We start from the raw sequence: 144,179 nt of genomic DNA on the forward strand, positions 1-144,179 counted from the left end.
GGGGTCTCACACTCGGGGCCTCGCCCACGAATATCCGGACAAGAGACTAATCCATCGGTTTGTCCAAAACCGAAACCGGAAAAACTTCCTTTACCCGGAAAGCATGGGCGATTCCACCAGGATAACTCTTTACTCTAACGTAGTCAAGATCATTACGGATCAACTGATCTGACTGCACCTCTAACGGTACTTGGTCAAATCAAGGAAGAAACTTGCACTTGGATCATTGGGATCAACGCTTTTTTCCCCATCAAGAGGCACAGCCGTTGATTCCTATCCATAGAACAATTTCTATCCGGGATTTACTTCATCTATCGTAATAATAGAAATTAAATCTCGATTTACGGATCCATCAGTCCAGCCTAACCCCATCCGATCCCATGGGTTAGCCAACCGCCCAACCACTGTAGTGATGGGATCCAATTTTGGAATTTGGTTAGGTTTTGTCCCGGGTACCAAGGAAAAGAGTTCCAAGGCCCCCTAGCCGGAAGTTCATGCAAACATAGAACTAGCCACACCACTTACACACCCAATATGAAATTGCCTTTTTCTTAGCATCAACTAACTTTAAAACAATCCTTTAATGAAACCATAGTACCACTGATCATAATCTTCCAATTTATCCGGTTGATTCATAATTTCCCATCATTCCTTCATCAGAGTATCCATGGCATCATTGGCAACTAGAACGCTCACCACCTGTCCACACAGGGGCCTTTTCAATAGTTCCTAGCCCATAATACTCGGCAATATAATCACTTATAAAAATCAAGATGGACTCTCGTTGAAGATCAGCAAGATCAACCAAAAGATCCATATAAAGAGCCATGGACTCATCCATTGAAGACCAGCAAGGTCAATCAACCAGATCCATGCCCGGTTTCACAAAACAACTCTTACTCCTTGTTCCAATATCTTCCTCGACGCACGCGTGGGTATCCTGGGCGACCCAGAGCCCGAGCACCGTATGGTCAGCACCCTCTAGGATCCTTCGCAGGTGACCTAGCGCTTCACTCATAGGCCGCTTCCTTGGTCCCTCATCCACCGTACCGGAAGCTCACCATTTAAATCGAACCGAGGCTGGTCAAGACCTCGGTCGACCTTGCTACGCGAAACGTCCTCCATTGACTCTCCGTCAGCAGTTGCAACTTTAACAGTTAGGTCTTCATGACCTTAATCCACAAGATGGTCAAAATGCTTCCCCAGCATTCTTGACATAAAACAGTCATTTACAAACAGTCACAAAATACAGTTTCTAAATCAAACTCTCGTCTTTCCACATTATCCCTCCTTAGTCCACATTACTTATTCCACATTCCATTCAATGTGTACTCATTCTCATCCATTTCCTCATATCGACGACACATTAATTCACATTCACATTCATACATCCACATTTACATGGATACATCCATTTTCACATCCTCATTTATACATCCACATCCCATATCCACATTCATACATACACATCCATATCCACATCCATACATCCACATTCACATCCACATTCACATTCACATCCACATTCACATCCTCATTTATACATCCACATCCACATCCATATTCACATCCATACATCCACATCTACATGCATACCTCCATTTTCACATCCACATCCCTTATCTACATTCATACATACACATCCATATCCACATCCATACATCCACATCCACATCCACATTCATATTCACATCCATATATCCACATCTACATGCATACATCCATTATCACGTCCTCATTCATACATCCACATCCACATACATACATACATCCACATCCACATACATACATACATCCACATCCACATTCCCATTCACATCTATACATCCACATACATACATACATCCACATCCACATTCCCATTCACATCTATACCTCCACATCTACATCCACATTCATATACATCCACATCCACATTCCCATTCACATCTACATCCACATACATACATACATCCACATCCACATTCCCATTCACATCTATACATCCACATCTACATCCACATTCACATCTATGCATATACATCTTCATGCATACATCCATTTTCACATTCATACATCCACTTTCACATTCATACATCCATACTCCCATCTCCACATCCACACATCCACATACATACATCCATTTCCACATTCCCATTCATGTAACCCCATATGTCTTCACATCTAATCTTTTACATCACATCCATTCTCGCCCTATCACAACCCATATACATCCTATTCTATCACATACACTTCTTACCTCATCCCATACACATCTTATCACATCCTATCACTTTCCATACGCATCTTATCAATTCTTATCACATCTCATATACCTCTTATCACATCTTATCACATTTCATATCTTTTTTTTTTTTTTAAAGAGAATTCTTATATTTGATATAAGATTTCTCTACACATTTATTTATACATAAATTCCATTTAAGGAGACTAACACTTTCGAGATTAAAATTAATCTTTTATGCATCTTCTTATGCATAAATTCAGTTTGGTAGGAAATTACACTTTTAGAATAAAAGAATTTCTCTTATGCATCTAAGTTAAGCATAAAATCCATTTATGAGGAAAATCACACTTTTAGTATAAAAAGAATATCTTTTATGCATACCTATATGCATGAAATCCAATATGATAAAAGTAACACTCTTACAATAAAATAATCAACTTTTATGCATACCTCTATGCATGAAATTCAATTATGATAAAAGTCACACTTTTATAATAAAATAATCAACTCTTATGCATACTTCTATGCATGAAAATTAAAAATGATAAAAGTAACACTTTTGATATAAAAAAAATTTCTTTTATGCATACTTCTATGCATGAAAATTAAAAATGATAAAAGTAACACTTTTGATATAAAAAAAATTCTTTTATGCATACTTCTATGCATGAAAATTAAAAATGATAAAAATAACACTTTTGATATAAAAATTTTTCCATTATGCATACTTCTATGCATGAAATAAAAATGGTAAAAATAACACTTTTGATATAAAAATTTATCCATTATGCATACTTCTATGCATGAAATAAAAATGGTAAAAATAACACTTTTGATATAAAAACTTATCCTTTATGCATGATATTAAAATTCAATTTCTCCATGATTGTAATGAAATTCTTTCAATTAATCTAGGATGATAACTCCTAGAATATGGTAGGAAGTCCTCTTTTTATGCTTTGAATGAGATTATTTTATGCATAATTTTTATAAAAATTTTGCCATAGCCCCGCTGCTATGACTGATAAATCTCAATTTTTCTAAGGGATAATGCTTATCATTAAGAAAATAATTAAAATAATCTCTAATTGGATTATTAATCCATAATGGATTGAATCATTAATATACATAAACTAAAAGCATAGAAAAAAGCCATTAATTTGGCCTCAAGTATAGCTTAATCTTGGGTTAAGGAAAAGCTTTATGAAAAGCTTGATTTGGATTGAGAATGGGTCATGAGTATGACCATTTATTGAGTGAGAGAGAGAATTTACATAAAAATCATTAGAATTTAAACATAAATGAAAATTAACTTCAATAGCATTATGTAACTCTTCACTACTATTCAAACTTCAATAGCATTTAAAAAAAACCATACCAATTAAACTTCTCAAGCTTGAGAGGGGTTGAGAAGAGAGAAACATTGAGAAATTATAGAAAGATCAATATTCACAATTTACCTTACAAATTGCTTGATTCTTTGTTCACGGTAGAGGCCCCCAACCAATCAATTGGTTAAGTATGTTGATGGAGCCACTAATGGGGATTGAAGAAAGAGGGAAGCTCCAAAAACTAGTGAATTATTAAATGAATTCACAGTTCTTGGCTTAGGTGGAGTAGAGTAACGATGCATAAACACTATATATTTTTCAACAAGGGGGAGGCTTCTATTTATAGGAAAAATTGAGCTCCTAACCAAACAAACTGATTCTAGAATTTTCTAAATCAGTTTGGTCAATATTTGACCATTTTTAGGTCAGTTAAGCTAACTTTTTGGAACTAGACTTAAATGAGGAGAGAGGAGAGATGAAATATCTCAATTTTTATGAGTTTAAAACTCATTCAAGCATGTGAAATATGCACCTCCTTTAAAGAACTCTCTTTCCTTACATATGTGTCATAATGGAATCATTTTAATATTGCTCATAGTTTTTTACTAATAAACCTTGTACATTTTCAACTCTTCATCTTATGTGAAATATGCACATCCTTTAAAGAACTCCCCTTCCTTACATATGTGTCATAATGGAATCATTTTAATATTGCTCATAGTTTTTTACTAATAAACCTTGTACATTTTCAACTCTTCATCTTATGTGAGCATTTAAGGGACTCCCCTTCCTTACATATGTGTCATAATAAAATCATTATTCCCAAAATATCTCATATTTTTAATATTGCTCATAGTTTTTTACTAATAAACCTTGTACATTTTCAACTCTTCACCTTATGTGAGCATTTACTCATTTTTGGGTATCTTCTTTTTTACAAATTGGATTTATCTACTCCCTACACATGGATTGATGCTATTGGCCCATAGGAACCTTAATTGGACCATAGTCTAAAGATTTCTGAAAATCTAGACCCTTAGACTAAGGTTCTTTATACCTATTTCCAATTAATTCCAATTGCACATTGGAAAATTCTTTTTGAATTTCTGTTTCAGGGGAACTCATCTGAATTATAAGAGATATTTTCTATCCAAAAATATTCAAAATCTGAATATTCTCTCTCTAGAATATTTTCTCTCTCTAGGCTAAAATAGTTAGAAACAAGGTCTTTATATTTCTGAAGAGGGGTTGATTACAGGGGAAGATACTAGACATCAAAAAGGGGTTGGGAGAGGAATCTTACATTCTACCCCACTTAAAAAACGTGAGATGCCCTCATCTCGCAAACTGGGGGTAATTTCGCAAGATGCACAAGTATGAGACTGAGAAAAAAAATTTTTAATTAAGATTAACCACCAATTTAAAAAAAGGTCTCAAGAGAGCAAGATTCAAGATAAGAACAAGATTTAAACTTTATTCATTCTCGGAACTTATACAGTAAGATAGAAGAACTCTTTACACTTCCATAAGCCCGTCCATCATATGATCACAAAAGCAGCACTCACAAGCTGCACAAGTATAAGGTAACTCATCTATGGGAATAATTCTGTTGGTTATTGCCGCACCTATCTCAGTGGTATGAGGTGATCTAACAAAAGGACCTCTGAGAGGCAAGCCAAAAACGGGGTAAAGGCATATCTTCTCATGAGGAAGAAAACACGCCAGTAAGAAGACCCGCTCAGAAAACCCAGGATGCCTTGATCTCATGATGCAGTAGTATCGGGGACCCAAACCCAAAGCTTCAATAACCATGGCCAAGCGGACATTGTTACGAAAGTGCTGCTGACCCCAGGGTGTTACCCTAGTTATGTCTTGATAGGTCCGCCATTTTGTCTGCGCTACAGAAGTTCCCAAGTGAGGGAAAAGTGAGCGCTCATACTGCTCTATAAAATCTTTCTTCACAGACTCCCTTGCGTCTTGAAGGTGAGAAATCATCATGGATAAAACTAATTCTTGTTGCCAAGCCATGAAGGAGATTAAGAAAGAAAGAAGATCGATGGAAGTAAGATTACTGTGAACGACAAGTAAAAGTTGCGACTTATATAAAGGAAGGAGCTAGCGTAACTTAGAAGCCAACGATAACTTGCCACACTGAAGTTTTATCGTCTTTCCATGATTTGGGTTTGGCACATTTTTCTATAGAAGGCATTCAGAACTTTGAGATGAGGAGATAAAAGAAGTTCGTAAGCTAAATCACCTACTTTCTTTGGTCCACAATATCTGGGAGATAACTTCTTATACTTCCCAAGAGATAAAGAACTTCTTTTGGGCCGTACTCGAGACCAAAACCTTGATATCCAAAACATCGATTCTCACTTCTGAACTCGTTGTTCTGAATCCTTAAAACAGGTGGGACTCTTGAGAAGTATTCAGGAAAAAGGTTCTTCCTTTTTTAAACAGAATCTTTCTTTTATTTTAGAGAGAGAATAATTATAAGATCAGAAAGGGAGATTCTTACTCCTGTATACCTCTAAGGCTGGGGGAGGAATCTTACATTCTACCCCACTTAAAAGGTGCAAGATGTCCTCATCTCGCAAGTAGAGGACAACTTTTTTGCTTAAGATGCAATTTATTCTGGGGTTCCTTATATTCCGGTCAACCCAACAGAATATGGGGATAAATATCCCTTATATAGAATTCATCATTAAATAACAATTCATTCAAATCATATCATTCATATCTTTAACACGATAATGGTCCATTAGACCGAAAATTTCCTTCTGAACATTCCTCCACGGAATTTAAGTTAAGCAAGTTCTCAATTTGTCATCCCTTAACTTGATCTACCGTCTCAAGTATTAACAGTAGCAATTTGACAACATAATCCACTAATCTCATAGTGATTTGCTGAATCATTTTCATCATTTATCATTACAGGGACTCGTCCCAATCATCCACATTGTGGTTTCGCTCAGCTTATTACATTTCAACCCATTTTCAAGGATCATCATTTTTCAATCAGAATCCAAATCAATTCATCAGTTCCCAAACAGAATTAAAAATCATATCAACCACATTCAAAATCATCATCTGGATAGCATTAACGCTTATAATTTCAAGTCTTAGATTTACTCGTATATACTGTCGGTAAAGAGCTGCAGTTATACCCTCGGTATATACGGATAGTCATGATACTCGAAACTATAAGGTAAATACCATCATGTCTAGGTCTCAAGCAAGTCAGGGTTCCATACAATTGCGGTACTTCCAATTGAAGACCCAATTACTAATTTACGAATTTCAATTTGAATTAACAATTTGTATGAATTATATCAAACAATTACAACCTTTTTGTGCGTCTTGATAAACTTTTGACATAATTTGCTCCTCAGTTGATCTTATTGGAGATCTATGACTTAAGTCTGATAAATAGATTTTTCTTTATCCGATCGTCCGTAAAAAAAAACATTTGTATATTTATATACAAGTTGCAATAATTACATAGAGTGGCTCGGCTCCAAAATTCAAAATCTCTTCGAGAGACGCATAAGACGACGGTACTGGGCCATAGTCATGCCCTGTTACATAAGTTCTCTAACTGCGAAGGGAGCTATTATTTTCTCCTTAGGGATAAATCGACTAAGGAGTCTATAAACTCGGCAAGCACGTCTGAAATTTTGAGGCGTTGAAAGATATAGAATGACACCACGCGTCATTTTCAGCTTTATCAAAATCATGGCCAATGAGAGGTTCTGCCTCAGCATTGCACGCCGGTTATAAGAGGCGTGGATATATAGCCCTGCAACCCACTTATGCTGTTGTCTCTCCATTGGGTTAGGAAAATATAATTCCTCAAAATGGCGTGCGAGTCTTGCTCGGCTTGTTCGTGTTGAAGCGGAAGAGATGAGATGCTCGAAGGCAAATGCAATCATATCTTGAGACTGGGTGAGGTCGGGAATACCAGATAAATGGGGAACTTCCATCTATAAAAACAATTTCTTTGATTAAAATTTCTTCATTAAAGAAGCTTACGGAATGAAAATAAATTATGAAAATGCTGTTTCTGAATTCTTATTACCAATTTCAGATAAGAATTTAATTATCTTTATTAGCTTTCAAAACCGCTCTGATACCAACTGTGAGATCCCTGTTCCCACTGAGCAACGGATTCAGGATACTGGCAGCGGAAGTAACACATCATGCGCGGGTAGGGGTCTCACACTCGGGGCCTCGCCCACGAATATCCGGACAAGAGACTAATCCATCGGTTTGTCCAAAACCGAAACCGGAAAAACTTCCTTTACCCGAAAAGCATGGGCGATTCCACCAGGATAACTCTTTACTCTAACGTAGTCAAGATCATTACGGATCAACTGATCTGACTGCACCTCTAACGGTACTTGGTCAAATCAAGGAAGAAACTTGCACTTGGATCATTGGGATCAACGCTTTTTTCCCCATCAAGAGGCACAGTCGTTGATTCCTATCCATAGAACAATTTCTATCCGGGATTTACTTCATCTATCGTAATAATAGAAATTAAATCTCGATTTACGGATCCATCAGTCCAGCCTAACCCCATCCGATCCCATGGGTTAGCCAACCGCCCAACCACTGTAGTGATGGGATCCAATTTTGGAATTTGGTTAGGTTTTGTCCCGGGTACCAAGGAAAAGAGTTCCAAGGCCCCCTAGCCGGAAGTTCATGCAAACATAGAACTAGCCACACCACTTACACACCCAATATGAAATTGCCTTTTTCTTAGCATCAACTAACTTTAAAACAATCCTTTAATGAAACCATAGTACCACTGATCATAATCTTCCAATTTATCCGGTTGATTCATAATTTCCCATCATTCCTTCATCAGAGTATCCATGGCATCATTGGCAACTAGAACGCTCACCACCTGTCCACACAGGGGCCTTTTCAATAGTTCCTAGCCCATAATACTCGGCAATATAATCACTTATAAAAATCAAGATGGACTCTCGTTGAAGATCAGCAAGATCAACCAACAGATCCATATAAAGAGCCATGGACTCATCCATTGAAGACCAGCAAGGTCAATCAACCAGATCCATGCCCGGTTTCACAAAACAACTCTTACTCCTTGTTCCAATATCTTCCTCGACGCACGCGTGGGTATCCTGGGCGACCCAGAGCCCGAGCACCGTATGGTCAGCACCCTCTAGGATCCTTCGCAGGTGACCTAGCGCTTCACTCATAGGCCGCTTCCTTGGTCCCTCATCCACCGTACCGGAAGCTCACCATTTAAATCGAACCGAGGCTGGTCAAGACCTCGGTCGACCTTGCTACGCGAGACGTCCTCCATTGACTCTCCGTCAGCAGTTGCAACTTTAACAGTTAGGTCTTCATGACCTTAATCCACAAGATGGTCAAAATGCTTCCCCAGCATTCTTGACATAAAACAGTCATTTACAAACAGTCACAAAATACAGTTTCTAAATCAAACTCTCGTCTTTCCACATTATCCCTCCTTAGTCCACATTACTTATTCCACATTCCATTCAATGTGTACTCATTCTCATCCATTTCCTCATATCGACGACACATTAATTCACATTCACATTCATACATCCACATTTACATGGATACATCCATTTTCACATCCTCATTTATACATCCACATCCCATATCCACATTCATACATACACATCCATATCCACATCCATACATCCACATTCACATCCACATTCACATTCACATCCACATTCACATCCTCATTTATACATCCACATCCACATCCATATTCACATCCATACATCCACATCTACATGCATACCTCCATTTTCACATCCACATCCCTTATCTACATTCATACATACACATCCATATCCACATCCATACATCCACATCCACATCCACATTCATATTCACATCCATATATCCACATCTACATGCATACATCCATTATCACGTCCTCATTCATACATCCACATCCACATACATACATACATCCACATCCACATACATACATACATCCACATCCACATTCCCATTCACATCTATACATCCACATACATACATACATCCACATCCACATTCCCATTCACATCTATACCTCCACATCTACATCCACATTCATATACATCCACATCCACATTCCCATTCACATCTACATCCACATACATACATACATCCACATCCACATTCCCATTCACATCTATACATCCACATCTACATCCACATTCACATCTATGCATATACATCTTCATGCATACATCCATTTTCACATTCATACATCCACTTTCACATTCATACATCCATACTCCCATCTCCACATCCACACATCCACATACATACATCCATTTCCACATTCCCATTCATGTAACCCCATATGTCTTCACATCTAATCTTTTACATCACATCCATTCTCGCCCTATCACAACCCATATACATCCTATTCTATCACATACACTTCTTACCTCATCCCATACACATCTTATCACATCCTATCACTTTCCATACGCATCTTATCAATTCTTATCACATCTCATATACCTCTTATCACATCTTATCACATTTCATATCTTTTTTTTTTATAAAGAGAATTCTTATATTTGATATAAGATTTCTCTACACATTTATTTATACATAAATTCCATTTAAGGAGACTAACACTTTCGAGATTAAAATTAATCTTTTATGCATCTTCTTATGCATAAATTCAGTTTGGTAGGAAATTACACTTTTAGAATAAAAGAATTTCTCTTATGCATCTAAGTTAAGCATAAAATCCATTTATGAGGAAAATCACACTTTTAGTATAAAAAGAATATCTTTTATGCATACGTATATGCATGAAATCCAATATGATAAAAGTAACACTCTTACAATAAAATAATCAACTTTTATGCATACCTCTATGCATGAAATTCAATTATGATAAAAGTCACACTTTTATAATAAAATAATCAACTCTTATGCATACTTCTATGCATGAAAATTAAAAATGATAAAAGTAACACTTTTGATATAAAAAAATTTCTTTTATGCATACTTCTATGCATGAAAATTAAAAATGATAAAAGTAACACTTTTGATATAAAAAAAATTTCTTTTATGCATACTTCTATGCATGAAAATTAAAAATGATAAAAATAACACTTTTGATATAAAAATTTATCCATTATGCATACTTCTATGCATGAAATAAAAATGGTAAAAATAACACTTTTGATATAAAAATTTATCCATTATGCATACTTCTATGCATGAAATAAAAATGGTAAAAATAACACTTTTGATATAAAAATTTATCCATTATGCATACTTCTATGCATGAAATAAAAATGGTAAAAATAACACTTTTGATATAAAAACTTATCCTTTATGCATGATATTAAAATTCAATTTCTCCATGATTGTAATGAAATTCTTTCAATTAATCTAGGATGATAATTCCTAGAATATGGTAGGAAGTCCTCTTTTTATGCTTTGAATGAGATTATTTTATGCATAATTTTTATAAAAATTTTGCCATAGCTCCGCTGCTATGACTGATAAATCTCAATTTTTCTAAGGGATAATGCTTATCATTAAGGAAATAATTAAAATAATCTCTAATTGGATTATTAATCCATAATGGATTGAATCATTAATATACATAAACTAAAAGCATAGAAAAAAGCCATTAATTTGGCCTCAAGTATAGCTTAATCTTGGGTTAAGGAAAAGCTTTATGAAAAGCTTGATTTGGATTGAGAATGGGTCATGAGTATGACCATTTATTGAGTGAGAGAGAGAATTTACATAAAAATCATTAGAATTTAAACATAAATGAAAATTAACTTCAATAGCATTATGTAACTCTTCACTACTATTCAAACTTCAATAGCATTTAAAAAAAAGCATACCAATTAAACTTCTCAAGCTTGAGAGGGGTTGAGAAGAGAGAAACATTGAGAAATTATAGAAAGATCAATATTCACAATTTACCTTACAAATTGCTTGATTCTTTGTTCACGGTAGAGGCCCCCAACCAATCAATTGGTTAAGTATGTTGATGGAGCCACTAATGGGGATTGAAGAAAGAGGGAAGCTCCAAAAACTAGTGAATTATTAAATGAATTCACAGTTCTTGGCTTAGGTGGAGTAGAGTAACGATGCATAAACACTATATATTTTTCAACAAGGGGGAGGCTTCTATTTATAGGAAAAATTGAGCTCCTAACCAAACAAACTGATTCTAGAATTTTCTAAATCAGTTTGGTCAATATTTGACCATTTTTAGGTCAGTTAAGCTAACTTTTTGGAACTAGACTTAAATGAGGAGAGAGGAGAGATGAAATATCTCAATTTTTATGAGTTTAAAACTCATTCAAGCATGTGAAATATGCACCTCCTTTAAAGAACTCTCTTTCCTTACATATGTGTCATAATGGAATCATTTTAATATTGCTCATAGTTTTTTACTAATAAACCTTGTACATTTTCAACTCTTCATCTTATGTGAAATATGCACATCCTTTAAAGAACTCCCCTTCCTTACATATGTGTCATAATGGAATCATTTTAATATTGCTCATAGTTTTTTACTAATAAACCTTGTACATTTTCAACTCTTCATCTTATGTGAGCATTTAAGGGACTCCCCTTCCTTACATATGTGTCATAATAAAATCATTATTCCCAAAATATCTCATATTTTTAATATTGCTCATAGTTTTTTACTAATAAACCTTGTACATTTTCAACTCTTCACCTTATGTGAGCATTTACTCATTTTTGGGTATCTTCTTTTTTACAAATTGGATTTATCTACTCCCTACACATGGATTGATGCTATTGGCCCATAGGAACCTTAATTGGACCATAGTCTAAAGATTTCTGAAAATCTAGACCCTTAGACTAAGGTTCTTTATACCTATTTCCAATTAATTCCAATTGCACATTGGAAAATTCTTTTTGAATTTCTGTTTCAAGGGAACTCATCTGAATTATAAGAGATATTTTTCTATCCAAAAATATTCAAAATCTGAATATTCTCTCTCTAGAATATTTTCTCTCTCTAAGCTAAAATAGTTAGAAACAAGGTCTTTATATTTCTGAAGAGGGGTTGATTACAGGGGAAGATACTAGACATCAAAAAGGGGTTGGGAGAGGAATCTTACAGGATGACCGAAAAACGGTTCCGTTTCTTTTTCTTTTTTTAAACAACCCACTTTTTGCTTTGTAACCGAAAAACGGTTCTTTTTCTTTTTCTTTTTTTAAACAACCCACTTTTTGCTTTGTATTATCAGTGTACTAGCTGTGTCCCGGACATAGGTATTAAGTCCACCTATTTATGCATATACCCTTATCAAAAGCACTTTGACATGAAGCCGTCCACTGAAATGGGATATTCTTCTTGAGAAGGTTGGTCAAAGGAGATGCTATCTAAGCAAACCTGGGTATAAAGATTCGATACCACACCCAGTTAATCCTAAGAATCCTCTGACTTCTTTCACTATCTTGGGCTTTGGCCAATCTACGATTGCTTGGATTTTTGGGGTCAGGAGAAATTCCATCCTTAGATACTATGAACCCCAAATAATCAACATGATCTACTTAGAAGGTACATTTACTCTTCTTTGCAAAGAGTTTGTGCTCTCTTAAGATCTGTAAGACTTTACGCACATGAGCTTCATGATCTGCTACATTCTTAGAGTATATTTGAATGTCATTGAAGAAGATAAGAACAAAATCATCCAAGTATTCTCTGAGAATATCCTACATGAGGCGATTAAACGTGGCTAGGGCATTTGTTAATCCAAACGGCATGACTGTAAATTCATAATGCCCACAGCGAGTATTGAAAGTTGTCTTTGGGATATCTTGATCCTTGATTTTGATTTGGTAATATCCGGATTTGAGATCTATCTTGGTGAAGATTTGAGCTCCACTTAACCGATCCAAAAGCTCATCAATCGTAGTGGGATAGGATACTTATTCTTGACTATCAACTGATTTAATCCTCTGTAATCAATACAAAGTCTTAACGTTCCATCTTTCTTTTTCTGAAAGATGGAACGGGCACACCGCAAGGTGAAGCATTGGGTCTTACAAATCTTTGCTCTAAGAATTGCCTTAACTGCTCCTTAAGTTCTATGGCTTCTAGGACTGGCATCTTGTATGCACGCTGGGCTAACGGCTGAGCTCCGAGGGTCAGCTCTATCTCATGATCTACTTCATGAGTCGGAGGCATCTCAATCACCTCTTCTGGGAATACATCAGCATACTCACTTAACCACTCTGGCTCCTTAGCCTTGGATTCTTTGCCTACTGGATTCATTTTAACGACATAGATGGCTTGCTTCTTTCTGAGTCCTTTCAGCAACTTAGAAGCTTTGACTAACTGCAGAACTGGGATCCAGAAATTTCATTTCCTTGAACTTGATTCCCGTGAAGGTCGAGGAAAGAGATGGTTTCCTTGTGACAGTGAATGTCAAACTGATTCTTATGGAGCAAATCCATTCCAAGGATTCCATCATAAACTCCCAAAGGTAAGACTCTGAACTGGCAGTCTATTACATTCCCATCTAGACTAAATTGAATATGGTCTGTCTCATCATGGCGTGTGAAAAGAATCTTTCCATTGGCTAATTCTACTTGCATAGGTTTCCCTGCTTTCTGATCTAGGACTAACTACGTAAGCATCCTAGGGAAATAAATGAACGTACAACTTGAATCAATCAAAAGCTAAAAGTGCTTACCCTTGTACTCTGTTGGAGTATGAATGACCAAGAACAGACGATTCTGTCCTTGATGTTCAATGGGTGACATGAATCCATCCTCTTTCTTCCTCCACTACATCAGCTATTATGGCCGCTCTGGCTAATGCTGTCTAGGGTGAAACTCTCTCTCCCTAGCTTCCCAATCCTGGGAGGGGGACTTGAGACTACTCTGCACTAAGGCTGCAAGCTAAGCTGGTATTTTTCTAGGGTTGCCCTAACTTTGGCAAGAGGGACCTTACGAAGAGGTCGGTCTCGGCACTCTAGGACCTTGGCTTCCCTGGCCCACTGACATAGAAGGAGTCGAGCAGTCCTTGAGCTGGTGCCCAAAACTTTAATAGCCAAAACATCTATTCTCACTTCTAAGCTCTTCCTTCTACATCTTGGAAAGATCTAGAGTTACAAAGAATGTGTTCCGAGGAAAAGGCCTTCCTTCCATTCTGAAACTTCCCGTATCCTAGGCTTGATTAGGACCTTGCTATCTCTTAGGAGGTGGAAAGTTGGAAGCACTTCTCGGGGTTTGGAATCTTTTGAAAGACGAGGGTGCTGGCTTTGGCGAGACCTTGACAATAAAGGCCTTGGCGAAATCCTTCGCCATCCGTACTGCTTCGGCCATAGAAACTGTCTTAGCATTCTTCACCAAGGTATCCAAGGGTTCATTCATTCCCCGAATGAACCTGGCCACCGTTAGCTATTCTTCAACCAACGGTGGTGAGTATTTGAGGACGAGAGCGAATGCCTAATGATATTCCTTTGTAGTTTAGCTCCATTGGGTTAGCTGAAGAAACTCATTCATCTTTGTTTCCGAGAAGCCTAGAGGACAAAATCTCTTTCTAAGGTAGCTTGAGATCATCCCACATCTGGGTATTCTGATCCAAGCGGTTTAACTCGCAGTGGTTCCTCCACGCTACTCTGGATGTCTCTACGATCTTTAGCCTAGCAAGAGCCATCTTACTTTTATCGTTGTAACCTGTGACATCAAAGTATTCCTCCATAGCTTCAATCCACTTTTCTATGGCCTCACCTAAGTGTTCCCCTTCACCCTTGAACGGTCGGACCTGGCTGAGATTTGTATAGAGCTTTACAAATGTCAGGGTCAAGCTCATCCTCATCCACATGAGGATCTAGCTGTCTACCACGATGCACACGGCTCATGATTCTACTAAAACGATACATCATTAAATTTTCTATTCAACTTCGTTCCGAGATTCTAAGACTTAAGAAGTTAAAAAATAATTCCTTCAAAACAAAGTAATCATTCTACTATAGATCCACAACATACATTCTTGATAAAAATCGTCTTTGGTCCTTAAGCTTTCAACAAGGCTCTAATACCAACTGTGAGACCCCTGCCCTCTCTGCTCATTGAGCTCTGGAGTGCTAGCAGCGGAAGTAGCAACCTCACGTGCAAGGCAAAGCTTTCCACTCGGGGCCTCGCCCACGAATGTCCAGGCAAGGGAGACTAGTCCGGCGGCTCTTCCAAAACCAAACCCGGAAAAAGCTTTCCTCGCCCAGAAAGCATGGGCAATTCCTCCACGAAAATTTTCTAACGAAAATTTATCTAACAGGGTCAAGAGTCTAGGCTATCCTTCACTCGGATGACCGACTTGAAGGAGGAATAATCTTTATACTTGATTCATAGAAACCCATGCTTTTCTCCCCACCGACAACAAGGCACAGTGAGGCACAGTGAGGCATAGCTGTTGATCTGATCTCTTAAACTAGATTGTCCAGTTTCTAAACTACTGATTGCATCCTAAACAAACTCCTATCGAGATTACCCTTTATTATTTAATTTATAAAACTTCCACCGTTCCAGCCTAATCTCATGGGTTAGCCGACTGCCCAACCACTGTACTTGGTAGAATATTCAGTTACTCACACACCCATAATTGAAAAGCCATTCTTAACTTTAGCTTTCGACTACAGTCACCACGGATGCACACCTTGTACGCACACACTCCTCTTTCAAAACATGGAAGAGTAACCAAATATCACACCAATACATTGATTACAAAATATCATAACTCAAAAATAATCCAGTTCCATTGTTTTCCAATCAAGTGTCATCCCCGGACTCTCCGTTGAAGATTGGCTAGTCAACCAACAAGATCCAGTTTCATGGTTTCCAGTTTACTTAAATATATACATAGTACACTGCTCCAACTCCTTAAAATCTCCCTCGAATACACCTGGGTGTCTTGGGTAATCACTCACAAGCCCGGCACCGTTTGGTGAGACCCTCTAGGATCCTCCTTAGGTGTCCTAGCTCTTCACGCAGAGGTCACTTTGTCGATCCCTCGCCATTGCACCGGGAGCGTACCATTTTTAACCGTACCGAGGCTGGTTAAGACCTTTTTGTGGCAGGCTTTACCACGAGAGACGTCCTTCACTGACTCCTCGCCGTCGGCTGTTGCAATGTAAACTCTCCTTAGGTCCACGACCTCATTTAAACAATAAACTAAATGCTTCCTCCAGCATTCTAGCGTAAGACAGTCCTTTACAAAAAAATAGAGTTTCTATGCAAGTAGGATTTTTCCATTGAGTTTGTTTTTCATCTCTCGAAAAGCTATTTTACGAGAAACATCTCTAGGGTGGTTTCACAAGGTCTTTCGTTCAAACCCATATTTCCTAAAGGTAGACATGTATCCCGTGTCTCAAGTAGTCCATAATTCAGAATGAATTTCCTACTTGACTCTGGATGATCCAGTTCCTAGGGGAAAATTTTCTCTAAATTAGGCGACTATCCTTTCTTCGTGTTTGAAGACAAGGAGATGGTCACAAGGTCATTCTCTTGATTTAAGACTCGAGAATGGATAGGCATCTTTTTCTAAGGCGGCCATGGTCTAGCATCAAAATGCTTGATTTTATTCCTAAATTAATTCTATTTCCATTTTGCCATAACTTGGCTGCATTTCGAACAGTTTTTTCAAATTGAGATTCAATATTTAAGGAAATTGAAAATAAGTATTTATACTTATAGCTAATATTAAAAATTTAAGATCTTCTTTCTTTCTCTTTCTCAAGGAATTGAATAAACATAATTTCCTAGAAAATAAACATAAGAATAATTCTCTGTTTATCTTCATAAAATAAATGAGAATGATATTCACATTGATAAACATCAAGAATATGAAAATTTATTCCAACTTGGATATAAAGGAACTAGAAATAATTATACTCATGAAAGTTAAGCATAGATATTCCTTTGCTAGATTATCCTTCAATAAATAAGAATGAATTCATTTAAATATTTACATGAAAATATTCTTAACCTTTTCTTTCCATTTAGAACCTGGGCATCGGTATACCATAAATATATCTGCATTATAACAAAACATTCTCTTTTAATACTAAAAATATTTATGCATAATCATATTTAAAAATATGATAAAAATTCTTCTTTTAATAAACAAAAATATTCATGTATATACATACCATGAATATACACATTAAAATATATTCACACATCTCTTTGTAATATTTAAAATGTCTAGGCATAAGCATACCATGAATATACATAATAATATATTCACATAACCTCTTTTGTCATCTAAATAATCATGCATACGCATGCATGAATATCATTATGAAAATATAATAAAAATTCCTCTTTTTGATATCTAAACATTTATGCATACACATACTATGAATGTATACACAAAAATATAATGAAAATCCTTCTTTTAGCATTTAAAATATTTATGCATAGACATACATAAATGAAACTTTTGCTTTTAATATAAAAATTATTTATGCATAAACCTAAGCATAAATATAAATGCATCTAAACATCATTATAAACCCTAAAATAAAGTATTAAGCAAGAGGGTTAACATCTTCACTAAATAATCATCTTCTTTATTTAGAAAGCATGATTTAAGAGATAACCATGAAAGTAGCATGCTTCCAAGCATGTGGAAGAGAAGAGAAGAGAAGAAGGAGATTCATCCTTCATGGATGTATAACAAAAAAGAAATATTATCTTCATTCTAAACATAAGTATTGATCATAAATCATGACCATAGGCATGAAAGATTAGCATATAAACCAACTCCACATGGTTTAAGAGAAGAATCATGGATTAGAGAGCTTTCAAAAACATATGGAAGAGAAAAGAAGAACTCCTAATGCTTAAGAAAAGATTAAACATCTGAAGAGAATCATGCGTCTTCATGCTTTCAAAGCATGTAGAGGAGAAGAAGATAGTATAAGCATCATTGTTTAGGCTTACCCTTGATGTGAGCTTGGTTTCTTGAGCTTGTAAAGAGATGTGTAGCCCTCAAGGAAGAGGCTTGGCCACCAAGAGAAGAGGATAGTCTTCAAGAGAAGAAGAGGCTTCAAGAGAAGAAAGCTTGCCTTCAAGAGAAGAGGCTTCAAGAGAAGAAAGCTTGCCTTCAAGAGAAGAGGCTAGACCACCATGAGAGGATTAGCCTTCAAGAGAATAGAGGTTTAGTGAAGTACCAAAGCTTCACAATGGAGAGGCAAGGAAGAGGAATTACACTAAAATGAAAATTACACTAAAGTGGAATTACACTAAGATGAAAATACAAAGGAAACGGGGGTGTATTTATAGGTGAGGGAGGCCTCCAACCAAGCCCAACTGGGATCTAGAGGTTCCAGCTTGAGCTTGATCCAATTTGGACAAGTTTTGGACTAGTTAAGCCCATTTTTTATCTAGTTTGGAAGAGGAGAGATGAGAGATGAAATATCCCATGCTTTTAGAATATTTTTGAATTAAAAAATGGGGGTTTGATGGGACTTCTAGGCTCCTTCTTGAAGCTTGCTTCCCACTCCATATATATGTCAAAAGGCTCTCCCCAAGTCTTCTTTACATATCAGAAGCTCGTGACTACAATATCTTCACCTTATGTGAGTATTTCTTTAATATTTTCTTGTGGATAATTCCAAATTTTTTTATTTTTCTTTTAATCCTATTTCCCAACTTTATTGGATAAGGATATCATATTTTTAAATTCAAAATAATTTAATAAGGCTTAGAACTTTGAACTAGGGGGGTCTCCTTGGTTCACCCACAGTCCAAATCTAATGCAACTTAGAAATTTCAGACTAAAATTCTATTTCAGGGGATCACTTTCTATTGGATGGAAGAAAATACTTATCCAAAAATATTTTAAATTTTTATTACCTCTCTCTATAATAGTTTCTCTCTCTAGGCCAAAAACAAGGAAAAATAATGCCTTTTTGCATTCTGAAAAGGGGATGATCACTGGGGACTGAAAGGAGAACTTACACATCTTTAGGAGCTGGGGAGGAATCTTACAACTTGCATCTTTACAGGCTAAACCTAAGTTATACCAAGACATAAAGATCTCCATAGAATAGGACTGTGAGGATTTACAAGTTTCCAAACAGTAATCAGTGATTGTCAAAGGACCGAGTGTGCCATTGTACACATGGGTACTCTTGAGAAAGCTCAGAGCCAAAAAAAAGGATGAGAGTGAATGAGAATAGGAAACCAAAATGGGATCTGAACCTAAAACACAAACTGAAACATCCATGGTTCCTCTTGAATATTCTATCATGATATGGTTGGATTTCCCTATAGGCAATGATGTTAAGCACAAACGCGCATTGATTAGCCCTCGTGCTAGTCATAACATCATGACAATAGACACTTGGGTATCATTAGGAAAACCTAAACTCATCCCTAAAGACAATGGCCTTGCAAGAGGAGCCAATGGACAAAACATTGAAGTTCCAGGTTACTTTAGCTATGCTACTTAAAACATCGGTGGAGATGTGGAATTTAGATTCTATGTTACCACAGATCCCCTTGAGTATGATGTCATCTTTGATGAAGCTTGGTTACGTGACTTGTTGTATTAATTTGATAAATCCATGCAAACAATCACCTTGAATACTCCTGCAGACATTGTGAAATTGCTCTTACAGGAGAACAAGACCTTAGAAGAGTTGGAACTTCCACCATACCTTACTGAGAATATTCCAAGAATTATGGTTAGATTTGAAATTTTCAATAAATTCACCACAATCCAAGCACATCTTTATCCAACTCGAGAACACAATCTCATGACTCTCAAGTTATGGGATTTGTTAGGTCAACCAACACTTATGACTCATCCTGAAAGAATTCCATTTACCCAAGTCTTGAACATGCCATGTCTGGGTTCTTTGAACATACAATGTATATCAAAACTAACCCCCTTACTTGCAAGTTTTTTATGGTTGAGTATGTGTTGAAATCATATGTGATCTTTGTTGAGAAACATGGACTAAGAGCTAGGCTAAGCTATGGTGGATCAAACAGAATGCTAAACATGATTACTTAACCAAATGGCAAGACCAAAAGAGAGACAAATATGAACCAAATAGATTTACTTGATATTGATGCTTGAGTTGAGTTGATGTGATACATTTCTTGAAAGGGATCCCTTTTATGTGAGGAGAGTACAACAAAGCTATGATAGCTCATGTGGGATAACTTGGCTAGGTGACTTGGCACTCTAGCATCACTCATTTCAACACCCCCCCTTGATGCTAGATTGGGTACAATTTTTAGGCTTTCACTCTTCCTCTCTCTCCCCTTCTTGTGCTAGGCTACTTTGGCCTTAATGCTATGCATTATGGCTAATTTGGCTATGAATTTAAGCTTGAGTGCATCATATGGCCTCAGAGACTTATTACATCACTTTTTGTAGAGACAAGAGGGGTGAAAAGTACTTTGGTCCTTTCTCTAGAGAAGAGCATGTCTTCAGCCTGGGATAGCTTTGGCCTCGATGTAGTTTGCATGCTTCTTATTTTGATAGAAATAACTTTTTGTAGAGGGGTGAAAAGTACTTTGGTTCTTTCTCTAGAGAAGAGCATGTCTTCAGCCTAGGATAGCTTTGGCCTCGATGTAGTTTGCATGCTTCTTATTTTGATAGAAATCTTCTTCTAGGTAACTAATTTTTCCACAATAGTCACAAACAAGCTTTGGTTGATTTTTATTGCGACATTCATTCTTGGTATGTCCAAGTTTTCCACAATGATAGCATCTTGGAAGTTAAGATGTTGATTGATTTGTCCTTTGAAATCTCCTACTCTTTTGTAAACAGTGCTCGCTCACTGGAATGTGATTTTAATGATTCTTTATCTTTGAATTTTGATTCTTGTTCAAGTAGAGATGATTCTACATCTTGAAGTTTAGTGTTGGGCATATTTTTAAGTGTAGCAACAATTGATTCATATTTTTAAGTGTAGCAACAATTGATTCATAAGGTTCTTTGTCAACACTTTATAGCAATACAGCAATAGATTCATCTTCCTCAATGACTTTCTTTAATGCACTAAGTTGTTGTTTGATACCTTTAAATTTACTGATGTGTTGTGCCATGGTCTCAGTCTCCTTCTTGTCGAGCTTATAGAACTGCATGAGAAGGTTGATCTTTGAGCTCTTTGAGTCGGTGCCAAAAATCTTGTTGAGTTCCTGCCATACCAACTTGGCATCCTTGATGCTAGCAATGTGACTAATCACATCATCATCATCAAGATTTTGAGTGATGAGGCCCAATGTTTTGTTGTTTTGAAGTGGCTCAACCTCCACTTCTTCATTCTCAAACAAGGTGTGCCAAAGCCCCTTACGCATAAGCAAGTACATGGTCTTGCTTTGCCATGTATAAAACCCATCACCATTAAATCTTGAGATGACTTCTACATGCTCCATGATGAGAAGGGGGTCTTACCTTGAGCCTTGATTGTAGTGCTCAGGCAGTTTCTAATCCTTTTTACAATATGCGATGATGCCCAAACTTAAAGGCTAAATGCTTGATCTTAATGCAACAAGTGTGAGTGTTCAAGAAGAAATGGCAGCTGTGAACAAGGGGCCTTACGCGAGTTTAAGTGTGAATGCACCTTTAGGAGATGATAAGTTTTGAAATCCCTTGCACCATACAAAATAAAATTGAGGCTCTATTTAATACCTCCCTAATAAGCCACGTTAGTGGCAGAATGAAACTACTACATAGTCAGTGGCTTCTTTACTTGCCCTTCACTATGCTTCTTTGGGCCTGGTGGTTGTTGGCCGCCCTTTTGTTTGTTGATACACACTTGTAGTAAGATGCACTTCTTCCTTGTCCTAAGGTCTATCTCCGGGCATCTCGCCGAGCCCTTCGCTCTCAGTGTGCTTTGCCTTGCCAATATCCACCTTGCTTGCCTCATAGATGTACCTTGGTTATGCTTGCCACCATAGCCCATACAGTGGTTGATTGCCTTTTGCGCCTTCATGAGGCTATTATTTATTTGAGCTTCATGCATTGGCCTTAATGATTGATAGTCATGCTTTTGCCATTGGATAGCACTGGTCATGCTTGTCTTTGCTTTTGGCTGCTCCAAGGCTAGCTAGCCTTGGCTGCTCCAAGGCTAGCTATGCTACACAAACTACAGGAAAAAAAAAACTCTACACTAAAAGCTTTGTGATGCACTGATGAGTTGCTGATTAGTGTTAACTATTAAAGGTTATGGAGATGTGTAGAAGAGAGTGGATAAGAGAGGGTTAGTGAGGCTAATTGAAGTGTGCTTATTGCAATTAAAAAAAATGTATGAAAAGAAAAAACTAATACAACCCTAATCTCCCTCCACCTTGAACAACAGCACTTCTATTTGGTGGCACCACTTTCCAAGAGTGGAAGAGAGAGAAGGACCTAACCCTAATGACCTATTAAGTCGAGCCTAGCCATCTCAGCTCTGATACCATGTTGAGAAACATGGATGGAGATCTAGGCTAAGCTATGGTGGATCAAATAGAATGCTAAACATGATTGCTTAACCAAATGGCAAGACCAAACGAGATAGACAAATATGAACCAAATAGACTTAATTGATATTGATGCTTGAGTTGAGTTGATGTGATACATTGCTTGAAAGGGACCCCTTTTATATGAGAGGAGAGTACAACAAAGATATGATAGCTCATGTGGGATAACTTGGCTAGGTGACTTGGCACTCTAGCATCACTCATTTCAACAATCTTGGGGCATAAATGGACTATTGCTACCCAAGCACCAGTATGCTTTGCTAGCGATAGGGTTATCATGGACAGTCAATGACACAGAGCTGACAATACAATACTGCATGGAAGAGGATCCAACCCTAATGGATTTCTATGATACTAAACGCAAAAGGTTACAAGCCTCTTCCATAGAAGCCCCTCTACACAATGATTTACCATCTGCCTCAATGACCGACTCCCCGATAAATCATCTACTCCTTCAACTCCATCCTCACCAACAAAGTTTGATGCCAAAACCATGCAATCAGCCACTATTCTTAAAGAAGATCCCCAACTAAAACCATCTATCTCAAAGAAGGAACTCAAGGCAAATGCCTCTTGATCAACTAACCTTGCCAAAAGAGGGGTCTACATGCTCAAAATCCTCCACATCAATAAGCACCACTCTTCAAGAGACTCAAACCTCATCAACAATGCCCATGAGTCTCAAACCTACAGCCTTAGTGCCAAGCAATGTGAAGGAGGACCCAAAACCTTCCACTTCCACTAAAAAGAAAAATCCACCAAGACAACACAAATCAAGGTATCTTAATGGTATCAAAAGGTGGGTGGAGAAGAAGTTACTTGTAGCCCAAGGCTACTACGAGGGCACCAATCCAATTCGGGTGCCTCAATCATCAAAGCCTCTTCCTCAATGCAGCACTCAGAGGCCAAAGAAAAATGAAAGTACTCAACAACACCGTCCACAAAAGCCTATGCGGGTTCCTCAAAGAACTCCACTAATCAACAAGTGTGGGTACCAAAAAGATTATTGCAACAAGCACAAGGGTACTACCAAAATAATACCAAATCTTGGATTCCCAAGTGCATCAAAAATTTCCCTAATCCTGTTCAAAGAAACAAACCTCAGCACCAAAGGCATCAGCCACCAATTTATAATGTTCATCAAAGATGGGTGCCTATGCACGTGCTTCAACAACAAGGATACTATGATGGTAATCCCATCATATGGTTGCCAAAATTGAACCAAGTGAAGACAGCCTCACCACACCAACTAACCCCAAGAGCTTCACCTAAATTTTGATAAGAATGGAAACCTAATCAACACCAAACAAGCCACAACAAGTACACAAGAGCTTGCGTGTTCATTCAAACCCAATGGCAGCCAACCAGAAGTTGTACCTACCGCCTCGATAACACTTGCACCAAAAATTCAAGAATGGGTCGCCGAAGATACCCACACGTGAGTCGTGGAAGATATTGGAACAAGGAGTAAGAGTTGTTTTCTGAAACCGGGCATGGATCTGGTTGATTGACCTTGCTGGTCCTCAACGGATGAGTCCATGGCTCTTTATATGGATCTGTTGGTTGATCTTGCTGATCTTCAACGAGAGTCCATCTTGATAAGTGATTATATTACCGAGTATTATGGGCTACGAACTATTGAAAAGGCCCCTGTGTGGACAGGTGGTGAGCGTTCTAGTTGCCAATGATGCCATAGATACTCTGATGAAGAAAAAATGGGAAATTGAATCAACCGGATAAATTGGAAGCATCACAATCACTCGCCTCAATCGGCAAACCTCATTCTCCCAATGGTATGAGGGATACCATGGGCCAACTCCGGGCCTTACTAACGTCTCCGCCGTCCGGCTATACAAGCACAAGAATGGCATCAAGGCAGGGAGAGTTGTACCTGTATCTTAATTTAACCAAGATAACAATCCATTTACTCACTAAACCATAAAACTAGAATCCATGTTACCTTCTTAAGAAAACAATCCTTTTCACAAAGATTTTAGCATTTCAACTTGAGATTGATAAGACATTCTTTATTAGGCATATGCTGTTGTTTAAAAGAATACAAACTTTAAATAGTAAATCAATCAAATAGATCACTATTAACAATTAATACAGAAGCCGGGGCCATACCTCAACCCCAAAGAATGATATATAAGTGAAAAACAAAATATGTATATACCTTATAGAAATTTATTGTTTATCGTTGCCTTTACTCGTTAACAAGAGCTTTAGAACTTGACATATGAGAATAGAGTCTTCTAATACCTTTTCTTATGATTGAAATCATCCAATCATCCCCAAGCTTTATCTCCTCTTACTCGTACTGTGACTCTTCTCTCTTTCTAAGGTCTATGGCAAAATAGCCTTCTCTTATAGGGCTACGGCATACTATTCTTTCTCTAAAAGAAAAGCTATGGAGTTTTGGTCTCTTCCTCTGAGAAAGACCATAGCAATCTAACCTTCTCTTCTAAGATATTAGATAATAATAAAGGGATATATACATCTCAAGCTCTAGGATTACCTTGAGGCTACTTGCTGCCTTCTTACAGTTTTCCTTGTGTAGAGACCCTGAATCAACAAATTTTTTCAGCCATAACTCTCTGATAAAAACTCAGAATATGATAATCCCTATGAATATTTATGATGATGTAGAGGTTGCGCGAGGCATCCTCGTACTACGTTATTCCCTTTTTATCGACTCTAAGCCTCCTTTAAGAAGAATGTGTCAATCACATTTGGGAGTTGACGGCTCTGTTTAAGCTTTGGTAGCCTCTTGCAATCTCTTGGGCCTTTTTTTCTCGATGGCCATTGGCTAAAGGTCTAACCCCTTCAATGTCTCTTGTTGGGATGTACATCATCCCTTTAGAGTCTAGATCAAACTCCCGGTTTCTAGTCATCGTCAATACCACTCATGGTTTGTCTAAGAGGTCTAGCTTAATTCCACACAATGATGGTATTGGCCATCTCTCCAAGAGTATCTCGTTCGTGTCAATGAAGACTAGAATTTGGTTAGTTATATGGAAGTCATAGCATTGGAAAACGTACGCTTCACTGATCCTTATGTTATTGGCCCGGCTTCTAACTTGTTCACTTGTGCCCTTCTCTCACCCATTGGTCTTTCGGCTTGGGGCCTTTTGGCTCCTTTCAATGGCTCTCCTTTAAAAGCTCCACGCTCTCATTTGGCCATTTTCAGGTTTAGACGTTGAATTGGGCTAATGCCCCACAATCTCGATCTAGTATCCTTCATTTGTAAAGGATTCCTAGTCTATTTCCAAACTTGAATCTAGAGCTACTAGGGTAGTTAGATCAACCCTTGGTCATGTCCCACTCCCTAGTGTTGCATGCATGACAATGTTTTGTTCTCAATCGTTGGGTTTGAGAATAAAGTTGTAACGATTCCCATAAGCACTTGGTCCCAATGCCAGAATCGTTTGTTGAATTTCTTTTTATGGTTTTTCATATTTCTGATGTTTTGGGATTTTTTATGATTTTCTATTTGAATAGCTTTTTCTAATAATTTTTTGATATGTTTTCTTGGTTTTCCAATGTTTTAGAAGGTTTATATTTTTTATAGCTTTTCTCCAAGATTTAGTAGGTCAACGTTTAAGGTTACGAATTCCTTGCATCATTGACAAGTTTTTAGATTTTTTAATACCTATGGAATTCTACCCCAATAGGATGGAATGATCCCACTCTGAACGATTCCACAAGAAATGATCCTCCTTGAAACGACTCCTATTAAAAATGATCCTCCTTGAAACAACTCCTATTAAAAATGATTCCACTAGAAACGATTATAGCCAAAACGATTCCAGACGGAGCGATCCTTGTTGGAATGATTCTAGCAAAAATGATTTTAAATGATCCTACTAAAAGCGATTCTACTTTTGGGATCGTCGTGATCTGACCTGGAGATTCAAGAATTGGGCGATCCTACTTTTAGGATTGGAAGAATCTGACCCTAGTGATCCTAAACTTAGAATTTGGCGATTATCTTCTCTTAGATCATAGAGAGATCTGACTTCACCCACGATCCAACTCTTGGATTGGCCGATCTTACTATGGGATTGACGATTGTATTTTTTAGGATCGGTCGATTCGACTGTCTGCAAACTGTCAATGTCAGTTAGGCGAAACCTCGACTGTTATGCAATTATTGCACATCTACAAAATCTTCCTTGTAGATTATGCTAGTACAAAGGTACTTATGACTGCACTGCCTAGTCAAAACAATCTGACTCCAGGGGTTGGATCGGGCGATTCTACCTAAACAATCCTACTTTTCCTACTTTTGGGATGAAAATGATCATACACTAAATCCACGATTCCACTTTACAACGAGTTTTTTCCTTGTTTTGTGCTTGGTACCTAGCTTAGCAATGGTTCCAAAATGGTTATTGGGGGATTAAATGAAAGAATGGGCCAATTTTTATTTCTTGGTGGACATAGTGGACATAGTGGAAAATTGCTAAATTGACCCTAATTAACCTAATCTAATGCTCATGATGTCAATGAAAAAGCCTAATAAGAGAGATTGATAACTTAATCTTACAAGGGGAAGCTCAACTCAAGCATCCATCTTCACCAATGAAGCAAAAACAACAAAAAGCACAATAGAAGGGTTATGGTTTAGGAAAAGCTTACTCTACTCACAAAGCACACCATTACACTCCAAATCACACAAAACACACTATTACTCTACTCACAAAAATCACACCATTACACTCCAAATCACACACCATACTCAACACACAATCACCCTACCACAAGTCTTGCAACTCACCCAGGAAAAACAAAATTAGAATGTCTCAATTCCACGGTAGAGCAGGCGATGCCTTTTGTGTAGAGAAGTTGTAGTCTCACAACAAGCATGTCAATACTAAGGAGTAATAACCTAGCACTAGCTCTCCTCCCTACAGAGTAGAGCAGGTGGCGCCTTCTGTGTAGAGAAGTTGTCTCACAACAAGCATGCAAATACTAGGGAGTACTAACTTGTCTAGAGTAAGTACAGTGGATTGCTTACGAAAATGGAGACCTCAACAATCCCTCAAGCTCTACTAATCCAATGCTTGGACCTCCATAATCCAACCACATAAGAGGGAGAAGCTAGCAAGCTTCCTCTCTACTCACTCCATCTATCTCTCTCCCACAATCTCTCTCTCACACTCCACAACTATCTATTCTCAAAGCAAGAATCAAACAAGCAAACTCACCTCATGTGCACACACACACACACACACTCAAGTACTCACCTCTGCAAAGCAAGCAAGCTCTACAAGACTCCATAGCCAAGAATATACACAAACATGGAAGCATGGAAGAAATAAGAAGATAACAAGACAAGTAAGAATAAAGGAGCTCCCAAGCTTGAGCTCAATTGTAGATTGTATTGCAAAAAGTGACCTTCCACACCCTCATAAGTCACTTATATACATGTGGGCTTTGCCCAACTGCCCACACTTATGAGGTGCCCAAAACATGTTATCTTAATATATACAAGCCTTATATGATCGTTTTCATTACAAAGGTGGCCCCCTAGCCATATGCAATGTGAAATACCTAAGCTAGGGTAGGGATTACAAAATGTTTATGGAAAAGAAGTAACAAAGACTTATTCATAATAAAAAACATTCCATGTGGTGGCTTGAGAGTGCTCACCCTTTTTCCATAAGACATAATTTTGTTCCGATTTCACCAACCAGTGTGAAGAGCATACATGACCTACAAGTGATGGAGTAAGGGTTGAGTGGCAGTGAAACCTTGTATAATATATTGTGATACCTTGTACTTATAAACATGGCGAGATTGTGCTTCTTGAAGCCCACAATGGTCCATATCGAGAGGGCGATGGCATTTCACATCGATGTGACCACCCTATAAACATCATCATCTGCTGCTATGCAAGCCATGAGTGGGTTTCTTTGATCTTCTGTTTACTACTACCCCCACCATTTCTTTTAATTATTGCGACCACGTTTGTTGTGGCTATGTTGACCCCCACCATTTCTTTTAATTATTGCGACCATGTTTGTTGTGGCTATGCCTCACAAACTTGCAATAGTAGAAAAAATGTGTTCATGGTGGCAAGCGGCTTCTTTGATCTCTTGTCACAAACTTGTAGTAGTTAAAAAAATGTGCTCATGACAAGCCATGAGTGGGTTTCTTTGTTTCTATTTAAAAAAACCATTGCACAACCACATTTGTTGTGGGTGCACTAAACCATATTCAAGCCTCCTCAAGGCGTACTACGGCATGGTCTTAAACTACACATCTTAGATTTAACGCCTCCTCAAGGCGTACTATGGCATGGTCTTAAACTACACATCTTGGATCTAATCTTCACTTCAACATATGATGATGATGATTTTTCTTGCATGAATTAACTGATCTACATAGCTTAAATTAAAGCACAAGAACTCACTCACTCACTCAAAAGTTTGTTCATTGATGACTTCTAGACATGAGGCTACTAGTCACTTTATAGCCCTTAAACATAGCCTGTTTGCACCAAAGCATGAGAGTGAAAGCATGTAGATAATATGTGCAATGAAACACCAACCATAAAAACACTACATCCTTATTAGGAGTGACAACATAGGGAGGCCTTCCACCACGAATGCTCATGATTTTCTTGTGAAACCACAACCTCACAATGGTAAATGCTTAGAAAACCATATAGAACTTTTAGAATCTACGGCGTGTTCTCATGCAATATTGTAAAAAAATAATGTGTTCTTCTGCAATATTAAAATCTATATATATATATAACGGGGCATGTTTTCTCTTGCCACGTGTCTTCAATTTTAGGCCTTAGGCCATGCATGGGGCCCTCGACCTACACCTTGCCGCCCTGCAGCCACCGCCCTTGCTTGGGGGCCCTCTACCTGCAGCTACGCTACCCTCCATCAGTTGCATGCAACCAGCCGCCTCTATCAGGTAATCACGGTGCATGTATTGCCGCCGGGTCACGCTCACGCTCCATGTATTGTCGTCGGCTCCATCTAAGGTTTCAAATTTATTCTTCGTGTGTGCTTCATGCTAACCTTGATTGCTCCCCCACCCTCCATTCTCAGATTGCTACCACCTCCATAGGTTCTCCTTGCATGCTCTGCTTCAAGGAGTTAAGGTCGAAAATGCTCTCTCTCTCTCTCTCTCTCTCTCTCTCTCTCTCTCTCTCTCTCTCTCTCTCTCTCTCTCTCTCTCTCACGCTCCATGTATTGCCACCGGGTCACGCTCACGCTCCATGTATTGCCGTCGGCTCCATCTAAGGTTTCAAATTTATTCTTCACGTGTGCTTCATGCTAACCTTGACTGCTCCCCCACCCTCCGTTCTCGGATTGCTACCACCTCCATAGATTCTCCTTGCATGCTCTGCTTCAAGGAGTTAAGGTCAAAAATGCTCTCTCTCTCTCTCTCTCTCTCTCTCTCTCTCTCTCTCTCTCTCTCTCTCTCTCATGCGCTAATACGTATTGTTTTCTCAAATATTCTTCACTTCTCCCTTGCCCTCCGTTTTCGGATTACCGCCACCTCCACAGGTTCTCCTCGCGTGCTTTGCTGTTGCAAGGAGTCAAGGTTAGCAATGCTCTCTCTCTCTCTCTCTCTCTCTCTCTCTCTCTCTCTCTCTCTCTCTCTCTCTCTCTCTCTCTCTCTCTCTCTCTCTCTCTCTCTCTCTCTCTCTCTCTCTCTCTCTCTCTCTCTCTCTCTCAGGGTACTGGTCACGTTACCTTGGTCTTAAGCCCGTTAGGCTAGCCATTGCTTAACACTAGGCTCCCCCACATCCAGTCGGTTGCATGCACAGTGGTGCACACACACACGTATGTGGGCCAGTTGCATGCACATAAGGTCATGCCGTTTGCAACACATGTGCCCTTGCTACCATCCACGAGACCAAACTTGCTCCGGGCATAAAAGATACCCAGGTTGTGTGTTTCTGATGGGGTGTGTTTGGGGTGTGTATGTGTGTGTAAGAGATAAATAATTTAGTTGTTTTAATAAGAAAAGTGTGTGTGTGTGTGTGTGTGTGTGTGTGAGAGAGAGAGAGAGAGAGAGAGAGAGAGAGTGAAAGTATGTGTGTGTGTGTGTGTGTGTGTGTGTGAGAGAGAGAGAGAGAGAGAGAGAGAGAGAGAGTTATTGCATTATCTTGCCATGTGTGTGGTTGTGTTTTGGGGTGTGTGTGTGTGTAAGAGAGATAAATAATTTAGTTATTTCAATAAGAAAAGTGTGTGTGGTGTGTGTGTGTGTGTGTGTGTGTGTGTGTGTGCGCGCCTTTTTTAAAGGTGAATGTATTATGAAGTATTTTTAGTGTGAAATAAATTTAAAATACTTTAGTTAGTTGAACAAAGTGTGCATGCGTGTGTGTGTGTGTGTGTGTGTGTGTGTGTGTGTAAGAGAGAGAAATAATTTAGTTGTTTGAATAAGAAAAGTGTGTGTGGGGGTGTGTGTGTGTGTGTGTGTGTGATAAATTATTATGAAGTATTCTCTAATTTAAAATATGTTAAAAGTTTTTAAAAATGTTTTTTTAATTTGACTATGAAGTGTGTTTGTGTGTGTTTATGTTTGGGTTTTGATTGTGTGGGTGTGTGTGTGGGTGTGTGTGTGTGTGTGAGAGAGAGAGAGAGAGAGAGTTATTGCATTATCTTGCCATGTGTGTGTGTGTGTGTGTGTGTTTGTGTTTGGGGAGGGTGTGTGTAAGTGTGTGTGGGGTTGTGTGTGGGGTTGTGCGTGTCTTTTTTATAAAGGTGAAAGTATTATGAAGTGTTTTTAGGGTGAAAGAAAATTAAAATAGTTTCGTTATTTAAACAGTGTATGTGTGTGTGTGTGTGTGTGTGTGTGTGTGTGTAAGAGAGATAAATAATTTAGTTGTTTGAATAAGAAAAGTGTGTGTGGGGGGGGGTGTGTGTGAGAGAGAGAGAGTATTATGAAGTATTCTCTAATTTGAAATATGTTGAAAGTTTGTTTTAAATGTTTTTTTTTATTTGACTAGCAAGTGTGTTTGTGTTTGGGGTTTGATTGTGTGTGTGTGTGTGTGTGTGTGTGTGTGTGTGTGTGTGTGTGTGTGAGAGAGAGAGAGAGAGAGAGAGAGAGAGAGAGAGAGAGTTATTGCATTATCTTGCCATGTGTGTGTTTGTGTTTGGGGTGTGTGTGTGTGTGTGTGTGTGTGTGTGTGTAAGAGAAGTGTGTGTGGGGGGGGGGGTATGTGTAAGAGAAGTGTGTGGGGGGGTGTGTGTGCATGCCTTTTTTTTAAAGGTGTATTTGTGTTTGTGTGTGAACTTTGTGTTTGGGGTTTGATTGTGTGTGTGTGTGTGTGTGTGTGTGTGTGTGTGTGTGTGTGTGTGTGTGAGAGAGAGAGAGAGAGAGAGAGAGTTATTGCATTATCGTGCCATATGTGTGTTTGTGTTTGGGGTGTGTGTGTGTGTGTGTGTGTTGTTGAAATATACAAGTGAATAGGGTGTGTACGGGAACAAGCCCTTGGCAAGAGGCTGTAAAAGAGAATCTGTAAATGTGAGAGAACCTGTGAAAAGGTGAGAAGAATCTACTGGGAGAGAATAAAGGGTAGCATGAGAAGATTTAGGAAGTGTGGAGATATTCTGGGAGAGGTGGAGAGAATCAAGCAAAAGAGGTGGAGTGAATCAAGGAGAAATCAGTGGGATTAGATACTTGGATGTAAACTCTATAAATTGAGGCATTGGCCTAATGAGAATTTGCTGGTTTTTTATTATCCATGCCTACATTAAGCTATTAGTTAATTGCTCACTAATCACGTCTTAATCTAATCTCTTTGTTAATGATGTTGATTCTAGCATTTGATCCACCATAGCTCATCACATTGCTATAATTTTAACATGGTATGAGAGCCTAGCCTAGAATCCATCAATTTGTGAGCCTATTATCTTGCTAATTTTAGGATTAGTAGCTAATTAACATTTTTCCCTCTTTTTCAACTAACCTCTGCACCCCTAGCCAGTGGAGGAGCTCTATCTCCTTACACACATCAAATTAGCCCAAACCCTTCTAGCGCAACATAGCTAACTCACTTATGCTCCAGCCAAGCTAATCAAAAGCGCAAACTGCAGAAAATCGCGAATTAGGAGGCACCATTTTTCTGAGGTGAATTTGATATTTCTGCTACTCCAAATCAAATGGGTCTAATTCCTCTTAGCCCCGAGGGTTTTCAAGCATGCTCTACAAGCTGATGAAGTCAGAATTTGATTTGATCAAGTCTACAGTGAGATCCAAGCTCTTCATCAAATCTGCCAGGTGACTTTGGTAAAACAGAGATTAAGCATTCAATGTTTGGTCAAATCTTGTGTTTCTTGGCTTAATCCTCTACTAGACTAATTGCTATTGATGGCCTTGAAAGGATTTGAGCTCATTTGAACTCTAAGGCCTCAGATCTGGGCTCCTCGCATACTCTGTTTTTTGCACACAAAATAGAGGATTAATTTGCTAATCAGTGATTAATCAATGCTAATCACTGTATTTTGGTGCAATTGAGTGTTCAAATTAACCATTAGGTATCTGATACAAATCCTTGTAACTTCAGATTGTAATTCGGAGATGGTTTGATACTCCAACCATTCCGTACAAATTGGTTACCCTTGATTTAATATAATTTCTGGATAAAATTATGCTGATAAATTTGTGGTAATCATCATTTTGCATTTAACCCTTGGTTAATGCCTGCAAATCACACTCAAATTCATGATTATTCACAGCCATAGTTGCATTTGGGAATGTGCATAAGAAATGAATGCTATATGCATTATGTATTGGACACATTACATCAGTGTGAAAATGGAATCAGACACTGCCCTTGTCTTCCAGAATAAGGCAAGAGGTAAGACCTCCCGCATAGATTTGGGTTTGCATTGCATAATGACACAAGATAAACATCAAAATCCCAAAAGAACTGTCAACAAAACATTTAAACATGTTGCTCACATGGAGCAAGAACTGACGGACAAGCTCATGGCCCCAGCCATGAAAGAAGAAGAACATCTCTTTCCAAGAAGAGGATCCACACCGAGAAGAAGATCTAGAGGAAGCATTGAAGGAAGACATGGACACGAGAAGAGAAGCTACCACAACAAGAAGACTGAAAGAAGAGGAAGACACGAACGTGTGAAGAGAAGCTGCCACGACAAGAAGACTGAAGACAAGAGAAGATGTGAGGCTCCAAAGAGTGAGGAGCCATGTGAAAATCTCTGTGAGAGAGAGAGAGAGAGAGAGAGAGAGAGAGAGAGAGAGAGAGACCCCACAACCCAATGTAACCTGCCCCAACAAAGTAAAACCACCTCTGAGCCACCGATGATGTAGGCCACGTGTGGTAGATGTATGTGTGAGCACTTTAGTCAAGGTCACGGGCACTTGTAGTAGCCTTGGACACATAGAGAGAGAGTGTGTCAAGAACTATGAGTTTAGGGACTTGAGGCACTAGTCGCGGACTATCAAGTAAGAGAGAAACTTGGTATAGGGTCCAGGTGTGCTAAGTTCACTTAAGGGGAGGTGTTGAAATATACAAGTGAATAGGGTGTGTGTGGGAACAAGCCCTTGGCAAGAGGCTGTAAAAGAGAATCTGTAAATGTGAGAGAACTTGTGAAAAGGTGAGAAAAATCTACTGGGAGAGAATAAAGGGTAGCATGATAAGATTTAGGAAGTGTGGAGATATTCTGGGAGAGGTGGAGAGAATCAAGCAAAAGAGGTGGAGTGAATCAAGGAGAAATCAGTGGGATTAGATGCTTGGATGTAAACTCTATAAATTGAGGCATTGGCCTAATGAGAATTTGCTCGCTTTTCATTATCCATGCCTACATTAAGCTATTAGTTAATTGCTCACACATCTTAATTATTGTCTAATCTCTTTGTTAATAATGTTGATTCTAGCATTTGATCCACCATAGCTCATCACATTGCTGTAATTTTAACATGTGTGTGTGTGTGTGTGTGTGTGTGTGTGTGTGTGTGTGTGTAAGAGAAGTATGTGTGTGTGCGTGCGCCTTTTTTTTAAAGGTGAAAGTATCATGAAGTGTTTTTAGGGTGAAAGAATTTGAAAATACTTTCATTATTTGAACAAAGTGTGTGTGTGTGTGTGTGTGTGTGTGAGAGAGAGAGAGAGAGAGAGAGAGAGAGAAACATAATTTAGTTGTTTGAATAAGAAAAGTGTGTGTGGGGGTGAGAGAGAGAGAGAGTATTATGAAGTATTCTCTAATTTAAATATGTTGAAAGTTTTTAAAAAATGTTTTTTAAATTTGACTAGCAAGTGTGTTTGTGTTTGGGGTTTGATTGTGTGTGTGTGTGTGTGTGTGTGTGTGTGAGAGAGAGAGAGAGAGAGAGAGAGAGAGAGAGAGAGAGTTATTGCATTATCTTGCCATGTGTGTGTTTGTGTTTGGGGTGTGTGTGTGTGTGTGTAAGTGTCTGTGGGCGGGTGTGTGTGTGTGCGCACCTTTTTTTTTAGGTGAAAGTATTATGAAGTGTTTTTAGGGTGAAAGTATAATCTAGTTATTTGAATAGCAAAAGTGTGTGGGTGTGCCTAAGTGTGTGTGAGAGAGAGAAAGAGAGAGAGTGGAAGTGTTTCAAAATATTTGTCATCCAAGTGGGAAAAGCGTGGGTAGGGGTGGAAGCATGGGTGTGGGATTGTGATTTGAATTGCATGTAGTTAGTATGTGCATTAACTTTGTAGTATACATTGTGCCAACTACTTACTTATATCTATTAGTAGTTTAACTTCTTATACACACACACACTCACACATGCACCGAGGAAAGGGTTTGACTTACATGTATTAATTCAAACACACATGTGCACACACATAGTAGTTGCAATTTGTTTTTTTACACCCATGCGCATGCATAGAGTAGTTATAATTAAAATTCACACTCACGCACATAGTAGTCATGCGTCTACTTATATGTATGTATGTATGATTGACAGAGATGAAAGAGGTTACTTGCATTTTTTTAGCACATGAGTACTCTTTCCTTTAAGGAGAGGGTGAATTTGGCTGCAAAATTTGAGTGTCGTTTTTTTCATAGTCCAACTTGGTTTGGACCATGGCCGGTTGAAGCTGTTGGATGGAACAATGTTTATCAAATTAAAATATGTTTAGATTTAGACAAATTAGATGAAAATATTGCACTTATGATTATTAAAGAAAGCCTAGGCTTGATTGATCGTTATGAAATAGACTCTATTGTCCATGTTGAAAGAGATCAAGTACGACAAGTATTTGATGAAGTTATTAAATGTATCCCAAAGCATAAGCTCCTCCGAAAATAAATTTGGTTGTGTTCTTCTTGAGTGACCATTGGTTCTACATTGCTTTTGGTATTTGAATGGATTTTATTTTTTCATTCTTTCCTTATAATCTTCCTTTTGCTAAATATAAAAAAGATCATGATTGTTATTAATGTATAGTTTGATTATGTTTTATGTAGAGACATGTCTTTAAATATCTTAAAGTTGACCTATGACAATAATTAATTGTCAGATACTATATTCTTTGAGAAGATGCCACAATTGGGCTTTTTTGGATACCAGGCTAGCCCAAAATGGGAAGTTCTTAGATTTGATGGGTGGGATGATATTAATCCTCAGTATATTTATATAGTCTTGGACCCTTATAGGCTAGATGACAATCTCAAGCTCCTCTTAATCAAAGAAGCATTGGGATTACTAGACGGCTTTTACATTGTGGACAGTAGATGTAAAAGCTCCGAGGAAAAGCATTTCATTTTTAGTGAAATTCTGAACTGCATTCCATTAAGAAAGTTGGTAAAGATAATGTAATAAGCTTTGAGAATATTGATGGATGTCTCTCTCTCTCTCTCTCTCTCTCTCTCTCTCTCTCTCTCTCTCTCTCTCTCTCTCTCTCTCTATTTGTTTGTCTTTCTCTCTCTCTTTCTCTCATACACACACACATAACACACAATCATGTAATATGCAAATAGTTACTCTTACCTTTTATTGTGTATTTGGTTTGAAATGTAGCTAGGACTGGGTTAGAAAAATAGAGAGATCATAAGTTTATTATTATTTTGGTCTCTCCATGTGATTGTGTAGAAGGAAGCACAAGGACGATAGCATCAAAGTTGGTGCTTTCGAATCCAATTCTCTCTTCAACTTGAGGTTAGTTTTTTTGTTGCCCTTTTTGTCTTTATCTATTTGTGTGTTTATTGTCAATATGTGATGCATAGATAAATTTTTTTTTTTTTTGCTTATATGTATGGTTGGCTAGACAAAGAGAGAGAGAGAGAGAGAGAGAGAGAGAGAGAGAGAGAGAGAGAGAGCACATCAAAACATTCTCTATTTCTCTTTCAATCTCATTGAGTGTGTTACTACATCTAAACAGTTTATTATATTGGTGTGCTTGGTTACCTAAGCTAGAAACATTCCATTTATTAGACTATTGCCTTGAGATTGTAGAGAGAGTTCTAGAGAGAGTATAATGGGTCTTAAAGCATTTACAAACTGTAGTAGCCTTGGAGAATAGTTCTTTTATTACCTAAGAAACGTTAATAAAAAAGTTTAAAAAATATGATTTTGCCAATACATTAAATATAGAGAGACATTTATATGTATCTATGATAGTTTCTAGGAGGAATCTACATGTGTATAGGTAGGTTTCTAGGGTTAGTTATATGATGTTGGCAAAGATATAAAGAGATGTTTGTAGAGCCTTAAGATATTAATTTTGAATTTCAGCAAATGGAGGTTCAGAATCATAACAACCACTCAAGAGCTGCTGTACTGGCTGCTTGCGAAGGATTCTTCCAATGAAGAAGTAGCTCTGTCTACTCCACCGGAGCTGATGAATGTTCGAGTTGCAAAACACCTTGCTAGGTCAATGTCTCCATTCGGACAACCAAACTCTAAACATCTACAAAATATTGTGGATATATGTGCACTTAGAAAAATCAGGTTGTTTGCAAAGGAGTACTTAGATGCTCTTGGGGATGAGATCCGTGGAAGTGACAGCCAAAGGGGAGATACACTAAGAGACAAGTTGTCTCAGCATCTCCATCGTGTCTTTGACAGTAATGGTCACATAGAGGCTAACCAACTAGACATGATTTATTTCATGGAGAATATGCATGTTGAAATTGGGGAACGTCTAGGTGGATGTAATGGGCAATGTAAAGAACAAGTGGACTCTCTAAAAGAGCAAGTACGTACTTTAGGCTTGGAGGTATTGAGTCTTAAGATATCTGTTAATCGACTCAATACTGTTATGAAAAAGATGAGCCGTATGTTAGAAGCCCGGGTAGCTGCCTAGAGTTTTTGTGAGAGTAATGATGTTTTTAGTCAAGGGATAAATTGTATTGCAACTTTTAGATTTGGCTCTCTCTTTTGGCGATATTTATGAATTTTGGATTTTCTCAAATTCAATACTTCTCTCTTTTATTTTATTCTCTTGCACTTTTTTTATTGTCTCAACTTCTATTTCCTCTCTCTCTCTCTCTCTCTCTCTCTCTCTCTCTCTCTCTCTCTCACTATCTATCTATCTATCTATGTGATTGTATATGTTATTACCCTTTATCTCTGTAAGAGATGGATTGTATATGTTATGCTCACTTATTTATGTAGAAAATGGTTTGTATATGTTATACTCACGTATGTATTAAAAACTTCTCTAAGAATTACATTGTTATTTAGCTAAGTATATCTGGAGCAGGGTCACATGTGTGATAATGGCTGTTGAAGTAGAATATTATGTTGGTGTTTGAAGTTAAGAATGTTAAAAAACCAAACAAAAAAAAAAGGTTATTGGAATGTCTTGGCTTGGCCAAGAATGAATCTTAAGGTTCACTTATTAAGTCCCCAAGGCTTAAGGCGTTTTCAGTTCAAGAAAGTTAGTATTCGTTATTTTGTGTTTCAAAGGAGATTGAAGATGGTTAGGAGCTGTATATACTTGAGTTTGAACTAAGTTCGTCGGCTTTGAGTTTTGGATGCAACATGTGTGTCTCAGTATAATTGTTCAAGGACAAGGGCTTGCATTCGGAAAAAAAATGTTGCTAATTTAATGGAAATGAAATTGGAACATTTGGAAGGGTTGAAAATGAGGAGGAACATAGAGGAATCCATGGTGGAATCCACTTACTCATAAGAAACAGAGCAATGCTATGGTACTTCAAGAACCTATTAATGAACATCGAAATGCACAGGCATAGAGAGATATGGAACAAGGCTCTTTTTCATTTGATTTAAATGAGATGCCTATGGATGATAATTTTCATTCTATTTGTTGTGTCGTTGGCGATGTGAAAGATATTAAATCCGACTGTCACTCTATAAGGCGTGTGTTCGGAATGTTAAGCACCCGGCAACTATGGTGGTGTATTCTGGAGATTGCACTCTTCACTCATTAGGAGCCCTTACTTTCTCGGGGGGCATTACTGGACGCAGGGTAGTTCTACCATCTTCATATATGGGGGGGCCTAGATATATGCATCAATTGTACCAGGATTCAATGGCAATTGTTAGGAAGATGCGTAAAAGTGACCTGTTTATTACCTTCATTTACAATCCTAAGTGGGATGAAATAACCAATGCTTTACTGCCGGGTCAGGTTGCCCAAGATCGACTTGACTTGACAGCACGGGTCTTTTATGAGAAGCATAAAGACATGATGCACTTATTGGTGAAAAAAGCAATATTTGGAAAGGTGTTAGGATTTGTTTCTGTTATTGAATTTCAAAAAAGAGGCTTGCCACATGCACATATATTATTGATATTAAAAAGTGGAAGTAAACCAGTTGAGATTACTCACTATGATATGTTGGTATGTGCTGAACTTCTTGATAAGGTGATGTTTCTTGAGTTGCACAACATAATTAGTCATTGTAATGTCCATGGACCATGTGGGGAACTAAATATGCGCTTTCCTTGCATGGTTAACGGGAGGTGCAAACATCGGTACCCTTGAAATTTTTCCGAGACTACTAGCATTGATGACAATGGATATCCAACTTACATGCGGAGAGATGATGGTAGTTTCGTACAAGTAAAGGATCATAGGGTGGATAGTCGATGGGTTATTCCATATCACCCTGTTCTGTTAGGTACAAAGCCCATATTAACATAGAAGTATACTCTACCATTACAGTCGTAAAAGATTTGTATAAGTATGTATACAAAGGACATGATAAAGCTACTATAGAGTTGCAAGACACACACGGGGTTATTGATGAGGTTAGTTAATATTTGGATGCATGGTATGTGTCTGCGTCAGAGGCAAGCTGGCGTATATACCAATATGATTTATATGATGAAAAGCTTGATATACAAAGGTTGCATGTCCATCTCCCGATGCACAATAATGTAATATTCAATGAGTAGGATGGTTTGCGTGATGTGATTAGCTATGAACAGAAACCAAAGAATATCTTTGATCGAATGGTTCAAAGCTAATCAATTGTATACGGCTGCTATACGTTGATTTCCCTTGCAAGTGGGTGTGGAATTCAGCTCTTCGATCATGGACTAAAAGGAAAAGGGGAAATATGATCGGACGTATGTATAATGTTAGTCCAAGTGCAGGTGAGCAATATTACTTACGCATGTTACTTATAGTGTGCAAAGGTTGTAAATCTTTTGAGGATTTATGAACAATGAATGGATATTTGTATCCCTGTTTTAAGGCTACATGTGAAGTCAGAGGAATGCTAGAGAGCGATGAGGAGTGGTATATGTGTCTCCAAGAAGCTGCATTTTAGAAAACAAGATTCCAGCTGCGTCAATTATTTGTCATTATAATGGTTTTTTTGTGAGCCTATATTCCAAGGACACCTTTGGAATAAATTATCCACTGAGCTTTCAGATGATTTTTTCCATTTCTTGCAGTAGAGAGGGTGTGCAAACGTTGGTGTTTGTCATTCTATAGTAAATAATCAAGCTCTGTTGAATGCAAGACCTCTTACGACAGTATGGAAGTGGGTGCATGATTTTGAAGGGTTGCCTGTTCCTAATAGATTAAGTGTTGTCAGTGTGCCCAAAAGGTGGAGAACAAGATATTGATACAGCAGCTTATAAACGCTAGAGAATACATTCATAGATATCTTTGTATCAATGAAGTAAGCATTTGAAAAAGAGAATGTTTGCAATGATGTGACATGTGTAATCTATGTTGCTTTCGAGGACGAGCGTTTCTTTTTTTTGGAATTGGCTAGAATTAGAAAGTGCAAAAAACACACACCCGTGTGCGTGCTATCGCTTGTGCAATGAGGGCTTGAACCCGTTACCTTGGGACTAGAGCAACACCTCTCTCTACTGCACTAATTTGCGATCGATAAGGATAAATGCAAGAATACTCTTGCGCGTCAAGGACGGGTCAAGCCACTAGTAAAAATAAAAATTGGAAAGAGTATGAGAATCTCTTGTGCATAGGCACGTGGAAAAGAGGAGAGAGAGACACGAACGAGCAACAAAAAAGAATCGATGGTTTTCCAGCAGATGAATCGGAACATTTTTTTTCTGCCAATCTTAGAACTTAAGTGAATCGATCGGAATTATTATAAAGAAAGAAAGCTTCCCGTCCTCATCGAAACTAGGGTTTCGCAGGCCGCCGATGTGCTCCTGGACAGGTATTTTTCCTCAATTTCGTGTTTTGCTCTCGATTTCGTGCTTTCCCAAGTTCAATTTATCGCTTCTTGATACGATAATTTTCTTTCTGTCGTTGAATTCGGCCGTACGTTTGGTCAAATAAGGGTTTTCTGCTCTCCCATAGCAGGTGGGGCACTGCCTGTCCCAATCTAGATGTAGGGAACCTCGTTTTTCCCATTCCTGCAATCAGAGGGTACTCGCTGTCTGTGTGTATGTATGCGCGCGCTGTAAGCTTTAACAATCAGAGTGCATGTGGGCGACCTCATGTTTGTTGCCCCGCACTGCACCAAGATCCTAATCATAAACTTGCTTCTATACATCAAAGCGTTAAACGATTCTCAAAAATGACTGAACACAAGAAAGCCTTTGCAGATCGCAGTAGAGTTTAGTCCGACATGTCAAAACTGTCAAGCTGCTTGCCAATGGATAAATCCCCCGAAATAGAAAGCCTTTTATTATCTTTTGCATGAGACATTGAGAGGTAATTGGGTTGAGGTCACCTTGAGAGGGGAAGAGACCTTAACAAGCACCAGGAATGTCATTGAAGGACATCACTCTTCACACATACACAAGTATCGTAATCACTAGAAGAAGTCATATCGAGGGTGTTTTGCAATTTTGCGCCAGACATGGGAGGCTGCCTAGACGGCAAAAACCTATTGGTAGGATACCCTCACGGCCACTGTTCTACATAATTGGATATTGCAGATACCTCATGGACGCTCCGAAAATGTGCAGGGAATGGGCTCAACAAGAAATGAACCGGCGATCTCAGTCATCAATTCTGATGCACTAACCGCTTGGCCCGCAATTACTCCGCTGAGCTGGATGTAGCATGTGCCAAGCTAGAACTATGTGAAACAACGAAACCTTCTTTAAACCCGAGTTTAGTGAGTCTTTAGTTAGCAATCCTTTAATGAATGTGAAAGATGTAGTCGACACCAGATGGGGTCCCAAATTACCCACTGAAGGTCCCTCCCTGCAAGTAGGAGTATTTGCTTTATTTCTTCTTCTGGAGAACTGAATACAAGCTAAAGTGTGTCCACAAGACTGAGTGGACAAACTGACTGACTAACCGCCAAAGGCAAGGACAAAGCGACCAAATGCTGGGCAGAACTGTGCATAAGCTGTAGGTGACTGTGAAGTTATCTTCGACGAGGATACACCGGCCCGAGACAGAGGGTTGGTGTGTTGAGTACTCTTGAAGAGGTTGAGCTTCTTTTGCCTTGGGCTGAAAGCACAAGAGTGGCTGTAAGTATGCAAAGGCTGGAGCCTATGCACACATGCTTGATTGAATCTGCTTGATAACTCTGATTTTATCTTATGATTTTTGGGAGTGATTGTGGCTTGGCTTTTTATATGGATCCAAGGGATTGGTCGGCTGCCAGAGTATGCTGTCGACTTGCTTTTTAATTGCCACGACTTGAATAACTAGAATTTAATGCTATGTCTTGCTGTGTGGTTGGTCGGGTTGCTAGCCGACTGCTGCCACTGGTTGACTGCTGTCAAGGCCCTCCTTGTCCTAGCCGACTGCATTCCCAGGCCATATAGGCTACTGCCTAGTGCCTAAAGGAAGGCTAGGGGTATTAGCTACCCGTTGCAAGGTTTGCCCATTCTTTGGGTTGGCCCCTACTACATGAAGTGCAACTAAGTGCTTTCAATGCAATCTACTCCTATGGTTGACATCTACATGCACCTACGTGATGAACACTTGCTTCTCCACACTGGGTTAAGAGGACTGACGTGACACTGACCTCTATCGCTGGGAGACTGACCTACGTAGCTCGTGCATGACATGTCCCGGACTCGGGCTCACCAAGGGGTCATGGCATACGACAAAATATCCTAAAAGGTACTACTTCTGTACATGATTCTTGCACTGTTGATGAGCCAGTTTGTGACCGTGTACCATAGTGCATGGGTGCACGTGACATTCCCTCCTGCTTAGCTTGGTGGCAGGTTCATAGCTTCGAGATAGTCCGCCAATAACTGTGGATACTTGAGGAAGAATTCTTCATCTAGCGAAATAGCTTCATGGGTCCCTCGATCTTTGAAGTTTGTATAAAATTGGCGAAGACGTCGTACGGAACCATGCTTCCATCGACGTAGAAGGATCTGTTCAGGCCCTATCACTTTTGCTTCATCAACCGTTTCCAGCTGCTGCTCTTTTGGAACATTTTGCAATGAAGGTCCAATATAAGGCTTTAATGAAGAGACATGGAAGACGTTGTGCATCGATGTCACGTGCATCCCGCACTTGGATGTGAGGCCAGTCCGGGACGAGTCAGCCAGGGTTCCACTATATGTGTCCGAGGTCAGGTGTGCATTGTCCTGCACATGAAGCAGTGCGAGTCCGCGCTGTGAGTCTCCCTCTGGAATGACGTCAATTGCTCTGTGTGTTTGGTTTGCGACCAGATGCCAGACATCTGTGTAGAGCATGTAGGTTTGCATGTAGAAATGGGGCCAGCCCATAGGGCTACCCCAAGGCTTAGGTGTGCATTCATAGAGTGGGCATGGGGGAGGTGTAGAACCACCCCCAAGGGGCTAGGAGGGCCCCGGCTGTGCCCACCAGCCATGTTGTGGGCTGGAAGGGGTTGTCGGCCAGCCCTAGGGGGCCTGGACAGCCAGCCGACCGGGCCCCAAGCCTAGTTTGGCTGCCGGCCAGGTGTGGGACAGCCCACACTGGCTGCCCAGCAGCCCAGCATAAATGCGCAAGATGGACAGGACAGGTAGGTGTGAAAACGCTTGAGATTATTAGCATTAAAAGCTATTGGACCTAGTCATGGGAAAATACTGTTGGCCGCCTATGTTAAGCTGGCCGACTGAAGGTTAGAGAGGGTATAAATACCCAGCCATGGGCTGCGTTTCAGGCATCTGAATCTTCACAAGGTGCCGAAGCTACTCTAGGGGCCTAGACAAGCCAAGGAGAAGCTAACGCAAGGGTGAAAGCTGAAAGTCAAGGGCAGAGGTTTTACCTCAGTCAAGAAGGTCTAGGTTTAGTCTTTTATTTGCTGATTTGCATCATTCTAATAGAAGCAAATACACCATTCGTGGTGGGGGCCCTACAGAGGGTATTCGAGACCCAATACTATGGCCTCTCTCTCTCTCTCTCTCTCTCTCTCTCTCTCTCTCTCTATTTTCTGCACATCTATTTTCAGTTTTGTGCTTCATACTCGTTGTGAACAATTGCTGATTTTTGAGCTTTGAAGTTATTGATTTACCCCGAAGCTTCCGCATGTTACAGTGGTATTAGAGCCTACTTCAAGTGTAAAGATTCAACAAGAAAAAGAAGAAAAAAAGCCCAGAAATTTTTTCTCGCTTGTGTGGTTGGTCTCTAGACTCCGGTGGACCACCCCTTTTGGATTGACTCCTGTCCCTCAAAGGACGGTTGGTTTTCAGCCTCCGGAAGTCTCCCACACACTGAGTGGATGGTCAGATTGCGCTTCGGAAAGGCAGTGCATTTTCTTGCTATGGCGAGCTACGACGATGAGAGAGAACAAGCTACGACGACGAGAGAGAACAAGAACCGTGGGACCGAAGTGCACCAGGCAGTCCAGTTAGGACATCAGGCATGAGTGTACTAGAGATGTTCCAAAAGATGATGCGAGCAATCGCAGAATAGGGTACCAAATTGGAAAAGGCGCAGATACTGGCTCTGGAAGAGTGCACCCGTTCTCCAGCTCCTCTTTTTCCGTCTCCTCCCTCCTTCCGTTTCCCAGATTTCAAATTCTCTACAAAGGGACCCTTTCGAAGGGTCACGACTGTAGCCGAGTTAAATGCTTGAGGTGCAGATGCGTGCAATGGAGATTTGACAACGTGAAGACGACGCCATGCGACGCGTGAAACATGAACGATACCTTGCGGCTTTGGACGCAAGATTGACACCAACGGCTTCCTCAAGTCATTTTCCCGAGAAAATGAACTTCAGTAAGTATAATGGTAAACCCGACCCTACAACTCTTTATTCATGGTTGCATCAATTTGAAGCTTACTTTGCCGCAATTCGAAAAAGTGATACTGATAGGGTGATCTTAGCTAGTTGGTACTTGGAAGGTACCCACACCAGATTAGGTATGGCAGATGTTTGGGATGAGTTTGTCCTCAACCTTAAGTAGCGGTTTCTACTACCCCATTACCTTGAGCGACTCGAATACGAGTTTAGGGGAGCGTGTCAAAATGCGCAACTAGTCCTTCATTTTGCCAATAAAATTTCAAACTTATGTTTGCAGTTGGGCTTATCTGATAAGGACAAGAAGGGCAATTCCTTTTTGGCCTTGACACGCAAATCCAGTGCAAGGTGCGTATGTTTAGGCCAGCCACCTTCGAAGACGCACTCTAGCTTGCGCAGAGTGCTGAAATGAAGCACAATGGCAGAAAGCCCCGGACTTCCCAGCGTGCTACTATGAGAATATGCAGCGGAGATGATGACAAAATCTGAGAACACAAGAGCAAGTGCACTGCAGAACAATATAGCAATGGAGAAGGAGAGAGAGAGGCGTGTAACTCTGCTCTATATACACAAGAAAATCCCGAATAACTGATAGAATGAGTGGGAGGCCATGGGGCCATTTTATATGGCCCCATATGAGCAGTCGGCCAGCATTAAGGACAGCCGATAGCCTCTTAGAAGTCCACGACCAGCACCAGCTCCAGTTGGCCAGCCCTAGAGAGTCGGCCAGCATCTGCACCAAGTCGGCCCTCACATGTGTGGAGTCGGCCAGCATCTGCACCAAGTCGGCCAGCTACAATAGACTATCTGGGGGACAGCAGACTCAGTCGGCCACCATAAGGATCAGCCAGGAGCCAAAAAACAGCCTCCCACATCTGGTAAAAAATAGGGAAAAATATGGAGAGTGGGGAAAAATGAGAAAACACCTAAATCGGGCGGGCACACCCACAACAGAGGCTATGGTGTAAATATACAGACAAGAGATGACTGCTAACACCCCCTCTCAGCTCCTGGATGTGGAACCAACCCCAGTGAGCTCTGGAGTGCCGTTGAAGCATAGCGTGAGATACAGACTTCGTGAAGAGGTCCACCACACTCTCCTCCGTCGAACAGAACTCTAGGAAGATGATGTCTCGTAGTATTCAGGACAAAGAAACTCCTGTAGATGAGGAAGTTCTTTCCACAGGGACCTCTTGGAAAGCCAGGCAGGTGACAGTTGCTTACTTGCAGAAGGAGAGGTGGATGTTGCACATTCTCCAAGCTTTGTGGTTCCGGATTCAGAGGGGGTTGGTTACAGGTTTCCAAAGGCCTTGAATGGTCTTCAGCAGGTTTCCAGGACTTGGCATCCCACCGTAACAGTTGTTGATCCTTGTGAGCAGTATGATGCCTCCTTGACTCGAAAGTAGAATGGTTCATTGATTTGGTTGGTGATTACCAGATTGAACGGGAGCTTCCTAATGAGGCTGTTGAGCTCATGTTTGCAGAGGACTCTTTGGGAGGCACGATTGCGTATCTTGTGGTTTCTGCAGCATGCGAAGGATCTTGGACTCTTTTACACGAGGGGGATTGATGGATGGAGTCAGACTCCACCGATGGAGTGACTCAGATTGGGGAGGAGAGCAAGACACGAGGATCTTGACATCAGGCTATAGTTTTTCCCTTGGCTCAGGAGCATTTTTATGGAGCAGTAAGAGGCAGCCATCTATTGCCTTGTCGTCGACAAAGGCAGAGTATCGGGCTGCTTTGGTGCTACTTGTGAGGTGGTGAGGTTGCAGAGGTTGCTTGGCAGGATTGGGTTTCCACTAGTGGAACCCACGGTCATCCAGAGGCATTTTGTTCGTGAAAAGATCATTGTTGATGACAGAGCATAGGTTACCTGTAAAGTTTTCTCTGACCGACGAACATAAGAACTACCAACATTTGTACTGGAAAGTTCCTGCCAAACTACTGCCATCAACTGGCAAGCCATCCACCATCTGGTCCCGGCTGCGGTGTGCAGTTGAGGAAGATGAAAGAACGGACCCTGGCATTGACACGATCCCATAACTGTGCCTGTGCCTCACGTTCCTTCCGAATCGAGGGTAACTCCCCTTCCTCCAAGGCCTTGGAACCCCAACAACAATGAAATCAGCAAGGTCGTAAGACTCCAGAATAGATTCCATTATTACCTTCCATATGCCGTAGTTGTTCCCATCCAATTGACGGTCCACTAGGAACGTGGGGAGTGTAGGGATCTTCACATGCTTCTCAGCCATCTCAAGTAAATCTGCCATTGCGGGGATGTAACTGAAAAGGGTGGGTGAGTGGGAAAAAAAAACTTAAACCTGCAAGTGGCTGTCCAGCAAATCAGCCCGCCTTTCTCTTGCTTCTTCTCTTCCCGAACAGTCCAAAACAGTCCAATCAGCAACAAAACAGCCCCCCCTCTTGCTCACAATTCCCAAGATTTATCAAGAGCCTAGAGCTCTGATACCATGTCAGAATATGCAGCGGAGATGATGACAAAATCTGAGACACAAGAGCAAGTGCACTGCAGAAAAATACAGCAATGGGGAAGGAGAGAGAGAGAGGCGTGTAACTCTGCTCTATATACACAAGAAAATCCTGAATAACTGATACAATGAGTGGGGGGCCATGGGGCCATTTTATATGGCCCCATATGAGTAGTCGGCCAGCATTAAGGACAATAGACAACCTCTCAGAAGTCCATGACCAGCACCTCCAGTCGGCCCGCTCCAGAGAGTTGGCCCTCACACGTCTGGAGTCGGCCAGCATCTACACCAAGTCGGCCAGCTACAGCAGACTATCTGAGGGCAGCAGACTCAGTCGGCCACCATAAGGATCAGCCAGGAGTTAAAAAGCAGCCTCCCACATCTGGTAAAAAATAGAGAAAAATATGGAGAGTGGGGAAAAATGAGAACACCTAAATCAGGCGGGCACACCTACAACAGAGGCCCTGGTGTAAATATATAGAGGTGGGCTCTCCTCTCACTTTTTCATCTTGCCTTTTATATCTTTTTCTCCCTCACTTACGAGACTGCTTGTGTCTCTTGCTTGGGACTGTATTGCTTCAGTATATTCAGCATAGTTGCTTCATATCTCTCTCTCTCTCTTGCACTCTCTATTCAACACACTCTAGTGCTCTAGTGCTTCCATTCTGTGCACTCTTTCATGGTATCATCGCTCCCGGTTCAGCGATTCCATCTGCTGCCCAGATTTAGCACTGTTTACAGCCCCTTAACGTCTGCGTTTTTCTCAGATTTGCAGCCTTCTACTTACTGCGTTTTCTGGACAGCTTCTGCTGGTTGTTCTCCTTCGGTTTGGCTTCATCGCTTGCAGCCAGAAGGTAACTTTTTCATCAGTGTTTCACTTCTACTTTGAGTTTGGATCTAGGCGGCCTGTTTTTTCAGGACAGCAGCCCATCTTTGGCTGCGTTTTCCTCTCCGGTGGACATTCCCTTGTGCAGAGGGGGATCGTGGTGGTTCCGGCTTTGGTGGCACCCTTGGTACTTATGGAGGACACTTCTTCTGAGATTGAGCCCAAGCTTTTGTGATGGCTGCTCTGACTACTCTTCATATGTTCTGTGAGTCTGCAAAGTTGGATGGTTCCAACTACACCTTGTGGAAGGTGAAGGTGAAATCGGCCTTGCGTGGCGTGGATCTCTGGGATTGGCTTGTTACACCGGCCAATGCCACCCCTCCCACCCTTGCTTCTGGTGGTGTGACTCAGGCACATATTGATATTTGGCAGGTGAATGATCGTCGCGTTTTCTCCTTTTTGATGAACTGTCAGGATTCTGTTCTCTCTCATGTGCGTACAACAGATGCTGCACATGAAGTTTGGAAGGCTTTTGCGGATCTCTACGAGATTAAGTCTCCAGGTCGGATTTTGGCGTTGGAAAAGCAACTTATGAACTTATCAGTATCCGCCTTTCCATCTTTATCTATTTTCATCTCGAAGATGAAAGATCTCTGGGATGAGCTTGCTGTTTGTGGCAAGGACATCTCTATAGAGGACATGGCTATTCGGCTTCTCTCCAAACTTCGAAAGAGGTTTGATGCATATTTTCAATCTCTTGTTTCTTCTCCTCGCCCTGTTCCAGTTACTTGGGAGGAAGTTCTCCCCTTCGTTATGCAGATTGAGTCTCGCTTTGAGGAGCGGACTGGCACCTTTGGTGGCCCTGATGGAGCTTTGGCTGCGCGAGATAAAGGGAAGAATCAACAAAAGAAAGGGAAAGGGGGTTCTGACAAGAACTCCAAGGATATCGACAAGGATAAAGACAACAGTAAATCTTCTAAAAACAAAGACATTGAGTGTCATTATTGTGGCAAGAAGGGTCATAAATCGTCCCAATGTCACAAGAAGACACGGGATGAAGCAGCAAAGAACTCTTCCTCTACAGCAGTGTCTCAGACCAAGAAGGATGATGGCATTCTTCTATTGGTAGGTACTCGTCGTATACTTGCTCTTGTGACTTCTCAGTCACGGTCGTGGATTGTGGATAGTGGTGCTACTGCTCACATGACACCCCATCGAGATTGGTTCGAGGACTTCATTGCCAGGTCAGGCGAGATCACTTTGGGTGATTCTTCTTCCGTGCCAGTACATGGACATGGCACCATCCCCATCTTCCGCTCTTTTGAGGACAAGAGGTACTTCTTTGACGTTCTGTATATTCTAGATTTGGCTTTTAATCTTTTGTCAGCGAGTGCTCTTACAGCTCAGGGTGTGGAGGTGATCTTTTCTCGTTAATGAGATTACCATTCGTGATAATGCGATATCATTGATGAAGTTGAAGTGATGGTTCCAGAACAGATCCTTTTGCACAAGCATGGCTCAGGCTGAAGGCAAAGACAGTTCCTCACAAAGTTTCAGGATCGAGGGACCCATGAAGCGGTATGGCTTGAGAAAGAGTTTTTCGAGGACTATTCGGTGTTATTGATGGATTATTTGGAGGCTATGCAGCTTCCGTCAAGTTAAGCAGAAGGGGATGTCACGTGCATCCCGTACTTGGATGCCATGTAGACATGTCTGTACAGAAGGTGCAGGACCTGGGATGGTAAACTGGTCCCATGTGAGCCCAGTTTGGGATGAGTCAACCAGGGTTCCATCCCAGTCGTCCGAGGTCTGGTGTGCATTGTCCTGCACATGAAGTAGTGCCAGTCCGCGCTGTGAGTCTCCCTCTGGAATGATGTCAGTTGCTCTGAGTGCTTGGCAGCCAGCCGACTGGGTCCCAAGCATAGTTTGGCTGCCGGCCAGGTGTGGGACAGCCCACACTGGCTGCCCAACAGCCCTTTGTCCATGCGCAGGGCTGCCCAGCAGCCCAGCATAAATACGCAAGATGGACAGGACAGGTAGGTGTGAAAGCGCTTGAGATTATTAGCATTAAAAGCTATTGGACCTAGTCGTGGGAAAATACAGCTGGCCGATTGAAGGTTAGAGAGGGTATAAATACCCAGCCATGGGCTGCGTTTTAGGTATCTGAATCTTCACAAGGTGCTGAAGCTACTCAAGGGGCCTAGACAAGCCAAGGAGAAGCTAACACAAAGGTGAAAGCTAAAGGTCAAGGGCAGAGGTTTTACCTCAGTCAAGAAGGTCCAGGTTCAGTCTTTTATTTTCTGATTTGCATCATTTTAATAGAAGCAAATACACCATTCATGATGGGGACCCTACAGAGGGTATTCGGGACCCAATTCTCTCTCTCTCTCTCTCTCTCTCTCTCTCTCTCTCTTCAGTTTTGTGTGTTCTACTCGTCCTGAACGATTGCAGATTTTCTGAGCACTAAAGTTACCGATCTACCCTGAAGCTTTTGCATGTTACAGTCCAATTGTTTGGCAATTTGAGTTGCATGGTGGCATTGCTTATCTTCTTGATGATGGGAAAAGGACCAAAACTTCTAAATGACAACTTTGGACAGCGCTTGCCCGCTTGCCTGAGTCTTTGCTTCATGATTCTTAAATATACCCATTCACCTTCTTTGAAGTTGACGTCTCTCCGTGACTTGTTTGCCTGTCTGGTGTAAGCCACATGAGCTTTGGTAAGATGCTCTTTGGCTCAATGATGGCTGAAAAGGTTTCTGTCGTCTTGTTGGCTTCCAAGGAAGGAGAGATCATCTGCGTGAGAAGGGACGAAAACCTTCTACCAAAGGCTGCCTCATACGGAGTTCAACCAACACTGGATGAGTGTGTCATCGAGAATCGCCTGTACCAATGGGAGATGAAGCTCCCATTTCGACTACTGGTCATGGCACTACGCTTTAAGCACATTGAAAGCCAAGTGATTGTAAATCTCGGTTTGGCCATCAGTCTGGGGATGGAATGTACTGGACAATTGCAATTTGGTACCAAAGTTGTCGAATAGAGCTCGCCAGAAGTGAGATGTAAACTTCAGATTCCGATATGAAGTAATGGTCCATGGCAAACCACAAACTGGATACCAATGTCGGAGAAAAAGCTAGGCTATATCTTCTGCTGTGGCTGTCTATTTGTATGGTATAAGCATACAAAATTTACTGAATCTGTCAATTATCTTCATATAATGAGTATTCCGAGATCCAATAGATGCGGAAAGTGGTCCAACGAAATCCATTGAAATGTCGTGAAACGGACCTTCAGGAAGAATAGGCAATCATTGAAGTAACCCTGCCTATTTGGTGTGAGGTACTTTCAGTTTTTGACATATGGAACATGCAGAAACATAGTTGTACACATTCCTGTGCATCTTCGATCAATACAATGATCTCTCTAACTTCTTCAAAGTATTGTTGATCCCGCGATGACCACCAACAAGTGAATCATGGGCATCGTGGAGGAGTGCCTGTCTTTTCTGCTTGAGAACACAGTCTCGCCCCTTGTAAAAGAGTCAACCGTCTTGAATGGTATAATGCAAGGTAGGTCCATACGTACGGTACGTACGGTACGGTACGAGTACGGTACGCAGTACAGTACGGTCTTTGAGCAAAAGTACGTAAAGTGCGTCAATATAATATATATATAAATTAGATCCACTAGTACATATCATTGAATGTCATTCATGAAACATAAACTTTGAATGGTTTAAACTTTAAACATTGAACATTGAAAGAGTAGAGATTCAAGAAGGAAACAAATGAACATAAGGTAAAATCATGATTACAAAAACTCTGAGCATGCGCAAAGCGCTACAAGTAAAGAAACCGATACAAAGGACACGGGGGAAAAAACCTCTCCTAAAGAGAGTAAAAAGTGCCCCGGTCAACCTAGGTCCTGCAAAGGCTACTCATCATCATCAACACCTGATGATGAAGCTGAATCAGATGGGACGTCTCCATCGGTAAGGACATTCCCATCAGAATCATACTCAGGCTCTACATAGGGTACTCCCTCATGATCATCTAGCATCTCCTCTGTAGCTACTGTCGATGTCTCCGCATGTGATGTGGTAGATGTGCGTCGTCCTCGTCCTCGACGAGTCCCGCCCCTAGCGCCTCGTCTACCTCGCCCGCTCGACTGCACAACATGCGCATCACCACTGGGCTCAATGTCATACGCCCTGGAAGAAGCCCGAGTCACCCTGCGGTCTATACTCTCCAGCTCTCTGTGCAACATGCGAATTATCTCCTCCTGCTCGTTTCTCAATGCGGTCTGCGCCTCTTCTGCGGTAGCAACGTGCTCCAGAGATAGAGGATCAACCTGTCAACAACAATAAACATGTTCAATGCGAATTGTCTGTGACCATGGCATGCCAAAAATGCTGGCAGCTCTGAGCTGCATGCATCATAATATTGTTACTTGTATATACTAATGTCTAGACTCTATGACACAATCAGTCACCTGCATAGGATGCTCAAGTTTCTTAAGATTTTGAACCAATCGAAGATTGGCTCGGCAATAAACCAAGCGTTCCAACTGGCTGGTCTTGAGTTTATTGCGGATCTTTGTATGAATAAGAGAGTAGGCACTCCAATTACGCTCACACGCACCAGCTGAACAATCCTACAAGTAATAAAAGTCTTAAAGTAATCAAAACCTATTTATTATCACACATCGTTTTCCAAATTCCATTTAGGGAGTTATTGTCACTCACTTGAGAGAGGACGCGCAATGCCACTTGTTGGAGTTGGAATGATTGATAACCATAAATCAACCACCAGTTAATCGGGGCCTTTGCCTCGTCTTCCTTGTTGCATGAGGTTCTGCTAAAAGCGGCACCCAAGCTATGCATGTAGGATACCATGGAGTTGTTTACCTCTGACTGCTGCTCCTGAGGATAGGTTGCCTCCAAGTACATGTCGCGCATGGTAAGAAGCTCTGGATTGCTTATGGTCTCATCCTTTCGATAAAGAGGATGAAGGAGTGCAGCCATGCCATGAATTGGGCGAGACATGTACTCCCAACGCGTCTCTATAATCTGATTCAGTTCTCTAATTCTAAAGAGGAAAAAAGAGTCAAGACCAAAGTTATAATAAGAGCAATTTAAAATGATTGGTGCGATAAACATGTGACGTGCACTTGACAATGGCTTACCTGTCTTGAGACACCACTGTGGACCGACTAATCTCTAGCCGCATCCTCCTAAACATGTGGTAGAGGAGACCCATGGTAGATCCCTCCATGTCTGTCATGCGCAAGAGAAAGAAGAGCGGCTTCAGCAACTTGACAATCTTTGCTGTCTCCTCCCAAAAATTCTCGTCCAAGATCTTACGTTGGACATACTTTGTAGGCTCTGAATTGCAATGTCGTGGATCTTTCCACGTTGGATCAACCACAGTGGCTTGTAGAGGATCATGGAGCCTCTGCAAACGCTCCAAAGCGAATCGAGTCTTGGAAGGCCGTACCATATCAAGCCCGGGGCTCTTGCTGCGAAAGAGCGCCAATGCTTTGTGTTTTTTTCTGAAAAAGGTGGTGATGCGATTGGCATCCGCCAACACTGGCTGCACCCAAGTAAGCTTGCCCACATCCTCCATTAATAAATCCAAGCAATGTGCAGCACATGGAGTCCACACAATGCTTGGGAACTCACCTTCTACCAACTCTCCCATCCTCCTACAGTTGGAGGCATTGTCAGTGACCACCTGTACAACATTTTCTGGACCCACCTCTATGATGGCTTGCCTAATGTGCTGATATATAAATTCAGCTGTAACACTCTCACCTGCCTTACCAGCATCCACCGCACGCAAGAAATAGGTGCCAAAACATGATGATACAAGAATGTTTATCATGTGGCGCCTTCGGATGTCGGCCCATCCATCAGACAAGATGGTGCATCCAAACTTTCTCCAGCTGTCCCGTATTGGTTGCAGCGCCACATCTATCCTGGCTTTCTCCTCATCTAGCATGCGTGTCCTCATTTGTTTGTATTCGACCCCGTGCCAATCCTCGCACGAACCCACAGCAGCTATTGCTTGAACCATCTTCTTCCATTGGTCCGTGCGAAGCACATTGAAGGAGATATTGCATTGTATAAGTGTGCGTGCAATCTCTATCTCGGCAACCCTTTGCCGCTCCTTTACCCATGCGGTGCTAAAGATGCGAGATGGGAGAGTGGTCTGCTGTTTAGAAGAACTATCACAATGCATGTCGGAACCTGCACCTTCCTCCATAATGCTCTCCTCTACTCTTGCCCTCTTTCTACTAGGCTGCCCCATTGCACTAGTAGAGGATCCTGTAGCAGCCGTTGGATTAACAAATGCAGCTCGAGGAGGAAGAGGATCCAACAAATCCTCGTCTTCAGCTGCCATGGCTGCACCCTGTGAAGCCTTCAAATTTTGCTCGGCTATCACCTTATTTGCTATGTCGCGTGGCACAGATTTGCAAGCTGAAATGCCATTGCCACCGAGACCCGATACATGAGAGATGAGGCGAGTAACTGAACTTTTGAAGTCACCTCCACAATACCGGCATCTCCATTGGTTGCTCTTCTCATCATCTTGGAGTGTGTGAAGCTTCCAATAGGCATGTCGTTTCTTGCCCATGGCACAGAGAGAGAGAGAGAGAGAGAGAGAGAGAGAGAGAGAGAGAGAGAGATGTGTGTGTTATTTTGGAATTTGGATGTGTGTGTGTACAGTGTACACGCTTGTCACTATGTGTGCACTGTGTGTGTGTGACATGTTTGTGTGTGTGTGTGTGTGTGTGTGAGAGAGAGAGAGAGAGAGAGAGAGAGAGAGAGAGAGAGATTATTCAACCTTCAGTCGTGTGTGTGTGTGTGTGACATGTTTGTGTGTGTGTGTGTGTGTGTGTGTGTGTGTGTGAGAGAGAGAGAGAGAGAGAGAGAGAGAGAGAGAGATTGCTTGCAGCCTTGCTGAGTGTGTGTGTGTGCGCCAGTAGTCTGCGCGCTGCTGGCTGCATGTGCGCGTTGTTTTTTTTTCCATTTTTCTTCCCGTTTTTTTTTTCTCTCTCCCGTTTGTTTTTCCGTTTTTTAATTGGGCCCGTTTTCTGCAGCCCGCCGAACCCGTTTTTTTTTTTGTTTTTTTCTACTTTAAGTTTGGCCCTTTATTTGGGCCATGCCTTATAAATAATAAAGGCTAATGAGCCCAGCCCAGCCCCGCCCCAAAAAAATGACCACCGACGCTCAGCATTAAAGAGACGACGCCGACCTGCAACACGTGGAAAAAAAAATAGCACACGCCCTTAACGTTCCGTACGTACAAAAACGTACGTACGTCTAGAACGCCTCACATCCAAGTGTACGCGTACCTGACCCAACCCTGGTATAATGACCCGGTTCTTGTCAAATCCCCATAGGATCTCCTCGTAGAACGCTCTTGGTACAAGACTCGAAACCTGCAAACAAACCAAACAAACATGACGGGGGTGCAGGCCTGACTCACCTCCCACTTTGACAGCCGTGGGCAAGCCCACAAGTCTTGGCTGTTCCCACCGAGCCACGAGCTGAGCTAACTAGATGGACGTACCAACCAATCTCTACCTCGTGACATCCCATACTGCCACGAAGCTACCCTTGTGGGCCTCGAGACTGCTGCCGGCCTCGGCTGCGTGAAGCGGGTGCATGTCTGCACTAGATCCAGGCTCCTGACCATAGAGCTCTCACAAAGACACGCGAGACTCTATATGACTAATGACTAACCGTGGCCACCCTTTTATAGGCTCTTGGCCGGTCATCGGGTGTCCACACTCCTGCCCGTTAGTCTATCCCTAACTCAGCTCGTCATACAGCCTGCTTAGCTCCAAGCTTCCCCAACCTCAAAGCTAGTCTTGTGTGCGTGTAGCATATGGTAGATACACACTGTGCACATGACATACTCCCCTTCCTCTAAGAGCTCACTCCAAAGCTCACTAAAAAGCCAGGGTAATCTCTCTGAAGAGTAGTCAATGTCTCCCATGTAGTGTCCTCCTCAACACGATCCTTTCACTTGATCTTGTATTCCGTGATTAGCGTATTACGGAATCTTCTTTCACGAAATCCAAGAATCTTTTCAGGTTCGTGTGGAACAAATGTCATGTCCTCGACATCTATGATTTCTTTTGGAGTAACTAATTGGTCTGTTCCACCCAGTACTTCCTTAAGTCTATTGACATGAAATACAGGATGAACTTTCACATGAGAAGGCAAATCCAATTCATATGCAACTGAACCAATCCGTCGTGTAATACGAAATGGTCCACAGTATCTAGGGGATAATTTCGGAGATTGACCTGTCCGTAAAGTCTCGGAATCTTTCGGAACTCGCAAATACACCATCGTTCCTTCAGAGAACTCTCTGGGTGAACGATGTCTATTAGAATAAAATCTGTCTCGGTCTTGAGCACTTCTAATAGATTCCTTCACAACTTGTAACATTTCTTGCAGATGGCGTGCTTTTTTACAGAGCATTGCTCTCACCCTCCTGCTTAGCATCAAATACCACGGATGGCATAGGATGCATAGAAGGTAAAAGTTGAACTGCATTTGTGGTAGTAGGCGGGGCTGGAGGAGCTGGAGACGCTGTGACAACTGTGGCAGAAGGAGCTTTGGAGGCTTGCACCACTTGCCATTTCTGGCAATCCTTCTTACCGTGCTTGATGGTATGAAAAAAAAAACATCTATTTTTTGACTGGTATTTTCTTTGCTCCTTTGGAGGAAGATAGCCTCCAGTGATGTCTGCTTTAGCCTTTTCCTCGGGGGTTTTCTTAGGCTTGGATTCCTTATTCTTCTTACCCCTTGAACTAGAGCTATTACTGCCGTCTTTCTTAGCATCTTTAGAAGATGCATTACCTTTCCTTGGCTGCGCAGCAGATTGCCCCTGCTGGGGTTTGTTACTATACTGTGATGACTGCTTGGGCTTGCCTCCGTTCATCTTCATTTCTTCATTTTGAGCCAGAGTCAAAGCCTAGCCATGTGTACTGGGTTCAAAGTTACGAACTGTGAACCGGATATTAGGATCTAATCCACGAATGAATTGATACATCTTGGACGGTTAAGTTTGAATGACGGTAGTTGATGTCGCGGGCTGGTGGCACGTATGGTTGGGGAAACTGAAGAGAGGTACATTCTCGATCGAGCTCTCGTTGGTGCTCCCGAGCGGCGAGTTCAGCTTGACGCCGGTCTTCTTCGATCCTGCGTTGGGCTTCCTCATAGTCCCGTCTATTTGCTTTTTCTTGTTGTTTTCTTGCTTCAGCTTCAGCTTCAGCTTTTTCTTCTCTCCGTCGAACTCGTCTTCTCTTCTTTGTTGTTCTATTTGAAAGAAGAGGGAGACGTAGTCGGGGGTTGCTGGAGGAGGAGGAGGTCGTGTTGCTGTTGCCTTCAAGAGTTGGAGATGCTCCATAAGAAGCTGATTCTGAGCTCTGAGTAGAGCTATGGTATCTGTGGTAGTCAGAAGAGCAAGGTCTCCTTCGGGGGAGATGTCTTCTGGCTGATGTGTACTCTCTGTAGACATGATGCTGAAGTTGGTGGTCATGCCGGAACGCAATCTGACCATCCAAGGATGTCCTCACGCTAGGATGCAGTGTGTGGACAAGATGAATTGATACCAATGTAACATGCAGTGGAAGTATTCGTAATTAAGGATCCTGTCACACAAGTCTCACACCGCCTTCTGTATCCTGAGTTTCACGAGTTTAGCAATCCACTTTTATGACTTCCAACCTTAAGAGATTTAGAGAGAGGGAGATAAACTGTACACCGTACGGGGTCCCGAATTACCCACTAAAGGGCCCCCTATCCCGTTACCGGAATAGTATTTGCTTTATTACTTTGAAGAGACTGACTTTGGACTGACGATAAGCCAAACACAAGATCTAGGAGGACCAAGAGTCGAGCTGATTTGTACATGGCTGTAGAAGCACCAATAATGACCGATCTCGAGCCTTTGCACTCTTCCTAGTGGATGTAGGAAGTCTGCAAATCTGAGGCTGAGAGGAGGGGCTGATTGGGACTGTTTCTAGGCTGTGAATGAATGCTGAGTTTTACCTTCACCAAAGTAGCTGAAGCAAAACGATGAGTTGTATGTATGCTGAAAACTGTATGTGTGCTGAAAACGCAAGGTACTGAAGTGCTCCTACTGGCTGAATGCTATGGATGCTGCGTTTTGAAGATGGATGGCTGAATGCTTCATGTGTTGATGCTCCTTGTGCTGAAGGGAAACACTTGACTCCAAGTAATGATGATATGGAATGAGTGATGCAATGCTAAGCTATTTATATGAGCTTTTGATGCTGGTGGGCTGGCTACAGAGTTGGCCGACTGCATCATTATTGCTACATGACTAGAAAATGTGGTAAATGCTGTAAAATGGTAATTAAATACTAATAAATATGGAGAAAATATTGGAATAATCCTGAATAATATTCTGATGCTTCTGCCATGGTCTATGTGGTCTTGTGTGCCTATGGGATGGATGATATGCAAAATGCAACCATGAGTTAATGCAAACCCTAAGGCTTCTATGACTTCTATATGCATGAATGATTCTCTCCAAGTGGGTTAAGGGACTTCGATTGACTGACTGACTGTCTAAGGCTGAGGAATGACCTACGTAGCTCGTGCCTGACATATCCTAGACTGGGGATTACAATGGGGTCATGGCGTACGACAATTATCATCCTAAAGGGTACAAATACTGTACAATGTTGCACTGATGGCGATGAGCCATCTTGTCACCATGCATTACAGTGCAAAGTGCATGTGACACCTGGTGAAAAGATAGACAGCATTGGTGGAGTCAGTTGTTCCATTAGTTTAGCGGAATGATTGAGTATGTACCGGGTAAGCACAACCCTGTAGCAATTGCTATTAGTCGCAAAGGTAGTATTTAGATAGTACAAGAGTCCACTGTGTTGGAGATGCAAGGAAAAGGTTTAGATAGTATGAAGACACAGTATATATACTGTCCAGAATTTGGAACTCGTTATAGTATGGCCCTTTATTAAAAAATGGGTCATTATTCAATTCAGGACGGCTGGCTCTTTTACAAGGGTTGACTCTGTGTCCTCAAGGAGAAAAGACCGGCATTCCTCCATGATGCCCATATCATGAGGGTCTAATTCACGACATTTCAATGGATTTCGTCGGACCACTTCCCGCATCTACTGGATCTCGGAATACTTAGTGTATGACGATAGTAAATTTTGTATGCTTATACCATGCAAACAGACGACCGCAACAGAAGATATAGCCTGGCTCTTTCTCCGATATTGGTATCCAGTTTGTGGTTTGCCATAAACCATTACTTCAGATCGGGATCCAAAGTTTACAGAGCTCTGTTCAACAACTTTGATACCAAATTGCAATTGTCCAGTGCATTCCATCCCAGACTGTTGGCCAAATCGAGATTTACAATCAGTTGGCTTTCGATGTGCTTAAAGCGTACTGCCATGATCAGCAGTACACTTTATCTCCCATTGGTACAGGTGATTCTGAATGACTCACACTCATCCAGCATTGGCAGAACTCCATACGAGGCAGCTTTTGGTCGAAGATTTTCATCCCTTCTCATGGAGATGATCTCTCCTTCCTTGGAAGTCAACAAGATGACATAAATTTTTTCAGCCATCATTGAGTCAGTCAAAGAGCGTCTTACCAAAGCTCAGGAGGCTTACACCAGACAGGCAAATAAGTCAAGGAGAGACGTCAACTTCAAGGAAGGTGAATGGGTATACTTAAGGATCATGAAGCAAAGACTCGAGCAGGTGGGCAAGCACTGTCGAAAGTTGTCTTTCAGGAGTCTTGGTCCTTTTCCCATCATAAAGAAGATAAGCGATGTTGCCATGCAACTCAAATTGTTAGATAGTTGGACGATGCACAATGCAGAATGCTCCAGAAGAGAAGCAACCATAAATGGTCGATGAAGCAAAAGTGATAGAGCTTGAGCAGATCCTTCTACATCGTTGGAAGCATAGTTCCGGATGACGTCTTCGCCAATTTTATACCAAGTTCAAAGATCGAGGAACCCATGAAGCCGTTTGGCTAGATGAAGAATTCTTCCTGGAGTATCCACAGTTATTGGCGGACTATCTCGAAGCCATGAACCTGCCGCCAAGCTAAGGAGGAGGGAATGTCACGTGCACCCATGCATTGTGGTACACGGTGACAAACTGGCTTATCAATAGTGCAAGAATCATGTACGGAAATAGTACCTTTTTAGGATATTTTGTTGTGCTAATCATGGACACAGAGATGGTGTTGGCTGCGTTGGCTTGCCTACGAGCAGCTCACGGCTATGAGGGCAACTATGGCATAGCATGGCAAGGAGTTTGGAGCCCTTAGGTTCAAGCGCTAGTCCTCAGCTCTCTTAGATCCCACTTTTGTTCTTGTCCATCATTTGTCGTAGGAGAACGAGGACTCTAGGCGAGCATGAGGTGGAGTAGCCAGCTCCTTCCGAGGCAGATCTTATGATTTTGTTCATGGATGATCTTGTTGTCATGTGGGGCTTCTAGGATTATATTTATCTTAATAATAAAAATCATTGTGGCTTGTTATTTTACCAGGAGTATGTTGACGCTTCAGTTTTAACACATGAAAACTTACAAATTACTGGCTGTGCTAACCTTTAGAAAATGTCTTTTTATTGTCTCTTGTGATAGGTTTTCTAGCAAGCTGGAGGCATCTTCAATGGAGATTGTAGGCAGGGCAAAGGAAGATGTATCACTTCCTAAAGGTTTGCTATGGTGTTTGTGTGTAATTTTTTTAAATTATTGATTTGCTCAGGTAAAGATTGAAGATCTTATGCATGGGTGTATCGTGTTACTTGTGAATCTGTGTGAGGTTTTTTATTAGGAATAGCTTGCACTTTAAATTTGAAGTTGAAACGAGTCAAAACAGGTTTGTAGTGAATGGAGACAAGCTTTATTGCTAGGCTTTATCAGGGCTATGTTGTTTTAGAAGATAAGATGATCGAAAGAGACATGCACTCATGCATGCCGCTATCCTTGTATTATACCTTATCATAAATGCTTTATTAGACATACAACCTACGAACTGCAAAATGAGCTTCTAAAGATGGAGTCACATCTTTCTCAGAAAATCTGATCATCTATAAATATGAGGTTGAAGAATGCTTTAGGCTTGCTTGATATTATATTGCATTAAATAACACGTTAAGGATTTTTAGTTTTTGACAAAAGTCCTATCCATAAAATGGAAACAAAGTTGTTACAAAAATCTCTATAGAATAAGAAAGTTTTTATTAAATGTGTTCAAAAGACCCAATGGTTCTATGTGACCAAAAGTGATACAAGGGTTTCATGTGGTATTGAGATGAAGGGAGGGAGAGAATATATATTCTAGGTGTGGTTTGGGGGTGGGGGACATGGGACATGTAACATCATCTATGATGAGCTTGGGATTTGGTCAAGAAAGGGCCAGGGCTCTAAAGGGGTGATAAGTGCCTCACGCTCTTGTCCACAAAGATTGGGCAATGGTGCATGCGCATAAGATCTGTTCATGTGGTGCTTACGGTCTCTGTGGGGGGTAGAGAGCCTCCCTATAATAAATGCGCCAATTATTGTGACATGAATGCTAGTGATGGAAGACTTAAATGATGACTAATGCTAAGCAAAATACACATTGATGCTAATTAGAAATGCAAACGCACACTCGAGAATGGCAAGTTGTATTAAGGTTGGTTGTAAGCCCAGCGGGGCGTGCCGTGACAGACTCAACTACGTATCCAAGAGATAGAGATATAGAGAGAGAGGGGGAGAGAAAAAGGGTTAGGGAACTTTGCACAATACACAATGCTGGATTTGCGGAGCCTCCCAGTCGAGTCTTTGTTGGAACTCTCGGTTGGCTTTCTCTCTGCGGCATTGGTCTTCCTCATATTTGCATGTGGCTTCCTTATCCCTTTGTTCCTCCGCATGTCTCATTTCTTTTTCTTCTTTTGCTTTTCTTTCTGCTTCTTCATCTTTTCTTCTTTGTTCTTCATGTCGGTCTTCATCTTTTCTTCTTTGTTCCTCCATATCTAGAAGGACTTGTGCCAGATCTAGATCTGAGATGCCTTCTTTGGGCTTCTCTTTTTCGGCGGCAAGTTGCATCTTCAGAGAATTTATTTGCTCCATCATTATTTGCAAGAGCTCTTCTGTGCTTAGCGGAAGCATTTTTTCTGTTTGGAAGCTTTGTGCCTCCATCACTTCTTGTTGGCTTTCTTCTTGATGTGATGTCTCTCTCGACACGGTGGAGGCCTGAAGTTTTTTCCGGACCGCAGTTTTACAATCCACCTAATGCTCTCACTTCTTTAGGTAGCCAAGTTGGGTTACCAGCCTGATGCTCTGATACCAATGTTACATGCACTGAGCTTGATCGTGATAACGCACAACAGGGCCTTCTTTATACCTTTATGTGGTGAGAATCTTTAGCATCAACTTTAGAGAGGAGAGAGAGAGAAGAGAATGAGAATGTGGAAGACGACACAGTATTGGGTCCCAATACCCACTGAAGTGCCGCCCCCCCCCCCTCCCGGTTGCAAGCAGGAGTATTCGCTTATATTATTCTTTGGAGAATGCTGTACAATGCTGAGTATAAGTGATATGAATGCCCAACACAAGGACAAGAAAGACCGTACATTGGCTGAGTATCCACCTAGTCCGAGGCTCTGCTGAAGACTCTTCTGGCCACTGATGCAAGTTCAGCTGTAGGACTGCACATATGCTGGCTGAATGTGAAAAAGAGCTTCCTGGAATAGCCTGGAGTTGACTGGATGCTCCAAACTTTCTGCACTTTGCTGAATACCTGAATTAATTGAATGGGAATGATGCACTTGTATATATATGCCTCATGCTGCTGGTCGGCCAGCATTAATGCTGTCGGTCAGTTCAGAATGGACAAAATAATAAATAAAATAGCATTAATTGCTATTTACTGCTGCGCATAAGATTGAGCCCCTTTTGCTGCAGCCCGACTGCTGAAGTAGAGCCTGACTGCCTGCTGGACCCCTTGTATGCTGGCCGATAGCCAGTGGGCAAGAGATAGGGCAGCCGATTGGCTTCCCAAGCCCACCAATGGCTTGGATGAGGCCCCTTTGTGGGCTGGCCATGCCATGGCCCAGCCCAAGGCATACTAAATGCTCCTAAATGCAGACCTAATGCTAAGGCTGACCCTACATGCTTTAACTAATCATTCTCCAAGTGGGTTAAGAGGATTGACACCTGACTGACCTCTAAGGCTCAAAGATTGACCTACGTAACTCGTGCCTGGCTGTCCTTGGACTGAGGGCTCATAATGGGGTCACGGGATACGACAAATATTCATTAAAAAAAGTACTACTGTACAAATGTTGCATTGGTGATCATGCCAGTGTGTCACTGTGTACCCTAGTGTAGGGTGCACATGACAGATTCACACCATAGCAAGGCTTTCCCTCAATGGGTTGCCTTGGGGCTGGCCTTAGGGCTGGCCCCTCCTATATGAATGCAAACTAACATGCTTCTGATGCATTCTACATCTAAGGCTGGCATCTACATGTACCTACATGAGGACTAGCTGCTGATTCTCCAAAGTGGGTTAAAGGGACTGACCTGGCATTGACCTGACAGACCTCTATGACTGGAAGACTAACCTACGTAGCTCGTTCCTAACATGTCCTAGACTGGGGCTCACAATGGGGTCACGGCATATGACAAAATCTCCTATCAAGGTACTTCTATACATGTTTCTTGCACTGTCGATGAGCCAGTGTGTCACCATGTACCATAGTGCATGGGTGCACGTGACAAATTGTCAGCGATAGAAATGCTCCAAAGCATTTTCAGCATGTACATATCCAAGAGAAAGCAGCTAACGAGGACTCCCAGGGCTGGACAGCAGTGTAACACTCATTTGCCGGCTGTTCCAAGAGTTGGAGAAGCAAGAAACCATGCCAAAATGTATGTGTATGGACTGGTTATGCTAAAAATTGCTCCCTTTTTTCCTCCTCATGACATAGGCGCCTCTTTTCCTTGAAGGGAAGCATACGCCTTTCCAAATGAATAGTGAGTGGCCATTGGGCCACCTCAACCAGAGCCACACCTCTCCCATAAGTGGAGAGGGTGTCCAATCCACACACTCTTACTCAAAAGAGTGCCTGATTTATGAGAGTTTAGCCGGGTGCCATCCAATAAGTGCCCAAACTCACTTATAAACTGTCCGCCTAGTCTTTAATGAAGTGTGGATGCCCAAACTCCCTTTTAAGTTGTCCGGCCGGTCTTTAATGAAGCAGCACAATGAGCTAAAATACTATTAAGCTTAAACAACGAGTTAGGGTCACACCTACCACCTCTCTACAGCCCACAAGCAAGGTCAGAATACAGATTCACGCGCAAGGTTCACAAGAGGGCGTCCCTTGCCCCTAAACTAGACACAGATCTTGAAGGCAGTAAAACATTTCACGCGAAAACAGTTCCAAGCATGCAAGTATGGCATGAATAAGAATGTATTGGTCAATGTCCCTTTCGTTTAGCTTGTAGCAGGGGGTCATTCCAGGCGTAGACATTACATCCCTAGGCCAACCGGAATACCGTAATTTGGATATGGGCACATACCAAAATCCCCAGCCTCTCAAACACAATCTGCTTTGGCTGTAACACTCATCCACTTCAGGTGGATTTTCCATAACTAGCTCTTTAGGCTCCGGTCCCACATATTCGTGCAAGAGGCTTACATGAAACACATCGTGTATCTTCTAATGATTCGGCAAAGCCAACTTAAAAGCCGCTTCATTGATTTGCTTAATGACTTTGAATGGTCCATAGTACCTGGTAGAGAGCTTAGGACACATCTCCCCTTTTCCAGGCCTCTTTCTAAGCTTGGCTTTCTCGAATTTCAACAATACCCAATCATTTTATTTGATTCCAATAGCCTTCTATGCTTATTTGCAACCTTTTTATGCTTCTCTTGAGAACGTTGAATGGCTGTCCGCACTTGGGCAAAGGCAATATCAAGGTCCTTGACAAATTCATCGGCGGCAAAGATCTTATCTAATTGTATAAAGGATGGGTGCCAATACCACTTTGCTATACATGATCTCAAAAGGGGCCTTTTCTATAGAAGCACTTGGGCAAAGGCAATATCAAGGTCCCTGACAAATTCATCGGTGGCAAAGATCTCATCCTTTGTACATAGGGTGGGTGGCAATACCACTTTGCCATACATGATCTCAAAAGGGGCCTTTCTTGTAGAAGCATGCAACAATACCCAATCATTTTATTTGATTCCAATTGCCTTCTATGCTTATCTGCAACCTTTTTATGCTTCTCTTGAGAACGTTGAATGGCTGTCCGCACCTGGACAAAGGCAATATCAAGGTCCCTAAAAAATTCATCGACAGCAAAGATCTCATCCTTTGTACAAAGGATGGGTGGCAATACCACTTTGCTCAAAAGATGCCTTTCCTTTAGAAGCATGCACTATGCTGTTGTATGCAAATTTCACAAGTGGCAAATACTTCTCCCAAGAACCTTTCTCATCAGCCACATAGCATTAAGCAAATCTAATATAGTTGAATTTGTAGCTTCACTTTGTCCATCCGTTTGAGGATGATATGCTGATGAAAAATTCAGCTTAGTGCCCATATTTCAAAAAGAGCTCTCCAAAAGAGACTCGTTTGTCTTGGGATCTATGCCCCCCACAATTGATTTGGGCATTCCATGATACCAATGTAATTGCCCCAAAAGGGGTTGAGCACAATCTTGTCACACACTTGCACTATTAACACTAATAAACAAGATGAAATGACACAAGACCAAATGAGATAGCAATGCTGAAATTTGAATGACATTGCAATAGGGCCGGAAAGGGCCGACCCCCCTTATAATATGTTTGTATTATCAAGGATTTCTGAAGATACAGGTTTCATGGGCATCACATGCCAGATTTACACATGTGCCAAGCCGAGTCATAGAAGACCTTAATGGTCAAGCACGCGGATGTAGAGTAGGTAAAGAGAATTTTGTGGAAGCTCTTACTGCATAATTTTCTGGTTTTGAGAGAAGCAATCAACTTTTGATCAAATTGTCGGCGATAGAAATGCTCCAAAGCATTTTCAGCATGTACATATCCAAGAGAAAGCAGCTGAAGAGGAATCCCAAGGGCTGAATAGCAGTGTAACACTCATTTGCCGGCTGTTCCAAGAGTTGGAGAAGCAAGAAACCATGCCAAAAAGTATGCATATGGACTGGTTATGCTGAAAATTTCTCCCTTTTTTCCTCCTCATGAAGTAGGCACCTCTTTTTCTTGAAGGGAGGGAGAGGATAAGCCTTTCCAAATGAATAGTGAGCGGCCATTGGGCCACCTCAACCAGAGCCACACCTCTCCCATAAGTGGAGAGGGTTGCCCAATAAGTTGTCCACTCTTTTACTCAAAAAAGGCGCTGATTTATAAGTGTTTGGCTGGCCGCCATTCAGTAAGTGCCCAAACTCACTTATAACCTGTCCGGCTAGAGTGTGGATGTCCAAGCTCATTTATAAGTTGTCCAGTCGTACTTTAATGAAGTGTGGACCTACAAAGCAACACAATGAACTAAAATACAAATAGCTTAAACAAAGAGTTAGGGTCACATCTACCACCTGTCTACAGTCATAGCGAGGATTAACGTGCACGATTCACGAGAGTGCATCCCTTGCTCGTAAACTAAGAATGTATTAGTCAATCTTCCTTTCATTTAGCTTGTATAGCAGGCGTTCATTCTGAGCATAGACATTACATCCCTAGGCCAACCGGAATACCGTAATCTGGATATGGGCGCTGACCGAAATCCCGAGCCTCTCATATCGAGCCTACTAGTCCCTGGTGTTGCATCAGTCCCCTACCATGAGGTGCCAGTCCACATGACCCTTGGCGTACACATAAGTCCCCTGCCACCACGAGGTGTCACGTCCACACAATGGAGTTTGTCCATAGGTCCGGAAGCGTAGAGAATGCCCAACTAGTGACACTACCCTCTCAAGTGTTCCATGTTCTCTACCATCTGCTCTCTATTATTCCACCCACACATGGTAGAAACAATCTTCAAGAGAGCACATAGGACAAGAAACAATCTTCAAGAGAGCACATAGGACAAGAGAATGCTATATGGGGTATGTGAACACCTACTCCTTGCCCTTGCTACTTGCTTCCATAATTGATCATTCAAGCTTGCCAATTGCAAGTAGAGTCAATGTTAGCAGAAGTCTTCGCCATGGAAGCGTCTGGAGTGTTGAAATCTTTAATTTGTTGCGATCCTTTACGACAAAGGTCTTCAAGTGGTTGCAGGGAACCCTAGGAAAGCTTCCCCTATGGTTCAACTTGAGAAAGGAAGGCTAAAACTAGGGTTTTTAGCCAAAAGACTAGAAATTACAAGAAATAAAAGGGTTGTTTTGCTGAATTAGAGCCATTGGGAGTGTGTAGGAGAGTGAATACAGCGTGGAAACACTCTTGGAAGCTTGGAAAACACTCTAACGAGCTTGGATATGGTGTAGGGAAGGAGAAAGTGCAAAAAATACAGACATAAGGCCTCATGAAGTGGGCGCCAATGTCTAGAGAGAGAGGAGAAGAGAGAGAGGATGAGATGTCCACCTAAGGTGTTAGGCAGAGAGAGAGTGAGTAGGGGTCCAAGGGAAAGCGGTGGGTGGTTGCTCTCTTGGTACAAAGTGGATAAGGTTTGGGCGGTGGACATTGAGCTTTGTCCACCCTGGGACATCAGTGTGTGCGAACACAGGGTTGGTCACAATTTATTAGTGAGTTTTGGTCACCCAATATTTAATAAAGTGTATACACACTCACTTATAAATTAATGCTAGATCTTGAGGCTCAGCTATGACCAATACTTAACCACCTTTCACATGCTACATAACCATGTCAGCAAACAGTTTCACACGCAAGATTCACGGGCAGACGTCTGCTTACTTGAAACTACACATTGGTTAAGCAAGCATGAAAACAGCATGCAAATTCAATTTGCAGGCAAGCACATAAAGATAATGAACGTGTTCCAGGTAAGTACACGTCATACCAGACCCAATTGAACACCAATCCTCCAGGCATTTTCGGACATGTACACATAGGCACAAGTCCCAACGGGAAAGCCAAATCCATAGCGTCACATGATTGGCATTGATCCCTTGCATAACAGCCATGGACGCCAATCCAATATATACACATTATGAAAAAGCAAGGGTGGACCAGTTGGGTGGCCAAATGGTGACACTCCTCTGGCTTCTAAATAGTTTTCTGCAACGAAAAGCATCCGAATACGTCTGAACCAAGTTTGTATAATCTCTAAAGAACTCTTCATCTACCCATTTAGCATCAATGGGAAGATAGTTCTTGAACTTCATAAGGTAACGTCTGACAAGTTTGCCTCCAGCAAGCTTGCGTTCCTTGTGATACACAATCTGTTCTAGCTACAAAATCTCCACAAGCTTATCCGCTTCTGGTGGATCCTCAATGACCGGTTCATTGGACTCCGACCCTACATACTTATGAAGGAGACTCACATGAAAAGCATTGTGTATATGCCAATGACTAGGCAATGTCAACCTCAAAGCCACTTCATTGATTGTCTTGATCACTCAAAAAGACCCATAGTACCTGGTTGCAAGTTTAGGATATGCACCCTCTTTGCCAGGCCTCTTTCTAAGTCTTGCTTTCTCGAATTTCAGCAATACCCAATCATTCTCTTTGACCTCAAATTGCCTTCTATGCTTATTGGTAGTCTTTTTATGTTTGTATTGTGACCTTGCAATGGCTGTCCGCACCTGAGCAAAGGCAATATCCAAGTCTCTTCCATACACATCAGTTGCAAAATTCAAATATCTCATCCTTTGTACGAAGGATGGGTGGCAAAACCACCTTACCATAAGCAATCTCAAATGGGGCCTTTCCCGTAGATGCATGCACCGTGTTGTTTTATACGAAATCCACAAGCGGTAAGTACTTCTCCCAAGAAGACTTTTGATCCGCCACATAACATTTCAAGAGGTCCAACACCGCTAAATTTGCAGCCTCACTTTGCCCATCCGTTTGAGGGTGATAAGTTGATGCGAAGTCTAATTTGGTGCCCATATTACCAAAAAAGACCCGCTAAAAGAGACTTGCAGTCCTGGACTCTCTATCCCTCTGATGGACTTCGGCACATAGTCCCCAGAAACGGGAAATGAGAACGGAAACGACACCCCCTTGGAAACGGAAACAGAAACCAGTGGGAAACGGAAACGAGTAGGAAACGGCACATATACTTGATTAATTAAATTATCAAACCAAAACTAGTAATTACAAACTCATCAGTAAGACTTTCTCAAATTTGCATAAAAGAGCACACATTTAGAGCAAAAAAGAGAGGACACCTCAAAATCAAGTCAATTTCTTGTTAAATTTAGAATACAAAGTACAATGTAAATACATTAGCCATGTTTTGAACTCATGAGTAGACTCAAACTTGCGAGAGATGCACATCATTTGAGCCCAGATCATCATAATCTAGGAAGTCGTTGGAGCCGCAATCCCTTGCTTTGCTGGAACTAGCTATCGGCTCACGCGGTAAAGTGGACTGCTCCTTTGCTTCTGAACCTTTCTCATCCTCCTCTGACCAATGCTTCCAAGATTGGGGGTTCTCATAATGCTCAAGAAGACGCAAATTGGTGCTCACAAGAATTAGATCATTGGTCTTTTGAGTGCCAAGCCGGTTTTACTTCTTTGAAGCGATATGGCTAAGTGAGCTCCATAGTTGCTCCAAACAAGAGGAACTGGCCAGCTGGCTCAGAATCTTAACGGCCAACTATTGCAACTTTGGAGTGTTTGCCCCATAGTCCTCCTAGCAAACACATGGATCAGGGTGAAGCGATCTGTCAAAGCATTGGCTCTTCCAAACCTCCTCCTCCAAGCCCTGTAATCTACCAGCTGATCCTTCATAGTTCTCTGCTTTGCGATGTCAAGTTCAAGTCTCTCCAAAACTATGTCCCATCCATCTGCCACCTCCGAATCTATGTATTGATTGCCTGTTTGAAACTGGGGGTCGACCATAAAACCCATGAATGGTACATATCCCATCTATCCTCGCATAGCTTCCTTGAAACGTGGTCTTTCTATTCATTTGGCTCGATGTGCTCCAAATTTTCCACCATCTTGTCTATCCCTCGTAATCTTTCCAATGCACGGCTAAAGTGAATCTATCATCCTCAACAAGTGGATGATTGGAATGTCCTTGAGAGGATTGTTGAGACAGTGTGCCATGCCTACGGAAAATGTGATATGTCGAAACCTGTCAGTCAACAATGTGATACGTCGAAACCTGTCAGTCAACAATGTGCCGGCTGCCTTGTTTGCATTCTCTCCCATCAGCTACAAACTGGATCACCTTCTCTTCACCCATCGCCTGTATGGCTGCTAACCACTCCTTGAAAAGTGCTTCTGCACTCTTCCATGTCTTGGATCCATCATGCGATGAGATAAAGTAAGATTGCCCTCTGGAATAGGCAATAACACCATGAATGGATCTAGATCGACTGTCGCTCCACCCATCTGCAGGAAGTGTGATGCCATTCCTATCCCAAGAGACCTAACAATCTCTGTACTTGCAGGAACTAGCAACTGTCCTTCTCACCCCCACTGTTGGTGGTGGTGGTCCTCCAAATGGACTTGTAGTGGGTCCAAAAAATAATGGCATTCCACCAAATGAAGACCTAGTGGTTCCAGAGGTTTGTCTTGAAGTGCCCACATATGTGGAAGGATCTACTTCCACCCCTCTCCAAGCTTATGAAGATGGCCGTGTTGCTTCGTCTTTCCGACAAAGCTCCTCTCGTAGTGATGTTAGTACAGAACACCCCGTGCTGATGAAGCAGGTGAGCCCGAATACGAGTTGCACTACTTGTCTTCGCAAGGAGACTATATTTGCATGTCCACCTTTTCGCGCCTCCTATTTTGTAGGCACTCTCCGCCAGTACCTCATCCCACCAAGACCACTCCGTACTCTTTGAGGTGGACTAAGACTGATCCATGGAGGCCATGGGTGCAAAGGCTACAAAGAAGGAATGAGGAACATGGATCATTGCAATTGTTTACTCATTCGACATTAGCAATAGTTTTTGTCCTAATCCTCACGTGTGGCAAGTGCCTCAAGATCAACTAGGGCCACAGCAGGTGCTTCTAGAGGCTCAAGTTTCGCCATGTGCGTGCTCGTCTTCGAGTGTGTCTTGGGACTCCTTGAGTAGCAAGCAATCTTCTTCATCCCAAAACCAGGGCAGCGACATCGTCGAGACCTCTTAGAGATTGCCTCCTGCAATGTCAGGCTCTCTCGAAGAGGCAAAGGGCATCGACAATAAGCTGTCTCGATGTATTGTCGCTAAGCCATGCATGAACGACAACCACAACGCCGCTCATAGAATGCCATTGGTGCCAACTATTCAATGTAGCACAATAAGAAGAAGAGAGGGATTAATTAAAAAACAAGGTCCATTTATTCTAAAAGGTCTTGCAGGAAACGTAATATAAGAAAAAAATCATGCAATTTAATTAAGATGCTTCCCATCTATTTTATATGGACTTGCTTCAATGGTCATTTAATAAACTTTAATGGTCAATGTCATGGCCCTGTGAAAATGGAGCAGGACAAGTGTGGGCATGGTGGTTGCAGAGTCGGAATATTTTATGATTCACATGGGGGGTGCCCGGACAGTGTTTAAGATGTGTGGACATCCCTAGGTGTGAAGGGGGGAACTAGAAACATTAAGTTTTAATGTTTATTGGAGTTTGCCCCTAGGCCTTAGTGGCCCTAGGAACTTATTAAAGTTGGGGCCCTAGGGATTAAATTGGGGAGGAGTTTTCTCTCTCTTCTCTCTCTCTCTTCCCTTTTTGGGGAGTCGTGTAGCAAAAGAGGAGTCTTCTTTCATGCGCTTGAATACTAGCGTGGAAAAAGCATAGAAGCTCAAGGCGGCTGCAAAAGACCAGTTTGTTGCTGTTTTTCTGTGGGCTGTGAGCTGTAATAACAGGCCGTACAGCAGCCGTACAGTGCTGTACGACTGCTGGTTTTGCTGTGGACAGAGGAGCGCAGGGTTGTGAGGCTTCTTCTCTGCTGGTTTGGCTGCGCAGAAGACCAGTACAGGCTGTACAGTCTGTTTTTCAGCAAGTACACCTTGTACAGCTGCCGTACAGTGTACGGGCAGCAAGGTACAGAAGGTACAGTTGCTGCAGAGGTGCTAACAGGTGCTGGACAGGTGCTGGACAGGCCTGTTTTCTCAAATTCAGGCGACCAGAATGAAGACAGCCAACTGTTTGAGCAAGTACAACTCCTGGCACGTATCCCGAGGCGGTACAGACGGGTACAGTGCTGATTTTCAGATCTGTATTTTCAAGGACAGCATAGGAGTGAGCACCAGGAGGAGGATACAGGCAAGTGCAAGCACACGTGTGAAGCAGGGTTGTGGATTCAAGTGCCTGCAGGCACAGATTGGTGCTGTTGCTTCCTCCAGTGTTGTTTCACGAGCTGAACTTGGTAAGCTCTGTTTCTGTTCATCCATCTCTCTTTCTACTGCTTGATGTCTGCTGCAGGTATGTGTTATCTGGCTCCTTGTGAGAGGAGGGGTTTGGCAGATTGACAAGGGATTAAGACAGAGTTTGGACAGCACATGTATGTTTGAGCTGAGAAGATGTATCATGCACTTGAGTTATGCCAGATGTATGCCCATGGCTGGCCTGCTTTGTGATCTTGGCTGATCAGAGGGAGGCACAGTGTGTTGCTTGAGAACACAGATCTGTGTGCATAGATCCTCTGTGCTGAGAAGGATTTGTGGGCCGTCAGATTGGACTTACAGGTGTAAACTCTTGGCTGGTCTTTGTGTTGTACTCAGCCATACATATTATTTTAATTGAATAAAGAAATACCGCAAGGGGCGCCAAGCTTTGGGGCCAACAGGTGTCGCTGTGTTTTCAGATTTGGGCACTCTAGCCCCAATCTGTGTTTTGTTTCTCATCTAGACTACAAGTGGACGGGTGATTGCTCCTACCGCACTCTGGTTTCCTATCAGAGGCCGGTTTCAAGGTTCCGTTGCCGGGACCAATCATCAACTTTCTGAAGGGGGTGAGCTCGTGGTTGCTTTGGAGAAAGCCATCGCTGAAAATTCAGCAATCATGTCTGATACAGAGGAAGAGTACTTCTATCATGAAGAAGAAGAGCAAGAGTCTTCTCCTGAAAGAGATGTATCTGAGGATACTTTTGCAGGAGAACAGGCTGCAGATGTTGAGCCTTATGAGGATGTAACACAGCCAGAAGATGTGCATGGTAAAGAGGATGATGATGCTCGGTTCAAAGATCGCTTGGCTAGTGTTATGGATACTTTTATGCAACTCACACAGAGTGAGAGATTTGCTGAATTTTTGAGATCTCGCACAGAGCCCCGCACAGAGCCCCAGAAAAAGAAGAAGAAGGTTCGTTCGAAGAATCTTTCTCAAGGTCATAGTGGTACCACTCCACAGGATCCATCTCCTGCCCAGTTTCTGAACATGCAGCATGCTTTTGGTGCTAACCCACAGAGTTCCTTCTATGGACAGCCACCTATTCCTCAGCAGAACATGCATCCAGGGTACTTTGGTGGTGGCTCGGTGTTTCAATCCATGACTGGGGGTTATCCTCAGGGAGGCATGGGTATGTATGGGCCTTTTGGAGCCAATTTTCAGCCTGGCATGCAAGGGAATATGTATGGTGGTATGCAGTCCGGTATGCAAGGAAATGTGTTTGGAAGCATGCAACCTGGGATGCAAGGCAATATGTTTGGTGGCATGCAGCCAGGTATGCAGCATGGAATGTTTGGAAACATGGCTGGGATGTATGGTATGCCTGGTGTTGGAATGGGAAATGTTGACCCAATGATGGGTATGAATGTTGGGGGCAGCAATCTCACGAAACCACTTCCATATGATAATCTAACGCCTATGGGAAAGGCGAAGGATTACAAGGAAGAGGGAGCTGCAGTAAAGTTTGACACTTTCAGTGGGGCCAAGGATAAATTGAAGGCACTTACCTTTTTACAGCAGTTTGATGCTGCTTTTTCTGGTGGGAATTATACAGAGTCCTCTAAGGTGAGGAAAGCTGCCACTTTTCTCAAGGGCAATGCTTTGCAGTGGTGGTCTACTATTCTTTTGCAGGGCATAGCACCCACTACATGGGTCCAATTCAAACAGGTTTTCTCTTCCGTATGGCTCACATCTACATTTGAGGTGGATGTTATGACAGCATGGCACAAGCTGGATGCTTCAAAGTGTGATAGTTTGGAGGATTATAACAAGAAGTTTTGGGAAGCTCTACTCCCAGTGACTTCTTATCGTGCCGTGCCATTATCTGAGCAGGTTGAGAAGTATTGTTGTGGGCTGCCCAAGGAGGTACGAGATTATTGTATAAAGACAAGAGTAACGAACATGTCACAGATGATTGAGAATGCTATGACAGCCAATGCGTTACTCACAGGTGGTTCATCTGGGTTTAAAGGCAGTAAGAAATTGGGCAAGAAAGCTGAAAAATTTGGGCATGCTTCTCGTGATGCTAAAGGGTCTTCAGAGACAAAGTATAAGAAGTTGCCAATGCCCAAAAGGACTTCTGAGGAAAGACAGGCTTTGAGAGATGCTCAAAAGTGTTTTTACTGTACTGAAGAGGGGCATATGTCATTCAATTGTCCCAAGAGAACGTCCAAGAACGACCCTGACAATAAAGAGCCAAAGAAACCAAAGCCTTCTGCAGGCTTAGTTCCTGATCTTGTGGGTGAGCAGCTAAGTGGTGAAGCTACAGAGTTGTGCAGGGCATGGGGCAAAGCGAGAGATCAGAATGCTTTGATCTTCTTTGACACAGGTGCTAGAGCCAACTTCATTTCACCAGATTTGGCTGGCCGATTGGGGATTCGCGCAGAGGAGATGGGGCCGTTACATGAGGCAAATATGGCTTGTCCAGGGTATGCAGAACCCGTTACTCCTATCATTGGGAAGCTTCGGCTTCATTTGCAGGGTTATGTGGACAGCGAGGAGTTCTTCATCATGCCTTTGGATGGCTGTGATGTTTTGTTGGGGATGCCATGGTGCCACAGGGTACATGCGGTGGTGGATACTTACAATAGGAAAATTACTCTGACTCATAGAGGGAAAGAGCATGTATTGGATGTAAAACTCAAAGGGGAATCTGTTCCTATTGTATCCGCTTCGGCGATTTCATCAGTAATGAAAAAGCATCTTTCCGCGTACTTGATTTATGTAAAGGATGCACAGGATGATGAGTCTAAGTCTAATTTGTCAATGTTAGATAAGGACAGGGCTGATTTCTTAAGTGGGTTTCAAGACTGTTTTTCCGAGTCATTGCCAGGAGAATTACCTCCTGAGAGGCGAGAAGATCATGCCATAGATCTGATTCCTGGTAGTACTCCACCGAATAGACCGCCGTATCGTGTTAGTGCAGCCCAACAGGAAGAGATTATGAGTCAGGTGCAGGAGCTATTGAATAAGGGGTTGATTCAGCCTAGCTCATCACCCTTTTGCTCACCTGTGCTCTTAGTGCAGAAGAAGGATGGTTCTTGGCGTATGTGTATTGATTACAGGGCGCTCAATAAGAATACCATCAAGAATCGATTCCCCATACCGAGGATCGATGACATCTTGGACCGCTTACAGGGCTCCACAGTTTTTAGTCGTATTGACTTGAAAAGCGGGTATCATCAGATACGCATTAGACCCGAGGATGTGCATAAGACAACATTCCGAACCACGTTTGGGTTGTATGAGTTCTTGGTTATGCCCTTTGGTTTAACGAATGCGCCTGCCACATTTAACAGAATGATGGACAGGATTTTCAGGCCTCATAGAGAGTTTGTGGGCACATTCTTTGATGATATGATTGTGCATTCACAAAATGAGGAAGAGCATAGAAGGCATTTGGCCATTGTGTTTGCAGAACTCAGAAACCATAGATTGGTGGTTAATGGCAAGAAGAGTGAGTTTTTCTTGCAGGATATACATTTCTTGGGGCATATTGTGTCTGGTCATGGAGTCCGTATGGATCCAGCAAAGGTGGAAGCAATACTTAATTGGCCAGCTTTGAGGACCGTGCATGATGTACGCAGTTTTCTAGGATTGTGTTCCTATTACAGGCGTTACATACGGCACTTTGCTGAAATTGCTTCGCCTCTTCATGCTTTGACGAAGAAAGCAACTCCGTTTAGATGGGCTGATCGGGAAATTACAGCATTCAAAAAGCTCAAAGAAAAGCTTACTTCGGACCCAGTATTGGTGTTACCGGACCTCCGAAAGGCTTTTGTTGTCCAGTGTGATGCATGTGGAAGTAGCATTGGTGCAGTTCTCATGCAAGAGGGACATGTGATAGCCTATGAGAGTAGAGTTTTGCAAGATGCCGAGAAGCATTTGCAGGTGTATGAGAAAGAGATGTTGGCTGTAATTCACGCTCTTCCTACTTGGAAACACTACTTGCTTGGGGCTGATTTCACTGTATAGACAGATCATCAGACCTTGCGTTATTTCCTCACGCAGACTAAGCTTTCAGAGAAGCATATGCGTTGGGCAAACTTTTTGTCAATGTTTCACTTCCAGATTGTGCATGTGGAAGGCAAAAAGAATGTAGTGGCAGATGCTTTGTCACGCAAGCCACAGGTCTCTGCAGTTTCACTTGCTTATCATCATGAGCTTGATGAAATGAAAGAGCAGTATGCCCATGATGAGGATTTTGAAAGGTTGTATGATCAGATGTCTGAGGGTTAGCTGCATGAGCATTACACTCTCAGAGATGGGTTTTTATTGATGCATGGCAGACTGTGTGTTACCAGGCCATTGCGACTCAAGGTTATGATTGAAAGTCATGCTCCACCGTATGCAGGTCATAGAGGTATTGACGCCACGGTCAAAGCAGTGGAGACTTTCTTTTATTGGCCAACCTTGAGAAGAGATGTTGATGCCTTTGTGAGGCAATGCATCGTATGTCAGAAGGTAAAGTTTGACCGTCAGAAGACACCAGGGTTATTATAGCCTTTACCTATTCCGGATAGACCTTGGGAGAGCATTGCCATGGATTTTGTATTTGATCTTCCACGGACACAAACGGGAAATGATGGCATCTGGACTATCATATGCAGGTTCAGTAAGCAGGCTCATTTCATTCCCGTGCGGAAGACAATTAAAGTGGATCATATGGTGAAGTTGTTCATGGCGAACATCTTCAAGTATCATGGCTTGCCTACGTCTATCATTAGTGACCGTGATCCACGGATGACGAGTTTGTTTTGGAGAGGGTTGTTTGACAACATGGGTACAACTCTCAAGTTTTCATCGTCATTTCATCCACAGACAGATGGTCAGTCAGAAGAGGCTAACTCTACAGTGTTGGATCTTCTCAAGTGTTATGTGTCAGAGCACAAGCAACAATGGGAAAAGTATCTTCCTTTGGTGGAGTTTGCATATAACAACACTGTACATAGCTCGACAGGCAAGGCGCCTTTTGAGATTGTAGAAGGAGGGAAGAAAGTACCACCCATTTTGCATACAAAGGATAAGATCTTTGAGGCTGATCAGTATGTGGAGAGCTTGGATGAAGCTTATCGGAGAGTTAAGTTGGCCCTCCAGAAAACTCAGCAGAAGCAAAAGAAAGCCGCAGACCGTCACAGACGTGATTTACAGTTTGCATTGGGTGATTGGGTTCTTTTGCGCTTTGAAAAGGCTAGACTCAAGAAGATGAAGGGTAAAGAGCGCTTATTCCCTAAGTTGAGCATGCGATATTATGGGCCTTTTCAGGTTTTGGAAAAGATAGGTGAGGTAACCTATCGTTTGAAGTTACCAGATCACTGGAGGATTCACAATGCTTTTCACGTGAGTCTTCTTAGACCTTTCCGTGGGGATGTGCCTGAGGATGTATCAGATGAGGCTCAGCCGGAAGTTGAGGAACTTGATGAGGTTCTGATTCCAGAGCAGATACTGGCACATAAAGAAAGGAAGGTACGAGGTAAAGTTTCCCGTCGCTATCTTGTGAAGTTCAAGAACTATTCACCGATGGATGCGAAGTGGATGGAGGAGGGTGACTTAACAGATTCACCTCAGGTTTTGCAGCTTTATCTCGATGCCTTTGAGTTAGAGCCGACTCTTATTGTGGCTCATTCAGGTTCAGCAGAGCATGGGTCTGGAGCATTACCTGATGCTCAAGAGGGGGGTAGCACCTCCACTCCCTTGATACAGACAGGCTCAGATGACATCTAGAGGTCGCTTGGTGCAGATTTTATCTCATCCGAAGGTACTGAGGCTGACAGTACATCTGTTTATGGGACTTCTATGATATATGTGTACTAGTCACATGGAGATTTTTGTGGATATGTATGGTTCACAGTGGTATACAACTTGGACTATTACTATGCCATTGGTTTGCAGTGAATGATGATACATGTGTATGGCTCAGAGAGATTGGGACGCTGATCTTGCCATATTGTATATTTCACTTTGGATATTTTGATGCATCACCAGAATGCAATCGAGGACGCTTGCCATCTTTCAAGAGGGGGGTATGTCATGGCCCTGTGAAAATGGAGCAGGACAAGTGTGGGCATGGTGGTTGCAGAGTCGGAATATTTTATGATTCACATGGGGGGTGCCCGGACAGTGTTTAAGATGTGTGGACATCCCTAGGTGTGAAGGGGGGAACTAGAAACATTAAGTTTTAATGTTTATTGGAGTTTGCCCCTAGGCCTTAGTGGCCCTAGGAACTTATTAAAGTTGGGGCCCTAGGGATTAAATTGGGGAGGAGTTTTCTCTCTCTTCTCTCTCTCTCTTCCCTTTTTGGGGAGTCGTGTAGCAAAAGAGGAGTCTTCTTTCATGCGCTTGAATACTAGCGTGGAAAAAGCATAGAAGCTCAAGGCGGCTGCAAAAGACCAGTTTGTTGCTGTTTTTCTGTGGGCTGTGAGCTGTAACAGGCCGTACAGCAGCCGTACAGTGCTGTACGACTGCTGGTTTTGCTGTGGACAGAGGAGCGCAGGGTTGTGAGGCTTCTTCTCTGCTGGTTTGGCTGCGCAGAAGACCAGTACAGGCTGTACAGTCTGTTTTTCAGCAAGTACACCTTGTACAGCTGCCGTACAGTGTACGGGCAGCAAGGTACAGAAGGTACAGTTGCTGCAGAGGTGCTAACAGGTGCTGGACAGGTGCTGGACAGGCCTGTTTTCTCAAATTCAGGCGACCAGAATGAAGACAGCCAACTGTTTGAGCAAGTACAACTCTTGGCACGTATCCCGAGGCGGTACAGACGGGTACAGTGCTGATTTTCAGATCTGTATTTTCAAGGACAGCATAGGAGTGAGCATCAGGAGGAGGATACAGGCAAGTGCAAGCACACGTGTGAAGCAGGGTTGTGGATTCAAGTGCCTGCAGGCACAGATTGGTGCTGTTGCTTCCTCCAGTGTTGTTTCACGAGCTGAACTTGGTAAGCTCTGTTTCTGTTCATCCATCTCTCTTTCTACTGCTTGATGTCTGCTGCAGGTATGTGTTATCTGGCTCCTTGTGAGAGGAGGGGTTTGGCAGATTGACAAGGGATTAAGACAGAGTTTGGACAGCACATGTATGTTTGAGCTGAGAAGATGTATCATGCACTTGAGTTATGCCAGATGTATGCCCATGGCTGGCCTGCTTTGTGATCTTGGCTGATCAGAGGGAGGCACAGTGTGTTGCTTGAGGACACAGATCTGTGTGCATAGATCCTCTGTGCTGAGAAGGATTTGTGGGCCGTCAGATTGGACTTACAGGTGTAAACTCTTGGCTGGTCTTTGTGTTGTACTCAGCCATACATATTATTTTAATTGAATAAAGAAATACCGCAAGGGGCGCCAAGCTTTGGGGCCAACAGGTGTCGCTGTGTTTTCAGATTTGGGCACTCTAGCCCCAATCTGTGTTTTGTTTCTCATCTAGACTACAAGTGGACGGGTGATTGCTCCTACCGCACTCTGGTTTCCTATCAGAGGCCGGTTTCAGTCAAAAAAAAAAAACAAGGTCCATTTACGAATATAGAAATACACTTACTGTTTAAACTCTATTCAGTGTGGAGGACGGAGCTAAGAAGTGAAGGAGATTGCCTTGCTCCGCACGGAGAGAGAGAGAGAGAGAGAGAGAGAGAGAGAGGGGGGGGGGGGGGGGCGGGGAGAGAGGTAAGTGCTTGAGCTTTGGGATTTGATACTCTGCTCTTGGAACTTGTGTGCAAGTATAGAAGAAGCAAGTTTTGCAGGCTTATATGGTAATCAAGTACGGTACGTTTCTTCTAGTCATTAGCATCCAACGTTTTCTTCTAGTTGTTAGCATGGCCAACATTTCATTTTTTTAATGTTCCCAAAATCAGATCGCACACGTTCCCAAAATAAGCATGTTGGCCGGGCAGTGCATTTTTTTTGCCACGTGGCGTCTCATGCTCTGGGACCTCACCAAGAAACAATGGGCTAGACTGCTGTTTCGGTCTGTTTCGGTCCGTTTCCTGTGACGAGCTATGCGGCACTATTTCCCCCGTTTTTGCCTCTTCTCGCATTCTAAGCGAGGGCAAATGGCGTTTCCTTGTTTCAGGGGGCCGTTTTCCCCGTTTCTTGTGACTACGTACGTCGCACACACTAATGTCCTAGGGTGGACAAAGCTCAATGTCCGCCACCGCCCAAACCTTATCCCCTTCGTACAAAGGGGACAACCAGCCAAGTGTCCACTTTCCCTTGGACCCCTACTCACTTTGCCCGACACCTTCAGGTGGACATCTCATCATCTCTCTCTTCTCTAATCCAATGTATACACATAATGAGAAAGCAAGGGTGGACCAGTTGGGTCGCCAAATGTAATAGCTTCCCACTTGCACCCATCTTTTGGCAAAATCTAAGGGCGTGTGTGGATCAATTGGGACAGTTTTGAAAGCCCTATAGGCTCCTAGAGGTTCTCTGGATATGCACAAATGGTTAGAAAATTTAATGGGCATAGTATAAACATGTTTTATGGCATTTTAGATGATGTTTTATGACATGAATGGACGGCCGATGTAACTATGTGGCCCTCCTAGATCTTTTTTCACACAATGGAACTTATGCTCGGACACATGGATATATTGATGAAAGCATGGAAATCGGGTTCATGAAGTTGGCACAGGAAAAAGCACCAACTTTGGTCAAAAGCAAGGAAAAGCAGAAAAGTTAAACTGAGTTGACCGTGAGCCTGTTCCCCGCTCAGTGTGGTGTATTGTGCAAAGTTCTCTAACCCCTTTTTCTCTCTCTCCCTCTCTCTATATCTCTATCTCTTGGATACGTAGTTGAGTCTGTCACGGCACGCCCCGCTGGGCTTACAAACATATGATAACTTGTGGATTCATCTAAGTATATAATTCAGCCGTATTAGCGGACATGTAGATTTCACATTGTGAAGTTTTCGTCCGAGTTGCGGCTAGTTGATATTGTGCTTATTCTTTCTATCTTTAGCGCTGCATTTGCCCTATCAACTACTTATTTGCTGTACTAATTCTTTCTATTTGCTACTTCCCTTAGTGCTAGGCTTCATTATGGCCGAGTTTGCCCTGCATCTCCGGAGGTTTGACAGAAACTCAGTACGAAGGGCTTTGTGTGAATGTATGCACTTATGTGTGTGTGTGTGTGTGTGTGTGTGTGTGTGGAGTGCGTGTGTGAGAGCATATCTTGATACATAGTTCTACACCCACTTATGGGCACGGATGACGTTAGTGGGGATGTCGTAGTATCTAGTCCATACCATGCATAATGGAGTTGATAGTTATATAATCTTGTGGGTTGACTACCATGAGTACATAGCATGCTCGTTCCTAAAAGGTGAATTTGGGCATGTTCTTGGATTCATCTAGGTATATGATAACTTGTGGAGAGCCATTTTGGAAGATGCCTATTCCTTTCTCTCTCTCCTCTCTCTTTCTATATCTTTATCTTTTGTACACGTGGTTGAGTCTGTCATGGCACGCCCCGTTGGGCTTATAGTGGAAAGGATTCCCATAGTAAATGAATAGGAATAAACAAGCAAGAAAGAATCCGCCCTTCTTCATCTCTGAGTGCCTAGGTATCCACCGTAAGCCCTTTCTCGTTTGAACCTCGGCCGATAACGTCTATTGGGATGTGCGATGTATTCACCAATAAGAAATGAATTAATAAATTGTAACGATCACCATTGGAAAGAGGAGACTAAGCCGGACCAAAAAGTTAAAAGACGCTTTTTCAAAAAGTAGCTTCAGGGCCGAAAAGCAAGGCCCTGAAGTTAGAAAAGCAAAGTCAAAGAACTTTGACAAAAGTGAGTAATATTTTATTATAAAGTGGAAAGCAAAGGGAAAAAGGCAAAAGCAAAAGCTTGGTGAAGCTTTTGGCAAAAAGTAGAGCCCTCTTCAAGTATAAAAAGGCTCGAGTCTCTCTTGTAGCATTATGAAGGAGATCGTGGAGTGTGTGTGTGGGCATCATTTTGATCATGGAGAGCTTCTTCTTCACCATCAACACCTTCTCCAACTTGCTTTTTAGATGTACGGTCAGCCCTAGACATGTATGGGCATATGCATGGGTGATACGGACGCGTGTATGGAGATGTATGGACATGTGCGGAGCTGTACAAACTGAAAATTTCAAAAACCCTAAAAATTTCAGACACTCTAAAATTGCTCCAAAAACCCTAAAAACTGCTTTTTGGAGGTTTTATCGCTCAAAAACCATTAAAACAGGTTTTATATTAGTTTTCTTGCCAGAAATAGCTTTTACATGGTATTCTTCATTGACAGGGCTAGTACTCAGACATATTTGAAACATAAGGATGTACTTGGAACACATGGATATACATGGAAGATTTGGATATGCTTGGAACACTTGCAGTCTGTAGTTGAGGACAACTGCGATATAAGTGGGAGGGATGTAACTATTTGGCCCTCCTAGCTCTTTTTTCACATAATGAAACTTATGCCTATACACGTGGACAGATTGATGAAAGCATGGAAACCGGGTTCATGAAGTTGGCACAAGAAAAAGCACCAATTTTGGTCAAAAGCAGAAAAGTCAAACTGACTTGACTGTGAGCCTGTTCCCTGCTCAGTGTGAACTATGGCACAGATTTTGGCGGCTCTCCCTCAGCAGGCTCCGAATTCCTCGTCCTCCACCGCCCCTACCACCACCGTCATACGAACCTATCCAAACTTTAGTAAGTACGATGGTAAGTGTGATCATGCTGCAGTTACTCAATTTATTCATCAATTTGAAGCACATTTTCCTTTAGCTAAAATCACAGATCCACAAGACAAAGTCAATGTAGCAGCACCCCAACTCACTGGGGAAGCTGTTACTTGGTGGCAGCATTGGTCACAACTTCACATAGACCCTATCATAGGCCAATTTCCGTTTTCATTGGAACACCTTCATGGCTGACCTCAAAGCCTATTTTCTTCCACCACAGTACATAACCAATCTTGACGATGAGTTTTACAAACTCACGTAGGTGGGTTCCCCTGTTTTGACCTATTCCAATAAGGTCATTACAATGGCCCAGCAGTTGGGCATATTGGAAGAAGATAAGCTCAAGCAGTTTATCCGAGGTTTAGACACTACCATTAGGTACCCAATGAGGAATTTTGAGCCTCAGACTTATGCATGGGCACTAACCCTCGCTTAGAATCTGGAGCTGATGCTGAATGGAGGTAAGCCCAAGCAGGTATAGTCTTCCCCTAAGTCCCAACAATAGTCATCTACCCAGCAGTCATCTACCTAGGGTAAGGGGGCTCAAAACAACAAAGACCAAAAGAAAAATTCTTCCCGTCAATCGGGCAATAAGAGAGATTCTACGCCCAAGAAGACTCCTGAGGAAAAAGCAAAGGAGGGCATCACTGGAGGTTATCTCCAGCTTGATGAGCAGACACGGTACAAGACAGAGAACCGTTGTTTCTTCCTTGAGTTTTTTAGGATCTCATTGGCAAATGTGTCTTCATCTTCTTAGATGACATTCTTATCTTCTTAGGGACTGTAGAGCGAGATGTGGCACATGTTTTGCAACTCTTGTAGGACAATGAGTTGTTTATCAATGCCAAGAAGAGTGAGTTTGGAGTACAGGAAATCCATTACCTGGGATACATCATCAGTTCATCAGGTATTAGCCTCGACCTTGAAAAGGTACATTCCATTCTTAGTTGGGATCTTCCCACTACAACCCAACAAATCTGATCATTTGTGGGTCTTTGTCAGGCCTACAGCACCCACATGGACAAGTTTTCTGACCTTGCAGCACCTCTTATTGACTTGCTCAAGGGCATGAAGATTGGTCGTAAGAAAGTGTTCGTCATGGGCAAGGCTTTAGAGGCATTCCAGGCAATGAAGAAAGTTGCCTCTGAGTCACCAGTTTTGAAGTTGGCATCATGGGATGATCCTTTCGAGGTGATTACCAATGCCAATAACCTTGCCATTGGAGCTGTTTTACAACAAGATGGTAGGCCAGTGACTTATTATAGTCGCAAATTGAATAACGCCGAAAATAATTATTCGGTGTATGACAAAGAGCTCTTGGGGGTGATGACTGCTCTTAAGCATTGGAAGCACTTTCTTTACGGGAGGGACTTCACTGTTAAGACAGATCACTAGGCACTTAAATGGTTGCAAACCATGCCCAATGCCCAATGGAGTGACAGGCAGTCCAGGTGGAGTTAATTGTTCCAACAATTTGGGGGAATGCCGATGCCCTTAGTCGAAAGGGCACTATTTAGACATTGCAGGAGTCCACTGTGCTAGAAATTCAAGGCAAAGACTTAGACAGTATGAAGGCACAGTATCCAGATTCGAAAGAGTTCGAGACCTAATATTAGTTGGCCCTCAATTCAGAACCAGGCCACTACAGTATACGAGATGGTTGATTGTTTTTCAAGAACCGTCTTTGTGTACTCAAAGAAAAGTGCAAGTCCTCCTTCACGATGCCCATGATTCTCTTGTTGGGGGTCATAGGGGTATCAACAGCACCTTGGAGAAGTTAGAGAGGTCATTCTATTGGCCTAAGATGAGATGGGATGTCTATCAACATGTCCAATCATGCCAGATATGTCAAAAAGTGAAAGTTCCTCATACCAAACAAGCAGGGTTACTTCAGCCTTTGCCTATTCCCGAGGGACCCTTTCACGACATCAGTATGGACTTTGTAGGCCCTCTTCCCGCCTCAGCTGGATCTAGAAACACCCAGTGTATGATAATTGTTGACAGATTTAGTAAGTTTTGCATGCTCATTCCATGCAAGCAGACAACCACAGCCGAAGACATAGCTCGCTTGTTCATTCGGTTTTGATACCCCATTGGTGGTTTGCCACAGACTATCACATCAGATAGAGATCTAAAATTTACGTCCCATTTTTGGAGACTATTGTTTGACAATTTTGGGACTAAGTTGCAATTGTCGAGCGCATTCCATCCTCAAACAGATGGCCAAATAGAAATTTACAATCAATTGGCCTTTGACGTTCTCAAATCATACTGCCATGACCAACAGTCGAAATGGGAACAATATCTTCCTTTGGTTCAGGCAATCCTCAACGATACTCACTCATTGAGTATTGGTCGGACACCGTATGAGGCGGCATTTGGTTGCCGGTTCTCACCTCTTTTGACGAGATAGGTGTCACCATCTCTTGAGGCCAATAAGACAGCCGAGACATTCTCGGAAATCATGGAGTCAGTTAAGGAGCGCCTTGCCAAGGCTTAGGAAGCATATAGCCGGCAAGACAACAAATCCAGGCGAGATGTCAACTTTAAGGAAGGGAGCCCTCAGTCCAGGGACAATGAGGCACGAGCTACGTAGGTGAGTCTCTGAGCCTTAGAGGTCAGTCAGTTGTCAGTCCTCTTAACCTACTTGGAGAATGTATCAGTTAAAGCATGTAGGGTCAGCCTTAGCATTAGGTCTGCATTTAGGAGCATTTAGTATGCCTTGGGCTAGGCCATGGCTTGGCCAGCCCACAAAGGGGCCTCATCCAAGCCATTCGTGGGCTTGGGCAGCCAGTTGACTACGCTATCTCTAGCCCACTGGCTGTCGGCCAGCCCAACTGGGGCTGTTGGCCAGCATTCAAGGGGTCCAGCAGGCAGTTTGGCTGCAGCAAAAGGGACTCAATCTTATGCGCAGCAGTAAATAGCAATTAATGCTATTTTATTTGGTATTTTGTCCATACTGAACTGGCCGACAGCATTAATGCTGGCCAACCAGCAGCATGAGGCATATATACAAATGCATCATTCCCAGTCAAGTCATTTAGGTATTCAGCAAAGCGCAGAAAGTTTGGAGCATCTAGTCAACTCCAGGCTATTCCAGGAAGCTCCTCTTCACATTTAGCCAGCATATGTGCAGTCCTACAGCTGGACTTGCATCAATGGCCAGAAGAGTCTTCAGCAGAGCCTCGGACTAGGTGGATACTCAGCCGACGTACGGTCTTCCTCGTCCTTGCATTGGGCATTCATATCACTTGTACTCAGCATTGTACAACATTCTCCAAAGAATAATATAAGCAAATTCTCTTGCTTGCAGGGGGCAGGGGGGGGGGGGGGGGGGGGGGGGGGTATTGGGACCCAATACTGTGTCTTCTACATTCTCATTCTCTTCTCTTTCTCTACTCTCTAAAGATGATGCTAAAGATTCTCACCACATAAAGGTAAAAAGAAGGCCATGTTGTGCGTCATCACGATCAAGCTCAGTGCATGTAACAGAATCTCACCATCAGCCACCTTTATACCCAGTCGACAGCCTTTATAGGGGCCTGGGCAGCAGACAACTTCACATACCAGTCGGCCAGCAGCTAGACACCCCACGCATGCACATAAGAAAAGTGTGAAACATTTAATGCTTACTTATATTAGTCGTGGTAGATAAAACAGGCCGACAACACTTGTATCAGCCGACCAGCCTTCCATGTTCCTATGTATATATATATGAACCCATGGTCTAAAATCATCAATCAAAAGTTCAAGTCTTCAACCTTCAGTCAACCTGCCTTTGCATACTTCAGCATCCTTTGTGCTCTCAAGGCCAAGGCATCTGAAGCTTAGCCTCTTCATAGAGTTCTTAGAGCACCTTCCTTTAGTCTTGGGCTGGTGTGGTCTCTCCGAAGATAGCTTCACAATTGCCTACAGCTAATGCACAGTTCTTGTCCTTGCCTTTGGCAGTCAGTTAGTCAGTTTGTCTGCTCAGTCTTGTGGACACAGTTCAGCTTGTATTCAGTTCTCTAGAAGAAATAAAGCAAATACTCATGCTTGCATGGTTGGCCCCTTCAGTGGGTAATTGGGACCCAATCTAGTGTCGTCTTGACTACTCTTTCATTTCATGTATGTTGTTTAAAGGATCGCTAAAGACTCACTAAACTTAGATATAAAGAAGGCCTCGTTAGTTCACATGGTCCTAGATTGGCATACCCAGCGACCTAGGGTGAGAGCATCCTGTGGATGATAAAGCTGAGCTCGGGAAAAACTACTCACCCATCCACCATGGCATCAAGCTCCGAAGACATTCCAAAAGAAGACATCCCCAAATATGAAGAACTAATCAAAGAAACGCTTTTGCAAAACGAAGACAAAGACACCCAGAAGTTAAAAGGGGAAGACAAGGCAACTCCAGATTCAACTCAAAAGAGTCCAAATGGAAAAAGAACTGGTATAATTAAACTTGGCCCAGCAAGACACACCCAAAGAACCCCCAAAAGAACAAAGTTCCTTAATGGAGCAGTGGTGTTGATGGATGATCGAAAAAGAAGAGCGAGACCATGAAGCAAGACTGGCCAAACAGCTGGCACAGAGAGCCAAATGCAAGGCCAAAGAGGATCGACTGTAGGCAGAGCTCGAAGCAAAGGCGTACCATGAGCAACAGGCCCGAGAAAACTTGAGGGACCAGTTCCAACACACACTATAGACTCTGGTAGCTTCTTTCACCTCTTCACAGTCCTCCACAACCATAGCCATAGCCTTGACAACCGTCATTCGCGCCTCACCGAACTTTACCAAGTACGACAGCAAGTGCAACCATTTGGTTGTGACCCAATTAATCCACTAGTTTGTTGCCCACTTTCCACTTTCAAAGATCACAAAACCCCAAGTTAAAGTCCATCTAGCGGCTCCACACCTCACAGGTGATGCAGTCACTTGGTGGTAACATTGGTCCCGTTTGAACACAGATCCCTTTAGTGGCTTACTGGACTACAACTGGGACACCTTCATATCCGATTTGAAGACGAGGTTTCTACCTCCGCAGTACATGACCAACCAACAAAGTCACCCATAACGGTTCCCTTGTACTCATCTACTCCAACAAAGTGATCACATCAGCTCAACAGTTGGGGAAGTTTGAGGAGAAGCTGAAGCAGTTCATTTGGGGATTGGATCCAAAGATTCGGTGACAGGACTCCCCTAGCACTTTCGGGACATCATGTTATGGGATGAAGACAGTATGTAGATTGCCCAGAATTCGGGACTTCTTAGAGTATGGCCCTTTATTCAGAACCGGGTCATTATACCATTCAGGACGGTTGGCTCGTTTACAAGAGTAAACTATGTGTTCTTAGGGAGAAGAGACCGACACTTCTCCATGATGTCCATGATCCACTTTTTGGTTGTCACCGTGCAATCAACAGTACTTTGGAGAAGTTAGAAAGATCATTTTATTGGCCAAAGATGCGCAGGGCTGTATACAACTATGTTTCCACATGTCCCATATGCCAGAAAGTGAAAGTATCTCACACCAAACAGGGGGGTTGCTTCAAACATTGCCCGTTCTTAAGGATCCTTTTCACGACATTTTGATGGATTTTGCTGGACCACTCCCTGCATCCACTGGATCTCGGAATACTTAGTGTATGACGATAGTTGACAGATTCAGTAAGTTTTGTATGCTTATACCATGCAAACAGGCGGCCATAGCAGAAGATATAGCCCAACTCTTTCTTCGACATTGGTATCCAGTATGTGGTTTTCCGTGGATCATTACTTCAGATCGGGATCTGAAGTTTACACATCACCTACGGCGAGCTCTATTCAACAACTTTGGTACCAAGGTCCAAATTGCAATTGTCCAATGTATTCCATCCTTAGACCGATGGCCAAACAGAGATTTACGGCAACCAGTTGGCTTTTGATGTGCTTATAGCGTACTACCATGATCAGCAGTCGAAGTGGGAGCTTCATCTCCAGGGGTTGTGTTACGGAAACTAGGACGGGCCACCTAAGAATGGAAATTGTGCTGCCAACCAAGAGCTTTATAGGTTGTCGCGTAATGTCTAAGGCTGTATATAGAGTTAAAAATAAAACAAAAAATTTAAGCTTAATTTGATGAAGGATCGATTTTGAGATGTTGTAAAAATATTTTATTTTTGGGCACACGAATTTTGTATAGTTTTCTTTGGCCAGAGGCCATTACTTATAATTCTGAAGTTTCATGTTGTTCTCCTTCTAAGTGACATTGATATAAATCCAAATTGGCCTTATGTATTGTTATTTACAGCAACAATGACAAAAATAATCAAGGAAATGCTTCCGCGGCATGTGCGTGTGGCAAGAGATGCACAGGACCTTCTTGTTGAATGCTGTGTTGGTACTTAAAAAGGCCATTCATTTTTTTGCAAATCCACCATTAAAAAAAAAAAATTGTTTGGGAGTTTGGAATAAGCTCTTCTTTTGTCAAGTTCTGCAGAATTTATCAACCTTATATCATCGGAGTCAAATGAGATCTGCAGTAAGGAAGAAAAGCGAACGATAGCACCAGAGCATGTTTTGAGAGCTTTAGAGGTAAGACTTTTTTAAAATTTTTTGAGTGTTGGGACAGCAGGTCATTTTCTAAGGGTTCTGTGTAATTGGGTTAATCCATGCGACATTTCACATTCCGTACTGTGGGTTAGGATCATAGGGAGACCGTGCACACATACCCATGTATACATGTCATACCCACATAGCACCTACTCACACATGCAAGCGCACCCCATGCCAGGCATGTACCCATCCACATATATACGCGCACAGCTACACGCACACATACACACATAGCTACACGTGCACACACACATGTATACACAATTGTAAAAAACTATGCATTTGATTTTTAAATGGCATAATGAGTTAGAGAATTTGGTGGCTAAATGGGGCATAAGGCTATAATCAATTATTAAACTGCCTGTGTGAAGTAGGTTTTAGGATTTGGGGACTACCTGGAAGAGGTTCAAATGGCCCTTGAGGAGCATAAAAGAGAAGCTCTGGTAAGTTTCTTGTTATTGAGTATGCAGATGAAGGCATTATTTGTGCCTTTAGTTGAAAACTTTTTTATTTTGGCGAATATTTATACAGGATTCTCCCAAAGGTAGTGGGAAATGGGGAAAAGATGGCATGGAGATGACTGAGGAAGAAGCCGTTGCAGAGCAGCAAAGGATGTTTGCTGAGGCTCGTGAACGCATGAAAAGCGGAAGCCTATCACTCCCTAAACAAGAGGGTGATTAAGTGCTCAGTAATTCATTAAAGATTTATATGTAGAAAGCACCCCTTGCTTAACAAAAAATGTCTTGACGTGTGCATAATTTTGCGTGTGTTCTCTCTTCTTCTCTTGGAGGCTTAGAAAAAGTATGCAATGCTGTGATGCCTCATACATGCTCAGCAAAATGACTTCAAGCTATGATCAAGCCGTATCATGTTATGATTGCACTTATCCCAAGTTTGTTTGGTTGAAAAAAACCACAAACCATTGGCACTTGCTTATGGAGGAGCAGGTCAAGCTATGTTATGCTTGGTACTACTGAGTGCATCATGCTTCCAATGAATATGATGCATGCTCGTGGAACTGAGTGAATATGGTGCCTTGGTACTGAGAGCTTTGAGTTTGTTCTTAAGCTTGCAATTATTCAGTTTCTCTCTAGTTCAGCTAGGACAGGATCTATGGCGTGTAGGCAAATAACAAGCTTAGTAGTGGAGACTAAAAGTGTGGAGATCCAAAAAGAACAGTTAAACCTAACCCTAGCTCTGCCTCACATAAACATGAAGGAAAAATTTGAAGGTGAAGAGCACTCTCGAAAAGATGAAACCCTAGCATTGCAGAGTTACTCTAACCATCCATCTATATATATTTACCAATGACCTCTCTGCATCTGCTGTGCACCTGATCGGATAACCCCTCACCCATACGTCCCTTGTGTCTATTTAGTCTCCCACACTACATATCACCAAGCCCCTAGGCATAATAGCCGAGCCTCATTAAAACGAACGACAGTTTATGCATAGTATTGTGTATGATTTGCTTAATCTATTCCAAGGCCAATTATTTTTTAAGTTCCAATCACTTCAATGTCTAAGTTTTGTGCAATGCTCAAAATCACTTATTTCTTTCACAAAACAGGTGATAAGCATCCCATACTACATTTCTAGCGATTTTGCCCTAAATAGTCTACTTGACTTTTGAAGTAATTTTATAGGACTTGTCAGTGGCTAAACACAACATTAAATTGATTTCATCACACCCCTCAATATGAAAATGCATGTCGAAGAAACATTTGAGTTTCCTTTCAGCTTCAACACAAAGCCTCATTTGCTACTTTCAATATTCCAAGACTGTCACTTGGCACTAGCACATTCCATAATTCTGGTATCCCTTCTACAGTGTAGCACTAAAGTGTATGTAATCATCGTGATATTGAAATTGACTTGCACTTTTTTGTTGTTGAAGGAATAACGTTTGTACTATCGTGCCATCTCATCATTACCATGATCAAACTTTTGACCATACCAGGTCCTATTTATTTGGCATCAAAGGTGTCTTTTCAAATCATAGGTCCTATTTATTATGGAATCGAAGTTTTTACAAATAATTGTGAATGACCTACCTGAACCCAAAGTCTCCCATGCAGACTTCATATGACTCTTGAACTTGAGAGAGAGATATATTACTAATATGATGAATCAAATCAAAGTTGAGTCCTCAACCCTTTAATGAAGCATGCTAGATATGAGTTCTAAGCCATGCATTAGCATGCTTAGTTTCATACATGAACTACTATTTTCTTGTACCACTTGTCCTTTGAACTTCAACTTGGATTCCTAAGCCGCTGCTCCTTAGACCAAAATAGCCTATATCCCGTGATCTTTGACATTACCTTAAAATAAAATGAAAAGGACCAATCACAATAAAATTGCACTATCATGGTTGCAAATAATTGTGTTCTATATCCCTTTAACAAATGTTGACATTTGAGTGATATCATGTTTTGAAATGCAATGATGTGCACTATACCCTTTTTTATTGCACAAGCAACTAAGTCTACCATGCTAGATTATGTAGTTTTGTGTATTTAAGCACTCTTTAGAATGGAAAAGTTTGGACATATAAGGTCTAAGATTTCTTTACATGATATTGAACTTTCATTAAAAAATTGGTTTGTCATTTGATTTAGTGACATCCCCCACCAAACCACAACGGATTGAATAGATATTACTGAGATTCATAATTTTAGTAGTGCTACTTATACTCTCATTTTTCTCAAAACATGATTTTATATAAAGCTTCAGAAGCGAGACGATAGTCATAGTAAACTAGTAGCAAGTTAGTACAAATTGTTTTCCATATTATTGCCAAAAATTATCAATATGTCTTTGTTATCATTCCTCATTATTTTTTGGGTTAAGAACCTTCAAATAATAAGCTCATAAAGGTTAAATTTACATTACTATAGTAAGTTAAAAAAAATTATGTAGCAATAAATTTTGACCATATTGAGATCTTATGGATGGGATAGAAACCATTACCCAACCATTGCCCCTTCTTTGTAAATGATGTCGCACTGTCTTGAGCATTGGCATGACCTTTCCCTTCTATTGAGGTAGTGCTTCAAAGCACTTATTAAACACATTATTATAAGTGTTTCAAAGCACTTATTATTAAACACTTACTAGAATAAGTGCTTCAAAGAACTTATTATTCAAAACACTCATTATTATTATTATGAGTGCTTCAAAGTACTTATTATTAGACTCTTATTATAAAAAGTGCTTCAAAGCACTTATTTTTAAACAAACATAAGTGATGACCACATTTTCTATCATTATTGATGTGATCCTTGTACGTCCATGTTTTTATATATGTTTCAAAGCAAGCCCTCACCTTGCATATATGTTTCAAAGAAAGACCTTGCTTGTGTTAAAATTAATGTTAAATAAGAATTGTGGAGGGAAATATTGGAGTAAAGCCCTTTAGAGGTGAAAATATTCCATTGGTCAAAGTATAGAGTTAAATTGAAAGGGAAGATTGAAGCTTGTGTTGGACTACAAGTATTAAATCTCCTTGGAATTGGATAATTTCACGGCAATTCAATAGAAACTTATGAAACTTACTGAATAAACCTATGCAGAACTTCTTGAGCATGATGAGTTTTAAACATATAAATGTGATTCCTTAAAACTAGCCTCCTTCCATCTCGCCGACCATTAACATGTTATTGCTTGCAAACTTCAAATTGTTCAAAATGTTAGCTTAAAGTAAGGGCCTAAATCAAATTCCTGCATAGCCTTTGGATATTAGTTTATCATTACATGTCTTATTGTATACAACTATTGCTCATATTTCCTAAAGGAATTTATGAACAGTGATATAAGCAAGGGAAAAATATTCAAAGAATATGCTCAAAATGAACTGGAAGTAGCTCTCACAAAGCATAAACAAAATTGTGTTCCACGGCTCTAGCCTGCTATTCGAAACTTGTTGGCTCCTACACTATATGTCCCCAGAGACCCCTCTCTAGGTAGAGTACCGACAAGGTTGCATTATTTCATGGAATATATTTAAGGGGGTCCCTAGGTGCATGTTTCTAATGGGGAAGATTTAAATATTATGCTAGTCCCCAATGGCGAGGGTCTCAAGTGAGAAGAAAAATTTGTTGAGGTGAAAGAGTAGGGTCAAGAGAGTAAATGAAGGGCAGGATAGTAGAAAACTGTAGCTAGAGAGGAGTTAGACGCTGGTAAGTTAGAGAGAGGATGGTTCACGGGAGGTAAGGGACATAAGGCTTTCTCTCTTGAAAGGGAGGAGAAGGGGGGAGGAAAACAAAGAGAGTTTTCTAGGCAAATGGGAGAATGTGTTTGGGCATTTCATTTCTACCTCTCATAAAGAGCTATCCCCTCTATCTCCTCCTTTGACCTTCTCCAAAAACTCATTTGATGTGCTCCAAGGGGAGGAGATTGTCCCAACAAAGGTTTAACTAAAACATTGACCATGCCTGGATGTTCTTACAATATCAGAGCGACCTTATCCAATGAATTTAAAGTCTGCTAACATTGTTAAAGAAGAGATAGACAAGCTCATTGAATGTGGATTCATCTATGAAATTGAACATTCGGACCGTGTGTCACCCATTGTGGTTGTGCATAAAAATAATGGGAAATTACGAGTATGTGTCGATCTCAAAAAGGTCAACACAGTAACAAGACAAGATCATTACCCCCCCTTGCCATATTCAGAACACATACTCAAACAAGTGGCTGGAAAGGAATCATATAGCTTCTTGGATGGGTATTCAAGATATAATCAAATTTCCATTGCTCCAAAGGATCAAACAAAAACTTCTTTTGTTACAAAACATGGAGTTTATGCTTATAGAGTATTCCATTTGGCTTAACAAATGCACCGGTAGCCACATTCCAACGGCTCGTAATATTGTCTTTAAAGATTTTCTAAGGACGTTTCTTGAAGTTTTCTTAGATAATTTATGCATTCATTTGTCATGGAAGGAGCATTTATCCTATTTATGAAAGGTATTTGAATGATGCGGACGTTATCGCCTATCTCAAAACCCATTCAAATGCCAATTTTGGGTTAATACGGAGTCATCTTAGGACATATAGTGTCCAAAAATGGGATTCCCACGGATTAGAGTAAAATCAAAATTATTTTGGAATTATCCCCATCAACAAACTATAAGGGATCTCCATTGAGGGTCTCCAACCGCACTGCTCCACTAATAATTTTTTTTAATGCATACAGTCCCTCCTTTTCTAGCTTGACCTTTGTGTTTTTTGAGGGTGTAGAGTAGCACTAAATCTTTTTGTTGGAAGCATTTCGTGCATACTTTCTTGTCAAACCATTGTTTATGGTGGCATTATTTTGCATACATGCCGACTACAAAGAGTAGATGTTCCCGACTACAAAGAGTAGATGTGTTTCATCAAGTTTCCAAGTCTATTTAGTAGCTCATGTCTCATCCGATTGAGTTCCTGGGGGGACACTCAAAAAATTGGTACCAAAAATTGAATAGGGAGGATGACAACCATACCGAATACAAGATTAAAAGGTGTAGATATTTTATAAGCCGTGTGGTAGGCCCATATGAGAGTGTAATTTTTTCCCCCAGTCCAAAATTCCACTACCTTTGTTAAGGTTGTGTAGAGGGTTTTGTTGAAATTTTCCACTTGACCACTTGCTTAAGGGTTGTAGGGAGACAATTTCTTAGGAATAATCATGAATACATCAGTATAACTTCATCTTGCCTGAGGGTGGTAGGGGGACCAATTTCTCGTGAATAATTGTGAATTCATTGTAAGAAGTGTTATAACTTCATTGACAAAGTGGATGCCTTGAGCACTAACAAGTTCAATGGGACAACCATATCTTGTGAATACATTATCATATAAGAACTTAGCCATTGTCCTAACATCATTCTTTTACGTGGACTTTGCCTCTACCCATTTTGTAAGATAGTTGGTAGCAATTACAATGTATTTTGTAAGATAGTCGATAGCAATTATAATATATTTTGTATGGGTACATCAAGCTGGTGGCTTAATAGGATTGACAAAGTCTATGCCTTATTGAGCAAAAGATCATGTTGCCATCATCATCCTTAACAACATATTCTTTGGCATCATTGAAGAGCATTGGCCACCGTAGTCTTGACCATGGCACACACACATATTGTTGTGGTGTCACTTGAATTCCTTCATGTTCTTACTCATTTTTTTTGTCGTCCTCTTTGTCATCTAAAGACCAATGAGCCTTTATGACTCTTGCTTGTTCTTTGTACACCTCTTCTTTTGTGTTCTCTTCTTCTTAGATTGTTTTGATCGTGTTTGTGGGGCTGACAACACCATATCTAGAAGAGCTATGAGAAGACTTGATGTCTTACTTTTTCATTGGTTTGTTAATTGGATGTTCTTTGTTAGTAGCCTTATGTTTTGTTTTCCATTTTGGTTTTGTTTGGTTTTTTTGTATCCCTCCTTAACATGCTCATCATGTTTTGGTGATGGGGAATTCATGGCTCCCATCATGCACTAAAGATACACTTCGGTGTTTGGTAGTTCTAGCGGTGTTTTTTTGCTAGACTTGATTTTGCATTTACATCATTTTCGTGTTGGATTGTAATAAAGTTTTCCCTTTTCTACTTGTAGAAGAACATCTTCTCATCCCCTAACCAATATTCTAACCTTTTCAAACTCACTCTCTGTTGTTGAGGAGGTAGGTTTGGTTGCCATTGGTGTTGACTAAACACACAAGCTCTTGTGTATGTGTTGTATGCACGAGAGGGGTTGAGTGTGACATGCTTGGTGTTACTTGCGCTTCCATTCTTGTCAAAGTTTAGGGGAAGTTCTTGGAATAGAAGTCAGTGGTGAGGCTTTCTCCACTTTGTTCAATCTTAGCAACCATATGATGGGATTTCCATCATAATATCCTTGTTCTTGAAGCACGTGCACATGCACCCATCTTTGATAAACATTATGAATTGGTGGATGATGCATTTGGTGCTGAGGTTTTTTTCTTTGTGCACGCTTAGGTGACTTCTTGATGAACTTGGAAATCTAGAGTTTTTTATTGCCTTGACGACGGTGCCCTTGAGCTTGCAGTAATCTTTTTGGTACCCACACTTGTTGAATAGATGGAGTTCTTTGAGGAACTCCCATAGGCTTTTGTGGACGACGTTACGGAGTACTTTTATTCTTCTTTGGACTTTGAGTTTTGCGTTGAGGAAGAGGCTTTGATTGTCAAGGCACCCAAATTGGATTGGCACCTTTGTAGTAACCTTGAGCTACAAGTAGCTGCTTTTCCACCCACATTTTGAAACCATTGAGATATCTTGACATTGGTTGTCATGATGGAGATTTCTTTTTGGATGAAGGGGAAGGTTTAGTACCCCCTCTGACTTTGGTTGGCATCGAGGTGGCATGTTTGAGACTGTTGGATGTTGTTGATGATGAGGGTCGGGTCTCTTGCGGAGTGGCTTTCGATGGTGTGGCTTTTGAGCATGCGGCGCGCTCTTTTGTCGAGGTTGGTTGATGAAGAGGTGTTGGCTGCGGGGCTTTTCCCTTGAGTTTTTTTGTGTCAAAGTGGAATGCTTGAGGAACATCTTCGAGAGTGGCTGTTCGATGGAGAGGTTTTGGCATTGGAAATAGAAGCTCTTTTTCTTGTTGGTGAAGATGGAGTCGGAGGAGGAGTAGATGGTAAATTGGAGGTGGCTATTGATGTAGAAGTTATATTTATATGTAGAGGGGCTTCCAAGGAAGAGGCTTGTAGATATTTACGTTCAGCATCATAGAAATCCTTTAGGGTTGGAACCTCTTCCTTGTAGTATGGTATTGTTTGCTTTGTGTTATTGACCAAGAAGATGACATTGTCGCTAGCAAAGAACAATGGTGCATGGGTAGCAGTAGTCCATTTACAACCCAAGATCACATCTGCTTTCAACACATAACCACCAAAAACTTACATGTAAGGGGGTTAGTTTTAATATACATTGTATGTTCAAAGTACCCCAAACATGACATATTCATATCCTTTGTGAATGGGATTCTATATAGATGAGCATCAGGTGTAGGTTGGCCTAACAAATCCCATACCTCGAGGGTCATGAGGTTGTCTTCACGCTCATGGATAAAGCTGTGTTTGGATTGTGCTGATTTTATTGTAACGTTCAAATCAAACCAGAACTCTTGGGATATTGTAAGATATCCCAAGGGTCATGAGGTTGTCTTCACGCTCATGGATAAAGCTGTGTTTGGATTGTGCTGATTTTATTGTAACGTTCAAATCAAACCAGAACTCTTGGGATATTGTAAGATATAATGGGACTTCCAGCTCCTCCAAGGTCTCTTCCTCTTGTAAGAGAAATTTCACAATGCCTGCGGGAGTGTCAAGGTGACTGTTTGCATGCATTCATTAATTGAATACCATGAGACATGTGCCCAAGTTCCACCAAGGATGACATCATATTCAAAGGAATTTGGGGTTGCATGGAATTCAAATTTCACAATTCGACTGATTGTTTGAGTAGCATAGTTGAAGCAACCTGGAACTTGAATGTTTTCTCCATTGGCACCTATCGCAAAAGAATTTCCTTTAGGGATGATTGCAGGTTGGCCCAATGATACCCAAGTGTCTATTATCAACAAAGTTATGGCTTTCTCGAGGGATAATCAATGCGCATTTGCACTTAACCTTGTTTCCCCACAGGGAAATCTACCCGTACCATGATAGAATCCTCAAGAAGAACCATGGATGCTCCACTATTTGTTTTAGCTTTAGTTCCTATTTCAGTTTCATATTCCCATTCACTTTCATCCTCATCTTGGCTCTGGACTTTTTCAAGAGTGCCTAATGTGTACAATGGTACCTTGGGTCCATTGACCACTTTAACTGATGTTTGTTTGGAAACTTGCGAATCCTTACAGTCCTGTTCTATGTAGCTCTTGAGATCTTGGTACATCTCATGGTTAGTCTTTAAAGGTGCAAGGGATGAAGCTATGCTAGCGTCACCAACCATGAGAGAAGAGCACTCCTCCAAATGAGTATTTGAGAGATTGCTTAAATTTCGTAAGAGATTCATCGAATTCCTCACATACTTTTTCAACTGCATCATTTGTGCAATCTTCCTTTGATGACTCTTCTTGCTTGATGAGTTCATTTCTGTCTTGAAAGAGGAAGCGATACTCCTTCGGTTTTTGGATTTTGGTTGCTTTTTTAGGTTTGACATTATGAGATTCAATCACAATCGATGATCCTGTTTGACATTATGAGATTCAATCACAATCGATGATCCTGTTTGACATTCAACAATGCTAAGCATGCTCTCCCGAGCTTTCTTTTTTCGTTCCTCATATGTCATGTGATCATGATTTTTAATTTGGGGTGGTTCAGTGGGTTCTAGTTTCTTGTTGGACTGTGAGGTGCACTGAGTGACGAGTCAAAACTTGTTTCGTCCTCACTACGTGACGTACTAGAACTTGTTTTATCGCCTGACTTTCCTTGGATCGTTAGGTTTTCATTCTGTTTGCCCACCACCATGGATGGTGATGCATATGCTGATAACACTGGCTGTACTGATGGCACTGTTGATGATGATGAGAATGATTCTGATGATGTTGTGGTTGCTAATGATGAGGATGATGCTGATGCTGTTAGTTCTCCTACTGATGAGGATGCTATGCTTATCCTCCTGCTACACTAATTAAGGATTAAGCCAATTCATGCCGAAGATTAGTCATGGCACGGGTATGCACCTGACACTTCACCAGCATCATCAACCAAGTGAGAGCGCCCACCTTCTGACCTATGCCGTACCATGATTGCTTGCTATCCGTACGGCCATAGTTTGCATGTCGATTGGCTACTGCCGTACAATTGCACCTGCCGAGACTGGCTGTCGCCACCTACTGGAGTGTGCCATCGAGCAGCACCGTCTACCTGGCTGTCACCGCCGTACTAATCTGCTGATATGTTTTCTACGCTTGATCTATTGTACTATTGTTTAGTGTCATATGATTTGCTACTACTGTGCATCGAGGCTGAACTACAATTACTACGCCGTCTAGTGGTTACTGTGCTATCAGGCATCTATCTTGGCCACATGGGAACATGAGGCTTTGTCAAAGTCTTCTTTTCTTAAGTGGCAGGTTATCTTTTGAACAACTTTTGAAATCCAAATCTTGTGAGATGTTTGCAATGAAGGCATATCAAAAATTTTCCCATACATTACTCAGATGCTTTGCAAAACAAATGTTAACATTTTCAAAATGAATGTATAGATTGAACATCATAAACCTTAACATGGACAACCAAACCCCTAACATAAGACAAAACCATCCATGACCTCATCTATGTACAAGCCAAAGAGTGTCAGGGAGAGTGGGCCGCCCTGCTTCACCCCCATAGTGCTATTATGTATCTCCTTTGACAAACCACTTGGGCATCTGGCTCATCCCGTCACCCTCTCATATAAAGCAATGTTAATGTCTACGAAAGACCCCAAGTCATTCCTCAAGAGAAGTCATGCTTTGATACCACTGTAAGCCCAACGGGGCGTGCTACAATAGATTCCACCACGTATCGAAGAGATAGAAAAGTAGAGAGATAAGGTGGAGAGAGAGGGAGACAGAGTAGGGTTTAGGAAACTTTGCTCAGGCTGACACAATACTGAGCGGGGAACAGGACTCGTCCCCTTTCAAGAATTTATTCAGGGAACAATCCACGAGCTCGCAATCTAGGATCAATCCATCAAGAGAAGTCATGCTCTGATACCACTGTAAGCCCAACGGGACGTGCTACAATAGATTCCACCACGTATCCAAGAGATAGAAAAGTAGAGAGATAAGGTGGAGAGAGGGAGAGAGAGTAGGGTTTAGGAATCTTTGCTCAGGCTGACACAATACTGAGCGGGGAACAGGCCTCGTCCCCTTTCAGGAATTTATTCAGGGAACAATCCACGAGCTCCCAAGCCAGGATTAATACATCAATGTGAAAACAAAAGCAAACAAATATGCCGATGTAGAAACCCAAGTCGTAGTCGATGTCAAGGCATGAGATCCTGATGCCGAGCACACCACGGGGATGACCCACAAGATCTCTCACCGGACTAGTACCAAATTCAACGTGCCCCAAGCTTACAATCGTCGAGGTACTCAAGTGGCAAGAGTAGATGATGAAGTTTATGAAGTTCAATTGTAGATTTGTCACCAAAACTGGAGAAGAAACAGCCCACTGAAAAGGCCGTATAGGGGAGTATGAGAGTCACTCCCAACTCTTGATCATGAAAGGAAAGATTTCCTAAAGAAGTATGAAGATTGTTTTTGCAGATTCTCTACACCAGGAGGATTTCTTGTGTATTCAATTCTCATTTGATGTTCTATTTTATTAAGTGTGGTCTAATAAGTCATTAAGTAATATGTTAAGTAGTCACAGTAGTGGATTCGACTCTGTAGCTCCAGTGCGTCGAGACTCCTCAGTACGTTATCTGATCAGAACCCAGATAACACCCATAATTACTTGAAGTGAGTGTGCCTAAGGGCATATATGGTTCTGCTGTAAGGTATGCTTTCCGCACGAGAATGACACTTCCAGCGCGGTTTTGGCGGGGGGAGGTCTTATGTTTCATCCCATGAAGAATCTGGGAGTGAAGACAATGAGGACCTCTACAAGTCATGAGTTCATAGCACCAGAATGGTGCTGAAAACCTTATTCTAGAACTAGTAGTGTATAGTTTGCAATATTCACCCCGAGGGGGAGGTATCGGCCCTAAAGAATTGCAGGATCAGGATACTCCATCTCCACTACGAAATCCATTCCCACCACTAGTGCAACGAAACCCACTGCTTTTTCTAGTCATTCAACCAGCCATGCTGGTAAATTACCCTAAGTTCTTAGCACAGCGGACGATGATGATGCAGACATGCATGTGATGATCTACACTGCATGGCGGGTGAGTCTAATGGATCAAGCACTCAAACTACAAACCCCCGTAACCTGCTCCAGTGAACGAGTTCGTTCTACCAACCATGCCGGTAAAGTTCTCAACTTAATTTGATTAATCAATCATTAAACTAATTGATCACTAAACTAGTTGTCAAAAATTGACAATAGTTAATTACTCCACCGAATTTGTTAAAAATAGATGAATTACTTATTTAACTAATTAATTACTAAATTAGATGAATTTGATTAATCAAATTTACAACTAGTAAATCTCTATAGAATTGACTAATCTTGATCAGAAAAAAATAGCACACAACAAAACAAGGTGCGCAAGTTTCTTTGAATAAAATTGCAAGGACAGATTTGATCGCAAAACACTAGCCCCTTTAGGGGGGGGGGAGTAAGAAAACAATAAGTGCAAAGATCACAACTACTGCAGGATAGAAGATTTGAAGCCCAAACCTGCAAGTCCAAGGCCTAGGCTCTACCCACTCAACAATATGGTGATAAGGGACTCTGCAATAGCCGCCGCTAGTCACCTTGGTTTTGCCAAGGCTACTCTTATTATCTTCTTCTTCGTCTTCTTCAGTGTTGCTCATGCTCGGCATCAGTTTGCTCTTTCTTGCTGCTATTTGCTTGCTTCCAAGCTCCTTCATATCTCTTCCTTCCCCCCCGAAATGGCCTTGCTTGCTCTCTCATTCGAATCTGCAGGAGAGCCTGCTGCCTTCGCTGTAGGTAACAGCTCCCCTGTCGCTTTACAAGCTCTCCAAATTCATCTCACCTATCCATCCATAATCATCACAACACTTGACCTTTGAATTAGGAAAACTAGTTGTCAACCCCTGCGTTGCTGCGGTATTATTTTTGGAACTTCAACAAATAAACTTCTTCTTGTGTAGCTCAAGCAAAGCTATGAGATCTCTCCCTTTGCGTAATATACAAGTGGTGAACCCGTGCATTGCTCGCTCTGCAATATAGGTCCTCAACTAAGTGTTTGTGTACTTCCACGACCCGAATATGAAGGTGTGAGTGTGTGTCTATAGTGTGTATATACACACAAATGGATGCATGCACATGCATTTTGCACACAATGATTATGTGAGATGCTTTTCTTATGCTACCACTTTCGTGTAGGTGTGTGTGTCTAAAGAAGAATCTAATTAGTCACCTATCGATCATGACAGTGCTTTATTATTGGATAATGACAATGACAGTAACATCAAACCCCATCTTTTCATTGAGCTTTCATAAGATGTAGAGATTGATGAAGCAACATAAATGGATTGGATCTATTACAAGATGAGATGGATTCATGATCTCATATGATGCATATTTGGGTGAAGTGAAGAAGGTTTTAAGCACTCTTCCTACTTTGATGCCACCTGATTGGTACCAACCACTCTATGTGAATCCAAGTGTTGGTGGCAAGGATGCCATCGACACTATTCTATTGCAAAAGGATTTCAAGTTTTCACTCTTGCGGCTTATGTATTTTTCTAGCAGGGTTACGGATGGAGAAAACGGTTATTCTAAAACGGAGCAACTTGTTTTGGCCTTAATATTTGCAGTAAGAAAGTTTCGTGCATACTTGCTTAGTAGACCTTTTATTGTGATGACAATGAAGAAGCTTTTTCTAGCAGGCTGTTCAATATATAGAATTGCCAAGTGGGTTTTAGAGTTACAAGAGTTTGATTATAGTTTGAAAGTGGAGGATACTAACAGGGCCACACTTGCGGACATGTTGATTCATTAAGTATATGAGAAGTATCTAAAGCTTAGGGAGCCACCTAAAGATGTTTCCGGAGAGCCCTCTAGGAGCCCCCGAACCCTACTAGTCATAGCCTCATGTAGTGCTATCAGTCCCCATATTGTGTCTGATGGAAAATGATCTAGAATTCGGGATTACAAGATGGAGTTGAAAGCCTTTTGAAAGCCAAAAAAGAGCATTATACCTTTTTCCTATGTGCTTTCCTCTCCTTGATAGTACGAAGATATGATCCGAAATAGAGCTGTTCCTTTTAAAAAAATGCCTGACCTATGGCTCTCTCGCTTTGTCTCTCTACTTAAGAGCTTATCTTGGCCTAAAAGACTTCCCCATAGATCTTGGCTAGTGTGTGGCCTATCATGTTGGTCCACTAGTTGTTGGGGTCGGTGGGGTGTCCTACTTTATGGATGGGGATAATGGTATTGGTGGTAAAGAGGGAGGGAATCCTACACAGAGAGCTCTAAATAAAAAGTATTATAGGAATGGGGGCAAGGGTATTAGGAGGCATGGTGGTGTTGGCTAATGATGCGTTAGGGTAAGGGTTTGGGTGGAGACACAAAGAGAAATGGAGAAGTGTGTTGAAGAAGAAGACCCTATAGCATACGTGTGTGGAGTAAGAAAGAAGCTTCGTGTGGGGAGTAAGAAAGAAGCTTGTATAAAGAAAAAAGCTTTGTTATGTACAAATCTTTGAAGAAGAGGACGCTATAGCATAAGTGTGGGGAGTAAGAAAGAAGCTCGTATAAACAAAAAAGCTTTGTTATGTACAAAAATCTTAATACAAAATTGAAGCTTTAGAAACTTGCTCAAGGTGCTTGCTCACTAATTGCTAGTGCTAGTGAGGGTCCCTCATATATAGCCTTATGTTGCCTTGGGCTTCAAATTGCTTGGGCTACAAGACAAAAGAAGTCTCTAGAAGGGTTGACCACTCTAAGAGTGGGTTCACACACATATACAATCATAAAGAGTGTTCACACACATATATGCAAAATACACGAGGCTTAAATACTTAAGTTGGTGTCCTTTCACACCACATGTCTAGGGGGAAAAACCTAATGGATAAAAGTTCCCTTGGTAAGCCCTTGTTCACATGCAACACTACTAAAGCATGCATTTGTCTTTAAATCCCCCCTATAGTGGTAATGTGAAGCTGTACAAGGTAGTAGATTACTCCTCATAGGAGAGTAAGAGTAAAGCTTGTGAAAAAGGCTTCAACCTTTTCCATCTACATGAAGAGACACATGCTCTTGTGTAGCATCACTCCATGCACAAAAAGCCTAATCATCCTTGTTCACATGAATACTACTAAAGCATGCATTTGGCTTTAAATCCCTGCTTGGTAAGCCCTTGTTCACATGTAACACTACTAAAGCATGTGTTTGCCTTTAAATCCCCCCTATAGTGGTAGCGTGAAGTTGTATAAGGTAGCCTAGATTACTTTGCATAGGAGAGCGAGTAAAGCTTGTGAAAAAAGGCTTCAACCTTTTCCATCTACACTAAGAGACACATGCTCTTGTGTAGCATCACTTAGATAAAATAAATTTATCTAAAATTCATCTTTGAATTTAAATAAAATATCCATTGGTTTGTTCCTTGTCTTGATGTACCCACTTGAGAGCTGCCTTGTCCAAGTTGCCTGTCTATCTTATCCTCAATATGGAATGTGATACTATAAGTCTGAGTACTACTCAGAACCAGATGATGACTCGGTGCTCCCTCCATGCTCAGATGAGCTCACATCAGTCGGAATGTCCGATGAGTAGTGCTCACGTCCACCCTCTGCACTGGCGACGGGTGGATCATCAGCAGCTTGTGCCTGTTTAAGTAATATATAGTATATAAGTATATATATATGTAATTCAATAAACCAAAATCATTCGTTTAGAGTTTTCAAGTACCTGTCGACCGTATGGTCTCATGGCCATCTCAAACTGCGCGTCCGTAATACGTCCCTCGGCTCTGAAGATGGCCCACATGTCACGTCTGCTATGCCTGCGAGCATACGCAGTATCGTGGGTTGTGGGCTTCCTCCCCATAACCCGTCTCGTTGTATCATAATCAACACAATTTGTAAGATTAAAACAATCATAGAATCAATGAATTAAGTAAACAATCAAATAAAGTGGCAAGATACTTACGAACTCTGCCTCCCATGACTCGACGCCGCCAGATCCGAAATGCGAAGATCCAATGGTCTCCATCTGGATCCGTCGTGCCTCCACATGCTGCCTGCTCTTCACGCCACCGTTTGCTCGTTTCTTTGCCTCCTTCCACTCGCGTTTGTGCGCAGTGGGGGTAGGTTTCTCGGCAGGATAGCCACCCGCACAGCTACATTTAGCCCATCATCGTACGCGAGTTTTTTAAGGTGAGATCTTTTATTACTTAAGATCTCCCTTATTCACGTCCTTCCCCATACATTCGAGAATGTAGCATGTGGGGGATTGGGGTACCGACTATGTACAGCCTCTATCACCTCCCCAACTAATCGGCTATTTTGATCTTTAAATTTAATAAAACAATTTCTATACAAGTTTGATACTACCCCACGCATGTACTCCATTACCTCCCTCCCCCTCGCATCCATCACTATCCCGCCCCCTATCCGTCACATCATAGCAGATCACTCCCTCCACCTCTCTCATCTCCTCCTCTTCCGAACTTTCTCCTCTAACTCTTCTCCCTCTATCTCCTCTCTCACCGCGTGCCCTACTACCTCCCCCACCAAAGCACCCGCCGCATCCTCCACTCCCACTCTTCCTACTGCTGTGCGGGTGGAGTCACGACGACTGGGAGATTGACTACGTGACGGTGGCTCTGAGCCCTGACGTGACGGTGGCTCTGAGAGAGTACGTGATGGTGGCTGTGAGCCCTGATGCGACGGTGCTTGAGAGGGTGTGCGTGAGTGTCTGGGACGAGGTATGTCTCCTCGGTGGGCGTGGAAGAGGAGAAGCTGCATGCCGTCTTGTCGGACTCGTAGGCATAGATGGTAGTGGAGTGCCCTGGATACTCGCGGTAGGGGTATAGACACCAGGCATGGAAGGAGGGGCATGGGCATACATGTACTCTCTAAGCTCAACTGGACCAGGATGGTGCCCAAAATGATTTAGCATCTCCATCAGCCAATTGCTGTACGCAAATGGATCGGATGAAGAACCTGGAATATCCATAAAGAATCTGTAAAAATAATCCTCATGTACATCATGGGCTGTCTCTTGACTCACACAAATATCATCATCCAAGTCACCTATCAGCCTGCAAACCATAGAAACAGGAAACACAGTCTCGTCCAGAAATGCGTGTATACACCCATCCAAAAACGCGTGTATACACCCGTCCAGAAACACGTGTATATCCGCGTGAACAGTCTGTGCAGACAGGATACATGCATTTATACACGCGTTTCTACACACGACCTGCGTAAATTTTTTTTTGAAAGCGACCGACTCCGACAATGTGTCCTTATAAAAGGCCCACTGTCGCCCCTGTCAGAATCGTTCACCCAAAATCGCAACCATAGAGCAAAAGGACGGAGACAAACCCAAAAAGCAAAGAGAAAATAGCATAAACAAATCTGAGGAAGGAGACAAGGCAAAGGACAAACTGACTCACCTCTGAAAAAGTGAGTCTTTTTTCTTGGTCGGTTTCCTTCACCCGTGTGTGCTCCTTCTCTGCTCCCTCCTTGCGTTATTAGTGTCTGTTGAAAGAGGCGAAAACGAAAGAGAGCAGATATGTTAGTTCAAAAAGTTTATTTGGGGAAGGCGGGCTATTTTTAGTTTAAACAGATCGTCGCGTGTAGAAACACGTGTATTGTCGCGTGTATGATAAATTAGCCGCGTTTATAGATGCGATTTTCAGAAAGTACCCGCGTTAATACACGCGATTTTCAGAAAGTACTCGCGTGAATACACGCGATTTTTAGGAAATAGCCGCGTTAATACACGGAATTTTTAGGAAATAGTCCCGTTTTATATACGCGATTTTTATACGTTCATTAAAAACATTGGCATGATTTTGTGTTTTCTGGTTTGTGCCTAGGATGTCATCAACCTCCTCAAGCAATTCTGGGGAAGATAAGACAATGCGTCATCGTAATCGCGATGTGTGGTTGGGACATTGGATCAAATGTATGTGTAATCGATGTCAAGGATGCATTGTACGAGCACGTCAAATTACCTTGAATCACATCTCCATGTATGGAGAATGGAATCAAACAGGTTTAGAGGTGAGTAGATGTAAATTGATGGTATTCAAATGACTCATGGTATCCAAATTAAATTAATGGAGTTGTAATATATAAACTCTAATTGAAGCAGGATGATGTACCACACCCTAACATGGTGCCCTACGCGCGGCGAGAGCACGCAAAGTGTCGACGAGATGATGCTAGAGCTTCGGGATCTATTGTTAGAGATGAGTGGGAAAGGGATGACAATAGCCTTGCACCCCACGAAGTTGTGGAAGAGGAAGTGTTTGATGATATGGTGCGGAATCTTTTTAAGGATGATCCCAAAGGTATGGACGACGATGATATGGAACAAGAGCATCTTTACAAGGCTTCATCGACACCGGTTTTTGAAGGGTGCACATTCTCTATTTTACGTGCTTCACTTGAACTACTCAATATACAAACAGTTTATGGATGGAGCAATGCAAGTCTTGACGCATTATTGAAGTAAGCATTCTAACTTGCAAATTTGAATTAGTGGTTTAAGGTTTAGGATTTAGGACTAATTGATAATATTGCATGCAGGCTATTATCAAACATGCTTCCAAAGGGAAATAGACTACCCACCTCAAGAGACATAGCGAGGCGCTATGTGACATCTCTTGGAGGATTGGATTATGATCGCATACATGCATGCGTCAATGATTGCATTCTCTTTCGTGGGACGCATAAGGAGGCTCGACATTGTCCCACTTATGGTGAAGCAAGATATAGAACAGATGTGAAGAGTTTTGATGTACCTCGTAAAGTCTTGCGACACTTTCCTATAATTCCTCGCATCAAACACATGTTCAAGTGCAAATCCATAGCAGAGCTCATGTCATGGCATTCCTCACATCGATCGGATGATGGCATGTGGAGAATTCCCGCAGACACTCCTGCTTGGAAGCATATTGAAGATGAGTGGCCCAGCTTTAAAATAGAGCCCAGAAACTTGAGACTTGGCCTAGGTATGGATGGAGTGAATCCATTTGGTTTCAAAAGCACCGCAGACAGCGTGTGGCCAGTTGTGTTGGTGAATTACAACCTTCCACCATCAATGGCGATCAAGAAGGGACATCTTATGTTATCCCTTCTAATTCCAGGGAAACATAAAGACAAGCATATGGATGTTTATCTCGAACCGTTGATTGATGAGTTGGAGGAACTATGGAGAGGTGTTGCGGTGGTGGACATTAGTAGGCCTCCCTCCTCTCGACACTTCGACTTAAAAGTAGTGTTGATGTGGACAATGCATGACTTTCCAGGATACAGCGATTGTTCTGGTAAGAATTCTAATTATCTCCCTACTCTAATACTATTGGTTATATTAATTATAAATATTGACTTTATTATTCTAACTTTTATTTATATTTTAACAGGTTTGAAAACATCGGGTAAACATGCATGTCCTGTTTGTGGCCCTTTGTTAGTACATGAGTATGCTGACGGTTTGTGTAAGACCATATTCGATAATCATCATCGATTTCTCCCCTCAGATCATCCTAAATATGTTGCTAGTAAGAGTAACATTCCTCCACACAAACACTTCGTGCAAAAGATTGGAAGTGTATTTGGGAGTCTACAAATATTCTTCCTCCAGATGGCATGAACAGGTAAAGCAATGTTTTTCAATCTTGTTTTGTGTAGTCTCTAATTGGATTAAAGGTCACATAGAGCAATCCCTTGTGTAGGTACTCCATTTTTTTTCGGCTACCATATTGGACCCATCTTAAGATCAACCATCTTCTTGATCCCATGCACATCTTCAAGAATGTGGGATCTGGTATTTGGGAATATGTTATTGGTAAACGAGACAATGTTAGCGTACGTGAGGACCATGGATTATATCAAAGAAAGAGGAGAAGCAGGTAAAGTAGGCCATCACCACTTTGCGTACTCCCACTGGACGCATGAGATCATTGACGGAAGCCTTTACAACCACTAAGAAAAGAGGCGTTGAGCAACTATATGGGTTGAAGTCCCACGATTGGCACAAGATACTCCAAGTAAGTGTTTTTCAAGTCTTGTACGTTGAAATTAAATTTTGTAATGCCATAAACCATACATACATGTGCTCTTATGTGCGCAGTTCATACTACCTACTAGCATCGACCATTGTGCAAATAAGAGTTTGAAAAAATGTATTTATAAGATGGGCGAGCTTGTGAGGTATGTAAAACCCATGTTAGATTACCCTTCATTATACCTTGCAAAATGAACGTGCATGAGGTATAACGTACTATTTATTTATTTTTCAGATATGTTAGTTCCAAAGCAATTGATCCAGCGTTGGATGATGCGCGTGTTATGGCAGTGGAGATGGTTTGTTTGGTAGAGGAGACTTTTCCGCGAACCATTCTCACAAGTCAACTACATCTCATTGTGCATTTAGTGGACGAAATCGCTTTATGTGGCACTGTGCATGCACGTTGGATGTTCTTCCTAGAGCGCTTCATGAAGACCTTAAAAGACTTTGTGAGGCAAAGTGCAAGGCCTGAAGGAAGCATAGCCGAGGGTTGGTTGATACAAGAGTCTCTTGTATATATTTCAGAATTTCTTGGTCAGGTGGACAGCTCTTTGCCACGACTATGGAGCAATGAAGAGGACTTGAGGATGACCTCTATTGTGCCTCAAGGAAAAGGACAGAGTAAAGTAATTGACAGAACATTGATTGATGATCTCAATTTCACTTGCATCCTTAATAGTGATGTGATGAGCAGATGGGTTACAAGATATGAGGATGCAAAGACAAAAAGGCAAGCAGAAAGAGCTCTCTTTCTTCGGAGGCAACATGGCTCTCGTAAGGCGTCTCCTAAGCATCTAGCAACACTTCCGAATGATATCTATGTTGATTGGTTGCATGAGGAAATGGAGAGAGCAGAGAGCGACAAGGGGCTGCATATGTACTCCATTGATAATGGTATCGATGTCTTGATCATCCTCATCAACATCACCATCATCCTCAATGGTAGGGTCATTCTCATGATCATGAGAAACGGCACGCTCATCCTCATTATCATGATCATCTCTTATTTCTTGATCATCGATCACATCTTCATTGGCATGTTCGACATCATCTTCATTGCGGCTTGTTACATCCTCCATATGCTCCATATCAGTGAATGTATTATACATCACTTTGGAACGTGGTGCAATAGGGATGACGTACCACCATTTAATGTCATGCACCATTGGTAGCCGATGAAGATGTAGATGAGCTTGGGATACCAAGACTCTCAACTGAAGATGTAGATGAGCTTGGGATACCAAGATTCTCAACACTCCCCCTCAAGCTCATCCCATGTACTCCCAACATAGTACGGAAGTACTCAAACTTCTCCCTGCTAAGTGGCTTTGTAAAGATGTCTGCCACCTGCTCATCAGTCTTCACATACTGTAGATCAACTATACCATCCAGCACCTTCTATCTGACAAAGTGATAATGGACCTCTATGTGTTTGGTCCTCGCATGAAATACTGGATTCTTGGCCAACTGTATACTGCTCATGTTGTCACAATGAATGACAACTTTGCCATCAATAGGCTCATCCAAATCTGCCAAGAGATTCTTTAACCATACTGCCTCACAAGTAGCAATGGCTGCACCTCTATATTCCGCCTCTGTACTAGATAAAGCAACTGTAGGTTGCTTCTTGCTACTCCAACTCACCACGGCACTTCCAAGTGTAAAAGCATATCCACTAGTAGACCTCCTGTCATATGCGCTACCTGCCCAATCAGCATCTGTGTAGCCATGTATATCCAAGCTTTTACCACTCTCATAAAGTAGACCATAATGTGCAGTGGTCTTAACATATCTCATAATGCGTCTCACTGCATCCAAATGAGGCTTTCTGGGGCTCTGCATAAACTGGCTTACTAGCCCCACAGCATAACTCAAATCCGGGTGTGTGATAGTCATGTAAATGAGACTACCACAACCATCTTTCTGTACATAGATGGATCATCAAGCTCCTCACCATAATCAGTCCGCAACTTCACATTTTGCTCCAAAGATGTACTCATAGGCTTACACCCTGTCATGCCATATTTTGCCAACATATCCAATGCATATTGGCCCTGTACTAACCATGTATCTGCATGATCTTTGACCACTTCAATTCCAAGAAAGTATCTCAACTCACCAAGGTCTTTCATGTCAAATTGCCCACTCAATGCTTTCTTGACATGCATCACATCTGCACTATGATCACCTGTGATAATCAAGTCATCCACATAGATGACGAGTAAAACAATCCCATGCTCTGTCTTCTTCACATAGAGTGAAGAATCTGCTGTAGAAATCTGAAAACCAAGTGAGATAAGATATCTGCTCATCTTATCACTCCAAGCACGAGGTGCTTGCTTCAAACCATATAATGCCTTTTTCAACCTGCATACATGAGTGGGATATCTTGGGTGTACATACCCTTCTGGCTGTGCCATATACACTTCCTCTTGTAAATCACCATTTAGAAATGCATTCTTGACATCCATTTGATGCATTTCCGAGCCATTAGCTGCAGCCATAGCAATGACTGCTCTCACTGTGCCCATCTTAACCACTGGACTAAAGGTTTCATCATAGTCCAAACCTTGGGTTTGTGCATAACCCTTTGCTACCAATCTTGCTTTATGTCTCTCAATAGAACCATCAGATTTGCACTTCATTTTGTAAACCCATTTACATCCAATAACATTCTTGTCCTTTGGTAATGCAACCAAGTCCCATGTGTCATTATGGACCAATGCGTCCATCTCTACATCCATTGCTTTCTCCCGTACATGCTCTCCAATAGCTTCTATATAGCATGTAGGTTCCACATGCTTCACCATAGATGTCATATATGCATAATGCATAGCAAAATCTCGATATGTCAATCTGTCAACTGGATATCTGACTCTCTGGGATCTCCGCAATGCATGCGGGTCACTCTGAACACCTGTAACTCTAGCATGTGGTGGCACATATCTATCCTGCCTAGCACCAGGTGTGCGTAAAACAGGTATGCCAAGCTCCTCATCCAAACTCTCTGAACTAGATGACTCATAACCCGTGATTCCAATTCCTTCGACTTTCTTCTTTCCTTTGTCCATAGCACTACTCCCAGTGCTCACACTCTCATGCCTCAAACGTCCTGAGACCATGGACGTACAGTACTACTCTCAGCCTCTGCCTGCTAGCCCAGACATAGAAGTAGAAGTAGAACTTGCTTGTGGCAAGTTCACAGGCACATCAGCCTCAAGTGACTCAATGACACCCTCATCTTTTGCTTTGTACCAACTAGCAAGCTCATCAAACACCACATCTCGTGAGATGACCACTTGTCTAGTTTGTGGATTGTAACATTTGTATGCCTTTCAATCCTGTGCATATCCAACAAATACACATTTCTTTGCCTTTGGATCCAACTTCCTCCTTCTTTCATCAGGCACATGTACATAAGCTATGCATCCAAAAACTTTGAGGTGTCCAATGTCTGGCCTATAACCTGTAAGTCGCATCTCTAGCGTGCTTCCATGAATGGCTGCTGTAGGTGTTTTGTTCAGTATATACACTGCAGTAGCACATGTTTCTGGCATGCCCTTTTCATTGAGCATCGTCCTAGCCACTTCACATATGACTCTATTCTTTCTCTCAGCCACACCATTTTGCTGAGGTGTATACCTGCAAGTCAATTGTCTTCTTATTCCATGCTTCCTCAAGAAATGCTCAAAAGCCTTTGAGGTGTATTCACCACCTCCATTTGTCCTCAAACATTTAATCCAACAGCCATATTGCTTTTCTACAAAAGCTTTGAAATCCATAAATTTTTCCAACACTTCACTCTTCTCTCTTAGAAAGTATATCCATGTCATCCTGCTGAAATCATCTATGAATGTCACATAGTATAAACTGCCTTTGATAGATGGGTTGTGCAGGACCCCATACATCACTGTGTACTATCTCAAGTGGCCTGCTACTCATATTTCCTTCTCTAGGAAACCTCAACCTTGCCTGCTTTCCAAACTGACAGGCTTCACAAACATGCATATGTCCATCATACTTAAATCCAGGCAATCCACTGGCAATGCCTCTTGTCTGCATGTTCTTTAATCTTTGTATATTGACATGTCCAATCCTCTTATGCCACATATCAATGTCCTGTACCACATTTTTGATTTTAGAGAACATGGCTGATTTTAACTCAGGAATTCCAACATCCAGCTTAAACAATCTGCCTTCTTTCTTGCCTTTAGCAATGACTCTACATCCATGTTTAAAATCCTCAACGAAGCAACCATGCTCGTTGAAACGAACCTGTAATCCCTGTTCCACCATTTGACCAAGCTCTTTGTGATAGAAGGCACATACAACACATCTGACATAGACTTTGTTTGACCATTGTGCATAACCAATGGTACACTTCCAACATGTGTAATGACATGCTGGGTATCATCACCTGTCTCCACATAGCCTTTCACATCCACAGGCTTCATATGCTCAAACCATTCACCATGACATGTCATATGGTTTGATGCTCCAGAGTCCATATACCAAGTATCATCATTCTCAGCATTTGTTATCATCGATCCCACAACATGTTTCATGGCAAACAAATGATTTGCAGTGCCATCATTACTGCTTGATGCATAATTTCCACCACCATGTTGTGCATAATTTCCACCATAATGACCACCACGTTGTGCTCTACCCCCTCTCAAATCATTCTGTTTACGAAAACAATCTCTCGCCATATGACCATATTTGCCACAATAATGGCATTCCACATCTTGCATAGAATTTTGTTGGCCTTGCCAACGTCCTCTACCATGGGGGTTACCTCTGCCTCTCTGAGGTGCATAACCACGACCACCTCTAGCACCATATGTGGGCTGAAAATGCTGTTGTGGTGACCTGTCCTGCCATCCACGACCATTACCACCACGTCCACGTGATGTGAATCTCCCCCTGCCTCTAAAACCTCTCTGCGAATAGAAAGCCTGATTTCTGCCATTGTCATCATGGCTAGTAGATGCATCCAGAAATGAATCACTGAGTTTGATTTCCTCAACCAGCAAGAGTGAAACCAACTCATCAAAGTCCGGTAAACTTGTACTCCGAACTGAGATAGATGTATCAAATGATTTATATTCCTTGCCAAGACCACGCAAGGTAATATCCACCAAATCATCATCAGGCATGGGGGCATTTATTGTTGCCAATGCATCTCTGCAAACTTCTTTATTTCTTGCACATAATCATGGATGCTCCTTTTATTCCTTTTCACATTATGTATCTGCTGTCACGCAACTGAGACTTGCGAGCACTCGTGTCTGTAGTATCAAACATCTTTACCAAAGTATCCCATGCATCTTTGGGATTCTCAGCATCCTGTATGTGTATGAGCATAGCATCAGAAATACATATAGACAGATAATGCAGCACTTTGAATGCTCTTTCTGACCATTGCTTATGAGCAATAACCTGCTGCTGTGTAGGTTGTCGGGGTAGCTCAGGCTCTGGCTCAGCACCTATAATGAGATTCCAAAAACCTTTTCCTTTCAAGAAACTTTTTATCCTGTGCTTCCATGCCTGGAAGTTCTTCCTATCCAGCTTTTCACCAACAATCTGTACTGGATTATCCGACATGTTTGCTTAATGTGCACCTTCCGCACTCGTCCAAATCTGTAACTGAGCCTTCCTCAGCTCAACCAGACTCTAATGAGTGTTCCAGATACTCCAAAGTAACCACAAATCTTCAAATTTGATGTAGAAAATCCACCTGTATGCATCCAAGATGAACTGGCTCATGAGTGGCTCATGCAGTCTAAGATACCCTACTTTGATGCGCTTTCCACGGCTCCAAATCACAATGTAGTGGTGCAATCAAGTATGGGAAACTTGCATTGACACCTAAACAACCTCAATGTTGAATATCAACACCATCTGATATGTGTACATATCAATTTTTGAAAACCCCTTTCTCTGTTTTGGGAAAAACCAGAAAAACCAGCAGTAAAATGGCTCTAATTTCTTCAATATTTGTCCAAATTGAGCAACCAGGCATTCAATAGCTTAGCAATGATGTCCACTAACTCCATGTAAGAGGAATTTGTCCAATTGTTTAAGACCAAAGATTAATTGCTCAATTAAAATGACCCTATTTCTCTGCAACCAGTGGGATAGCCTGTTTAATCAGCTCATTCCCAGCTCAATTAAGCATAATTGATCAAACCAACCATGTAGCCCTCTTCTCCAATGTGTATAGCAACCAATTGCAAAAGCAATTTTGAAATATGTCAAGCAACCAAGTAGTAATTGATCTCCTCGTACCAAAAAAGTTAAAATTCTATCCTGTTTCTCTGTAGGAGCTGCACCGCCTGCTCTACAGGGATTTGGGGATGATTATAATGTTAATTGATGAGGTATTTGATTCCCCAACACACTTGGGTATGTGTGCAACTAGTGAATGCTTGGATTTTTACCAAAAACACGCTCCAAATGTATCAAATCTTCACCTCCTTTTCTCTGTTTTGTGAGAGCTCAAAAACCAGTAAATTCCACTCATTCAAATGCATTCAAATTGCTCCAAAATCACAGTAGGGCTTGCATAGGAGTTTCCAATACATCTCTCATTGTCAGATACATGTTTGTTTTGCCAGATTTGCATGTATTTCCACCATACATCAATGCTTTCAAGCTTTAATGGAAAGCTTCCAAAAACCAAAAATTTGCTTTGCTTTGAGTTGCTCTAAATTGCTTTGTTTTTGCCTGTATCACCTGCAATCCGCTTAAGGATATTTAGAAGACCTTACCCGATAGGCCAAGCTCTCAGATCTGATAGTAGTTGGTGTGCTCCAAGCTTCACAGCTCCAATGGCAAGCTTCACAGCTTCTCTTCACAGCTTCTTCTCCCTCTTCTCTCACTCACTCATAAACCCTAATAAACAGCACAAGGCTCTGATACCATGTTGAAAGAACGGGAGACACACACACAGGAGCAAACCCTAATGTATATTGCAAACCCTAACCATAGAGGGAAGCCATCTCCACTCTCACACAAAGCATAATGCCATAATCCATAATACACACAACACTATGAGTTGTGTCCACACACTACTAACCCTAGTTAATGTCCACACACTATGACTAGCTGGACACGCGGTCATTTATGTCTCACACATGTTCCTACCTAACATGCCAGCACATAGCATAGCTAGCTCACACTGACATCGAGCTTGAATCTCAACACTTGGGAGAAAAAAGAAGAACTAATAAAGGACTACCCCCACTTTGCGAGATGAGAACATCTCGCGTTTCTCAAGTGGGAGAAGATGTAAGGTTCCTCCTCAGCCCTAAAAGATGTATAAGCTCTCCTCTCAGTCCCATGTAATCATTCTCTATTTTAGAATGCAAGAAAACATTGTTTTCCTTGTTTTTGGTCTAGAGAGAGGTAATTCAATTTTGAGATATTTTTGGATACAAAGTTTATCCTTATATTTAAGATGAATTCCCCTGAAATAGAAGTTCAAAAAGAATATGCATTAGAAATTAATTGAGTATGTGTATTAGAGATCTTAGCCTAAGGGTCCACATTTTCAGACATTTTTTATTAAGGTCCAAAGAGTGTTCTAAAGGGCCAATAGGATTAATCCAAGTGTTTCAATAATAAAAATGTAAAGAATAAAAGAAAATCCCCAAAAATGAGTAAATTCTCACATAAGATGAAGAGTTGACTAAGTACTGGGCTTATTAGTAAAAAAATAAAATTTTGACACCTCAGTAAGGAGGGAGGGGGCTCATGAAGGAGGCGCCTATTTCACATCACTACTCCACATTTTTAATTCAAAAAAATCAGATATTTTATCTCTCCTCTCTCCTCCTTCAAACTAGATCAAAAAAGTGAGCTAAACTGGTCCAAAATGGATCAAACTGAAGCTGGAAGCCTCTAGATCCCAGTTGGACTTGGTTGGTCGCCTCCCTCACCTTAGACGCTCATTCCTTTGAATTTTCATCGTTTTGTGTTTACATGCCAATATAATCTTCAAATTAGTGTAATTTTATTATCCCTCTATTTTGCCTCTTCTTGGGAAGCTTTGGAGCTTCACTAATCTTCATCTTCTCTTGGAGATCACCCTCTCCATCTTGGGGGCTCCACTTCTCTCTAAAGAATCAAGCCAAAAACCAAGGGTAAGCTAAATCAATGGTGTTTTTCTATATTTTTCAATGGTAATCTTCCTTCCCAACCTCTCTAATGCTTGGGAAGCATTTTAATCAATGGGTTTTTTCCTAAAACCAAGCTTCTAGTGATTCATATTGTTTTAATTTTTAATGCTAATCATTTATGCTTAAATATAATATTTTTGATTAGTAAATCTCTCTTTTAGAAAGATTACTCATCTTTATGAATGAATCCTTCTTGGAGGATTGGATCTTAGTAATAATCTCATTTTTTTAAATCAAAACTCTAGGCTTAACAAGCTAGAGATAGAGATTAAGCATTTTTATGATTTTTATTCTAATTAAAATGAGGATTAATTCCTTTAAGCTTTTTTATGATTAAGAAAATTCATATTAATTCATTTTAAGTTAAAAGAGAGTTATGCTAACATTTTTGTAAGTATTTTCATATAGGAATGATAAATGGATATTTTTAGGAATAATCAAGAGGTTTAAATGTAATTATGCTTATGTATGCATAATAAGTTTTTAGTTTAAAAAGAGAAAGTCTCACCATATTTCATAATTATGTATAAATATCTAGAAGTAAAATTTTTGAGAATTCTAATGCAGCGAAGCTATGGTAAAATTTAAAAAAATAAATTTAATTCTATGCATAAAATTGATAATGCAAAAAGAGGAATTCTCATCATATTCTATGCATAAGCTTTTAATGCTAAAAGAAGGAAATTGTTACATTTTTTGAAAATAATTTATAGTATTTATGCATAAATGTTTAAATGGAGAAAAGAGAAATTTTTGTTATAATTATTTTTATATGTGCATGCATAAAAATTTAAATGAAAAAAGAGAAATTTTCACGATATTCTATGTACAAACATTTTAAATATCAAAAGAGAAATAATTATCATATTATAAAATAAGTATATTCATGGTATGTATATACATGAGTATTTTTATTTATTTATCAAAGAGGAATTTTTATCGTACTTTTAATTAGAAAAATGCATAAATTAAAATTGTTAACAAAAGAGAAGGTTTCACCATATTTTACGTAGATAATTTAGGGCATGTTAAAGTAGAGGTTCAAATAGAGAGAAAAGAAAATTTTAGTATAATCCTATGTGAATATTTTAAATAAATGATGTATATATATTCACAAAAAGGATCATTGAAAAAATAAATATTCTTGTTAAATTTCCTTATTTATGAATAGAATTATTTATAATTCTATTATGTCCATAATTTTGGATTTTTACCATTACGATTAGAAATCACAATTATTTTATCAGGTAAATAGGAGAAAAATCTTTAGGAAACAAATCTAGGATTAAATCTAAGTAATTCAGGAGTTCGACCATGACCGCGTGAGAAAGGTGGGTCAATAAGATGCCTGCCCATCTCTTGAATCAGAAATTAAACCAAGTCTTGTGATCGTTCCCATTTCTTCAAGTACGAAGAATGGATAACCCGCCGCTGACTTAGAGAGTTTTCCCTAAGACCCAAAATCGTCAAGAAATAGGTTAGAAATTCGTTGTATAATTAATGGGTGGATCATCGAGATACGAGATTCGTGATTTTCATTGAGAAAAAGGGTCTTGAAAAATCAACTCAATGGGAAATTCTTACTTGCATAGAAACTCTGTTTTTGAAAAAAAGATTGTCTTACGCCAGAATGCTAGAGGAAGCATTTGGCTTATGGTTTAATCTAAGGAGAGTTATGTTGCAACAGCTGGCGGGGGGAGTCATCGAAGGACGTCTCCCGCCGCGCGGCAAAGCCTGCCAAGGTCTTGACCAGCCTCAGTATGGTTAAAAATGGTACGCTTTTGATACGATGGGCGAGGGCCGACAAAGCAGTCCTTGAGTGAAGTACTAGGAAACCTAAGGAGGATCCTAGAGGGTTCTAACCAGGCGATGCACAGGCTCACCTGCTAGGGCACCCATGCATATGTCGAGGAAGAAATTGATGGATTGGCGAGAAATTATCTAAGTGAACTAGAATTGAAATTGGATCTCGTTGGTTGACTAGCTGGTCTTCAAAACGGAGAGTCTGGATGACATTTAAATTGTAAAATAATGGAATTGGAACAATGAAAATTATGATGGAAACACTGTAGGTTCATTCTAATTCTGTTTTGAAGATAGTTGAATCTGAGAAAAGGCAATTTCATATTGGGTGCGTAAGTGGTGTGTCTATTTTGTATTTTGCATGAGTGCCGGCTAGGGGGCCTTGGAACTCTTTTCCCTGGTACTCGAGACAAACACAACCTAATTTTTATAAAAAGGGATCCCACCAATACAATGGTTGGGCAGTTGGCTAACCCATGGGACGGTTGGGGCTGGATCGGTGGATTCCTATAACAAAATTTAGTTAGGTTTAAGTTACGAGATAGTTAAAGTAAGTCCCAGGAAGATTCTTGTTCTATGGGAAAGAATCAACGGCTCTGCCTTGCTTAAGGGAAAAAATTTGATAATTTCTATGAACCAAGTGAAAGTTCCTCCTTGATTCGACCATATGTCCCACGGGTTTGGTCGGAATACAAAAGATAGATAAGGCCCTTGACTACGTTAGAAGATTTTCTTGGAGGAATCGCCTATGCTTTCTGGGAAGGGAAGGTTTTTCCTTTTTTGGTTTTGGAAGAACCACCGGATTAGTCTCTTTATCCAGACATTTGTGGGTGACACCCCAAGTGGGAAGCTTTGCCCTGCATGCAAGGTTGCTACTTCCGCTGCCCCGCACTCCAGAGTTTGTTGATGCGCAGAGGGGGCAGGGGTCTCACACTTTCATTATCAAAAGGCCCAAAATATGTTCAAATGCCCCCTAATGCACTCTTCGGCATCCTCGACTCTTGACTGGATTTTGACTCTGAGGTATCTTCTTCGAAGTTAGATTCTGAGGTTTCTTCCTCTTTTCCTTCTTTTGCTTCTTAGAGTCTTTGTTTATTTTCTTCAGGACTCCTTTAGCTTTGGAGACTCCTACCACCACTTGTTCCAAGGTTAGGGATTCTAAGTTCTATGAGGCTACTGCCGTCTAGAGATTTTCCCTTAGTCCTCTCATAAACCATTGGCTCAGCATGGCTGGAGCGGGACGGTTGGGCTGGTCCAAGCGCATCAACATTGCTCTGAATTTGGCTACGTAGTCTTTTGTTGGCCTCTTTTTCTGTGTCATCCTCTGCAGCTTTTCTAGTACCTCCATGATGGTCTTATTTTTCCTAAATCTTTTCAAGAAAGCCTTCTTCAAATGTCTGGAAGTGCTCCAGATCATACTAGACATACCAGCTAGTGGCTTTGCCACCCAACATTATAGTGAAATACTCTGTCTTTTTCCCCAATAGAGCTCTGTTTTCTTGGAACCTAGTTTTAAAGGAAATTATGTGGGCATCTAGATCCTCCCTCTTGCCTTTAAATTTTGAGTACTTGAGGGAAATCCTGCCCATAGCTACCTATTCTTCGTCCTACCTCATGTTTGGCAGTTCCTGGCAATCTTCTTCCAGATTCCTTAGTGATTCTGGAATCAGTCTTTCCATCTGCTATGGAATCCTGTCTACTTCCTTGGTGATCTTCTTTCTGATTCATTAGTTGTTCTGGAATTAGTCTTTCCAGCTTTGTTGTGGAATCCCGTTTGTTAATCTTCTTGGCCAATGCAGTGGACAGTGTAGTGGTTCGTATTGTTCTATAGCTTCAGGCTGTCTACGGCGATACCACATTTCCCTATTAGAGCTTCCTTTGTTATCCATGCCTGCTCCATTTCGCTCTTATGATCTCTAGTTAGCATTCCTGACACTAGTTACTGTGTGCTTTCTTTCTGGGCTTTTTTTGACTAGTTTACTCTACTGACTGTGTAGGACTTAACCTATACTAGCCTCTATATCTCTACTCCCCTACTTGGCATACCATGTCCCCAACAGGATCGCCAAAAGTGTCGGTGTTTGATCAAGACCTGGCACTTGTGTGGTTCCAAACCATCTAGTCGGCTCCAGAGGAGACACGACTAATGTAACCGTACTACCCAACATGATAAGCCAATGCTAGTGCATTGTGCAATCGATCTGCCTAAGCTAAGGGAGTTAGTCATGACAACGTAGAGGTTAGTTCTTGCATCTGATAAGATTCTTGACATGGCTCCTACTTCTATTTCCAAATAGGAGTCTCGTCCGGACAGGAATGACATTGAGCCTAGATTCTAGTGATGAGAAGACAGATCCATACAAAAAGCACTAACACAACTAGGAATCAAATAGACTTGCACAGTATAGAGAATAGATAATTACACCAACAATCACTGTAACATCATAGTGAAGGCTTAGGCCAAAGTATAATGCAATGGCGTACACAGTTGTTGACACTCTCTACTCTCTCCTCTATCTCATATCTTGGATAGTTCCCCTTTTCCCTTTTACATATGCCCGGGTCCTACCTGTTGGCAAGGTTTAGTTACCAGGCGGTTATAAGAAAGTTATTTTCCAATGGATATACTAGGGTGAAACTGGTGGCAAAACAAGGCTAGCGGGGCCAACAGTTGGATGATCCCCAACAATAGTAATTTATCCAATTCCTCCTTGACCCTTTTGGCACAGTTAGTTGGGATTCATCTGATACCTCTATTGCCAGATAGGGACTACATCTTCCCTTAAATTGATGCGATGCTAGTAGAATCTGGGGGAGGGGGGTCAATCCCTTTCATTTTGGTGTAGCTCATTGAATATATGAATCCGGCATGGAATAATTTATCCAGTTCCTCCTTGACCCTTTTGGCATAGTTGGGATTCATCCTGTACCTCGTTGCTAGATATCGTTGCTAGATAGGGACTGCATCTTCCCTCAAATTGATCTGATGTTAGGAGAATCAAGGGGCAATCCCTTTCATTTCGATCAGCCCCACCCGGCGTGCCAGGTATTGTTCCACGGGCCAGACACTGCCCAAGAGCCACGGGCCAGATAGCTGGACAACCGCCCAGCTGGTCGAGCCAGAGTGGCACCATCGAAATGTCAAAGTCAGTGCACTTTAACACCAATTAATAGGTCATTACTTCTATAAATCAGTCGTGATCAGAGCACGAGGGTACCTCTACACCACCCTATGACTGCAAGTTAAGAAGTATAAAAGGATGTAATCATAACTCTATAAAGGTTGTTGTTGTTACGGTATTACCCCTTTGGAATAAAAGAAGATCATTCTATATCATCTTTGTACATTTGTCGATGCTATCTATCTTCATGTATATTCATCTTGTCTAGTATTATTCCCGATGAATCTGTCTTTTAAGTCTTCTATATTACATGCGATAATAGGGATCATCTGCACACAAGTCGATCAATCTTAAGTAATTGGTTCGATCTTGTAGTCACTTTTGTAAATGATAGGTTGCATCTAATGCATGGTCTGTGTATCAGACTGGTGTATTACTGTGCACATAACTAGAGACACTTTAGTAGGTTGATCGCGGGACAGTACGGTCAGTCCATGACAACACTTTAACTACCACAATACATCTTGCTACCTCTTTCTTTTGCTGCTTCACTTGCTGCTTAATTGCCTTTATGTTTGAATCAATCCTTCATGATATCAGTACATGAATTGCACTACTTGGTGTGGCTCGAAGCTTGGGAACTCCAGTAGTCTGCCAGACGCAAAGAAGATCCCGCACAGCAACTGAACTAGAAGAACTGGAATCCAAATCCGAAGAAGAACCAATAACCCCACCCCCACCACTATTCTACCACCCCACCATCACATCCCCGCCTTCTACATTATAACATGCTCAGGACCAGTCGTTCACGGTGAATTATCCTAAGTTCTTTGGGAAATCCTCATAGGATGCACATGCTCACACCCTTTTTTTCACAACAATGCTTGGCGCATGAACGTCCTTGGCCCGTTGTGGGACCAGAACCTCAAAAAGGTGCTTTCATCTCGACTTTACAAAAACGTGCCACTCTGTGGGTTTCTCGGTACAAGTATGCTCATTTTCCCACATACGATGCAATCAGAGATGCATTCCTTCAAAGATTCAGGGAAGATAAGACCTCCGTGCATGTGCTTTTTGATAAGCTTTACCGGATGAACTAGAAAAGCCTCACTGTGGAAGCTATAGTGCTAAGTTTTAGAAGCTTCTCCACAAATTGGATGCAACCAATTGGCCCGCGAAAGACATCCTCAACTCTTATTTCATGAAGGGCCTCAGCAAGTGATGATTTTGCCACCATGATTCTAGAGAAGATGGTTTAGGGTTGGTAGAGTGCGTGTTGGTAGGATCTATCAAGAGTAAGGGCAAGAGCAAGAGCAAGAGTAAGAGGAAGTCCAAAAGGTCTGCTTCTGAATATTTGGAAGAGGAGGATGATTATGATCACTCCACTACAAGTGAGGAATTGGAGGAGGAGGAGGAAGATCGCAAGGCATGGTCAAATATCAAGAAGGTAGGGAAAATAGCCAAGGAACTGGCGGCTATACAGCCATGGCTCAGTTGACCAGTGAAGCAGCGAAGTCCCCTCCCATAGTTCGGTCAGGCACTTGGTGTTCAAGAAGTCAAACCGAACCCCCAAAGCTTTGCCACTCTACGCACAAAACATGAAACAAAAAATTGGTGTAAGCCAAGTAGGAGGCGAGATGAAAAAATCAACACAACAAGAAGCCAAGGAATGACAAGAGAAACTTAGAGGCCAACAAATCACAGTAAACATGCCTCACGTAGTAGACCTTGAAGAAGAGGACTGGCAAAAAGGCAAGATGAAAAAATCAGCACAGCAAGAAGCCAAGGAATGACAAGAGAAACTTAGAGGCCAACAAATCACAATAAACATGGCTCACGTAGTAGACCTTGAAGAAGAGGACTGGCAAGTTAAACCTCTACTGACTTATGGTTAGGCATGACCCCTCCGACGAGTTTCACTACGTTAGTACTTGTTGATACGGGTGCTAATCATAATTTGATGTCCTATGACACATGGGACTCTCTCAGGAAACCAACCTTACTTTACACCCCAGCCAGTTTCACTACTACCGTCGCTTCGCATTCTGTTAAGTGCTTAGGTGTTGTTATAATTTTATTTCACATTGGAAATAATCCCTTGAAAGGAAATTTATGTCATGCTTGCAGGACAATGCAATAAGAAATCCTTATGTGTGAAGAGGATGGATGGGCTACAACCGGTGGGCTACAACCGGTGTTATATTGATGGGATGTAAGAACGGAAACACTAGAACTAGCCTCTAGGAAAGTTATTGTCCTCATCAATGGATGAAGAGGCAAAGCCCCAAATCTCACCTCCACAAGGTGCAAACCCCTCTTCACCAACTACAACTCCCCTACTTTTACTAAAAAAGATAGAACTGTGTCACCCAAAAGGAGGCCTCTCCTTTACTAAGATCCCCCATCCAACAAAGCCTCCTCTGACAAACTCTATGAGACACGTCAAACCTCTCCACCAGTGATGCCTACTAACCCAACTACCACTGCTAACACCACTTACTGCCAGCAGCAGCAGCAGGTATACTAGCTCACCCCAATTCCACCCAAACCACCAATATCACTATTGGGTACCCAAGAACATCCTCCTCATACAAGGTTACTATGAGGGTGCTACTACCCTATAGATCCCTCAAAGATCCTACCTTTTCCCTCAAGCCTTGCAAACCCCAAAGGTTTTGACACATCGACATACTACCAGAACCTCATGTCAAACTCTGCCCACCAAGGCAGCCACTCACAAACCCTCAAGGTCCTGGAGAACATCCAGTCAGCAGACAAGTAGGCCCCACCAAAGTAAAACCCTCAACAGCATCCACCTCATCCTCACACCGCCTATTGGGAAAGGAGTTAGTACAAAACCCGTAATGGGATGCTAACCACATATTCCTAGGGTACAAAACATGTTAACAAGGTGCCCTAAAAAATTTTCTCTAAGGGCAAGTGAACGGTTGTTCACTCTCATGCAAAGCCGCATTTGTCTATTAGGTCTCAATTTTTTTTTGAAGGTAGCCACGGCCACCACCATTCACTTACCCAAATCCACGACCATTCTCTTTTACGAATCCATGCCCATTTGCTTGTCAATCCACAGTCATTCCCCTGTGGAACCAGACATATTCCTCTGTGAAGCCAAGGAGGACGTATCTCCCCTATAAATCTATATAAGGGCCCACCACCATTCATTTTTCTCACTTTTCTTCTTGTCCCCTAGCCAAACTATTGCCATTTCTTCTCGCAAATTTTCACAGCTTCCTACCCACTTGCCAGCCCGCCGCTCACATGGCTACTCCCAAATTAGAAAGAGGTGTAAGGCTAATTTGTTGAGAATGCAACCTCATCGAGATCTGGTGGATAGCGGTAGCATGTGGACTCCATTATTCTAGCACTGTGTGTGTGGATAATAATGGCCACATCCAGCTAGCCAAGTGTGTGGACATTAGCCTTAGGTTAGGAAAATGTGCTATGTTTTGTGGAGCACAATGAAGGAAAGCTATGGTGCTTCTCTACCTTGTGTGTGTTGATAAAATAAGAGAAACAATGGTTAAGGTGTGTTGATAAAATAAGAGAAACAATGGTTTCAGTGTGTCTCCTATCTATCCCTCTATTCTCTTTTCATGGTATCAAAGCCAGGGTAGCTCTCATTAGGGTTGCTTGAGTGAGTAAGCAAGAGGTAAAATTCTAGTTTTGGAGCTTTCCATTGAAGCTATGGAGCAAAAATAAGCTTTGGAGCACACCAAATCAACAAATTTGAGAGCTTGGCCTATCAAATAAGAATAGCTAAACACCCTTGAGTGGATTGCAGGTGATTTGACAAAGTTTGAGCAAACAATGGGCTACCCAAAGCATGTGAAAAATTGGTCTTTTGCAAGCTCTCCATGGAATCTATGAAGAGGCTTGAGTGAATGTATAGCATTATGGGATTAATGTATTGGTGTATGGCAATCTAGTGAATTTATTCTTTTAATGGTTTTCTAATTTTTATTTTATTTGAAATGATAAATGGATGCTATGCCTTGTTGGAAAGGCTTTTCTCCTCTCTCATTCTTAAAATCAGCCCTTCTTTATCCTAGTTAAGTGGTCTAATAGTTGGAATTAAACTTTTCAGATTGTTTCTCTTTTAAAAGTGAAAATTGATTAGTTTAGTGTGCTTAAAACCAATTGGGGTTAATTTTTAAGTAAATTAAAGTAGGAAAATATGAAAAATGGTCAGCCATACAAAGGATGTTATGGCAAAATTTTCTAACATTTTGTGAAATAAGTTTCATCTTTTATTATTCTAAAAGAATAATCCTTGTCGTTTGTGTATTCTAAAAGTGTTATTTTCATTCTATGCATAGTAGAAATATTTTTATTACAAAACTGTTATTTCTATTAGATTTGAGTTCTATGCATAGAAAGATGCATACTGATTAATTTTTTTAATTAAAAGAGTGATTTCATTAAAATTAAATTCTATGCATAGAAAGATGCATATTGATTAATTTTTTTATTATAAAAGAGTGATTTTCATCAATATTGATTTTCATGCATAAATATATGCATAAAAGAATATTTTTTTATTATAAAAGTGTTACTTTCATCAAAATGGATTTTAAAGCATAAATAGATGCATAAAAGAATATTTTTAATTATAAAAGTGTTACTTTCATCAAAATAGATTTTTATGCATAAATAGATGCATAAAAGAATATTTTTATTATAAAAGTGTTACTTTCATCAAAATGGATTTTTATGCATAAAAGAATATTTTTTTAATTATAAAAGTGTTACTTTCATAAAAATGGATTTTTATGCATAAATAGATGCATAAAAGAATATTTTTTATTATAAAAGTGTTACTTTCATCAAAATGGATTTTTATGCATAAAAGAATATTTTTTATTATAAAAGTGTTACTTTCATAAAAAATGGAATTTTATGCATAAATAGATGCATAAAAGAATATTTTTTATTATAAAAGTGTTACTTTCATCAAAATGGATTTTCATGCATAAATAGATGCATAAAAGAATATTTTTTATTATAAAAGTGTTACTTTCATCAAATGGATTTTTATGCATAAAATGATGCATAAAAGATTTTTTTTTTGTAAAAGTGTTACTCTCACTAATATTGATGTGTCTTTGTAAATTTTTAGGTTGTTCTTTTAGAATTACAATATTCAGACCTCTTTTTATGAATCCCTTCTTTAAGAGTTCTAATATTTTCCTTTTAGAGATATACTCAAGTCACGAGATGACAATTATGGCACAATATCTCAAAACCATTACAAACTCAAGTACAAATGTGTTTTGAGTGAAAACATGACAACATGAGAAGTGAATTTACATGCAAGATTATAAAATTAGAAGAAAATTTACAACTATTTACAATGATAAATAGGGAGGAGAATGAAGCTTTCTATTTTGTCTCCATCTCCTTTGGTTTTGTCTCCATGTCCCCCTTTGTCTTCTCTGGTTTTGTGGGCCTCCTTTGTAAACTTGAACTTGAGTTCCTTCTTAGCTTTCTTGCCAACACCCTTCTTGACACCTACTTGAGGACCACTTTTATTTAAGGTATTTCCTGTTTTAGTACAAGTCTTTGGTTTCTTTATGTGTGCCTTGTTAAGGAGCACCCTTGATTTCTTTTTGTACAGTTCCTTGCTTAAACATAAAATGCTTTATAGGTGAATGTAAAAGCATTTTCTTCTTCTTCTTAGATGTAGAGGCTTGCCTTGGGGGTGGTGGAGAATCTGGATCATTTGGAGTAATTATTCAAAACTATATTGATAGCTCTTGCACAAACACTCCACATCCAAAACTCGTGAGATCCAAGAGTCTGTCAAATTATTATTATTTTAGATTTAAGAACCAAGAACTATAGAAAATAAGTTCAAAAATTAAGTAAAAATTTACTGCAAAAATAGTGGGTTTTTAATTTAACCTACATTGCTATCAATCTCGGTATATTTAGATAAAAGATATTTCCACACACTGGCAATAACATGCCATACACATGATGTAGAATCTTTTTGTAAAGCCACTGGCTGATTCAAAAACTTATACTCTGCCTCGTTTTTATAATTTGGATATTCATCTTCAATAGCTGCAATAGCTCTCTTACATGCCCTATTAAAAACTAAATTTGAATATAAGAAAAAATAAAGAATAAAGCTCAATATTCAAGTTATCAAAAGGAGAACTACTTACAATTTGAATATAAGGAAAAATAGAGAATAAAGCTCAATATTCAAGTTATTAAGGAGAACTTACAATTTAATCTGCCCATGCATGCCAGTTAGACTGTTCATGAAAATAATAGTCCTTCTCAAAAGATTAATGACACAAGCACTCCAATGCCCACCACTGGAAAAAGAAAAAGATATAAGAAAGCAAATATCGTATGTAAAATATTTGCAAAACACAAAGGAATCATCAGTTTAGAGACGAACCTCTCTATATATGGCAAAACAACAAAACAAATGTTCTTATTTCTCATTGGCTTGAAATAGGATGCTAGCTCAGCAGTCTCCCTCTTCTCATATCAATCAATGCAAGCGACACTAAGGGATCACAAATAAATATTTCATTGACTTGATTTGGAAGCAATTCCTTTATAAGTGCTCTACAAGAGTTTATGAAGGAATGAACAAAATATGAGAAAATATTAACATACGAGAAAATAAACATATACAAAAATATACATATGTGAAATGTAATACCTTATACACAAGAAAACAACATTGTCATTGATCTCCCTATCCTTCTCTACAAGCATGTGGAGGTCTCGAGGTGCAATATAGAGATAGTCTTCCTCCATTGTCCCAACATTGTAGATTAGCTGCCCTAGTACTTGGGCAAGCCTTTGAGTATTGGCCTTCTCCAAGTGCACAAGGGTCTCTAAGCTATCACACACGTGTGACCTTTCAATCACCTCCTGCTCCTTTTCCTTCACCTCCTCTTCCTCCTCCTCCTCCTCTTCAATCACCTCCTGCTCCTCTTCCTTCACCTCCTCTTCCTCCTCCTCAGAACTCTTATCATATGGCTTAGATTTCTTAACCAACTTTCTTTTCTTTTTGTTCTTCGGAGGGGAAGTAACTTCTTCAACTTTAATATCATCTGCCTTTGATTTCCTTTTCAATGTTGGGGGAATTGCAAGGAACTCAAAGGCTCTCCTATCCTTCATTTTGGTAAGGGATAAAGAAATTTATCAAACCTATACCTTACCCTGCTAACAAGTGTCATGTCTTTATCCACCATCAAAGTGACTCTTCTTGCATGGGCAGCACATATGAAGTTATCATTCATGAAGTCTATAAAGAAAGTCTTCACAAGATTCTTGAAGACATGCTAGTGCACTGCTCTACCATCTATAATGTCCTTGCCCTTTGATTTTGTCACTAACTGTTCTTACAATTCTAAGGAATGGTGCCCTAGGGATGAGTAGATGTGTAGCCTCCTGTGCTTGCCTAATCTCAGCAAACAATTTCTTTTGTCTCTAGAGGAAAGTTCTTGCCTTGGATAAATTGGTTTTTCCCTTTACTTGTTTCTTCTCTAATGGTTGCTTTGAAGTGATTGCCTCTGGATCCTACTCTGGGTCTTGCTCTGGTGCTAGGAAGAGAGGGATCTGGGTAAACCATCCTAACAGTTTGCTTTGTACGAGCCATACTACAAGGAAGCCATGGTGCGATAGGAGAGATTAGATTGTGCCGGATGTGTCTACTCGTGCCGTGGGAGGGGGGCGAGAAGGCATTGAGAGCAAGAGGCTAGCCATCCACGGTGCGATAGAAGGTTATGGAGCCTGCCAGATGTGTCTACTCGGGCCGTGGGAGGAGGTCTCTTTTGAGGGAGGACACGGTCTACAGTGTGAAATGCATGATTGGAACCTACCAGACGAAGCTATTCGCGCCGTCGAGGGAGGATGCTGTCCATGGTGCGAAAAGCATGCTGAGTGCTTAACGGATGGTAGTATTCTCGTCGTAGATGGAGATTACGGAATGGTATACCCAACAAAACTTTCACGGCCGATATTTTTTTTAAAAATATTTTACCTATGTTATAGAATGTGATGTCATCATTGTAAGTGTGACGTAAGCCCTACAACATGTCACTCTGGTGATGATGTCAGTCCTACATGTGACACTCCTATGATGATCTTAGCCCTACATGTGGCACTCTTATGATGATGTCAACCCTACATGTGGCACAACAGCACAATTTATCGATGTCAGCCCTACACTTCCACGTACATGTATGATGTCAGCCCTAATAAGATCTATATATATTCGTGCCTTATTAAATTATTTTTTTTAAATTTCTATCCTTTGCCCCTTCCACACGCTCTTTATAGTTCTATTCACTGTGCGATAAGAGGGTTTGTTTTATAGTTGTTTCTTTGTCCTTGCGTCGTAGATTGGTTTCCCTCGCGTCTGCAGTTCACGTGTGATAGACAATTTTGCTTCTTACTAGTTGTTTATCATCGCATTGTGGCCAGCATGGAGCAGGTGGCTCAAGTGGTTCACTCCTATGATCCTTTGGAAGATGTAGAGGCACTTGAAGAGGTAAAAGATGAGCCTAGTGCCTATTTGATTTATTAAGGAGAGTTGGGCATGATGAGCGTCTTCCAGATGTTGAGTCTATATTTAATGTGCCCTTTAATTTAGAACAAATAGTTAAGGACATGGCAAGCTCCATGTTAGAGAAAGAGTGGGAGACATATAGTAAATTTGTTAGTACAGATATTATAAATGAGGGATCATCACAATATGTTCACATGTCTAGCTTTGCCCTATCCTCATCTGAAAAGAAGAGCATGTCAGGTAGGATAAAGATATGTCTTGAACATTGCCCTCTTCATCACAAGAAAAAGTGCAAAGTTCTTTTTCACATTTTTAGTATGCATGGACTCTAAATGTGTAAAAGTACTCTAAATATGACCTCTTATCACCTAAAATCAAAATTCTATTTTTGGGGATACTTATCTCTTAATAGAACTATTCTTATGTTCTTATTTCTTTTAGGATTTTTGGAACTAATATTTTTATTCTAACACTTTTCTAATGTTTCTAGCCTTATTGTCTCACTCTTTTTTATTCTTTTAGGATTTTTGGAACTAATATTTTTATTCTAACACTTTTCTAATGTTTCTAGCCTTATTGTCTCACTCTTTCTAATTACACTCTCTTTGCTTATTGAAATCTATATTAAAAGAGACACATACATACATGGCTTGGGAGGGACCTTACAATCTCCCCCACTTAAAAGATTCGAGATGTCCTCATCTCGCGAGCTAGGGCAGTATCTAAGTAAATCCTCCTGTCTCTTTCAAAGCGGTGTCCCCCCACTAGTTAAAAATCTTCTTTTATCTAAACATTGTTTCGAGTCCCTCATTTCATGTGTTTGGCTTGTTTTATTTTACCTCCAAAAGGTCTTTATTATTCTAGAGTTAATTGGCCTTATTATCCTAATTTCTTGCATCCATATACCTCTCATATGATATGAACCTTAGAATTCCTTATTCTATACCCCCATGTAATATGGTACTTTAACAAATTATCATGGTGGAAAAATATAAGGGAATCAATTCTTTACGCAATCTAACCTATGATAGTAATTTCATAATCTTAGAATCGTCTTGTAGAATACTTCTATTCATCATGCATATTACTTCACATGAATCTTGCACCAATCATCTTCTATTTACTTATAGAAATACTTGTTGAATTCGATTATCTTTAACCCTGCTATCCCTATTTCTTGACCTAATTTTTGCTCTAGCTCATGATTCCTTGTAGCCAAGAGTGGACTTAATGTTCCTCTTGAATTAGGGGACCTCTTCTTGATTAACATGGAAGGACTCATGTCCTTCCCGATACTTTCTATATAAAAACTTTATCATAGTCTCTGGCTATAACTATGGCTTCTAAAATAGAGGATGGTTTCACATTCTTGATGAGGTTATTCAAAGGTAGATTTAGCTTCCAAATGAATTGATGGAGAAGAGTTACCTCATCCATCTCTACAGCAAATCGGAGAAGTTTAACAAAAGTTTTGTGGTATTCTTTTAGGGTCTTTCTTTCTTGGGTTAGCTCCAAAAATTCGTTCATTTTATCCTCTCGAAATCCTAGAGGACAAACCTGTCACGAAGGTGTACTTTCATGGCATCTCATAACTGATTCTAGCTCCAGCTGTGGTTAGATTGACAATAGTGCTTCCAATTAATTCGGCATTTTTTTTTACGATTTTTAGACGAGCAAGGGTGAACTTACTTTTTTCATTGTATCCATTAAAAGTTCAAAACTATCAAATACTTATTATAGCACCACATTTGAAGGCAGTCAGGATTAACACATCTGAGATCTTCATTTTCTTGAGAATTACACATTTGGTGCCTTGGGATTGACACATCTGAGATGATTAGTTTTGTAAAAATTAATAATCTTTGGATTGACACATCCAAAGATTATTAGGATTGACATATCTGAGATGATTAGTTTTGTAAAAATTACACATCTAGTATCTTGGGATTAACACATCTAAGAGCATGATCCTTTGGGAATTACACATCCGAGATCCATGTTTGTGTGAGATGGATTAAAGATCTTGGATGATCGTCCTAGTGTACAGTATCGAATGGATGGCATTCACACGTCAACTATTCAAATCTTAATGGAGTTACAATCTTAATAATTTATAATATGCAAGTTAATGAGATATATCCTGAAAATTTCTCTAAACAATTTTCGGTCTATCCTTCTAGTCAGTCTCTCACTAGTTTCTTAATTTGATCACCCTATGTTTTTCCTCACAAAAGATTTTCTCCCAATCTAATTTCTCAAATTTATTGTACAAATATCTTGCGTGTGTACCCCCAAGATACAAGCACAATTTCATAAGATGATTGTCTCAACATGTGAGGATATTCAACAACTTCTATGGCCAGTAGAGATGATTGATTCGTCCTCATATGATAAACAATCACTTGTTTTAATCCCTTGACTGTTAACCTTTGAAAAACAAATCCTAGGAACTAAGATCGGCTCTGATACCACTTGTAAGGTTCCCCCCTTCCACAAATAGGGGAAACGCTTAAGATAGTCCACTAAGTCTAAACTTGGAGAAAATTTCCTACTCATCGACACCTTGACCATGCAGAGATTCAAGGATACGATTCATAGGTAAGACCTAGTTCTATCCCGCAGGGGGAGCGTGGTCTTCTAAAAATCGAATCACCCATAGGGTAATTGATCATAATGTTGGTAACTACTAGTCTTGATTTCTAGAGACAACGCTTTTTTCCTCATCCATGCAAGGCACAGCCGCTGGCCTAGTCTTCTAGAATAGAATTGCTCGAGAACCTATTTATCTAACGTAGGGCTCTCACTTAATATGTTGGAAAGCTACCCGACTAATCGGGTCCACCCGTCCGTAGGATGGTGCCGTCGGGGCATTCCATCCTCCCACTTCCCACCCTACTCACGCGTCAATTTGTTTTCTAATTAATCCTACCACACTGTTTGACATAAATAAACATGTTCCTTAATTAAGGCCCTTTTCACAAGGTTTGTTAAAACAGCCTTTTTCTACAATACAATCATACCAAAGACAAGATTTATAAAAACAAAGTTTAAACATGAATCAATTTCATACAAGCCAAACCGGCTCTCTTATTCTTTTCCTTTATACCGTCGATGATCTAGAATTCGCCCTTCCAGCCTCCACATGCTGGGCAAAACCCTACGGGACCATACACCTCATCGTCGGCCGGCTGGCGAGGACTCAAGCCGGCCTGTCGCCCTCTCAGGCTCCATCGCTCGATCCTCCCGCCCCTCAGAGGGATGTCTGCGCACTAGGGTGGGCTAATTCACCGCACTAGCCTGGGCCCTCAGAACTAGACAGCATCACAATCACTTGCCTCAATCGGCGAACCTCATTCTCCCAATGGTATGAGGGATACCATGGGCCAACTCCGGGCCTCACTAACGTCTCCGCCGTCCGGCTACACAAGCACAAGAACGGGACAGCATCTAGGCAAAGAGAAGTTGTACCTGTACCTTAATTTAACTAAGATAACAATCCATTTACTCACTAAACCATAGAACTAGAATCCATGTCACCTTCTTTAAGAAAACAATCCTTTTCACAAAGATTTTAGCATTTCAACTTGAGATTGCGATAAGACATTCTTTATTAAGACATATGCTGTTGTTTAAAAGAATACAAACTTTAAATGGTAAATCAATCAAATAGATCACTATAACAATCAATAGAGAAGCCGGGGCCATACCTCAACCCCTAAGAATGATATATAATTGAAAAACAAAATACGTATATACCTTATAGAAATTTGTCGTTTATCGTTGTCTTTGCTCGTATTAACAAGAGCTTTAGAACTTGACATATGAGAATAGAGTCTTCTAATACCTTGTCTTTTGATTGAAATCATCCAATAATCTCCAAGCTTTATCTCCTCTTACTCATACTGTGATTCTTCTCTCTTTTTAAGGTCTATGGCAAAATAGCCTTCTTCTCTTACAGGGCTACGGGATACTATTCTTTCTCTAAAAGAAAAGCTATGGAGTTTTGGTCTCTTCCTCCGAAAGACCATAGAAATCTATGCTTATTTTCTGAGATATTACATAAGAATGAAGGGATACATGCATCTCAAACTCTAGGATTACGTTGAGACTACTTGCTGTCTTCTCACAGTTTTCTCTATGTAGAGACCCTGACAGAAACAGCAAACTGTTTCGGCCATACCTCTCTGATAAAAACTCAGAATATGGTCATGTAACCAGTCAAAAGAACGGGAAGGTATTTGGTCTACAAACCAACGCAAGCAGAATAGGCAAAAACATGTGTATATAGCCACAAACGTGCCATCTTTGAAAACACGTTGTTTTTTCACATTTTTAGTATGCATGGACTCTAAATATGTAAAAGTACTCTAAATATGACCTCTTATCACCTAAAATCAAAATTCTATTTTTGGGGATACTTATCTCTTAATAGAACTATTCTTATGTTCTTATTTCTTTTAGGATTTTTGAAACTAATATTTTTATTCTAACACTTTTCTAATGTTTCTAGCCTTATTGTCTCACTCTTTCTAATTACACTCTCTTTTCTTATTGAAATCTATATTAAAAGAGACACATACATACATGGCTTGGGAGGGACCTTACAATGTAGTGGTTCCTGACAGTTAGTTATGTTTTTGGGTTGTGGGGACCTGACAGTTAGTTATGGATGTACTCGCTCCTGACAAGCTTCTGAGACATGACCCTTGAATTACAAGCTTTTTGGAGGGAAAAATTTATTTTTATCATACATATTAGTTGGGTGGTGTTTTTTCCACCTGAAAATGTAGAAAAATACAAAATAAAAAATATTCACTTTTTGGGGCCCACCTAAATACGAGAATGTTTTGCTGATGTGGAAGGGAGATATGGTGGGAGTTAATGAGAAAGGAGATTTTAAACTGACAAGAAAGATTCAATTTGTAGAGAGTGAAGATAAAAAATTCATACATATTGGTTGGGTGGTGTTTTTTCCACCTCAAAATGTAAAAAAATAAAAAAATAAAAATTTGCAGTTTTTGGGACCCACCTAAATATGAGAATGTTTTGCTGATGTGGAAGGGAGATATGGTGGGAGTTAATGAGAAAGGAGATTTCAAACTGACAAGAAAGATTCAATTTGTAGAGAGTGAAGATAAAAAAATCAAAAAGTAAGAAAGTATGAGAAAAGTCAAAAAGTAAGAGAGAGAGTATGAGAATATTCCCTTTAAAAAGTGAAACTAGGGGAGTATAGCTGATGTGGCAAGGTAAAAAATAGGGGTCATCATAGCCTTTGTCTCCCTTAAGCCCAGCTTTTTAAGCTCTAATCCTTTAAAATTAGGAATCCTTAGGAGGCCCTTTTTGGGTCCAAAAAATTCCTAATGTGTCTTCCTCAACACTATTCATTCCCTTCCTTGGCGAAACAAGACAATATGAGCCTGTTAGCATGTCTATGCCTCCTACATATAAGGATGCATATGATAGCCTCCTATCCCAAAGCCACCTAATCACATGTGATCCAAATGATGGCTCACAAATGAGTGCAAGGCAATATTTGAACTGGGATCTCTTAGTAGCAAGTTTGGCATGCATGCCATTATGCCGCATGTACCTACCCACAAGTGTGCAGGCACGCGAGAGAGAGAGAGAGAGAGAGAGAGAGAGAGAGAGAGAGAGAGAGAGAGAGAGAGAGAGAGAGAATCTGTTGCATCATGTAGCTCTACAAACAATCAGCTGCACCTGTTTACTGAACCTTTTCACCACTATAAGAATCGTGTCACTCAATGACTAAGACGACTCTTCAAAAGCCCAGTGACAAAGTCCATAGCAATGTCCTCCCACGGTGCCTCGAATAGATAATGGGCTGCAACCGCACACTGTGTATCCTTGTTAGTGTTGAACCTCACCTGCGAATGCCATTGAATCTTGCAAGCTAGAAATATCCTCTTTGCGAGCAGAAGCAAGCCACATCCCATTTAAGCACACAAGGTATTCCACACTTTTAAGAACATGGGAGAGCTCCATGTGCTGCTACAAGGAGGAGACGAGGTAGATACATTAACCACACAAGGCTCAACATCACCACATAAGGGTTGATGTTACAGATGGGTATGGGTGTGGGGTTTTACCATCCCCACACCCATACCTACTAGCCTTTACTCTACCCATGTCACATTACATCAAAGTCACCTTTGACAATGAGCTAAATAGGGTGTACTGAAGTCCGAAATCACATACTCCACCCACTACTAGCCTTTACTCTACCCATGTCCCATTACCTCAAAGTCACCTTTGACAATGAGCTGAATAAGGTGTACTGAAGTCCGAAATCACATACTCCACCAACTACTAGCCCTTGATCCCCATGCTCTCCTAGACACCCTCACTCTCCCAGAAGGAGGCAGGTAGAGGAGTTCAACATAAAAATGCATTTTCACCCTCTTGAAATGGCACAAAGATATACTCATTGTATTCAAAAGAAAATCAAAACTAAAAACTTGCATAGAAACCCTGTTTTCTTAAAGGATTGTCTTACGCCAGAATGCTGGAGGAAGCATTTGGTATATGTGTTTTCTAAGGAAAGCTCGGTTGCAACAGCTGGCAGGGAGTGTTCAAAGGACGGCTCACGTGGCAAAAACCTGCCTAGGTCTTGACCAGCCTGGGTATGGTGTAAAATGGTGTGCTTCTGGTATACGATGGGTGAGGGCCGATGAAGCGGTCCCTGAGTGAAGTGCCAGGACACCTAAGGAGGATCCTGGAGGGTTCTGACCAGCCGATGCATGGGCTCGCGGTGCTTAGAGTCCAGAGTGATACTGTTTTGTGAGAAACAAGGATTGAATGGAAATTTTGAGTTATGACCTCTATAACCAGTAATTGTTTGTCAATGGATTGTTTTATAAATTAAAGTTTAAAGAGGAGTGTGTGAGTATCTGTATTCTAAAGCAAAAGTTAAGAAAGGCTTTTAATTATGGGTGGGTGAGTACTTGTCTGGTTCTACTATTCCAGTGGTTGGGCGGTGGCTAACCCATGGGCCGGATGGGGTAGGCTGGAATCAATAGAGTTTTAATAATAAAATTGATTACTAGGAATACGCTTAGAACTTGAGTAGTTAATTAGAGTCCCGAAGACTTCTCTAAAGAATAAATCAACAGTTGTGCCTAATTCAATTAGGAAAAAAGCATTGATTCCTTCAAAGTTAAGTCTGTAATAGTTTCCCTTCTATCTAGTTTTTTTAGATGAAGGTAGTTCAGTATCTTGACCTCGTTAAAAGAATTTGTTTAGAAAAAAAAATGGTGGAATCGTCCTCGCTTTCTGGGCATGGAAAATTTTCTCGGTTTCGATTTTTGGAATGACCACTAGCTTAGTCTCATGCTCGGACATTCAAGGGCGAGGCCCCGAGTGAGAAACCTTGCCCTCCTGTGCAAGAGGAAGCTACTTCCACTGCTACCATCCGGGAATGCGGTGCGCAGAGGGGGCAGTGGGATCTCACAGTTGGTATCAGAGCCCTATTGTAAATTTATGTAACAACAACAAAAATTGCTTAAAATTTTAAAGTAAATCCGAGAAATAATGTTTTCACTTGTTAATATTATGTTGAATGAACTTCAAAAATTGAAAACTCATAAATTGAATTGAAATTTATAGATGGATACCCCGAATCTATCTGGCATTCCTGAACTCTCCCAGAGTCAGGATATGATAGCCTTTGCATACGAGCACCTCATGTGAGACTCGCACATCATTTTGAGAGTCTTTACTTTCCTGATCCTCTTAAGCGACATCGGTATATGTGGTTCTGTGGAGGATGATGTATTAATGTCAATACCAGTCAGTGTTCGAGGTCAGGCAAAATATTTCCTTAGCCATGATTCTGATAAGGCTAGGGCTTGTTTAGCATGTTCAACTCTTTGATTATTCACCTAGGAACTTCAAGATTTCATGCCGAGTTTTTAGGCTTCTTAGCCTCTTTATCCCTAGAAGCAGAATTACAGCAGCTCTTTCTGTAATGAATCGTGTGTACCATGGCATGTCTCCTTCGCAATTTCGCTTCTTTATGCGAATACGATTGAGGCAGTGATTTTGGGAGCCGTGATGCTCTATATGTATATATCAAAAACTTTTGATAATAAATGATGTTTTGTAAAAAAATTCTAAATTATTTTCATGATTGTGAATATGGTTAATCTTGTTTCATGAAGTATGATGAAATAATTATCTGTTTAAAGAATAAATCATAAAAATTAAATAATCATAAATCTGTCAAAGTTAAGTTGATGAAAATCTCGTTTTGTCAGAATCATGAGGCGCGCTGCCCGTGCAAGGCAACCGAATCCTCTAACTGATGAGACAAAGAGTTAGATCTGGATGAAAAGCCCTGCACAGATCCCAATCTGGTCCCTTCAAGGGTGAAGGGGAGGAGCAGTTAGGTGAAGTAGTGGAAAAGTGGATTGAGGCAATGGAGGAATACTTTGATGTAACTGGCTACAAGGAGAGAAGCAAAATGGCTCTCGCCAGGTTAAAGATTGTGGAAACGGCCAGGGTCGCTTGGAGGAATCACTGCAAGACTAACCGTCTCGACCGGAATACCCAGACTTTGACCGATCTTAAAACTTACCTTAGAAAGAGGTTTTATCCTCCAGGCTTCCTTGAAACTAAGATGAATGAGTTTTTGGAACTAAAGCAAGATAGCCGGAAAATTGAAGAGTACCATCGAGCTTTTGCCCTTCTCCTCAAATATTCCCCGCGATTGGATGAAGAGCAGTTGATGGCTAGGTTCATTCAAGGAATGAACGAGCCATTCGACACCTTAGTAAAGAATGCCAAACCTGTCTCAATGGCCGAAGCAGTAAGAATGGCAAAGGACTTTGCTAAAGCCTTTGTTGTTAAGGTCCCACCAAAGCCCGCACCCTATAAAAGATTCCAAACCTTGGGAAGTTCTTCAAACTTTCCTCCCCCAAAGAGGCAGCAAGGCCCAAATCAGAATCAGGATACTGGAAAATTCAGAAGTGAAGGAAGACCCTTCCCATAGAACACTTTCTCAGGAGCCCCACCTATTTCAAGGATTTAGAGGGATGAGCTCAGAAGTGAGAACCGGTGTTTGGATGTCAGGGTTTTGGTCACCAGCTGAAAGACTACTCGACTCTTGCCATGTCAAGGGGACAGGGAAGTCAAGGACCGAGAGTGCAGAGACCAGCTCCTTCCTATCAGTCAAATCAGGGTCCATCTCGCCCACATCAGGGAAATCCTAGGAGAACTCCAGCTCAGCCCTCTACCTTTTGTTAAAAGAACGGTAGAGAGGGAGGAGACACACACACAGGAGCAAACCCTAATGTATATTGCAAACCCTAACCATAGAGGGAAGCCATGACCTCTCTCACACAAAGCATAATGCACTAATCCATAAGCCACACAACACACAATGAGTTGTGTCCACACTCATCTAACCCTAGCTAATGTCCACACACTATGACCAGCTGGACACGCGGTCATTTATGTCTCACACATGTTCCTACCTAATTTGCCAGCACATAGCATAGCTGGCTCACACTGACATCGAGCTTGAATCTCAACAGCCCCTCTCAAGCTCATGATGTACTGCCGATGAAGATGTAGATGAGCTTGGGATATCAAGACTCTCAACACTCCCCCTCAAGCTCATCCCATGTACTCCCAACATAGTCCGGAAGTACTCAAACTTCTCCCTGCTAAGTGGCTTCGTAAAGATGTCTGCCACCTGCTCATCAGTCTTCACATACTGAAGATCAACTGTACCATCCACCAGCACCTTCTCCCTGACAAAGTGATAATGGACAATGTGTTTGGTCCTCGCATGAAACACTGGATTCTTTGCCAACTGTATACTGCTCATGTTGTCACAATGAATGACAACTTTGTCACCAATGGGCTCACATAAATCTGTCAAGAGACTCTTTAGCCATATAGCCTCACAAGTAGCAATGGCTACACCCCTGTACTCAGCCTCTGTACTGGATAAAGCAACTGTAGGTTGCTTTTTGCTACTCCAACTCACCACGGCACTTCCAAGTGTAAAAGCATATCCACTAGTAGACCTCCTGTCATATGCGCTACCTGCCCAATCAGCATCTGTGTAGCCATGTATGTCCAAGCTTTTACCACTCTCATAAAATAAACCATAATGTGTTGTGGTCTTCACATATCTCATGATGCGTCTCACTGCATCCAAATGTGGTTTCCTGGGGCTCTGCATAAACTGGCTCACTAGCCCCACAGCATAACTCAAATCCGGGCGTGTGATAGTCATATATATGAGACTACCAACCATCTTCCTGTACATAGAAGGATCATCCAATTCCTCGCCATAATCAGCCCGCAACTTCACATTTTGCTCCAATGGTGTACTCATAGGCTTACACCCTGTCATGCCATACTTTGCCAACATATCCAATGCATATTGGCGCTGTACTAACCATGTACCTGCATTATCTTTCACCACTTCAATTCCAAGGAAGTATCTCAACTCACCAAGATCTTTCATGTCAAATTGCCCTCACATGAATTTGATGCATTCTTGAGAGAGACTATGGTATTAGATGACAACGTACATGCAAGTATACTCCTCAGCAAAATGGGGTCTGAGAGGGAAAGAATCATGTGATAGGCGCCAGTGCAAGAGCACTGATGAATGAGAAGAGTGCCTTTATATTATTGGGAAGAAGCATGTGCTACAACTGTGTACATATTGAATGAGACACCTACAGATACCATACATCGGAGTACACCTAAGATGAGGATGACACTTACAGCTACCTAAACTGCATACCAACATAATTAACTCCCCCACATTAAGCAGATGGGCAGCTCAACGTGCCATTATTGGCTTATCACATTGGGCATAGTTGCATTAGTCATTTCTCTTCAGGTGGCATGCAAGTGCCAGGTCTTGACCAGATACTGACACTTTTGGTGATCCTACGAGTGAAGTGGTACACCAGGTAGGGGAGTAGGAAGGTAGAGGCTAGTTCTAAGGTTAGTCCTATATAGTAGGTCTGTATAGAAAAGCTAGTTGGGGTAGATCTAGAAAGGAAGTGCACATGTATTGGTGTCGCGAATATTCACAAGGGAGTACTAGGTGTGCAATTAGTGTGCAATGGATGGTGCATGGAGAATGAAGAGAGATCAAATAGAGAAATGTGATACTGCCATGGATAGTCCGCCGAAGCTATAGAATGTGAAGGGTAACTGCATTGTCTAAGAATACTTCCAGAAGAGATTTTGCACCAGCGAGAATGGCAGAATCAAGAACCACTGTGAGGAACCAATAAGGAGAGCACCAGGAGCTTCAAAACAGGAGGCAAGAATATCAAAAGAAGAAGAACTGGTAGCTGTGGGAAAAATGTCTCTCAAGTACCCAAAGCTCAAGGAAAAGAGTGAGGAGGATCCAGATACTTACATCTTTGGCTTCAAGACCACATTCTTGGCCACCAAAGCTCTGTTGCTGTGCAAAAGATAGAGTACTTTTTGCGACAATTTTAGGTGGCAAGGCCACGAGTAGAGCTGGTATGCACAATATGGTTTAGAGTACTTGAAGAATTGAAGAAATCTTTCCTGAAAGATTGAAGAGGGATAAGACCATGACAAAGGTACTGGAATAGCTGCAAAGGCTAACACAGAAGAAGAGGCCAACAGAGGATTATGCAGCAAAAATTCGAGCACTGCTAATGCATCCAGATTATCCCAACAAACCTACTTCTCCAAGCACACTGAGTCAGTGGTTATGAGAGGACTAAGGGAAAAGGTCCAGAGACGACAGTGGCCTGGTATGATTTGGATACCCATACCTTCTTTAAACAAGTGGTGGTGGGAGCAACTAGTGTTGAGGGGATCTTGAAGCAAATAAGAAAAGACCCCAAGAA

The 144,179-nt window shown here is 41.3% G+C and overlaps 2 protein-coding genes across 4 annotated transcripts; one reads left to right on the forward strand and one right to left on the reverse strand.

Annotated features, from left to right (window-relative positions):
* Positions 1 to 41,480: 41,480 nt before the first annotated feature.
* On the forward strand, positions 41,481 to 91,817 carry LOC147603980 (protein Dr1 homolog). 3 transcript variants are annotated; one of them, XM_086795854.1, is made up of 6 exons: positions 41,490 to 41,645; positions 61,612 to 61,685; positions 90,452 to 90,541; positions 90,641 to 90,735; positions 91,131 to 91,199; positions 91,288 to 91,817. In XM_086795854.1, the coding sequence occupies exons 2-6, from the start codon at positions 61,640 to 61,642 to the stop codon at positions 91,435 to 91,437; spliced, it is 450 nt and encodes a 149-aa protein (XP_086651980.1). In that variant the 5' UTR covers positions 41,490 to 41,645; positions 61,612 to 61,639; the 3' UTR covers positions 91,438 to 91,817. The 3 variants fall into 3 exon arrangements, with proteins under 3 accessions (XP_086651981.1, XP_086651982.1, XP_086651980.1); XM_086795855.1 differs by lacking the exon at positions 61,612 to 61,685 and having other exon boundaries at positions 41,481 to 41,645; XM_086795856.1 differs by lacking the exon at positions 90,452 to 90,541 and having other exon boundaries at positions 41,486 to 41,645.
* LOC147603981 (uncharacterized) lies at positions 52,755 to 55,565 on the reverse strand. The gene is made up of 4 exons (XM_086795928.1): positions 54,115 to 55,565; positions 53,675 to 54,017; positions 53,422 to 53,583; positions 52,755 to 53,280 (listed from the first exon to the last, which is right to left on the reverse strand). The coding sequence occupies exons 1-4, from the start codon at positions 55,563 to 55,565 to the stop codon at positions 52,864 to 52,866; spliced, it is 2,373 nt and encodes a 790-aa protein (XP_086652054.1). The 3' UTR covers positions 52,755 to 52,863.
* Positions 91,818 to 144,179: the final 52,362 nt, after the last annotated feature.

Source organism: Cibotium barometz, chromosome 63 (assembly GCF_041138505.1).
Source record: "Cibotium barometz isolate CiBa-2024 chromosome 63, ASM4113850v1, whole genome shotgun sequence".
Lineage (NCBI taxonomy): Eukaryota > Viridiplantae > Streptophyta > Polypodiopsida > Cyatheales > Cibotiaceae > Cibotium > Cibotium barometz.

What these genes read in the sequence shown, in the direction of transcription:
- LOC147603981 (XM_086795928.1), bottom strand. Translation starts at nt 55,565, where the DNA reads ATGGGCAAGAAACGACATGCCTATTGGAAGCTTCACACACTCCAAGAT. An exon ending in CATTGCGCGTCCTCTCTCAA is followed by an intron (nt 53,584 to 53,674) that starts GTGAGTGACAAT and finishes TATTACTTGTAG; the next exon opens with GATTGTTCAGCTGGTGCGTG. An exon ending in AACTTGAGCATCCTATGCAG is followed by an intron (nt 53,281 to 53,421) that starts GTGACTGATTGT and finishes TGTTGTTGACAG; the next exon opens with GTTGATCCTCTATCTCTGGA.
- LOC147603980 (XM_086795854.1), top strand. Translation starts at nt 61,640, where the DNA reads ATGGAGATTGTAGGCAGGGCAAAGGAAGATGTATCACTTCCTAAAG. An exon ending in AGATGTATCACTTCCTAAAG is followed by an intron (nt 61,686 to 90,451) that starts GTTTGCTATGGT and finishes TGTTATTTACAG; the next exon opens with CAACAATGACAAAAATAATC. An exon ending in TCTTGTTGAATGCTGTGTTG is followed by an intron (nt 90,542 to 90,640) that starts GTACTTAAAAAG and finishes CAAGTTCTGCAG; the next exon opens with AATTTATCAACCTTATATCA.